The following is a 141,797-nucleotide window of genomic DNA, read 5'->3' as shown; positions in this document are numbered from 1 at the left end:
TCCCCACCCCATCACCACCACACATCCTGCCCTGCATCTCTGCTCAAGGGGCTCCAGAGACTAGCTTCTGGGCTCACTCTGGGTTTGCCCATGAGCCATGAGGGCAGCTCCCCATGGCAGTCTCAACCCCTGAGTCACACAGCCTGCAAATTCAGCTCCCCATGGGTGACTTTTTCCAGTTCTGAGTCCCAGTAGCCAATGTCCAGAGAACCTGATTGGCCCACATGAGATCGGGAGGCCAATGAGCTGGGTCTTGCGTCACGTACTAGAGGGGGAGCAGTTTCTCTAAGAACAGGGTGTAGATGAGGAGGAAATGAAAGCATCTCTAATTCAGAAGCAACACAAATCCACCTGGAATGTAAATCCCTTAGGTGGAAAATCTTATCAGCACTAATTTCTCATTTATCCAGAAAATGATCAGAGGCCTTTGGGACTGGGCTTAAAATTAGAAACACAAAAAGTGACCCTCTATTCCTAGCTGCCAAAATCAAAGTAAAAAGTCGATGCCCTCAACTCATCAGAGCATCTTCTCCTCTGTTTCTGAACTCTTACCATACAAAGAATTCTAACGAGCGTGGGTTACCGTCTTGCCACTAGAGGGCGCCGTCATGAGCGTGGTAAGAAGTAACTGCCCAGGTGCTGGGAGGCAGAAATACTTCAATATAAAATAATAATAGCAAAACAAACCTTTTAAAAGCAAACACAGGAGTTAGCATCTTGTGGGGGGGTTATTCAGTGCCCAGGGACAGTGACCACACAGTTGAGGAGTCCCTAAAAGCATTGTGCATACAAGAGTTGAAGCTCACAATGACAGTCTTTGGGATCCAAAAGGAGTAAAATTATGTTCGCTGACCTCCATTTCAGATGATATAAATAGGTAACACATATTGAAAGACTTCCATTTAATAGAAAAAGATTTTTTTTTAAGTTTTTCACAGAAGGAACAGACCTCATCTGGAAAACTCGTTCTTGTGGAATAATGCAGTTATAAATGATGTATGACTATAGAAGGGTTTATAAGCCAATCCAACAAAAATAATAAATGGCACAATTTTGAAACCAAACTCTGTAACTAGCAGCTCGAGTTTCATCATTGGAGGAATAAAGTGCTTTACCAGTGACTTCAGTTGGATTGAGGACCTTGGCAACCCTGCCAAGAGCTTGAAAGCAGATAATTTTCAGGAGCAATGCCCAGTCCCGACCCACCACATAATTGTACTCCTCCCCTCAGCTGAGACCCTCACACTTGGTGATCAGATGAGAGACAGGAGACCCTGCAGAGCTCCAGGGTGTTCAAACTTGAGACCTGGCGGGGGAAATGTGGGGTTCTTCAGGCAGTAGATCCCCAAAGTTAAGCATACTGAAATCACTTGGAAACTCATTCAAAGCTGTAGGATATCTAAGGGAGGAATAAGGAATATGCATTTTAACTACATTCCTTAGAGGATTCTGATCCTGAGATCTGTGGACCACATGTTGAGAAACCCTGCTCCTCCTAGTTCACAGATGGGGAAATTGAGGCCCAGAAAGGATCAGAGCAATGGCTCGAAGTCACACAGCAAGTCAGAAGATGAGCTGGCCTCCGGCTTGTCCCAGGGCTCCTTTCCACCAAATTCCGCCTGCCCACGGACTGCCTCCCGGGGCTGCTAACATTCCAAGCAACCTTGTAACAGGAAAGGAAATGTCAGCCTTGCCTGTTCCAATGTTCAAGCTCCCATCGTGACTCCAGGTTCCGCCAGACACAGCCCCTCAGAGCTCGGGCAGCCAAGCTCCGTGAGCCTGGTTTTTCCAGATGGGATTGGGGATGGGATTACAAGAACCAGCATTTATTTTTATTTCCCCAAGAAAGTAAAACGGCAGTTTTGCTCCAAGGAAAGTGGTCAGAGGAAGCAGTGTTCTTAACCAGGAGGAGGTCCTGGACCCTGGCCAGTCCCCTCGTGGCCCCCTCCAGGGCCGCTTTCACATCCTGAGGGTGTCCATCATGGAGTCTAGTCCTCAGACAAAGCACCTTCAGGCTTCGGATTCCAGAACCCTCTCCTGCCCACAGCGGTGGTGAAAGGGCTCGGGAGGTGGAGGGCTACTTTCTTCCTGGGGACAAAAGGAATTCTTCCCAGCCTCTCCTATTGCAACAAAGCCTATAAATGGAGGGTGGTAAAATACGCAGTTGCTGTCAGGTTCCCCAGCCATGGCACTGGTGCTCGAGGGCCAGCAATTTTGCTCTCTCCTGGGGTGGGAGGGGACATCTGGCAATAGCTGGATGTGTTTGTTGGTTGTCACAACATAGGGGAGGTGCTACTGTCATCTAGTGGGTAGAGGCCAGGGATGAGACTAAACATTCCATGGCCCATGGGACAGTCCCCACGGCACAGCCCCCTCTACCCAAAATGCTGAGAGTGCTGAGTCTGGGAGATCTTGAACTATGGTCTATTGGCCCAGGGTGTTAGGAGTTGGGGTGTGAGTCCAGGGTTTTTCCTCTAAATCCTGTGTGAGCTTGGGCCCAGCCCTGCCCTCTTTGGGTCTCACACTCCTATCTGCATAAAGAAGAGGAGGACAGGCTTCTCTCTGGGGGCCCTTGAGGTTTGGGTCATTCATGGCTCTGGAAGCTCGGCCTTCTGCACCTCAGATGTGTCTTTCACGGTGTTTGTGGGGGGGTGTCACCCAGCCTCCCCATGACTAAGGGGGGGTGGATAATCAGCCCTCAGGAACTCCTCCCCCACAGCGCAGTATCTGGAACTCCTGCTCCACCAGGAACGGAAAAACCATTATCTGCAGATGACATCACTTTGTAAAAATGCAGGCGGGTGGTTGCTGAGCAGAACTCCAGGGAAGGGGCGGGAAGAAAGGGCTCAGAGCGTACCAACCCCAGACAGCGCCAGCCTCCAGCACCTGTGTGCATCTCAGGACAGCCCAGGACCAGTCCCTCAACTTCTCTGCACTGCAGTCATCCCATCTCTGCCTGGAGGTGCTAGACAGGGGTTTGCCATCTTCCACTGGGGAGAGCCCAGGACCCTGTGACTTCCAGGTTAAGTCTCAGAGGGCCTCTGGGCTGCAGGTGCACACAGGGAGGCCCTCCAGGCACAGGGCGTGCAGAGTTGGGGGCTGAAAGGAGAGCAAAGCAGCCACCTTGCCCAATTGAGCCACAGAGAGGCCACTAGTGCCACCAAAGAGCTTGAAAACAGATTCCCCTCCCAGAGGGCTGGTTGCGTGTCTCAGCCAACAGCCCAGTTTTTTTCTTGGTCTGGAGTTTGGAGGAACACCCTCAAACAGTAGAGTGCCAGGGGCCTGCTTCAACGGCTGCACGAGAACAATCCACGATCCACATCTTTGGGTCTTTCGGCTCTGAGGAGGCGAGCACCCGGCAGCGGGCTGCCTCTGGTGAGCACAGCAGGCTCAGCTACACTGAGGGACCCTGGGATGACAGGCAGGAGGCTGAGGAGCTAGTCCTAGTGGGGAGACGGGCCTCCATTTCTCCTCTGAACAAGGACAAGCTTGGTCCCGAGAACCTGCAGAGTCTCTCTCGGTTCTAGGATTTGGTGGCCCCAGGAACAGAAGAGAAGAAGCCAAGGTCGGAGCCTCCCATAGGGGCAGAGCTCAGCAGAGCTGGATGTCTTCAGTGAGTGACAGGTCCCTCCCCTGCCCCCAGCCCCAACAAGAACGAAATTTGCCATCTAACCGGGTTGCTTTCTCAGTGCGAGCGAGAGGAAGGAGGGAGAAGGAGGCAGGTCAGCCTGGCCAAGTTCGAGGGTAGGGCTGGCGTCGAGGCTGAAGGAGTCCCTCCCACGCTGTGTGAGTACTACGCACGGCCAGTGGCTAGAATATTCAGGCTGGCATCACCCAGACCAGTGTTCAAACCTTGGTCTGATGACCTCCAAGCTGTGTGGAATCTGACTCAGTTTCCTCAACTCTTAAAATGGAGTTAGTGACAGACACCTCTTTCAGGGGTCATTCTGTTGGCCCTGCCCTTTGCCCCCCAGATTCACTTCTCCCTGCCCTGCTTCCCCAGAGCCTGACCTCACCCAGGCTGGAGGTCCGAGGATGCCAGGAGGAGAGAGATGTCAGGGAGTTTCCACACACCCTCGGCCAGGCCATAGTTCTGGGGGTCAACACTCCTCAGCAGCCGCTATCCCACACCTCCTGCTCTGGGAGTTTCTGGCCAAACTGTGCCCACCTCTTGCCCCTTCACGCCGATATGTGCTTACAGCTTCCTGTTGGCACTAGTCTCTGGGTCATCCTCATCCCCAACTGGGTCCTTAACCGCTCACCACACTTCAGTGAAAAATCCTTTCACTCATCTCCCAAGATGATAGAGAAATGCCCAACAAGCCTACAGAAAGATAAAGATGTTTCATGTCACTACTCATTACATGCACATCAAAACCCCAGTCAGGTAGCACCTTCTACAGGAAGGCCATTATCGAAAAAACAAAAACCAAAACAAAACAAAAAAACAGGAAATACCAAGTGCACAGTGAGGATGTAGAGAAGCTGGAAGCCTTGTGCCCTGAGGGTGGGAATGGAAGAGGGTGAAGCCTCTGTGGAAAACAGTATGGTGGTTCCTCAAAAAATTAAAAGTACAACTAGCCTATGATCCAGCTATCCCACACTGGGCCTCGAAAGCCGGGTATCAAAGAGATATTTGTACACCTGCGTTCATCGCAGCATTATGTACAGAAGCCAGGAAGACGTGGAAGCAACCCAAGCATCCATAAACAGACGAACAAATGAGCGCAATGCCGTTCACACCTACAACGGAACACGATCCGGTCTTAAAAAGGAAGGCTGTTCGGCACCTGCTGCAACATGGACGAACCCCGAGGACACTCTGCTAAGCAAAATAAGCCAATCACAAGACGACAAATACTATCTGAATTCCACTGGCATGAGGCCCCTGGAGTAGGCAAGTCACAGAGACAGAAAGTAGAAGGGTGGAGGGAGGATGGGAAGAAGGAGAGTCCCTGCTTAATAGGCACACAATTTCAATTTTGTAGGATTAAAAAGTTCCGGAGACCCATTGCACAGCAATGTGAATGCACTTAACACTGCTGAACCATACACTTAATAATGACTAAGACGGTGAAAAAAAAAACCCTCATCAAATCATATAGTTTAAGTAGCCCAGTGGACTGAATGTTCACAATACCTCCATAAAGCTCTTTTTAAAAATCCCTTCATTACACTTTTCACGAAAGCCCATGGTGCCCAAACTTTTCAGTACACTAGAATCTTCTGGGATCTTTTAAAAATTTCAAAACCCCAGGCCAACACCCCAGACCAATGACATCACAACCGCTGGGAGCAGGACACAAGCACCTGGATCCCGAGGCCCCCAGTGACTCAAGTCTGACACCCACTGAATCCATCCTTTGATTAGGCCCTGTGTTTCTTGTCAGGAGTCAGCACCATGAATTACTTCTCAGGAGCACTGTGAGGACTGAAGGCAAGAAAGAAGGCAAAAAGCATTTAGCAACAGCCACCGGTACTTACTGCTCGATCAAATGCACCAAGAACATCTTTGGCTTTATGATTATCACATTATTCTAAAGCATTGTCATTACTTCTCTGATTACTGTAGCTCTCCGGGAAGCTCCCGAGGAAGAGAGAGGGGGTGTTGGGACAAAAGCTAAAGTAAGACAGGCAAGCTCTCGGCAGGGAGGAGGGGTCCAGGCTGAGGCAGAGAAAAGTGGGGATTCCAAGGTGGCTGGGAGGTTTGGGGGCAAGACAGTGAGGATCCTCGAGTCAGGAAGAGGGTAGACTTGCCATGATGCCAGGAGGCACCTGCCTCTAGGGGCTGCTGCTGCTAGCAGCTGGCACCACTCAGAAGCTCCTGAAACTGAGGGGCATCTAAGGCCAACGGGAGAGTTAGCCTAGGAAGCACCATGGCCTGCAGTGGGCACACATTTGTGCACAAAACACACACACACACACCCCATAACGATGTTTAGCTCATCTGCCCCTGTGGGGCCCCTTCTAATTTTTCAGGGGTCACCAACCACTCCTGGCAGCCCCAGCAGCCTTAAGGTAACTACTGACAATCCCCTCCACTTACCAGTTTCTACCCTGGTGTCCATGCACCTTGCTGGGCTGGGACTGGTGGGGGATGGGGGAGGAGCCCCCAGGCAGCCAGGCCTCCTTCAGTGGCTCATGGAAACTGGAGAGGACAGAAGGGCCATTGCACTGGGGCTGCCTGAAGAGGAGGCTTCTCTCCAGGCCGGGGAAGGACTTTGGCTGAGGAGGCTCTGCCCCCCCACCCCCCAGCCTGGATTTCCCTCCAGGCCATCCAGCCATCCCACAATCGTATCCTGGACCCTCCACTGTGTGGCCTTTCAGGGCCTGGGATCCCTTGATGGTTAGAGGGAGTAGGGGGTGACAGGAAGAGAGGACGCCATGGCAGAAAAAGCTCATGTCCTAGCTCTCCTCTGTAACTTCTGTAGGTCTTGGGGAAAGCCAATTCGCCTCTCTGGCCTCAGTTTTGTCTCCTGTGAAAGGGGTGACAAACCTACCTTCACAGGTTCTGTGGGGGAAGGAGACAGGATGACATGACTGTCCCTGTTAGACCTCACTTGAAGTCCTGTTCCCAGGAGGAAGGAACAGGCCTCCCCTGCTTTTCACCTGCAGCAAGGCTGATGGAGAGGCTGCTTTTTGGGGACAGCCAGCCCCAGTGTGCTCTCCAAACCACAAATCCACACCCAGAAGCCCTCCTCCAGAGGCTTGGTGCTCATCCTACTGGCTGTTGGTCTGCTGGGTGATGGAGGACTGTCCCTAACGCATCTGTCATCTGCCATGAGCTGGCCCAGAACAGATCTTCCAGAGAAAGGGACAAATCTCATGATCCCATTTTGCAGGAAGCCTTCCTGTTCTCTATATAGGACATGGCCTCTCACTCCCCCTAGGCCACCAGAGGACTCTTTTAGTTTGGCTCTGGGTACGAGAGCCCATCTGCGTCCCAGGAGTTGAATACCTGGGGGCAGAATCCAAGTCACAGATGACACCCACCTCTTGTCATCTTGTCATCCTCGCACCGAGAGTTGAAAGAAGGGCTAAGTGACTCCCGGTGCCCTGAGCCCACACCGGGACAAACGAGTGGGGACTATTCGGTACCCACTCGGGACACAGCTCCGGGGCGGAGGTGGCTGGAGGCTGGGCCTGGCGCCCGGACACAGGCACGGACCCCGCCTCCAACGGCTGTTTTTGTTTTCCTTCTCCCTGGGCAAAAGCTGTGGGGGCTGTTCTAAGCCACAGCTGGTTTTTATTGCATCAAGGCTCAAAAAAGGTCTGAGCATATTTTTAGAGAGAAGGGGGAAAAAGAATATTTTCTTCCCTGACCCAAGAGGAGGGCTTGTTCCAATTTTCCATCTGCTCTCCCTTCTGGGTGGAGCTGACTGGGAAGTTTCTCTGCAGGAGGATCCTGGGGACGATGGTTCATGAGCTCAAAGATATGGGAGGACGAAGGCTGCCCGGCACGATGCCCACCTCCCTCCCCTGACACACACGCAAACACAAATACACACACTCATGCACACAGCCTTGGGCCTGCGATGTGCAGAAAGAGAAGCCAGGCATGGGATGAGGAGAGTGGAGGAGCAAGAGACGTGAAGTCCAAAGTCTCCCCAAGGGGGACTCGAACCAGGGGGACCCCGGAGCCCTGGCATGTGTGGCCTCCCCACTGGGTGTCTAGATCCATATGACCTGGGCACTGTCTGGGACCAGAAAAAAGGTGTTTGGTGTAGCTCTGAATGGTTCATTTCCACTTGTCCAAAGACACTGTGGGGATGAATGAAATGCCAAACCATTTTTTAGCATCATGGGGCCCCTGAAGCTTTTGTTATTTTTTTCAACAAAGGATACTAAATGGGGCCACCTGCGTGGCTCAGTCAGTTATAAGCATCTGCCTTTGGCTCAGGTCACGATCTCAGGGTCCTAGGATCGAGCCCCGCATCAGGCTCCCTGCTCAACGGGGAGCCTGCCTTCCCCTCTCCCTCTGCCCCTCTCTCCCCTCCTTCCCCGCTCATGCACGTGTGCTCTCTCAAATAAATAAAATATATTTTTTAAAAAGATGCTAAATATACTAGAGTTCTGCAGGCATCTGTGCATGTGTGCAAATCTGTGTCTGATAGATGACTACGGCCCGTGTATGGGACACGCATGGTGGAGTCCGTGTAGGTATACTGTGTGTGTGTTTGTGTGTTTATGTGTGTTGTATGTGCAGTATGTGTTATGCATGTGCAGTACGTTGGTTGTGTGCTCTGAAAAGGGCGCGGTGTGTGTGTGTGTTATGTGTTTGATACCCTTCGTGTGTATAGTGGGTATTCGACGTATGCTGTGTGTGGACGCCATCATCAGGCCAGCAGCGTATCTGGAAGGGGGACTATGTTGAGGAGAGGGTCCCTGCTTCTCCCCTGGCACACTATTCAGAGTGACACCCTTTCAAGACACTTCCAGGGCAATTTGTTGGGGGAAGTCACAACAGGTATAAAGGGAGAAAGACCACTGGACAGAGCTGCACCCCACGGGACACTGCCCTTCATGTCAGAACTGGACTTTGCCTCTGGGGACACCAGTCTTAAAATCCCCAGCCCAAAGGGTCACAGGCAACATGGCTGAAGTTCAGAGAAGCATGTTACTCACAGAACAGTAGCCGGAGCCTAGTCCCCTTGCCCCTCCTAACAATGGACTAGCCTTCAGTGCTGAAGAGCCAGCGAACAAAGACACAGCCATCCCCAGGACGGTGCTCAGACTGGGCGTTCAGAGGCCTGGGATCTCCACAAACATGGCCTCACTTCTCTCTCACACCCACCCAGCCAGGGGGAATCACTGCCCCATTTTATCAAAGGAGAAAACAAAGCTCAGAGGGGAGATAGAGGTGAAGGCAGGCCCCTGGCAGCCACAAGGAGATGAGAAGTCTCTGGAGCCAGGAGGACAGCCTCTTGGCTTTGGGGATCAGGCAGGAGAGTCAGTGGCAGTCACGGGATTATAGGGTTTAGCTCCATGAGGGATGCTGGCTTCTCTTCCCTGTCTGCAGAGACACAGACCCTGCCCATACGGGAGCCAGGAGAGGCACGCAGTGGCTGGAGCTAGACGAAGCAGGGATATTGGCCTTCCTCCTGCCCACCTCTCCATCTGTCCCCATCTGAGAGGCTCAGCCAGGCCAAGCACCCTCCCACCCATGTATCCCCTTGATCCTCAGGCAGCAAGGATTGGTAGAAGCTCCTCCCTACTTCTTGAAACTGAGGCCACCTGGCTAGGGTGGGGTCAAGGGGATTTTCTTGGGAGATGGGCTTTTTGGATAGAAAGACCCAGATTCACGGCCTTTTGATAGGGCCCAGGTGCACTGGGCAAGTCCTCCTCCCTCAGCCCTGGTTTCCTCCAGGGTGAGGTGGGGATAGCGCGGGAGCCGCCTCCTGGGATAGCTGGGGGAGCACGCGCAGCTGTGTGAGGCACTGGGCCCAGGCCAGGCATGGGGGAGGCGCCTGAGGCGCGCCCTGTGCCGGCCCGGCCACACTGGCCAGCGTGGGTTACAAGCGGGGCTTGCCTGGCTCAAAGGCCCGTCCCCTCCTGGCCCGAGAGCAGGAGCTGCAGGGGAGAAAGAAACAGCAGTTCTTGGAAAGCCACCACCAAGCCCTCCTTGGAAGAGGCTGGCCATCCATCAAGATGCCATCCAGCAACCACACCAACTGCTGAGCCCGGAGTGGCCCTCCGCGACCTCTGGGTCCCCTCACACCGAGCTCCGGGGTCCCATCACCACCCCACGGCTACCCCGACACCAAGCACGCGGGATTCGGCATAGGACATCAGGCCTTTCCCTCCCCGGGGTCACGTCACTGGACCAGCCCGGCTCAAAGCCTCTCCCACCTCCCCCCGGTGCAGCGAAGCCTTCAGTCCCGACATTCCAGACCCCCTCGGGCGGGCCGGCACCCCCTCTGCTCTCCCCCACACCTTCTCACCTGAGCCTGTACACCGGCCAGTCCCCAGTGGCCACCTGCTTCATTACCTATGGGAAGAACTTAGTTGGTGGCCAGGCACGTGGGAAACAGCTCAGCAAGGGGGGGTTCAGCGTCCGCAGACCACGGGCAACTGGCCTCACAGGACCCTCTGCCTGGAACGCCTTCGCCCTCCTCAGGCGATCTCTGATGCACAAAGGCTCACCTTAGTTTTGGGGCGCCTGGGTGGCACAGCTGGTGAAGCGTCCCGCTGTTGGTTTTGGCCGGGGTCGTCATCGCAGCGTCGTGGGATCAAGCCTCGTGTGCAGCTCCACACTTGGGGAACAGCCGGCTTGAAAATCTCTTTTTTCGGGCCCTCCCACCGCACTTACGATCTCGCACGTACGCATGCGCCCTCGTGCGTGCACATGCGCATTCGAGCTCTCTCGCAAAAAACAAACAAACAAACAAACAAAACACCACCCTAGTCTTCCTCCTTCAGGAAGCCTTCCCTGATGCCTACCGCTCCAGACCAAAGTAGGTGCCTTCTTCCCAAGGAGAACTGTCTGGGGTCCCCATATCCTCCTGTTATTGCTGTTCTACATGATAAGATAACTCCAGTGCCCACCCTCTGGCCTGGCATATCCTCCCCAGAGTTCCTGTGGATTTCGGCAGGCTTATGTCCTCATTGGTCCTCTTTGCTCTCCACCCTCACAGCTGCCCTCTGCCCCAGTGGCCCACTGGGCTCCAGTCTGGAAAGACCGCCCCCCCCATCTTATCCCAAAGGCCTCGCAATGCAGACTGAATTTGGACAGCAGGGTTTACTGGCCTCGAGGAGATGGCGGAGAGCGATTCCAGTGCACCAAACAAACTGCCCTTCGGAGGCACCTCAACTCCTGGGCATTGGTCAACACTCCCTGATGCCAGAGAATCTCTAACCAGCTGGGGTGGGGGAGGGACCTCCCCCTGAGAATCTTCTGGAAACTCCTCCCTCTCTGAGTCCCTCCCCCTTCTCCTGTTCTGTTGGAGACCTTCCTCGGGCTGGTCCTCAGAGACCCCAGGAGGGGCCTCACCAGAGACAGATTCATTCTGCGCCAGTAGGCAAAGCAGCTGCTGTCAGTTATTTTGAAGAGCCATTGTTCTGGGTTGAATTGTGCCCCCACTCCCCAATTCTTATCCTGAGGTCCTAACCCCCAGCCCCCAGAATGTGACTGTAGGCAAGATAGGGCCTTTGAAGAGGTGATTAAGTCCAAATGAAGTCATTAGGGTGGCCCTAATCCCATGGGACTGGTGTCCTTACACGAAGAGGAGATTTTGACAGAGATGTGCACAGAGGGATGATGGTGTGGACACCCAGGGAGAAGGTGACCACCTGCAAGTCAAGGAGAGAGGCATCCGGAGAAACAACTCAGTTAACACCTTGAACTCGGACTTCCGGTCTCCGGAACAGTGAGGAAATCACTTCTGTTGTCGAGGCCAGTGGTTCTGTGGCGCTCAGGTATGGTGGCCCACGGAGGCTCGCCTAAGTGCTGCTGTTTTCCTGCGGGTGTCTCACTGCACTGCCATCACCGATTTATGGGCCAGCTGCCTCTTCCAGACCAAATTCCCTGAAGGCACTTGACAGAGCTGCCCTTCCCAGCCTTCAGAGCTGCAAAGCCGCCACACCTGGCCACACAATGCAGAGAGCATTTCCTGGGTGAACAGAACCTAACTTTATGGCTCTTTAAATCATCGAATGCTGGAAAGGAGGGAGGGCCCACCAGTCACCACCACTTCCTATCTGTGGAGCACTGTCCCACGTGGCCTCTGGTTCCCCCCTCAGCAGCCCTGAGAGAGAGGCTGCCCCCAGTGTAAAGATGAGTAAACTGAGGCCCAGAGAAGGCAGGTGTACCCAAGGGTTCATGGAGTCAGAGCCAGGAGCGAGGAAAGCTCACAAGTTCTAAGGAGGACCTGAGAGTGGGAGGCAGGGGTGGGAGAGGCTTGCAGTGTCCCGCCCACCGGAAGGAGACAGAGAGGACCTGGGTCTAAGCCCTATCTACGTCTCTTGCTTGCTGTGTGAGCCAGGGCCTCAGTTTCCACATCTGTACAATGAGGCTGATAAAGATGAGACAGCCTGTGTGGTGCTCAGCAGGGGGTCTGGCCCACACAAAGGGCTTAAGAAGTGTTCATGCTGTGGCTTCTGAGAACGGTCTTCTGAGCACTCAGCTGGGCCAGCACCTGGCCCCACAGGAAGTCTGACAAAGAGCGCTCAACAGAATCTCTTCCTGCCTGTGGGCTGGTGGTGGGGGTGGGGGGGGCAACTTCTGTCCTCTCCGGCCTCTGAGCCCTGCCCTTCCCCCACCACCATCCCCAGCACACACGCGGTCACTTGCCCTCCCGCAGGCCTCACCGGGCACGGGGCTGGATAAGGTTGAATGGCCCATTGTTCTCCTTCCAGGCCCAGAGCAGGCCTGGCCTGCCAGGAACCAGCCGCTGAAAATAGTCCCACCAGAGTGCTGGGGTCCAGCTGCTTATCTCACCGCAGGGCTCAGGAGCGGCCCTGCTCTTCCTGGCCACTACTCTGGGCCAAGTCCAGCTTGGCCAGCTCCCAGGTCACCCTCAGGGGAGAGTCCAAACTCACACCCGCAAAATACTTAGTGGAAAATTCGAGGCCAGTTATAATTCCCTGAGGGCAGACCCTTGGTACGGACTTTCAGACTCAGCCTGTGGCTGGTTTGGAAGAAAACCCTGGAAGAACAAGCTGTGACTGGCAAAGCAAAGAGAAAGAGGGAAGGACTCCAGGTGGTAGGAACAGCAGAAGCAAAGGGAGGAGAGATGAGGCCATGCAGAACAGTGAGAGGCTGTGCCAAGGGAAACTTGAAGGGCAGCTCAGGCTCTGTGGAGCAGGGTCTGAAATGCCAGGCAAGTCTTTCCTGACTGTCCAGGCCATGCCTTGACTGGGCTGGGTCTGTGGTCACCCTCGCTTCTGGGGCTTCCTTTGAACTCTTCCCTAAGGGGTAGTAGAAGTCCTGAAGGAGGAGCCCAGGGCTGAGGAGGACAGAAAGATGCTCCTAGTAGCCCCCTCCAGCCCTGAGAAGAGGGCTGCCCACCAGAGACACATGAGGCAAACCCCAGAGGCTCTGTCTGTGGGGCTGTGGTCGCCACACTCAGCCTCCACACATTCAGGCCTTCAACTGTGAGCCTTTGAGCTCCTGCTGGGCCAGCGACCCAGACAGCCACTCTGTTCTAGCCTTTGAGGGTGTCACAGTTCAGAAAAGAAGCAGTAAGTGGCAACTCTAGGACTGAGTCACCTGAGCATTGTGCTAGGACAGCTCAGAGAAGGGTTTTCCTGATTTGGGACATTGGCAAAGAATCCCTGGAGGACATACCCTCCAAGCTGAGTTTTCAAGGTTAAGAAGGAGATGGCCAGGTAAAGAGGTGGCAGGAAAGCCATGAGAACAACATGTGCAAAGGTCCTGGGGTGGGGGGTTATATAGAGCAGAGATGGGTGTGCAGGTAACAGGTTGCAGAGGTCTTCGGGGACCAGATTTCATCCTTCTCTGAATTCCCCGTGGACGCAAACACAGTACTTACCAACAGAAAGGCTGGCAAATGAAACAGTAAGTAGTTGGAAAAATGAGAATGGGTCATTTGGGTGGCTCAGTCAGTTGGACGTCTGCCTTCAGCTCGGGTCATAATCTCGGGGCCCTGGAATCGAGCCCCATATCAGGCTCCCTGCTCTGCGGGGAGTCTGCTTCTCTTTCTTCCTCTGCTTCTCTGCCTGCTTGTGCTCTCTCTCTCTCTGTCTCTCAAATAAATAAATTCTTAAAAAAAAAAAAAAAGAAAAGAAATGGGAATAAACCAAATTGAGTGGATTAAATCCTGTTTTTGGAGCTCACTTACAGAGTCTGGGATTTTGATCACTGATTATTCTGTAAGGAAGGTCTTCTGTCATTTCCACACTGGGGATTTGATTTATAAGCTGTGCTTAAATTGGGAGTCCCTATATCACAGAGATAGCATCCACAAGCCCCTTCCGGGAGGTCCAGTCAGTCAGACATGGAAGGTTCCAGGAAGGCTCCACATGCACGGGCATGTGGGTGCTTACAGCCTGGAATGAAGAGCTTTTTGGGGTGAAAATACCCCACAAGGAGGTGAGCTCCTCTGTGATTGCCCCGTTGGTCCCCGTTCTTCATCCCTCCCAGCACTCACTCCGTTTGCTGGCAGAGTTCCAGCTCTGCCTGCTGGAGGCAGACCATCCTTGCCACCCTCCACGTGGGGTGCGGCCATGTGACTTGTCTTGGCTGATGGGACAATAGCAGACAAGTTTCAAACTGAGGCCTAACATATGCTTGCATCTGAAAGGAAAACACCCATTCTATACAATCTGTCCCAGAAAACAGAAGAGGAGGGAACACTTCCCAATTCATTTTAGGAAGCCAGTATTACCTTGATACCAAAACCAAAGACAGTACAAAAAAGAAAAACCACAGACCAATAGTTCTCCTGTAGGTGAAGTACAAATCCTTAACAAAATATTAGCAAAGACAATTCAGCAACATATTAAAAAATCAAATATCATTACCAAATGAAGTTTATTTCAGGGATGCAAGACCAGTTTGATACTTGAAAATGTAATCCACCATATCCACAGGCTAGCCAAGAAAAGTTGTGTGATCATGCCAATTGATGCAAAAAAAATTTTTAACAAAATGCAACACCTACGCAGGGAAAATTTTTTCAGAAGATTAGGAATAGAGAGCAATTTGCATATAAAAAATGTCCTCTATAAATATATGTAAACATAATACATATAAACATGCTATATAAACTACATAAACTAGCTTAGTAAATAACATTTAAAAAATACCCACTGCTCATATCATTCTTACTGATGAAAGACTGAAACCCAACAAGATGAGAAGAAAAGTAAGTAAAAGATATATGGATCAGAAAAGAACAAATAAAACTGTATCTATTTGCAGATGACATGATTGTTTGTGCAGAAAACTCCAAGACATCTACAAAAAAACCTCCCAGAACTACTGAATTCAGCAAGGTCACAAGCTACAAGGTCAATGTACAAAAATCCACTGCGTTCCAATGTGCAAGCAATGAACATGGAAACTGAAACTTATATTCTTTACAATCATTAAAAAAAGAACGAGACACTTAGGTTTAGATCTAACAAAATGGGACTTGTTTGCTGGGAACGACAGTATGCTGATGGAAAGAAATCGAAGCAGACTTAAATAAATGGAGAGACATGGCAGGCTCGTGAATTGGAATATTGCACAAATTGAAATACAGGTTTAACACAATTACTCTCAAGCTCTCAGGAAGACTGGGGCGCCTGGGTGGCTCAGTGGGTTAAAGCCTCTGCCTTTGGCTCATTCATGATCCCAGGGTCCTGGGATTGAGTCCTAGGTCCGTCTCTCTGCTCAACAGGGAGCCTGCTTCTTTCTCTCTCTCTGCCTGCCCCTCTGCCTACTTGTGATGTCTGTCAAATAAATAAATAAAAATCTTCAGAAAAAAAAAAAAAGATCTCAGGAAGACTTTTTGTAGGCAAGATTACCCTAAAATTCATATAGAAAGGCAAAGGAACTAGAAGAGGTAAAACAATTAAAAAAAAAAAGAATGAAATGGGAAAATCAGTCTACTGATTTCAAGACTTATTGTATAGCTACAATAATCAAGACCATACAGCATTGGGGGAAGGGCAGAAACACTGATCAACGGAACAGAATAGAGAAGCAAGAAATAGACCCCTAGAAGTATAGCCAACCGATTTTTTACAAAAGCAATTTAATGATAACACTTTACACACACAAGGTGGCTGAAATAAAAAAGACATTATAACAAGCATTTACTAAAAATGTGGAGAGATTGGAGGCCTCACATACTGCTGGTGGGAGTACACGGTGAAGGCTGGAACGCAGTTCCTCCAAAGGTTAAGCACATAGGGTTTGTTTACAACTTGGCAATGTGTTTAGGACTCTACACCTACATATACACCCGAGAGAACTGAAAACATACAAGGTCCACCCAAAACCTTGCACATGGACGTTCATAGCAGCACTATTCATAATAACCGAAGAGCAGAAATGACTTGAAGGCCCATCAACCAATGAATGGATAAATACAGTGTGGTCTATGATTACCTGTGGTCTGTTACATCAATACAATAGAATATTACCAGGCAGTACAAAGAAAAGAAGGACTGGTCCATATCACAGGACAAACCTTGAAAATGTTACGCCAAGTCAAAGAAGCCAGACAGAAAAGACCACATATTGTATGATTTCATTTACATGAAATGTCCAGAATAGGCAAATTGTAGAGACAGAAAGTAGATTAGTGGTTGCCCAAAGCTGGGAAGGTAGGGATAGAGAGAAGGGAGTGACCACTAATAGGTATGGAGATTTTTTTAGGGGGTGATAAAAATGTTCTAAAATTGATTGTGGTGATGGTTGAACAGCTCTGTGAAAATACTAAAAACCATTGAGTTGCACACTTTAAATAGGTAGATTACATGATGTGTGGTTACATCTCAATAAAGCTGGGTTTTTAAAAAAACAACTCAGTAGATGAAGGATAGACTTTTCAACAAATGGTGCTAAAGCAAATGGACATCCCTGTGCCCCACCTCAAAAAAAAACCCCAAAACAAGAAACAAACCAAGAATCTCAATTTCAACTTCACATCTTCCACAAGAATTAATGGGGGACTATAGATTAAAAGGTAAAACTATAAAATGTGTGGGAGAAATCCTTTTTTTTTTTTTTTAAGATTTTATTTATTTATTTGACAGAGAGAGAGATCACAAGTAGGCAGATAGGCAGGCAGAGAGAGGAGGAAGCTGCCTCCCTACCGAGCAGAGAGCCCAATGCAGGGCTCCATCCCAGGACCCTGGGATCAGGACCTAAGCTGAAGGCAGAGGCTTAACCCACTGAGGTACCCAGGCACCCCAGAGAAAATCTTTAGACCTAGGGATTGGTGAAAAGTTCTGAGACATAACACCCAAAACATGATCTAAAAGAAAAAAAGTGAGAAAACTATAATCTCAACAACAAAATAAAGAAAGAGAAGAGAAAAAAAAAGAAATGAAAAGAAAACAAAGAAAAAAGGGGGTTACCTGGCTGACTCAGTTGGAGGAGCATGTGACTCTTGATCTCAGTGTTGTGAGTTCAAGCCCCATGATGGGTGTAGAGATTACCTAAAATTAAAAACTTTAAAAAACTAAAAAAAAAAAAAAAAGAGAGAGAGAGAGAAAGAAAGAAAGAAAAAGAAAAAGTGATAAATCGAACTTGGTCAACATTAAAAAACTTTTGCTTTGCAAAAGATGCATTAGGAACATGGAAAGACAAGCTGCAGACCCAGAGAAATGGTTTGCAAATCACATACATGACAAAGGATTCATTCACCGAATATATAAAATGCCTTCAAACTCAAAACGGTAAAAAAAGCAAACACTCTAGAAAATGAGCCAGAGACGTAAAGACATTTCACTAAAGAGGATATGCAGATGGAGAGTACACGGGGAGATGTCCACTGTCACTAGTCATACTAGTCATTAGGGAAACACAAATTAAAACCTAAAGAGATCGTACCCCACACCTATTGGAACAGCTACAGTAAAAAACATAGAAGCAACATTAAATGCTGGCAAGGTGGCTGAGAAACTGTATCTCTCACTGTGCAGCTCCTCGGGAAGACAGTGAGGCAGTTCTTATAATTCAACCGACACTTCCTGTACGACCCAGCAATTGCACTCCTGGACATTTATTCCAGAGAAATGAAAACTTGTGTCCACACAAAACTCTCTACACCGCTTCCCATGGCAGTTTCATATGGAAACTGGGAGCAACCGAAATGTTCTTCTATAAGTGATTGGTTGGGGCACCTGGGTGGCTCAGCCAGTTAGGCGCCTGCCTTCGGCTCAGGTCATAATCCCAGAGTCCTGGGATCGAGTCCTGCCTGCATCGGCCTCCTTGCTCAGCGGGGAGCCTGCTTTTCCCTCTGCCTGCTGTTCCCCCTGCTCATGCTCTCTCCCTCTCTCTTTGACAAATAAATAAGTTAAATCTAAAAAAAATAAATAAACTTGAAAAAAAAAAAAGTGAATGGTGAAATGAGCTGCGGTACCTCCATACCACAGAACACAACTCAGCAATAAACAGGATCGAACTGTTGGCCCACACTACAACTTGGATGGATCTTGAGGGTATTATGATGCGTGCAGAAAGACAATATCGAAAGGTCACATAGTGCATGCTTCCATTTATATAACATTCTTAAAATGACAAAATTATAGAGCTGGAGAGGAGATGAGTGGTTGCAAAGACACAGGGATGGGGGGCGTGGGGGATGGGTGTGACTAAACAAGTATCCAGGGAGATCTTTGTGGTGACACGGTTCTGTGTTTCCATTTCCATAGCGGTTCCATAATCGACACATGTAACAAAATAACATAGAAACACACACTGTTCCAATGTCCGATTTTGGTTTTGAGATTGTACTATAACTATGGGAGACGTAGCTACTGGGGGAAACTAGGTGAAGGGGACATGGGACATTTCTTTGCAGTTTCCTGTGAACATATAATTATTTTGAAATTAAAAATGAAACAGAAAACCCAAACCGCTTCCATTTCAGTGAGACCTTTCCCTGGGGAGACGCTGACCCTTCTGCCCAGAGCAGATCTGAGCCCAGGGAGGGAGCATGGTGCATTGAAGGACCTGAACACGGACCAGGCAGGGAGCTCACAGCCTGTTTTCATTCTCTGCAATGACCCTACTAGTGGGAACCGTTAGTATCCTCTCTTTCTCGATAAGGACACAGTGGCTCAGAGAGACGAAGTGACTTGTCCACAGCCACACGGTGAGTAAGTGTCTGAGCCTGGATTAGAGCTCTGGTCCATCAGCCTCTGAAGCCCGTGCTCCTCGTCACCATCCCCCACTGTGTTGCAAGGGACAGATTCCAGGGAGCAAGCCAGTCCTTGCAGCAAGGGCGCTCGAGAGGGAGCAGTGAATGCAACCTAAACTGTCACAGCCAAAAGGCTCCTCGAGAGAACCTGGAAAGCCCCCCCCCCCATCACCCATTTCGCAGATGGGCCAAGTGAGGCCCAGTGAGGGAAGGGACTTACCACAAATTGGCAGCAGAAGCAGACGGTGGGTGTGGGTTTCCTTCCCACAAGTCCAGGGACGGTCAGCTTTGCCTTTGCAAACTGAGCTCGGCGCCTGGAAGGGGCTGCTCAGCCTGGGCTTGGTCAGGGGGTGGTTTGTAGCAGAGGTCAGGAGGTGCGGGCTTTACCTCAGAGCAACAAGTATGTGAATAACCGGCACATCCTTCCTCGGTTCAGCCTGGCGAAGGGACAGGGAAGGCCATGTCCCGAGGCCCCTCCAGTCATTTGGGGAAGTAGCTGAAACTCTGTTTTTAGTCCTAACAACACACAATACACACACACACACACACACACACACACACACACACACACACGCATATGCAGACACACCTGGCCTGGATCCCAGCCCCTCACATCACACAAAGCACCATCTGCCCTTTCGGAAGGTCCTCAGACAGAAAGCAAGCTTGGTTCTCCTTGTTTTCCAGAAGAAACCAACAAGAGAAGGGAGGGGCCTCATCCAAGATCACACGCAGGTTTGGGACGAATCTGAGAGTAGGCAGCTGCCTGACAGCATGGGTGCTATGTTCAGGCGTCCCTGGAACAGCAAGCAGGACTCTGCTGAACCCCCTTGAGGCCTGGAGCTCAATCCCACCATCCTAGGGACCCACCCTTGTCCTTGAGCCCCTGGTGGCCTTGTCTTAGAAACTGGCCCTGGAGCCGATGTGGGGGCGGCTTCCTCTGGCCAGCTGCTTGCTTGGCCTGAACTCACTTCTTGGATCCTCGGTGGTAGCCCCAGACCTCCCTGTCTGCCCCTCCATGGGGCACCCCCTCTGGGGCTGGCCCTGTGCTGAGGTTTACACCTATTTCTTATCTTACTGAGTCTACCTGAGACCTAGCAGGTGGGATTATTCCCATTCTATAGGTGACATGACTGAGGCTCGGGTAAGTAAGGCAATTTATCAAAAGCTACTGAGAACTGAGATTTGGCCCAGGAGCAGACATCCCCGCACGCTGAAGTTCATGACCTCCCTTAGAAAAGCTCATCCTGGAGATCCAGGAGAACCTGTGCTCTGAGTGGCTGGAGGGGAGGCTGCCTGGATGTTAGGGATTGGAGTCCCAGTCTCTGCTCAGCCACAGCATACTTTTCCACTTTCCCTGAACGTGAACTTTCTCACTGGTAAAGAGAGAACAGCACTCAGCACCCCTCCAGGCCTGCTGTGAGGACTGATGGAGATAAGGCATGGAATGCCCTTGGTGTGTGCCTTTGTGTGGCTGTAGCAACAATCTTTTTTTTTTTTTTTAAGATTTTATTTATTTATAACAGAGAGAGATACCAAGAGAGGGAACACAAGCACAGGGGAGCTGGAGAGGGAGAAGCAGGCTCCCCACTGAGCAGGGAGCCCAAGGTGGGGCTCGATGTCAGCACACTGAGATCATGACCTGAACTGAAGGCAGGTGCCTAACGATAGAGCCACCCTGATGCCCCGGTAGCACAGATCTTTTATCAGCAGCTGGCCCTGCCCTCCCCAAAGCCACACTCCCATCTCTGCTGAGCAGGCCTGGACCAGCCCTGAAGTTCTTCCTCATCCCCACTGTTTCCTCCGACCCAAGGAAGGAGTACCCTGGCAGCAGGGGGCCCAAGGTACCCCCTTTCCTCCTGTCCAGCCCTGCCAGGAAGAGGCTAGGCAGAGTCAGATGTGTTACAGATGTTGCTGATGGTAAGCAAAACAAGAGCCCTTGTGTGTGCCCTAGGATTTGTTTCCTGAGGGCTAGAGAGCCCTGAGGGAGAGGCTGGGGCAGAGGGGTGAATCAGGGAGACTTTCTAGAGTAGGATGTCAGTGAGAGGGACCTAGGGAGGGGACAGTAGGCAAAGGGAGCAGAGGAGCCAGGCAGGGACATGGAGGTGAGGAGCACAGAGGAGTCTGGGGTGGGTAGGGGGAGAAGAGAGGCATGAAACCAGAGAATCAGGGAGCTTGTAGGGGGCTACCTAGGTGGGAGACCCATAGAGGCTACCACTAACCTGTCCCCCTCACCCTACCCCACCCCAGGATCCTGATTTCACAGGGAAAGGGTTTTAGAACCCCCAGAGGCTCCCAGGCCCTCCTGAGATACCTTGGGAGAGAATGAGCTTCCTGTCACAGGAGAGATGCAAACAGGAACCCAAGAAGGGACCCAAGCACAAGACAGAAGTTTAGATCAGGTGGTCTCTTCCAGGCTAGAGAGTCTGGGATCCCATATCTGCCCCAAGCCAAGCCAAGAGGCCAACAGTGTGAGGGACTGGACCAGCCCAGCTAACAAGGAGTCAGACAAAGTTTGGCACAGGCAGGCCAGTGCTGAGTCCCCTCCCACTGGCATCAAACCGAGCGCCACAGCCGTGCCCTCTCCCCTTTCCACCCTTCACACCCTATTTGCAAGCTGACCCCAACTGCTCCCAGCCAGGCTGACTGGGCAGTGGTGCAAGGACAGGCTGTTTCTGACATTCCCTGAAACAGGCTGGCTTTGTCCTCTAGCGAAATGTTCCTGGAAGGACAGGGAGCTGGGGACTGAGTCTAGAGGCTCCCTGTCCACAACGATCAGGGTAGAGCCCAGGCCTGGACCACTTGAGCACAAGCTTTCCACCTCCCTGTGATCCTGAGTGATGAGGTCACTAACGGCAGCTGGCGCAGGGCTAAACTCACTGCCCACACAACCTCACTTAGTCACCAAAGCTCTGGGAAAGGTGCCAGTATGTACCATTTACAGATGACAAAACTGAGGCGAAGAGAGGTGATGTGATTTTGTCAGAGACAGTGGAGCCAGGGTCCAGGCCTTTCACCTCTATGCCGTGCTGCTTCCCTCCCTCTGCCTCAGTCTTCCCATCTGTAGAATGGGAAGGGACCTGGACAGGAGGACCTCACAGCCATCAGATCCTACACTGACCTGGGATCGGCAGACAGAGCACAAGGGGGCTGCTCCTTCCTTGTTTAAAAAAAAAAAAAAAAAAAAAAGAGAAAGAAAATGGGGAGCAGTCCAGCCACTGTATATGTGAAAGGACTGAGGCCTCAGTGGGGAGAAGGGCTCTAGCCAAGGTCCCCAGGGAGCCCAGGCAGGGCCCAGGGCAGGAGGATCCCGCCACCTCTCCAGTCTGCTCTCCAGCTGCTCAGCACAGCCAAAGCCACTCTGGGCCAGGGGACCCAGTGTGAGTAATGGAAACCAGGCAGTGGGGGCCTTCCGAAATGGGAATTCCATCTGCCTGACTTGGCTCTGCAAGACTTTGGTTTCTGTGGCAACGTGGGGGGCGGGAAGGTGGAGGGCTTGGCCCAAGGCTAAATCCCTGGCACCTGAAGAAAGGGCAAGGTGAGCCTCTTCAGGCACACAGTGTCTCCTCGGAGGGGAAGACACCACAGAGAGGCCGGGCCAGGCTGGGACTCAAGTCCTGAGCTCCACCGCCTTCTCTGCCACTAGCCATTTTGGAAGGAACAGGAATGGTATTGTGGTCCCCTCTGGGTCCGTTTTCCCTGCTCTCAGGTCCCCACTTCTCAGGCCTGGATGACTCCTGCGAGGTGCCCTTGTTTCTGAATTAGGGGCACTTCTCTGCCCCTCGCTGTCCCTCCAGCCTCATCAAGGCTCGGGTGGCTCTGTGGTGGGAAAGTCCTTCACTGATTACAAGGCCCAACAGGGCTCAGGCCAGGTGCAGCGCCAGACCCAGCCCCACTCCTGGAAGAGCTCACACTCCAGTGTTAACAAAAAAGGCTGTAACACATACTGAGCACCTACTGTATGCCTGGCCCTAGGTTGGGCCTCCAGGGCAAACAGTGAGGAGAGGCACAGAGGAGAGCGTCTACAAAGCCCCATGTCCTTTGCATTTCCAAGTCATGGCGGGTGGACCCGAACCCAGGACCCCAGGTAAAGAATAAGATCCAGGGAGACGGAGCCCAGCCCCTCCTGCACCAACTCCATCTGGCGTCATGGAAGTCAGCCCAGCTGGGTCAGGCCCCACTCCAGGCGGCGCCCAGGCCCCTGACCCCCAGACCCTGGCAGGCTGCATGTGGGGGGGGGGGGTCCAGCTCTGGGTCCAGCTCTGGCATCAGCTTGGCCCAGGCTCCAGGCTCTCTTCTACGCCCTCCAGGTCAGTGGTTCAGGGCCTCCTGGGAAACACGGCTTTGGACCAGGCCTTGCCCAAATTTGCATCTCCAGTTAGGCACAGAGTGGGGAGCCTTCTCTAGGGAGAGAGAGGGATTCTCTGTAAGCCCTACTCCTTGTCACTTGCCCCGCTCTTCCTTCCTTCTGACCGGCATCCATGGGCCCATCCGCAGCCTGAGAGGCCGGCCTTGTCCACCTCCACCAACCAGTCCTGTGTCACCTGAAAGTTCTGCTAGAATCTCAGGGTTCCATGGGCAGAAGAATGAAAGGGATGTAGCCAGCTGGAAGCCAAGCTAGGACTCCGTCCTGTAGCAAGCAGGGGACAGCAATCCAGAGTACAGGCTTGGAAGCTAGCGGGGCTTAGGCAGAACCCTGTCTCTGCCACTTGCCAGTCATATGACCCTGGCCGAGTCACCCACACTGTCTGTGCTTCGCTCTCCCAATCTGTGAAATGGGCATAACCCCCGCCTCCCAGGCTGGTGGAGAAGATAAGAGGCTACACGGAACAAGCATGTCAGAGTGCCTAGGAGCCCGAGCCCCGGGGTATCGATGTGTGTAGCTCCGGGTTGGGAGGGGGGTGACGGCAAGAGCGAAGAAGCCGCCCACTGACCCCCACCCCGTGCCCCAGTCCACCTTGGGAAAGCTCAAACCCAGGAACACACAGAAAGGGTCAACAATGAGAAATAACACAGGCCTTTTATTTGCTCCAGAGCTTGGCTACTGTGTGGTCTGAGGGGGCCACGCTTTCCCAGGGCCCCCGAGGGACACCTCCCTCAGTGGGGGTGCGGGATTTCTGTGCGAGGTCACACGCAGCACTCGCCCCTCCAGGCCTCATCAGTCTGGAAGGCCCAGCTACCCGCCCCTGGTGCCTGGGACCAGCAAATCCCCTGAAACTGCAAAGTGGTGTCCACCCTCTTGGCGAGGTGGCTTTTCACAAGGCGTTGGTTAAAATATTGCACTTGTAAATTAGGAAAACCGATGAGGCAAAAATTTCCTATTACAGGACAACGTGCCAAGCATCCGACTACTGTTTAAATAAATAAAACTCAAGGTGGGGGTGGGTCTGAGCTGCGAGCCCCAACGCACTCCCCACCCTGGAGAGCCCTGGAGCCCACAGCTAGGCCTCCTGCCCCATCAGCCAGTTCTTTAAGGAACTTGGTCATTGCTGAGTCTACGCAGCACGGAGCAGCAGCTCCAGATCCGGCTCAGCCGGGGCCCCTGACCTGCCAGGGCCCTCGGGTCCCCTCGTACCAGGGCAGTGGGGACCGAACAGGGCCAGTCCTTTTCCTCCAGGCTGCTCATCCGAATGTCCGTCTGTCCGTCCGTCCGGAGACGCAGCCTCCAGGGGCTCGCTTGCCCCCTCCGTCGAAGAGGGAGAGAGGCAGGTGGGAAGGGGGCCCAGCCCACTTGGCGTGAACACGGAACTCTACCCCGGCAGCCCCTAGAGTGGGGGACTCATCTTCTTCTGGTTAATGAGGTCCAGGTAGAGGTCAGAGCGGAGGAAGCGCGGATAGGAGTCCTTTTCCATGAGCCCGAAGATGCGCTTCTGTGCCAGATCGAAGCAGCCGCGGGTGACACTCTGCAGGTTGATCTTGGTGTGCTCCCGCGTGTAGGAGTCCAGGTTGACCTGTGGGGGGCAGAGGGCAGTACGGGTCAGGTTCACCTGCAGGGGGCTGACCTGGGGGTGGGGGGGGCAGGAATGGGGCCCTTCACTTCTGAGCCCTTCTGCTCCCCATCTTAAGTCGTAGAGTGGAGACCCTCGGGGCAGCGGTTCGAGTCCTGGCTTGGTCCCTCACTGGAGGGCGGAGAGTTTACAGGGCCTGGAAAGACCACCTCTGCCTCGTTGGAATCCCAGCAGGGCTGGAAGGAGGCATGTAGCCCCGAGAAGACCGCCTAAGTGCTCTGAGGCCCACTGTCATATCTGTAGGCTAGGAAGGATGGTATACTCTTCTAAGAGTGCCACAGACTACACAAGGTCATCCATGGTAAGCAGATAGGGAGTCAGTCCACAGGTCATCCCCTGCAACTCGGTCCCCAGGGACTGGCCCTCAGTAAGCACTCACTAGATGGTAGCGACTCTGACCTGGGCTCTCAGAGACCGTCTCCTCGTTTTTAAAATGCAGATAATAATAAGCCCATTTTACAGGCTGTCGTGAGGATCCAATAAAGGAGTGCATCCATAAAGGGCTTGGTGGGTGCCCAGCATCCCATGCCTCGATGGTGGCCATTTCTGTTACTGATGGATTTCTGTTCTTCCCAGGGCCCCAGCTTGCTTCCTCTCCACCCTAGACACATAGTCCCCGAGAGTCACTCTGGCCTCTCCCCTTCCTGGGCTCCTCGTTGAGGCTGCCACGTACCTGTGGCAAGAGAGGCCACTGGAGCTGGGGGTGGGGCTGGGGGACCTGAGGGCCCAGCCCGTGGCCTTACCTCCTTGCAGGCCTGGATGGCAATGTACTCAGCGAAGATCTTCTTGGCCTTGGCTGTCATCTTGGACTGTGACTTGACCTTCTTGAAGTCCTCACAAGCCAGCCAGAATTCGAGGTTCTCCTCACTAAACTCGGTGCGAAGGAAGGCCTGGAACACCGCTAAGCCATCTGTGACAGAAGCCCAGGCCTTGGGATGAGAAGCAGAACTAGCCCCTTCTGCTCTCTGGACCCCCCCACCAGCCTCCCCTCTAGGGGCCTTTTAGGGTGCAGATGTGGGGAGCTTAGTAAAATAACCACTTCGGAGAGCCAGGAGCCCCGGGATGTGGACCCACCCCCTGCACGGCCTCTCCGTGGGCCTTGGCCATGTCTTGCCCATGTCTGTGCCTCAGTTCCCCTATCTGTAAAATGGGGGTTATGAGACTATCTCCTGGACCCCTGTGAGGACCAGAGGGATCCTGCCCATGAGACGCAGGGCACATTTGACCCAGTGGAAGCCCTCAGTACGTGGAAATGTTTATTGTTATTCTGGGAATCTCTGGGTCTGAGCACACAGGTCCCAGCGGCCTCCTGCAGGCAGTGCCAGCTCCCAGGGACAGGGAGGGGCTGGCAGAAGCCGGCTCCAAGGCCAGCCCAAGGGCCCCAGCCTCTCCCAACAGAGGGACACCTGATGGGACCCAGCAAAGAGGGAAAGGCGACCTCTCTGGGACCAGCCACGCTCTCTGGGTCTGGGAGAGAAGGAAAAGGGAAGGGGGAGGGGGGAGATCACACAGGGAGGGGAGCTGGCCCCCACTTACATTTGTGAAGCAGCAGTTTCTCCAAGGACTCACCCCATTTGAGGGCTTCCTCTGAGGTGGGCCTGAGGGGCGAGGGAAGGGGCAGAGTGAGGCACCGTGAGGTTCGGGGAAGTGCGGTGGCTGGGGCTAGAGGGGTGGGGGTCTCTGTTAGCTGCTCTTGGCCTGGGCAGGGGCTGAGCCCAGTGGAGGGGGTGCCCAGCCTCTCTCTCTGGGCCAGCATCCCTTCTGGGTCCCACCTCTGCCCCTGCTCGGCAACCGCTCCCCATGAGGGCTGCTGCTTGCCAGGTACCAGCCTCCCTCAAAGACAGCCTCCGGCTAACCCACAGCTGGAACAAGCCAAAACCCCCACCTTTCCATTTAAACCCACCACCAGCCCTGCTCCCCTGGGGACCAGTGGGTGCCTGAGGCGTCCCAGGGATGCAGAAAGGACCTACTTGAATGACTTCACCATTTTGTCTGCCTTGCCCGCTGATTGGGCCCCAGGGGACTCATTCCTTCGCCTGAAGATGCCCAGCTTGTTCTTCATGTCCTTGGCCCTGGGGGCAGAAGCAGAGAAGGGGGGTCGGTCAGCCTGGCACGCTCGGCCCCTGCAACCTCAGGGTGGGAAGGGTGCGCGCAGTGGAGGGGAGACACCTACTCCTTCATCGTGTGCCGCCTCTGTAGGTTCCCGTTGCGCGTGAGGTACATGCCTCGGAGCATCTCTGTAGGGCCCCCCACCTTGGGGCCCAGGACAGTCTGCAGGGAGCACCCCCAGCTCCTCACCCTGCGTCCCAGGGTGGCAGGCAGCAGCCGGCGTGTGCTGCAGCCCAGCGATCGCCGGGATCCCCACCGGATGACTGGGGCTCCCAGGCACAAGCCAGGCTGGGACTCAGACAGGAGGAGCCAGGAAATGGGAGGGACCAGGATGGGGAGGGGTTGAAGGGGGAGGGAGGAGGAAAATATCCCTCCTGGCCAACCCAGAGAGGGAGCCCGTGAAAGGGGCAAGTGTCCGCAAGGGGCGGCCTCTGGGGGCGGCCTCTGGGGCCTGCCCGGCAAAAAGCCAGGCCCAGTTATTTGTGACCGGCCTCCCCGTTGCCATGGCACCGCCAGGGGGAGGAGGAGAAAACAAGTCAGCAAATTGCTGGGAGGGAAGGGGGGAGGGCTCTGCCCACCAGGGTGGCAGGAGTGGCTATTTTTAGCTAGGAAGCATTTTTAGCCTTGCCACTCCCCCAGGAGGCAGCCCTTTTCAGGACTGGGCAAAGCTGGTGGCGAGAAAGGGGTTAAATGCCCCATGGCCACGTTTGCCCCCCTTGTCTCTAGACCCCCTACCCTGGGCAGCTCCAGGATAGCTCCTGGCAGTAGGCCTGGGCCTGTCGTTGGCTTTGGAGACACGCATCCATGAATATGTACGGCGTCCCACAAGTCTGAGTACGGTTTGAGCTCAGATAACTGCCGGAGTACAAGTCCTATAACCTTTCCAAAACGTCGTTTGGAATTTTAATTATGTAATTTTTTAATGCACACTGAGTTTTGTGGTTTTTGAATGACACATTTTTTTATTCTTAAGTTCTGCTCTCTGTTCTTCCGATTAAAGATAAAAACCGCTGACTGTAACCAAAGTTAAAAATCCAAAATGTGTTGGCAAAAATCACAAAGCTAAGCAAGTGTAAAAGAAATCTGAATAATTCAACTTTCACATGGGTATTTGTTGAATTTGTAGTATTTATGCTTCTGAAGTTGTTCGGGCTTAAAGCGGCATTAAGACTTCTGGGACACCCTGGGTGAGTCAGTGAAGGAGGCGGTACCCCGTAGAGGTTAAGTGTGAGGCTCTGGAGCCACGCGGCCTGGAGTTCAAATCCCAACTCCAGCAGTAGCCAACTGTGTGCTCCTGGTCTAGCCACCTCACCTCTCAGAACCAACCAACCATCCAGCCCCTCCTGGGGCTGTTCTGAGAAGCAAGGAGAAAATGCGCATAAAGTGTTAGCACATTGCCTGGGGCAAAAGTGCCCAGATATCCTGTCCTGCATGTCTGGGGCAGCTTCCCAGGGATGGGGACCCTGCTCTAGAAGGTCCAAGCCAATGAGCTAAGGCAGAGGAGTCCAGGGATGGGCAGTCCTCTGGGTGAGGACTGCCCCCCCCACCCCCAGAATGCCCGGTGGTGGGGAGGGGGCTGGACTGCCAGCATCGGACTTCCTGGGGCTTAGTGGTCTGACAGGGTGGCAGAGCTCACACAGGACCCGGGTGTTCCCCTGTGGGTCCAGAAGGCAGAACAGCGACCCACAAGAGGAAGCTAAAGGAGTACGTTCCTCCAATCAGAGCCATGAAGAGATGGAATGAGTGGCTTCTGGGGAAAGGACTCTCATCACTAGGGGCTCAAAGCCTACCTAGCAGGACTTCTGTAAACCTCCTTCAGAATAGCCTACACTGAGCTTCAACAGAACAGGCTCTGAGAGAAAAAATACATATATTCATATTTATACTCTCAGAGCCAGCACTCCAGGTATCCGATCTCCACTCCGCCGCGTACTTGCTGCGCGACCTGAGACAAGTAACCTCTTTCTGCTTCGGTTTACTCATTGGGCAAACAGGGTATGTGAGAGAAAAAAGGAAATGTAAAATAAAATAATGGTAAAGATTAAATTATACAATTTATGGAATGCACATAGACAGTGCCTGGCACAACAAATGTTAGTTATTTTTATTATCATCCCAGATTCTAAGGGTCCTTGATGAAGCTTTTAAGAATGTGAGCTTCGGGCATTCGAAAGGCCGAACCCATCCTGAAGAGAGGCTAGAGTTGGGACCGGCCAGGGAGAGCTCCAGCTTCCCAGGTGCCCACCCTCCACGGCCCCCCACTGCTGCACCCCTGGGAGTGACCGCTTTGGTGATACCTGGACCCAGCGATAGTGCAAAGGGCTATTTTTGGAGCATGTCACCTTCCCTAGAAGGCGGGATGGCTCCTGGCTGCAGAGTGAGAGCAGCCTATAGTTGCCGCAGGAACCTGGAGAAGGGCAGAGGAGATGGGGGAGAAAGAGTTTCTAGAGTAGTGGACGCTAGCCAAAGCAGGGGCCAGGGAAGTGGCTGTAGGAGGCATCTGGGAAGATTCCTGTCCTCCTCCCCCAGGCCCAACTGGCAAGTAATGGTGGGCACTACATAACCACCTGGAGGGGAGGGGGGGCTCCCCATGGCCTCCTCTCCATCCGGCCCCTAGTCTCCAGGGCCTTGGGCCCAGGTGTACAAGGACACCCAAGGAGAACCCCTTCTCCCCACCTGTACCCCTGGAGGAGAGACAAGCCCAAGGACCGAGGAGGAAGGATGGGTACGTGGGGTGCCTCCCTGACTGCAAGGTTGAGGACAGGGAACTTTCCAACGTACAGGTTTTTGCTTTTTCTCTTCCGAGAGGCTTCGTCGTCATCTCCAACCGCGTCAGCCCCACTCATCTGTGGAAGAAAGACAGACACTTTACAGCCTGGGCATTGAAGGCTGCTGCTGCCTGAGCGAAGAGGGGCTTAGGGATCCAACGGTGCCTCCAAACAGCCCCACCCCCTTTCCTGCATAGCTCCTACCCCTCAGGCGAGGGACAGGGAGGCCGGTTACTAGAAACTGTCTGCCCATGAAGCGTGGTTGGCTTGGCAGATCCTCCAGCCAAAGGGGTCTCCTCCCGGTGCAACCAGGAGCCTGGTTTGCGAGGGAGAAGCCGAAGACAGAGCAGAGATGGCTGATCTGGAGACAGATCTCTGCAGGCAGGAGGGCAGACTGGAGCGCAGGGGCTCCAGGAGGGGTTCTGCAGTGTGACTCGGCCAGTCACCATCCCTCGGTGAGCCTCGATTTCTTAATTTCGAAATCGAGATCCTAATGACTAACTCAGGCTTCTGAGGTTTGGCAGAGACCTGGGATTGGTCAGCAGGGTGGACAGTGAATTGTCCTACAGGCCAGAGAGAACCTCTCCTGCCTAAAGTCTTCCATGGCTCCCCAGTGCCCCCAGGATAACACCCAAACTCCGAGACATGAAACACAGGGTCTGCTGTCTTAGGATCTGGGCAGAAAGTTGCATTTGAACATCAGTTACAACTCCTTCATGTATCTCTTGGCCTGACCCCTGCTCCAGCACCCTCCTTGACCCTGCCCCCCAGCCAAATGGAAGGTCTTTGCCCTGTCACCTTAGGCCTTTACCTGTGCTAGACCTTCCACGGGGGATGCTTTTTTGACCCTCCCATCTCCCTTTACAACCCAGCCTCAGGTAAGGCACTTTAATTCCTCCTCACCTAGGGAGCACTCCCAGACCCTTAGATAAAGGCTGTGCCCCCTACACCTCTTTGGAAGTCCCCACCACATTCGAAAGAGCTTTTTCTAAATCTGTCCCCTCTGCTTGACTGTGAGATCTCACGAGCAAGGCCTCTGTCTGCCTGGGTCATCCTCAAAGGGTGAGCATCTCACTCTCATGACTAGGAGCTCAGCAAATACTTGTCAAATGAATGGAAGTGTCAAGAGAGGGAAAGCAGACTGGGAACAATGAGTCTGGAGGCCCTCGCTGCCTGAATCCCAGCTTGCAGCTGGATCCCCCCACCGCCCCCTTGAGGTGCAGACTGTACCTCCCCTACCTCTCTCTCCCCTCCCCCTTCCTGGTGCCATGTCCCCTTCCCGGAATGCCCTCTCTCCTCTTCCCCCCAGTCTGCCACTCCTGTTCTCCAGACCACTCCAGATTCCCACCATCTCTACCAGGGCTGTCCTCTGTTTCCCTTGCCCTGCTGGTGCTTGTCCCCTTCCTCCAGTGGAAATCCAAGGTCCCAACAGTGCCACCCTAGAGCAGGAGCCCAGGAAATGCTCCAAGATGGGAGAGGTATGGACACTACGCCCCAAGACAAGACAAAATACCACCCGGTGTGGATCTCAGCTCTGACTCCTCATGAGCCCCACCATGGGCCTTGGCTTTCCTCATTCGTAAAATAAAGATGGGCTAATTCTTAAAGCGGCCTTAATTCTGGAAAGAAAAGTCGCCTTATTCCAGATATAGCCAGCAGGGGGAGCTACTAGCATCGGTGGAATACACACCCATGCAAGGATGGATGGATGGATGGATGGATGGATGGATGGATGGAAGGAAGGATGAATTCGTACTGTAGACCAGACCCCGGGATGGGCATTATCCAGATACTATCTCATTAATCTTCAGCGTAAGTCCATATAGCAAACGGAGGTTCAGAGAAGTTAAGGCCCTTGCCCAAAGATACCCGGAGTTGAAGTGACAGCGGGACTCTAGGGGTGTGTGCATTTAAAGCCCACATCTCTCCACCAGAGGATGCTGCTACTCCAATGTAAGGATCGGGCACATTTTGAATGTTTTCACTAAAGACTCGGGGAAGTGCCACCTCCTTCCTGAGAAGACTGCCCTGCCAGGGTTGTAAACATGGGTGTGTACGTGCACACGCAGGCACACACCCGTCTATGGTGGGGACTCCAGAGCTCGGGTTTGCAGGAAGCAGGTACTGGTCCTATTTCCGCCGACTCTGGAGGAGTTTCTTAGCCTCCCAGCTTCAGCTTCATTAGCTACAGCATAGGTGGGGTGATAGCCCCCTGGCTGTCGGGAGAGTCACCACTACGAAGTCTTGGCCCCTGGGGCACCATGCTGGGCCCTCTGTAACGAGGGCTGCCCAGGTCATTGCTCAGTGAGTCTTCCCACTGCGGCCCCAGTGTGCATACTGGCTGCGTTTACTCCGGCGGGCTAGGCAGTGCCCGAAGCCCCCACCCGTGGGAAAGGGCCACAGGCGCTGGGCTTCCTCCCATTCTAACCTCAGCTTCCGTACTTTATCGAGCCCACACAATGGGCCTGGGGGCCACTCCCGCCCCGCCCACACCCCCAACCTCTGCACTATTGGGAAATGGGCTCTTCCTTCCACTGCTGGGAGGGAGTCATCTTTGGCTGGGACCAACCCACACCAATCAGCCCGATAGCCCAGGCCCTGGGCGCTGACCCCCAGAGCATCTGGGGAAACCCAGGCATTGGGGGTGTGTGTGGCTGCAGGCTAGACAGAGAAAAAACTGAGCCAGAAAGTCAGGGTTCTGATTCCCAGCCCTACAGTGGCCCCCAAGGCTCCTCTCTGGGAGCAACAGCAAGGCCTGCCCAGTACCCAGCACACTAAAGGCCTCTCCTTCTCATCTGCTCCCCACCGCCTTGCTACTCTACGGCGCCCTCCCTGCTGAAAGGGAAATGGAGGGGAGCCTCCCTTCACTCCAGGTAGGAATCCCTGGGGCCCGCCTGGCCCCCACCCAGCCACTCCAGGCACTGGGAGTTCCCTGCCCCCTGGAATAATAACTATAATTCTTACTGTAATTATAACTATAATAATAGTTGTGGTTAAGAGTGTCACTTCTAAACTGCCTGGGTTGGAATCCTACCTCAGTGATTTCTGAGCTCATTGACTTCAGCTGAGTTACAACCTCCCTCTGTCCTTCAGTCTCTGTATCTGTAAAATGAGGATAATAACCAGACCCAGCACATCGGGGTGTGGTGCAAATTAACTAAGTGAACACACAGGAAGAGCCTAGCCCAGTGCCTGTTATGCACCAGCACTCGCTGATCTCCAGCTGCGGTGGTTATGGTGCCTGGTTACTGAGCCCCCACTATGTGCCAGGATCTGCAATGAAGGGCTTTAACGTTTTGATCTCATTTCATCTTCACCACCGTTCTGAGAACTAACTGTTGTCATCTGCCCCTATTCGCAGGGGAGGAAACTGAGGCCCTAGGCTCCACGAGCCGGCAAGAGGCCAGGCATTTCAGGCCTAGCTCCAAAGCCCACCCACGACTAAGGGCTCCTGTCAGCTGGGGCCTCACCTGGTTCCTCTCACTGGTCTCGACCCAACTTCTGGGGCTCCCCAGCTATGCCTGGCACCAGTCCCCCACACCCCGCCCCTCTCTGACCTGGCCCAGCCTGGTGGACCCTGTAGAACCTTGTGAAAACACTGGGTCTAAATGCAACACGTATTTGTCTGGACATCGGCAATAATTCTTCTCTAAGCATTTTGTAAATAGGGGGCTAGATGGTACTGTCACAGCTTGAAGCTGGAAGGCATCTTAGGGGTGCTCTGGTCTGACCTCCCGCCCAGGTGGGGAGCTTGTTGTGGCAGTTAGCCTCTGCCCAAGCCAGTCCCTGCAGGAGGAGGGGAGAAGGAAGTGTGGCCAGGGAGGGGCTGCAGCCTCTGTCTCCTCACTGTCAAAGGACGACCCACAACCCTGGGCCACGCCAGGCCAGGCTGAGGCGGAACTGAAGGGCAGCAAGCTGGGCCCAGACACAGCTGCGCTCAGGGCTTCTCTGGCTCCCAGGAAAAGGGCAGATGAAGGCTCTGCCTGAGGGGAGCCAAGGGGCAGCCAGCAAGGCAGGGGTCTGGCAGCAGAGGGCGCTGTGAGACAACTCAACTCAGCATCGGGAGCCAGGCCCAGGTGATAGCCCAGGAGTTAACCTTGGTGGGGAGGTCTTCTCCTCTCTGGACCTCAGGCAGCCCATTTGTAAAATGACCAGAGCGTGTGGGCCGCCTCTCAGATCTGTCTGGTTCAGATGTTCCTGGTCCCAGTAGAAAGAAATCGCTCCACGCCCAACAGGGCAAGGTGACAGGTTGGGGGAGCAGTAACGCAGGGACTGTCGCCCCTGTGACAGGCAGCCGGCCCTCCGGGCAGCTCAGCTTAGCCACACAGCAGCACAACCACCAGCCCAGGGCCACACCAGCTCTGTCGGGCCCTCCTAGGTTTCACATCGTGACAGGATCCCTGCCACGGGCACAGAGCTTTCCATATACTGCAATCTTCTCGAATCCCTGGGACAAATCCAAGGAAGATTTAACACTCTCACTTTATAAGAGAAAATGAAAAGCTCAAAGAAAGACATAACTTGGCCAAGGTCTTACTTGGGACCAGGAAGGAGGAGGTAGAACTGAGATTTGAACTCAGGTCTGTCTGACTTCCCCTAAAGACTTCGTCCCTCTCCTCTTTGCCTCCTGCCTGGCACAGCCTAGAAACAGTGGCCTGTAAGTAGCAGCTGACCTTCCCGAGAAAGCCAGGCCCATACCAGACCCAAGCCAGGGAGATGGAAGTCATGAGAGAGCCCACTGCCTCCCCCCTGCCACAGCGCCCCACATCCAGTCCCTCACTAGCCTGAGATATGCAGGGTCTGGGGTCGAGCCAGGGAGGACTGGGCAGGGGGAGGCCACAGCCCAGCTCCGGCAGTACTTGCCGTGTGGCCTGGGACAAGACACTTCTCCCTCAGCCTCAGTCTCCCCACTGGAGGACGAGGACAAGGGCGCCCACCCAGCAGTGGTGCTGTGCACGCCAGGAAAGGGGGCTGGAGGCACTCTGTGAATGTTGGCATACCTGTTGTCACACTTGCCACCGCTCTCCTCCTCCTCAGCCTCAACACGATTCCCATTTATGGAGCACACACCGAGTGCCGAGAACCGGCACGGCCCGAAACGCTCCATTCACGTGGGGCTACTTAACCTTCTCTGCAGTCCCACAAAGGAGGTATCATTACCATACCCATTTCGCTGATGAAGAAACTGAGGCTCAGAGAAAGGGCAGGGAGTTGCCCCAGGCCCATGGGCCATGAGGGGTGGTACAGGGTCAGGCACTGGTCCAGCCTCGACCTCCAGGGCAGGGCGGGGCTCTCAGCGAAGCCAGATGGCCTCAGTGAGCGGGATGTCCACGAGGATGGACTGGCAGCCTGGCCACTGGAAACCATGGGGGCACAGCCTCTGAAGCCCCTGCCAACGCTGTGGCTTAAGCCCAAGAAAGGAAACGAGAGGCCCAGAGAGGGTGGGGGAGGCCAGTGAAAACCCAGGGCTCCCAGAGGAGGAAGTTGAAACCCGACAGAGCTGGTCCAGGCATATCTGCCCCCAAACAGGCCTTCGGATCAGCCGGGTAGGGGGAACTAGAAGGGTGTGCGTGAAGGTGTGGGCGTGTCTGCATATAGGTGTTTGTATTTACGGACAGAACAGAACATGGAAGGGTCTTGGGGAGCGGGTGTGGAGTCAGGATTGGGAGGCCTGGTGGCTAGTGAGCCCTGGGATCTCAGTGCCCACCGGACAGGAATGGCTGGGCCTGGTCTGAGTGAGCCTGAGGCCTTACCTGGGTAGGGCAGAGTTCTAGACTCTCTCTAGTTGTATCAAGAAATGGCCAAAGATGGTAATATTCCCACTGTGGGGAACAGAACAGTCCCTGGGGGGCTGGTCTAAAATGCAAGGTTCTGGGCACCACCTGCTGGAAATCCTGATTCTAGGAGCCTGGGGCTGGAGACTGAGAAATCTATGTATTAATAAGCTCCTCCTGCTCATTACGGGGCACATCAAATTTAGAACCACACGCGTCTGCAGACGAGGAAACTGAGATCCACTGCCAGTTCTTTAGATTTAGTTCCAATTTCCAGGCCCAAAGTTTAAGGCCTTTTTCGGTGGGGGTGGGGTGGGGGTGGGGTGGGGTCTCCCAGCCTGTCCTTCCAGTCCAAACACCCTGCAGCAGTGAAGTCAGCCTTCTCACTAGTGCCTGAGGTGAAGAAGGCCTCTGAAGCCATGGCCCAGCTCAGAGGGAAAATGCACTGGAATCCATTAGTCATGTCTGCCCTGGGTGTGGAGGCAGGAGGGGCAGCATGCGTGCCATGTCTCTGCCATCCCTGCATTTTAGGAATCCCCTGTTCTAGCCAAACGCTTCTACAGACGGTGTGCCCAGGTCACGTCCACTTTCACAGAACGCGTCTCATCCGGTCTTTATTCCAAACCTGCTCAACCGTCAAGTCCCAGCCAAGCGGCCTCTTGCTCCAGAAACTCTCCCTGATGGCCTGAGGCCCTGAGGTCTCTCCTCCATAAAATCCCAGGTCCCTGCCCTACCCCCCCGACCCCTGCCCCATGCACCTGGCCTTGGGCCGGAACTAAGGTCACCAGGCAACAGGCTCTTCCAGTTCATCCTCGACCCCCCTGGGACATGAGTGTAATTCATCTCTTTTTTTACAGAAGAACACTAAGGCTCAGAGGAGCTGTGTGACTCACCTAAGGTCACACAGTAAGTGAGAGATGGAGCCTAGGCTCAAGCTGGCCAGCAGGCTTTGGGGTCATGATGCAATCTTTTCACTGCTGGGCCAGCGTCTCCCCCCACAGACAGCTCACAGCTCGCAGGCTGAGAGCTGCCGCACACATTCCTGCGGCCTCGCAGTGGCACAGAGCACAGGGCCTGGCACATGGCAGGGAATCAATAAACACTTATTCATCTATTTATAAATATTTGTGAGAGGCAAATAGCACGGAGGGGATGCGCTCCAGCCCTGGAGCCAGAATCCAGTGCTGGGGCAGACATTTATAAACCACGTGGCCTGGGGTGAGTGAGATAACCCCAGAGTGCCTCGGTTTCCTCATTCGTGGGGAACCACAACAGTCTCTCCTTCATAGGACTTTGGCGAACGTCAGTGAGGTTAGCTTAGAATTGGGGCGCCTGCAGGCTCAGTCAGTTAAGCGTCAAACTCTTGATTTCAGCTCCGGCCATGATCTCAGGGTCGTGAGATTGAGCCCCGCATCAGGGTGGCAGGGGGCGCTCCATGCTGGGCGTGGTACCTGCTTGGGATTCTCTCCCCTCTCCCTCTGCCCCCACCCCCATGTCATGTGCTCACTCTCTGTGTCAAAAAATTAAAAACAACAAAAAAATAAGTTGCGTAGCATGCTGCCAGCCCAGGGTAGATGTGTGCTGTCACTGTTGGCTGATGGATTTCTAGTCTGGCTAGGCCTGGACGGAATCTAAATTGTTCTACTACAGAAGACAGTGCTCCAGCCAAGGACTCAGACCTTTCAGATCCAAAGACCATGTCCTGGGCAAGGCCACACCTGCTCTACTTCGGTGGGGACCCCCAGTCCGAGGGAGCTGTAAGAACACAGCTGCTGGAGTCAGAGTCACGGGTTTAACACAGGCATGGCCTTCTCGGTCTCTCCATGCCTCGGCTGGATCCTCTGTCAAATGGGTGTAAGTCTCCCTGGAAGGCTTCAGGAGGCGCCGGGGTGGGACGGCATTGTCCCCTGCAGCTCCCAGACCTACCCCCTTCCTCTCTACCTCCCCATTTATTACCCACTCCCAGCCGCCCTCAGCCTTCTTACCTTCCTATGTCCTGTGAAGAAGAGGGAAAGGTGGTGCATGGAGCCCCCATTGCGGCCCAGTTCCTTCTTGAGGGTGCGGGGCGAAGGCATGGCCCAGGAGGACGTGGTGCCCTCCCCGTCCGAGCAGTGCAGGCTGGTGTCGGAGGCGAAGCAGGGCCCGCGGGTATCTTGCAGCAGGCTGCCCTCGCTGTGCGTCCGCCGTCGCAGGGAGCTCTGCACCCGCAGGGAGAGGCCGCCCTCAGCCTGGCCCGCCTCGATCATGCTGCTGCGCTTGGCCTCATGGTGCTCCCCGTAGTTGTCATCGCTCGTGTCCTCCTCCTCCTCTTCCTCACCCTCGTCCCCCTCCTCAGCCTCCTCCCCATCCTCCTCATCAGCCAGGCCTCCCCCCTCTGCCCCCGCCTTCTGGCTGTAGGCACTGTCCAGCCGGACCTCAGGGATCACGAAGGTTGGCCTGGAGGCCGCAGGAGGGTCCCCGGTGGCTGCTGGGGGCTCCCCAGAGCTTTCTGTCTCCTCAGCTGGCTGGGGGACCTGGCCAGGGGGCAGGTCTTGACAGGGAGCAAGCTCCTGAGCAGGGGTGTCCTGGATGACAGGGAGGTCTTGGCTGGGAGGGGGCTCTGGCCCAGCAGGAAGGTCCTGGCAGGGAAGGAGGGCCAGGGCTGCAGGGGGTTCCTGGCATGGTGGGGAGTCCTTGCTTGGCTGCGGCTCCTGGCCTGGAGGACGTTCCTTGCAAGAGGGTGAGTCTTTGCTAGATGGTAACTCTTGGCCAGGCGAAGGTTCCTGGCCAGCAGAGGGGTCCTTGTTGGGTGGCAAGTCTTGCCCTGAAGGAGGCTCCTGGCCCGGAGAGGGGTCCTTGCTCGGTGGTGGGTCCTCGGCACCCAGCCCCTTCCCTTCCTCCAAGGGCATCTCTCGCTTCTCATCCGCCTCTGGCTCAGACATCTGGGAAACAAGAAGCAAACAAGAAAGGTTCAGAACAGAGGGCTATGAGATGTTCTGGCACTGTGCATGAGCCAACATCCTGGAGGCCGAAATAAATCAGGCAATGGCCTGAACCCCACACCCGACACCCCACAGTCTGAAAGCTGAAGTGAGAGATGGAAACAGAAGGCCCCCTTGGGCTTTGTTGCACATGGGTTCCCACCCTTGTCTTCTGGCTTGAATCTTCTTTCTGTTCCATCAAGAGCATGGTTGGTCATTTAGGGGATGAAGGAAAGGTAACCACTATTATCTGGATCCTATCGCCTGCCAGGACCGCACCAAATTAAACACTCCTTGTATGATCTTCTTAAGAGCCCTCCGGTGTCTCCACGAGTGAAGCAGGGGCTAGGCAGTCTCTGCCTTCGTGGACCAGAACCAAAGCCAGTCCCAAGCCTGAGCAATCACAAACTGATAGAACCTTGGACCTGGCCAAAGGGTATCTTCTACCTGAACTAAAGTTCTAAAAAATCCTCAAACAAGAACTTGCTCTGAATACTTAAGCATCTCTTTGAAACCAGCAAACTAGAATGAAAACAGAACTTCAAAATACTGCCCACCCTTGGATAATACCGATGTCCCGGCACATGGGGACCTCACTGAGGGATGATCCACCCAGGGGTTTTTAAACTGGGTTTGGACGAACCTCAGGGGCTCCAGACAGAAGAAAGCCTTTCCTGCCTGACACGCAACCCTCTGAAGCTTGGCGTTGTTGCTGGATTCCCACAGGTTTCATTTGCAAAGGGAAAAATAGTGCCCTTGATGAAGTCTGAGAGGGAGCTTGCTCAGAGGAAGACCGGGGCTCAGAGAAGGAGGCAGGAGTATCTACAGGGCTGCAACCACATGGGGGGGGAGCAGGTCTCAAGCCGGGACTGGGCCCCTCATTTCACCCAAGGACTCAGAATGCTGGGGCAACAACTATCTGGAGTCCGGGCTATGCCCATTAAGAGGCCGTGGCCACCTAGAACTCACCAAGGGAAAAGTGGCCACATGTCTCTGGGGATCATAGAGATGTATAGGAATGCGTGCCTGGGACTGAAAGCCTGGGCAAATAGCTGAGACTTCCTTTCAGGCCTGGGGAGCCCCAGCCGGGCTCCTATCTGAGAGTCTGCGGCCCAGCCATGGCTCAAGGCAGCAGCAGAGAGCTGCCCACATGGAGCAAGGTTCCCACTGGCATCTGGGAGCACCAGAATGGATAACAAAGCGTGGTATGGGTAAAGGCCACGGGCTGGGAGCATGAAAGGGAAAGGGGACCCCCCCCTACCCCAGTGGAGAGGATGGCTGAGTGAGGCAGCAGAGTGGGCCTTAGAGGACTCTAGGATGATCTGGCCAGAGTTCTGTTCTCAGGCACAGAAGAAGACAGGTGTCCACCCGCAAGAACTCCCTGCTCTATAAATCGTACCTGCAGGTGGGAGATGACTCCACCCAGGGACCCCGCACACCTCACAGTCTCAGCCCCTCAAACATCCATGATCCCAAATCCCCCGTGCACAGAGGGGAAGGCTGAGGCCCAGAGAGGGCCAGGAGCCAAGGGCAAATCACACAGCGGGGGAGGCAGAGAAAGCCATCACTAAACTCTCTGGGTCTCAAGGTCCCCACCTATTAAATGAGATAACCAACACGCACAAGTGACAAACCAGGAGAATAAACACAGAAGGCATAAAGCTCTTTTTTTTTTTTCTTAAGTAGGCCCTACACCCATTGGGGGGCTTGAACTCACGATCCCCAGATCAAGAGGCACACGTTCTCCTGACTGAGTCAGCCAAGTGCCCTGAAAGTCTCTAAGTTCTTGAACAGGATGCTGGTGGTGGGTGGAGGCCCCAAACCTCCAACAGCAGCCCATCCTTCTTGGAAGCAAGGTCGGCCACATACCGAGAATCAAAGTTCGTGACTGTGATGGTGGGCCTCTCAATGCAGAATTCTCGTTTAGAAGCCAAGGTCTGCGCTTTAACCCCACCAGACTGTTCTCAGGGAGAAAGACAGCTCCCTTGCTGATGGACAGACAGCAAGGCTGAGGCCCAGCCTGGAGAGGGACCTAGAGACCTGCCCCAGAGCACTAGCACCAAATGGGGGTTCAGCTGGGGTTGGAGCAGGGCCTCTGGCTCCTTCTTCCAAGGCCTGCTTCTGATCTCATTCCTGAGCAGCCCAGTCCTCCGCCCCTCACCCCACGCGCCAGGGAGCATTCTCCTCTAGGAAAACAAACAGCCAGCTCCCTGGCCCCACATTCAATCACCCTCCCTCCTTAGCCAGACCCCTGACCTGGAAGAACAGACAGAAGGAAGCAGTGTAATTGGTGCCCTGGGGGCCTGGCACAGAGCAGCCCAGAAGGGAGCAGGCCGCATTTCCCCTTTCCTGGGGGGTGGGGGTGGGGCAGGGCCTGTCCCTTCAGGGACTGAGCCCGAGCCCGCCTCCCCCACTCTCGGCAAAGTGCAGCCACAGACCCAAAACCAGAAATGCAAGTCAGCCTGCCTCTGCCAATCCTGCCCCAAACTGAGGCCAAACCAAACAAAGCCAGGAGGGGAAGTGCTGCTGTCCCCAGAGGGCCCCCGCCCTGCGGCAGCGGAGAAACCAGCCAGGACCAGCCAGGACGCACGGGCCCTGAGAGTGGGGGGGGGGGGGGGGGGGTCAGCGTTCAGATTTCAGTGGTGTCGCTTTCCAGCTGTGCGTCTCTGGCCAGCCTCCCAAACTCTCGGTCCAGTCCCCTCACCAGGAACAGGGCCATCATATCACACCGGACTCACAGGGACCATTCTCAGTGCTCCCCACAGGGCCTGGTCCAGGAGAAACATTTGGTAACATGGTGGCTATCATTAGTCTGGTCTTACGTTACAGATGGGGAAACTGAGGTCCTGGAAGCTCAGAGAGTTACCTAAGAAATTGCAGGCTGACTTAGTATCAGCACTCATGTCTGCAGGCCAGGGGTATCTCCTGGCTTCGTTGGGCCTTTCCACACAATATGATGGACCCTAGGGGGAGGCTGGGCACTACCTGAGATGCCCTCACGGACCTAGGGCAGATACAGGCAAAGAAGGACCCGCCAGAGCTCTTTGGCTCTTCCCTGTGCTCCAGGATCAGGCTCGTGCAAGTGCCCACGTGGGTTTGGTCCGGCCAGTGTTCCTGGGTGAGCTGGGGTTGGGAGTGCCCTGGGGGGAGGGGGCTTCTGGAGCAAATACAGGAAACCTCAGAAATCTGGGGGGAGGGGTGGCCAGGGAAGGAATTAGGACAGGAAAAGAGATAAAGATGAGACTATGTCACAAGGGATGCCAGAGCACGGGATTGTCCTATGAAGAACAGAATGACACGCGCACGGCCCCGCTGTGTCGACATGGCTCTGTGAGCAGGATGTGGGGGCAGGGGAAGGACTACAGGGACACACATATGTCCTAACCTACATGCATTCATTCCGGCTCCAGGCACTGAGGGAAACCCTGCAGGGACAGAAGGAGACAAGTCAGACACGATCTCTGTCCTCTATTGAGCAGAAAAAAACAGAAGCTGGACAACTGGTCTTCAGGCCAGGACCCAGATGCCCATCAAGAGGCCGTGGCCTCTTGAAGCGGGTCCAGGCAGCTGACGAGCAACACCCAGCCCGACAGTTGTGCCGCAGGTGGCGGTGATGAGAATCCAGCCACAGAGGCCCAGAGAGATATGCCTGCTGGCCCAGGGCCTCTGTGCAGCCGTCCCCTTGCCAGGGGGAGTCTGCATCTCTCCTGTCCGTCCATTGCTTCTCTGGCTTGGCAGGCCAGTGTTAATTCTGTCCATGTCTTGCTGGCTAGGAGCACACCGGAAATGAGCCAGGCCTTCTCTATGGAGCTGCTGCGTAGGATCTAATCAAATTCTGCCCCCAGTGCAATCATGGGCTCAGAAGAGGCCGGGAGGGGGGCAGGTGCGACTCCCAGAGCAGCTCCTGAGCCCTGCTGCCCTGTGTTGGGGGAGAGGGGATGGGCAATGAGCTGCTGGAAGTGACTTGCCCAATGTCACACAGCTACTAAATGCGGAGCCAGGTCTGCTGACCCCGGGTCATCCTGCAGCTCTCACCCCGAGATGACTCATCACACCCACCACAGATGCTGGGCTCTGCATCGGCCCTCAAAAACCACTTCCTGCACTGCAGCGAGGGGGCGGGGAGTATGAACTGAGGTTCGCCGTTGTCTCTCCTCTCTTGGGGTGGCCCTCACACAGCTCAGATCTCACGGCCAGAACACCAGACAGACATGCCAGAAGACCTCGGCTGGAATCCTCACTCCATCCTCTGCTGGCTGTGGGACAGGCTGTCACTTCTGGTCTCCTCCACCGTGGAAATGGGACCGTGAAGTGAGGACACTTCCTGCTGCCACCACCTCCCCTCCTCCAGAGGGTTGAGGGGACCAAGTCCGAGAAAGGACAGGAAAGTACTCTGTGAGCTGGAATGCTGTTGGAGAGAGGCAGAGACTCTGAGAATCCCTGACCTCCGGGCTTGACTTTCGAGGTGGGGTGGCTCCTTTGAGTTTGGCATGCTCTGGGTTCCTGAGTGGCTCCTTGGCTCCTGAGTCCCTGGGGTGAGGCTGGCTTCCAGGAACCTCAGCGGCCAGGCCTGCACTTCGTTCCCCCAGCCCAGCCTTGGTCCTGCTCCTCAGCCTCATTCCTTGACACCCAGAGGCTGGAGCCACTACCTGCCTCTGCCGCCAGCTCAGAGCCTCCAGGCTGCTCTCCTCCCTGCTCCCCCAACCCCGTCCCCAGCATGACAGGTCTGACACAGAACACGGGGCATAGGGCCAGCACTTTCCAGTGGAGAGCGCTCTGGAGACCCACCCCCTCCTCACGCACCGGCTGGGTGATCTCAGGCAGAGCCTCATCAGCCGGCAGTTCCATCAGCCACAACACAGGATTCCTAACAGCTCCTCAGTACAGTGGGAGGAGGGCAGAGCTGACGTGCCCCGGAGCCAGGAACCGTGAGGGCACACGAAGCCCCTGAATGGCAGCCACGGCCACCAAGGGACAACCCAACCTCGACATCTCCCTCCCTAGATCTCCCCTCACCTGTCTGATTACCCCTGTTTCACCAGGTCCAGGGCCTCCTGGCCCAAGCATGGGAACCCATCCCAGGCCCTTGCCCATCTCAGTCTTGCACACTCCCTTGTGCCCCCATCCCCTCCCCAGGTGACCGTCACCATCGACACCACCTGGCCACCACCCAGCCCACACTGCCAGCCCCGACCTGTCTCCTGAGTCTAGATCCCAGGGGCAGGTGTTCACAAAGTACTCATGTGAGAGCGCTGCCCCCAAACACTGTCCTAGGCTCTGCTGAGTATGACAGGAGATGAAAAAGACACGAGCCCTGTGCTGGCGGAGTTTCGAGGCCAGAGAGGAAGGACTGACATGAGCCACGACGTCGCCCACAGAAACACGTAATGGATACAAAGGGTGGTGGTGATGGACAGGAAAACCGCAAGTTGCGTCGGGAGGGAACGCAGTGGCAGGTGGGAAAGGCCACTCTGCGATGACACTGAGCCCTGGGTCTGCTGGGTGGGCAGGGAGGCCAGCACCCTGGTGGATCAGAGGACACCTATGTGGCTAGAGCCCAGACCACGAGACAGAGACCCCCTCTACACATCCTGCCAGTGCCCCCAACTCAATGCGCCCAAGCCAAACATGAGTCCACTCCCTCGAGGATGCCATCGCCAGCTGCCCAAGCCAGGGACCCAGGTATCATCCTCTCTCACTGTCCCTTCACCACCATCCTCCCCGCCAACTCACCAAAACCTCCTGCTTGTCCCTTGGAAAATATTCAGAATCATTCCACTGGGGTAGGGGATGCAAGAAAGGGGACAGGGAATATATGGGAACTCCATATACTTTCCTCTCAATCCCTAAAACTGCTCTAAAAACAAAGTTGATTAACTTAGGGGCAAAAAAAAAATCTCTCCACTCCCTCCATCTCCACTACCACCACCTCCCTCCCAAAGCGGTCATCTCCCACTGGAACTGATGGGGACCTTTCAGCGGCAGCCCCTCCAGTTGAAGTTCCAACTCCATAGCCCTGAGCGAGTCTGGGCTCTCTCTCCCTTTGGCTTTGCCTTCCACCATTCCCCATCTCAAGTGTTTGATGAGGGATGAATGAATGAATGAATGAATGGACAATCCAGGGAATGTCACAGGGCCATCTTGTACCTAAAATGGGGCCCCTGAGAGAGGAACAGTAGCAGCACCTGGAAGCCCACATGAAATACGGGATCTTAACCCTCAACCCACAGCTGCTGGGTCAGAATCTGCATTTTACCAAGATTCCAAGAGACTAATTTGCACATTAAAAATAGCACTCATCCAGACTATTGGTTCTCAAAAGAGAGGTACACTTTAGAATCACCGGTGGAGCATCTTAAAAATACCCTGTCTCTGGGCCCAATTCCAGGCCTTACTGGCTAAGATTCCCCAAGAGTAGGGTTGGCATCTTGACTTTTTTCTGATTCCCCAGATAATTCTGGGGAGCAGCCCCAGTTAACAGAGAGGGTAAATGAGGCCCAGAGAAGAAAGTTGATGTACCCAAGGTCATACAAAAGAATCAGGCCATGCACGCAGACCAGAACCTGGTGTGGAACCAGTTCCAGCACACAGCACTCCGTCTCATGGGGAGCCCATGCAGAAGAGGCTAGACCTCGGCCGCCCCTTGTCCCCAGATGCAGAGCTAGCAAACTCACTGGAGGCAGCTACCCACTCATGTGCCCCATTCACGGAGGCCCAACTGCAGGAGAGAAAGGAAGGAGGAATTTGAATGTAGACCGAAAATTCTCTATTCCTAGAAGATCCCATGACCCTCCTGGGTCTGCTGGGAAGGGCAACGCCCCACAGCAGGAAACACACCATCCATACCCCTTGACTGAAAGCAATACTGAGGCATAGAGAAGTAGGTTTTCCAGTTCAGAAACTGTCAGGACCAAGCCAGTACACAGGGAAGAAGGATCCTTAAGGAATGGGAAGTGAGGAGACCCCTTTTAGAGGCTTCCCTACTCTTGGCACCGCCACCTGGGTAAGCCAGAAGGCTGTGTCCTCGGGCCTGGCCTTTGGAGCTTACTGCGGTGCCCCAACATCACACTGGATGCCCAGCTTCTCGCCAGACAGGAAAAGTAGCTCCCAACGTGTGAGTTTCCAGGACCAAGTATCCCCATCACCATCTTGCTAAGCCACTCCTCTCAGGACCCAGACACCACTGCTTCAATGTGCGTGTGGGAGCCTGGTTTGGGAGTCCCCACAAGCCAAAGACCCCTTCCATACCTCAGCTCTCTTCTCTTCTGAAAGGCGTGAAAGTGGAGAGCAGTACTGTCCCAGCTGCTTCCTGTCCCCACAGGGACTGTAGCCTCCATCAGAAGGAGAACGCCAGGTCCCAGGGCCTCTCCTGCCCCAGCTGTGGGCTCTCTGCTCAGAACCAGCCCCCTGCGGGCTCTGCCACCATTCCCCTTCCCACCTGGCACCCCCTTTCTCTGCCTGATCCACTCACTGTCTCATTTTCCTATTGTCTGCACCTCTCAAGTCCACACACCCCCCCGCCCCAAAGAGCCCAGCTAAATGCTCCCTGGGATGCCCTGGCTAGAGGGCTCTCTGCTCTCCTGCCAATGTCCAGCCCGCCCTGTTCTCATGGCCCTGAGCAGGCCCTGTTTGGCTCATCAGGATTGTGTCCCTGGCTCACTTATTCCCCCCACCAACCCCCAGTGTTACGCAGCAAATACCGACAGAGCCCCAGTCACATGCCAGGACCCGTGCAAGAAAAACAGTGGCAAGACACCTTCCCTCCCCTGAAGGTGCTGGTCTATGGGACAGAGAAGCAGGCGAGGGGCCCATGTCACTCTCCCACTATACTCCCCCCCCACCCCAGGGGGCTATGGAAGTACAGGAAAGATGGGGATGGAGGAGGTAATGGGGACAGGGATGGGAGAGGATACCCAGGCCAAAGCCAGAGACAGCACTGAACATTCAAGGAAGTGTGGGTGGTTCCACAAGCAGAAGCATGGGTACATTCAGGAATTTGGACTTCACCCCGAGAGCTGTGTCTGCGTGATGCTGTCGAGATAGGGAAGGTGGAGCCAGAGATGATGGAAACAGAAAACAGTGATAAGGAGGGGGGGGGGGGGCGGGGAGGAAGAGAGAAATCATGAACTGAGGGTCTCCCAGACACCAGGCACCATGACAGCTGCTCTCCATACACTCTCTCAATGGTACCACAGGCCCCATTTGGCAAATAAGGAAAGCGGGACTGGGACTCAGAGAGGGTCAGCAACGTGCGGGATCACCAAGCAAGAAAGTAGAGGAGTCATATGGAAACCACAGTCAGCAGAGCTCCAAAGCCCTGCTCTTTCTACTACCCCATGGCCTCCTTTCTGGCCCCCTCACCGCCTTTCCTCACCCCTGTCCCTCCCTTCCTTCAAAAGACCCCACCCAGCACCCCCCTGGGGCAGGTGCCGAGAGGCACGGTGAGCCATCCCAGACACAGGGGACCTTGCTCATAGCCCAAACTGATGGACACTGAGGGGCAGGTGTCGGACTCACCTGGTGGGGGGCAGAGGTGGTGATTCCCTACAGCTGGTGATCTTTCCAGACTGTCTCCCTCCAGGGGCCACTTCATGTGCGGAAGAGCCAGAAGCATGTGGCTTCTCTGTGATGTCCTATGCTAGACTGATCAATCAGAAAAGCTCTGCCAAGCTAGGAGGACCCCAGGGAAGGGCACAAATAGCACAGTGGTCATGAGACCAGGATTTGGAATCAGGAGGGCCTGGGGTTGCATCTCACTTCCTAACCCTGTGGCTGACTTAGTGTGACACCCCCCACCCAGTGGGGCAGGAGGCAGGGCCTGGTGTACAGCAGTGCTCAGCCCGCTGGGGTGCCTCTCCTCTCCACCACCTGTCTTCTTCTCACAGCAGCTACCAAGGACCAGCCCCAAATCGAAAGCTTCACTCCATGCAACAGCTCGGGGAACAGAAAGCGCCTTCAGAGCCAGGGGTGGCGGAGGGAAGCCGAATGCTGGTGAAGAACTGAGATCTGGAGACAGGGTTAGGTTCAAATCCTGCCTCTGCCACTTCCTCCCTTGGTGCCCTTTATCTCTGGGCAGGCTGCTTACATTCTAGGTTCAATTTTCTCATCTGTAAATAGTGATGTAAGTAGCTAGTACCTACACACCACAGCCTTGTTGGAAGAGAATCTACACAAAGCGGCCTGGCACATAGCAGGTGCTCAAGAAACATTTCTAGTTCCTGTAATCATACTTATTACTATCATCAGTGTCATCATTATCAGTCCCTCCCTGCATCCCACCCTGGGAGATGAAACTTGGCACGTTCTGACCACAGCCCTAAGACAGGGGCACTGTTATCTGTACATTTCAAGGGGAAGAAACTGAGGCCCATACCAAAGGCCCCAGAGGCTGGAGAGGCAGCAGAGCCTGTGCTCAGTTTCCCCTAGGCTGGGTCAGTCTGGCTCCTTTGGCCTGGGCCAAATTACTCCCCTCTCTAGATCACATCTTCTGGAGGAGTCTGCCCAGCTCTGAGTCTCAGCCAGCCCAAGGTATGGCCAGGTCTCTCTCTGGGTACATCCAGGGCAGGAAAAGCAGAAAGCATCCCCTCTCCCAGGAGCCCCAACCTTTGTCTGTGTGCCCCAGTTCCTAAAATATTCTTTTGTCGGAGCCCGCAGTGCTGGAAGTCTACGGGGTGGGGGCTCTTCCATCGCAGGACACTAGAATGGGTATCTGCCCACTGGACTCAGCCACCACCCTGCAGCCAAAGGTTACCTCCAATGCCCCAGGCATGCTGATCCATCTACCACTGCCTCCCTGAAGCAGACAAGCTCTCTGCTAGGGGATGATGTTGAGGCTGGGTTCGTCTGGGTTTGTAGTCTGCTCCTAAGCCATCTTCCCACCTCCTCCTGTCATGGGACTTTCTATCATCTCCCTCATAAGAACCTGATTATATTCCTCTCTCCCTGAAAACCATTCTTTCCCTCTGGGATAGTCCCCACTCCTTATGCTGTGTGCTCTGCCCCGGCCAGCTGACCTCCCCACCACACCATTTCTCTTCCCTTCCCTCCAGCTGGTCGAAATTGTTTGAAGCTTTCCGAACACACTCTACTCTCAGGGGCCTTGAAACCTCTGCTCACTGTTCCTACTTAGAACACCCTTCCCTCTCTTGTCCATGGGACAAACTCCTACTCGTCCTTCCAAATTCAAATCAACCACACGTGTATTGACTGTTGATTTCTGACAAAGACGATGACCCATGACCCCTTACAGAAAGAAAGGATTTTTTTTTTAATTAATTGGATAACGACCCCGAGAAAATGAGTCTTGACCTCTACATCCACCAGACATAAGAATCTATTTCAAGTGGATTTGAGACCGGAATATGAAACATAAAACAATGGAACTTCTGGGGGCACCTGGGTGGCTCAGGGGGTTAAAGCCTCTGCCTTTGGCTCAGGTCATGATCCCAGGGTCCTGGGATCGAGCCCCATTTCAGGCTCTCTGCTCAGCAGGGAGCCTGATTCCCCCTCTCTCTCTGCCTGCCTCTCTGCCTACTTGTGATCTCTGTCAAATAAATAAATAAAATATTGGAAAAAAATTAAAACAATGGAACTTTTGGAAGATAACAAAGAATATAGCCACAACTTTGTAATAGGCAAAAGACCAGGATTCAGTGGGCACTCTCCATAGAGAAAAAGACTGACAGGTTGGGCTGCAGTAAGAACTTGCCTTCTTCAGAGGATACCCTCCTCAGAAGAATGAAAAGGCAAGACACAGAGTGGGAGGAGATATTTGCAATGTGTACATCCCACAGTGAAAAAACAAGCGGAATATTTTTTAAGCTCCCACAAACCAGTAAGAAAAAGACAGACAACACAGGAGAAAGCTGAGAGGGGAGAAGCTTGAAGAGGCGTTTCACTAAGAGGTGGCCAATCAACAAGGGGAAAAAAGTCCTGAAACTCATTGGTCACCCAGGAAATGCAAATTAAACCCACATTTAGTTATCGTAATATCTAATACCAATAACGTGGGTGAGGATGTAGAGTAACAGAGGCTCTCGTACAAAGCTCGCAGACAGCGCACTGGTGTCCCACTTTGGAAGATTATATGACACTATCTGCTAAAGCTAATTATATACTGCTTTATGAGTCAGCAATTGTAAACCTTACGTATTTACCCAACAGAAAAGTATGTACAGTGCATCGAAAGACATCTATGGGACCATTCACAGCAGTGCTCTTCATGATAACCTCCAACTGGCAACAACCCAAAGGTTCCACAGTAGAATGGATAAGTTGCAAGATACTCACACGGTGAAATACAACAGTGAGAACGAACAAAATAAAGCTTCGTACAGGAATGCTGACCATTCTCCTCATCTGTCTGTGGACCTAGAGAAGTCAGCGTGAAGGAGTACATGCTCAGTGATTCCAGGGACACCAAGTTCAAAATCAGGCAAGGATGATCAATGAGGGAAGTCAAGATAGGGGTCACTTTTAGGTCGGTGGTGACTAAAAAAGAGTGTGGGGTATTTCTGGGGTACTCGAATGTTCTATTTCTTTCTTTCTTTCTTTTTTTTTTTTAAGATTTTATTTATTTATTTGAGAGAGAGAGAGAAAGAGAGCACACGCAGGGGAGGAGCAGGCAGAGGGAGAAGCAGGTTCCTTGCTGAGAAAGGAGCCTGATGCCGGCCTCGATCCCAGGACCCTGGGATCATGACCTGAGCCAAAGGCAGCCGCTTAACCGACTGAGATACCCAGGCACCACAAGAATGTTCAATTTCTTGACCTGTAGAGTTTGTTCACTTTGTGAAAACTCATCAGCTGGATAGTTCTAATCTTTCTCTAAGGATGTTGCATTTCAACTGAAGTTTATTTAAAAGACAAACAAAAGCCCTCATCTCAGAGTCCACCCCCCGTTCCCTCCTTCCACCATGAGCCCCCATCCCCCGCCGTCTTCGTGCACATCTCAGAGGCATGTGCCAAGAAGCCGCCGCACCACCTCCTGGAAAGCCGGCTCTACGTCAGACCCTGTGCCAAGTGCCTTGCTTTGCCCAGATCACCTCGTTCAATAATAGCCACAGTGAAGTAAGGTGCTAGCGGCCCTCAGCGGCTGCCTTGAGTCAGCCTCAGTGCCCAGGAAGCCCTCATGCACACACATCCTCTCCTTTAACCCAATGAGGCCGGGCCCGCTGCCTGAAGAAATGGAGGCTAGGGGAGCGTCAGTGTTTTGCCCAAGGGCGCCCAGCTGTCAAGCTCCAGTCCAGAGCCCACACCCCTACACAACACACACTAGGAAGCCTCCCCTGGGATTAGAACAGAGCCTGGACACACACAGGTGATTTCTCCGGTGGGGCAGGAATCACGTCTACGCTATGGAAGTGTGGCAGATGGGGATAGAGACCTGCTCCTTCCACGGCTAAGCACCCATGCATCCAGACTCCACCTCACCTCCTGCAGGAAGCTCTGCTGAGGCTCCCAGGCTGGGTTAGAAACTTCCCCAGGGTTCCCCCCACCCTAGTCTCCCCACGAGAGCTGTGCTGTTACCATTCATCACGTGCCCATCTTTAGCCAGGCCCTTTATGCCTACACCTCCAGTCCTCCGCCAGTGTGTGGTACACAGCCGGTATTTAACGCCTTTGGAAGGAAGGGAGGGAGGCAGAGAGGGCAAGTTCAGAGCCGCTATTGAGATCAGCTTGGAACTCTGTCAATCAAGGTCTGAGCAGTGAAGCTTTCCGTGTCCAGGATGGGCATCGCTTGCGACCCCAACCTGAGGAGCTGCAGGGCCACACCCCCTCCCATTCCATGGTCCTCCCACTGGCGGCCCCTAGCCTTTGTCCAAGGTTATGGCCAGCCACTTGGCTCCCAGAAACCCTGCCCAGCTTCTTCTCTCCCCCCACTCTCTGCCACCTTGCCCCGAATGCCTGGGTCCTGCTAGTAGCCTGAGGCTAACCCTACCAAGAGATAACCGAGGACACCATAGAAAGCCTTGGCTACATGGGGAAAATCATGCCCGGTTCCAAGGAACTTACTACACCCCTGCCTTTCTAAGTTGGGAGCCACTGACAGTTCTCCGGCAGCAGCCTGATGTCATGGTGCCAGGTGCGAGCAGGCTGGCCCATGGCAGGCAGGGAAAGGGGACAAGCCCCAGGCCACCTGGAACAGAGAGCATACCTGGCAGCTATCCATACATCTGGAGTGATGACAGAGGCCCACTGCCAGAGCAAGAAGGAATCCTGGGACAACCCCGCCCCCCGCCACTGCACCGCCCCACCCTCTCCTCAGTGCCTGGAGACTCTGATCTCCCCAGTGGGTCATTCGCGCAGCACCCCTGTCCCCAATCCCGCCCCACCCCCACCCCAGATGCCTGGGCGCAGCTGGCTGTGCAGGGGAAGGTGGCAGCTCCTTGGGGCTGAGCCTGGCTGGCCTGCTGTGAGTGGCTCCAGCCTCTCTGGGCTTAGCAGGCTGAGCCATAAGCAGCCTTGTTTATCCCTGGGAGGAATGACGGTTTTCCCTGGGCAATGACATCTTGGAAACGGCCTGGCTCTGCAAACAACAAAGCTCCCAGCCCTGGCCGGGGCTCCAGCTTACAGGAGAAAGCCTCTGACCAAAAATGCCCGAGTAACAGGTTAGGGGCTGCCTCCCTGTTCCGCCAAACCCTCGCCCTGACCGGTGACTCACAGAACCCAGGAAGAGAAGAGTCCACAGAGAACCAAAGAACTGGATCCCTACAAGGGACCTGGTCCAGTTCCTAGTTCCTCCAAACAGGAAACTGAGCCACGGTGTGGGGGTGGGGGACATGTTTGCCTGAGATCAGCCAGTGAGTGGGAGCTAGAATGGGTCTCAGTCTCTGGCCCGTTGACCAAGCAAGGGCTTTCCCTACAGATTTTCAGAGGAGAGCCAGGCTCTAGCTGGCAAGCCAGGGGGTTCTAGAAAGTAATGTGTCACTGGGGAGCACAAAAAAGAGGGAACATCAAGATGAAAGCTAGGTGCTTTGAGTCATCTAGTTGGTGTGATAGAGAGGACTTTGGGATGGAAAATTGGAGACCTGGGTTCTCGTCCCCACTGGGCTGCTGAGTTGAATGTTCCCTCAGGCAAGTCCTTCCTCTCTGGCCTTAGTCCCCTATCTGTCCAGAAGGCAAATGGACTCAGCCCTCTCCAGGCCCTTGAGTTAGTAAATGGGAAGAAGCTCTAAGGGCCTCCAGGAGCCCAGCTGGGCAAAGGTACTCCCTCCTCAACTGTGCCCCTTCTGAGAAAGCCAGGCAGCCCAGTGGCTGAGACCCAGCCCCACACAAAACCCCGGATCCTCCTCCATGGTTGGCAGCATCCCAAGGGGGCCCAAGATGGGTTCCAAGCCACTGTAGTCCGTGCAAAAGACCATGAACATTGCATTCAAAGCAGCCGGAGTTGCCCCTTCCATCTCAATGTTGGTGTGAACACCACCCAGCCCAGCATGACCCCTGAGTAGGCTCCCCTGTGACCTCAGACAGGCTGAAGCTAACTTTCTCCTTGTTTCAGCTCCTGTCAAATGCCCCTCCCCAAACATGTGGCCCTATGGGAGCAAAATAGCCTCTTGGCCCCACGCAGAAACTAGGGCTCCTCCAAAGAGACTCCTCTCTAGGCCCGCGAGTTGGTAGAGACCACTGTCTGCCGCACAGAGCTAGGAGACAGACAGAAAGAGCTGACTGGGACATCAGGGTTTATCCTTAAGGAAAGCCCATCCTGGCCCTTTCCCACCACGGCCTGGGTCCCAGGCTAGACCCTGGAGACCCAGAGATGAATAAGGCCCAGATCCCATGTAAATAAGACATCAAGGAACCACCCGGCTGCCACCACCAGAGGACAGACAGGTCCCCATGGCCATATTTGCTCTAGCTGTAGAAGTCTGGGCTCTCCAGCATTAAGACCTGAAGAGAAGAAATGGGTTTTCTGGGCAGTGGGAACATGTGCAAAAGCAAGCAAGCTGGGGGTGGGGTGAGGGGGTAGTTGCCCTGATACCAAGTACTAGAATCAGCAGTCCCATCAAGGATGTTGGATGGTTCAAGGCCCTGGAGACTTCCCAACGGTGGGGTGGGGTGGGGAGGGTCCCTCGCCTTAGCCGCCTCCATCTTCACCGTCCCCCTGGCTGTTTTAGATACCAGGCTGGGCCTTTGCAAGCCCTGTGGTGGAACTTGGATCCTTGAAGGGCCCGCCCTGGGCTAAGCCATGCAACATGTTAGGGCTGGGGAAGAAGGGAGGAGCCCTTGGCTGGCCACGGAGGACTCAAGGGGCCCTGGTGGAAACTCTGACTATGGCCTCAGGGCCCTGGCTGGGATCCGCAGGCACTGCAGCTCCTTCCTTCTGAGAGATACACCCACTTCAGTCACCTGGACAGAGGAGCCCGACAGCAGCCCCCAGCCACGGGCCTGAGGGCAGCAGGGTGTGCAAAGTTTTCAGTGAGGGGCCTGGTGGCTCTGGGCTCCACTAGGCATCTCAAGCCAGGAGTGCCAGATTCAGAGTTGAACTATGAGACTCAGGTAAGGTAATGGCACCCATGTACCCTGTCCTCACTGCTCCAGGAAGCATAAGTCCTCCATCCTGGTCCTGGCCAAACACCTGCTGTGTGGACACAGCCCCTTCCCAACCTGGACCATGGCTCTTCCACGACACAGATGTCCCAGGGCACCAAGGGTCTTCCCAGACACCTTAGGACAAGAGTAGAAATGTGGGGCTTCCAAGTCGAAAAAAGAATTGGCTTCTATGCCCTCACTGTGGTTAGCTCTGTGGGGTGAACAACTCCCTAACATTCACCCCCCCCACACACACAGTTCTCATCTGGAGCCAAGGGAGCAGGTGCAGGATGCTTCTCAAAGAGCTCAGGGGGCAGAGCACTCCTGCCTGTGCTTCCTGTGGACATTTCAGCAGAAGTCTCTGGAATCAGAGGCAAACACTCCCCCTGCCCTCCCCCACCCCTGCTGGCTAAGACCTGCCTCCCCACCCCGCACCCCACCCCCACCCCAGACCACCTCCTTGCCTGACCCGGAACTAGGCGAGAGAGCAGCCGCCCCTGGTGTCTGGAGTAGAGTCAGCATCCCTGACATGATCGCTAGCACGGCTGGCTGAGCGCGCCTTCCCCATGCAATGTCCCAACTCGTGGTCACTGAACATTCCTTTCTCCCAGAAAGAAAAACCAGCTGACCAGCCTAGAAGTGGAGAGCAGCACACAGCGGTGCGTGCCCCTGGCCCTGTGGGTCCCCACCCTGAGAAAGACCGACGGACAGACAGATACACACACAACAGCTATCTCAGCGTAACACACAAGATTTAGTTGCAGCGTGCCTATCAATGGCTGCCCTGGGGAAGAAACAATAGGAACAGGGGCATGGGGTGGCCTGGACAAGAGCCCCCCCCCCCGCCCACCACCCACCCACCCCGTCACCAAGGCACCTACCCAGCACACTCCAGCAGGGACCCAGGAGACTCCTGGCTGCCGCTCCCGCCAGCCAGCCCGCCAGCCCGGTCTCCACCGGGCTCCTCCCGCAGGCGGGCGGGCGGCCGTGGCTGTGGTAGCTCCTGGCCGCCCGTGTCAAGCGGCTGCCGTCCCCAGACAGAGCTTCTTTGTGTCAGCAGAGCTATTTATGGACTTACCCAAGTTCCCCAGGGGAGCGATACCTGCTGGGAAAAGCAGAACCAAATGACCAGGTTCCACCTCCCACATCTAGGTAGCGTTTTCAAAACCCTTGCATCACTCGCCCCTCCTCCTCTTCCTCCTCCTCCTCCTCTTTGCCCTCCTCCTCTTCCTCCTCCTCCTCTTCCTCCTTTCCAAATACACACCCTGTCCAGCCGGCCACCGCGCTGCTGCTCTGGATTTCTTTCTTCCATCAAAGAAAACTCTGATTCCCCAAGTCACTTTCATCGGAGGAGGAGGAGAGCGCGATGTCTCAGGAAGCGTCCCCGTCCACCAGCAGCCAGTCCTCAGTCCTTCCACCAGCAAGGAGCCCCCGCTGCTCTGTTACATGCTCACACTCACACGCATGCATGCACAGGTCCTGGCTCCCCCGTGCCCAGTCCCTGGGGCTGGCCTGGCCCCTCAAGAGCCGCTCTGGAGGGAGAGGCAGCCATCGCTGACGGTGGCAGCCCCTGGCGCTGGGATCCCTGAGCCGTGCACCTCATAGGCATGCTGAGGGCTCCCCACCCAGGCTGGGGCAGTGCAAAGCCACTGGCTCCTGCTCGTGGCAGGATGGAGCCAATCACCCGCCCGGGCTTCCCGTCACACCCCCACCCCCATGCTGCTCACATCCCTGCTATTTAACCGAGGGTCCTGCAGCCCAGGAGCCGCTGACTCTGAGAATGTCACCGCCTCGGGATGGGGGAGCAGCACAGCAGCACCATCCAGTGTTGCCGGAGCTTAGCACTTGTGTGTGTCAAACTCTTGGGAATCAGAGAGGCAGAGAGCGCGGGGCTTCCTCCCCCACAATATGATGGCTGGGAGGAGCACATTACAACAGCTCAAGGGTTAGGGCCGCAAGTGATAGAGACATCCCTACGTGATAGAGACATCCCTACCGAGGGACAGTGAGGGGGCAGAAAGAAGAAAGAGCCCTGGACTCAGAGGCAAGAGCCCCCAGCTCCAGTTCCAGCTCCAGCACTGGGTGGCTGGGCACTCCTGATCAAGTCCCTGCCTACCTCTGAGCCCGGGTCTCCTCATCTGTAAAATGGGGCTGACAACTCTTGTTCAGGGATCCCATGCCAGGCATTATTCCCAGAATCTGCCCTTCGTAAATTCACTGTATCCCCACCAGCACCTTGTGAGGCAGGGGCTCTGACTGCCCTATTCACAGATGGAGAATCTCAGGTACAGAATAGTCGTGTCACACAGCTAGCTGGCTGTGAAGCCAGGACAGAAGACCAGTTGGACCAACAGCAGGGTGGCCACTCCTCACTCCAGGATAGCCTCCCCCCGGCCCCAGAGGCTGCTTTGCCAGCGCCAAGCTGTCTTACGTGGCTATGGCTGCTGCAGTTGGTTGTCTGATCAACAAAGGCAGCCTCGGTTGTGCCTTGGGCCCAAGCTGGGGTGCCCATCCAACAGCAGCTCCAGCCCAAAACTGCTTACTACCGGAGCAGTGGGCACCCTGGGATGTCACACGGTGGAAGTGATGGGCAAAAGGAGCCCCTGTGCCCCTTTCCCACCTTACCCCACCCTGGGCTGAAGTGCTTTCCTCCATGTCTTAGTCTCCCTGTGTCAGTCTCACTGTCTCTGAATGTCTCTCGCTGCCCATCTCCCTGCCCCTGACTGTCATCCTGCAGGCTCCTGGGAAGCAGGGTCCATATTATCCTGGGAAACTAAGAAGATGCTGGAGTGCCTGGGTGGCTCAGTCGGTTAAGCAGCCGCCTTCAGCTCAGGTCATCATCCCAGCGTCCTGGGATTAAGTCCCACATTGGGCTCCTTGCTCTGCAGGGAGCCTGCTTCTCCCTCTGCCTCTGCCTGCCACTCTGCCTGCCTGTACTCTATCTCTCTGACAAATAAATAAATAAAATCTTTAAAAAACAACAACAACAACTAAGAAGATGAGTCTGAAGACAGTCCAGTTCTAATGGGGCTGACCGTTTTCTAGTAGGGCTGACTGGTTCCTGGGATGGAATTTCTGCTGCTTGGGATAAGATTGCTTAGGGTGGAGAGCCTGAATGGAGGGTTTCTTGACATGAGAGGAAGCCCTACGTTTCAGCTGGGTCTTCACCTCTCCATCAACAAATGGTTCTAGAGTATCAACTACATGCCAGGCTCTGTGCTGGGCCCTCGGGATGTAGTAGAGAGTGGACAGACCTGGGCCCTGTACTCACAAAGTTCCTGAGGGAGACAGACATCAGCCACACAGCCAGAATAGCGAGTCTGTAATTAGACACTGTGCCACGATGGGCAGAGCAGCTCTGCCAGTCTGTGGGGCGGGGTCCAGAACAGATCCAGAATGCATTCATCATTGCTCTGGAGCACAAGGATAAAGAGCAAAAGGGCCCAGCAGTTCAGCGCCCTGAGGCCCAGGAGCCTGCCAGGCCAGGTCAGAACACTTCGTGCCTGGGGGAGCCCACACAGCCACTGCCCTCTGCCTCTCCATAGCTCCAGATGCAAATCAGCAACACAGGTGGGTCTCCCAGTGTACTGGGGCAGGAGGGGGAGTCGCGGACACTCAGGCTATCTAAGCCAAAAGGGCCCCTGGAGATCTCTCACTGCTGTCTCCCATTTATAGATAGTGAATCTGAGGCCCAGAGAGAGAAAGTGACTTTCCCAAGGACACAGAGCAACTGAGTGGCAGGGCTGGGACCCAGGATTTGCTCACTCCCAGTCTAACGCTCCTTCCACTATATCCCAGTGCTCCTCGGACCTACATAAATAATAACACTGTTCAGCAAGGGGGAGCTGGGATCAGAGGACAGTGAGATCTAGATGGCCCACCGGCCACAGGGATCAGCACTGGGCACTCAAGGCCCGGGCCGCATTTACCAACCTACCTAATTCACTCGACACACACTTATTTGACACTTCCTATGCCCCAGCACTGGTCAAAGCACTTCCCAATCATTGACTCATGAAAACCTTCACAGCCCCATCAGATATGATGTCTAATGTCCCCACTTTACAAATGACTAAACAGAGGCAGAAAGATGATGAAACATTGTCAAGGTCACGTACTAGTGAGGGCAGAGCTATGGGTCAAGGCCAGTCCACTCTCCACTGTGCCCTGCACCACTGCACAGGACAGCCCGTGTATCAGACGCGCCCCGCCCCCCACCCCCACCCCCGCTGCCTGCTAGCCTAGGAAGCTGGCTGGCTCTGTGGTCCAGTCACACAGGCAGCCAGCAGCGGCTCCCAGGGCTGGGACCAGCGAGAGTCAGCAGGGAACCAGTCTGTACACACCTCCCATTTCTGGGGGGCAGCACCCCCAGCCAGAGCCCAAGGCTCCAGAGAGGCCCCTAGGGAGATTCGGCAGCAGCAGGAGCTAGCCCAGGCAACTGGACACACCATTCCATGGCAACGTATCCATCACTCTCCCTTACTGCCCACCCTGGTGCTCCCCAAGCCCCCATCACGAGCCCCGCACACACAGGAACCCACTCACCATCCTTCTTCTTGCACACTCTACCTGAGGAAGGCCACATGCTGGCAATGCCCTCAAGGAAAGGGGGGGTACTTGCCAAAGGCTAATACTTAGTAAGTTTCCCTGTCCTGCCTTCTGATCCCAAGTCCACTGGGCTTTTGTCCCAGGTTGGGGAGGAGGGTGATGCTGCTAGAGCAGAAACTGGGCACAAGCCAGGGAGAGGCGTGGTCTCAGGAATCCCAGAGCACGAGACAGGCTGAGACCACCGCAGTCCCCACCAGCAGCTGCTCGGGCTTTCCTTCTCCCTGGAACATTCTCCCTGGAGGATGAAAGAGCCAGGTCTGTGCTTGGGTGGCAGGGCAGTGAAAGCCTGAGCCCAGGGATGCTTCTCCCGACATTCTCCAAAGCCCAGCCCCTGCTCCAACCTTCTATAGAAGAGTATGATGAGCCTGGGTTTAGGAGACTAGAATGATCTGCACATACCCACCCCAGCCCAAGCTTTAAATCTGCTAAGACGCTTAGGAATTTCTGGGTCTTTACTCACTGGGTCTCACATCCCTGGTTTAGAGGTCTGCAGACTCCATTCAGGAAGCGCCTCCCCACAGAAGAGTCAGTCAAGACAGATTTATTTGTTACTTCAATAAACACTGAATCGCTACATGTGCTGGAGCCTGTGCTCAGAGCTGTGGACACAGGAAGACGTGGAAGTAGCCCACTCCCGAGATCTGACCTTGGCATGGACACCGCAGGCAGGGGCTGTCCTGCTGTGTTCTGGTTTCCATGATCCTAATGCTAGGGTAGGGCACCTGCTCCCCCACTGCTTGCTAAGGGCATGTACCTGGCTCTTCCTGGTGGCACTAGCCTTGTTCTTGGGGCATGGTCTACAGGTGGTGAGGTGGGACGGGACACAGCAGGTATCCTCAAGTTCCAGTCCACGGGAGGCTCTGGCGTCCCTTCCCCCTTACTGGTCTCTCTTTCATCCCTAAAATGAGGCCAGAGAGGGGTATCCAATGGGTCCAGCCCTGCTCCCTTGCTTTTGTTGGCCAGTCCCAGGCCCTTCCAGGCTCTCTCACTAGAGAAATTCTGTGGAATTCAGTCAGTGGAATTTAGAAAGAGCACAGGCTTTGGAATAAAAAAGTAAATAAATAAAAACTCAGAGTGTGAGTTACCTTGGGCAAGTCATTTTAATGTCTCTGAGTCTCAGTTGCCTCATCTGTTAAATGGCCTCACGGCCTATGCTCTTCCCCTGGATGCTCTGCCCCCCACTCCTGCTCCCTAAGCACTTGTCCTCTTGCATCTTCCCCTTCTTCAGCAACTTCAGATACGATACTTAATCTTAGCCAAAGAGCCAAGAAGCGATTCCCTCCTCAGCAACTTCAGGCAGCGAGGCCGAGTCCCAGTCTGCTCCCGGGAACTAGATCTCCCAACCACAATGAGGAAAAGCCAACAGGCAGTGAAATCCAGAACATCAAATGTTCACCTGCAGAGCTGTCCCTGCGAACTGCCCCTGGCTGGCTTCTGCCCACAACCCGGGCACACACTGCTGCCGCCTCAGTGACATCAATCTGACTTCAGGCGGCTACCGAGGTACAGAGGGGCCAAGGGCTGAGACCGTCTCCCTTCCCAGCTGCAGTCCAACTGGCCACATGCTGGCCTAGGATTTCAGACTTTGGGAGCAATCCCCAACCCCACTTCAGGGTCAGGCTGGGTCCTGACTTCCCAAGTTCTTGGCCAGCTTTCAGCACAGACCCACCAACTCAGATACATGGAGGCCAGCCCCATGACCTTGGCTGCTAGATACAGGGCCTCCTGAGTCTACTTGCTGCTTGGCCTGCTGGACTTGGGCCCAGGCCACCACAAGAGAGGGTCAGCGGAGGAAAGACCAGACTGAGATGCTGATTTTGCTGCGGTCGTCTGTGAGATCTAGGGCAAGGCCCGTCTCCTCTCTGGGTCTCAGCTTCCTTGTTTCTAAAATGGACACCGGGGTTTGACAAGGTCAGTGTTACTCAGCGTGGTCTGCAGAATCGTACTGATCCACGAACTTCTTGTTGGATGAGCAGCAAAATCAAGTGTTTAGAAATGTTTGTAGCCACTTGACGTTGACATGGTACGCAAGCCCAAGACCGGTGTACTGGTCTTACTGAATATGGATTGGGTACAAGGCCGGTTTGAGCGTTAGCAAACCAGAAGGGGAAATCACATGCAGTCTGAGTTTTATAAAAGCATAAGGCCCTTCACCATGGGTGGTTTAAGATGCCCTGGTCTAAATGTTCTTGTTTCCATGAGAAACCACTAACTAGTCCTCCCATCACAATACCTATACTGCAGTGGGATTCTTGACCCTGTCACCCAAACTGGTCCCTCTTTACTGTTTCTGCCTTCGAGAATGGACACCACCATTCACCTGCTTGCCAGAGCCAGCATAAGCTGAAAGAGCTTGCCGGCTTGGTACCAGGAAAAACTACCCATAGAGAATAAAGAGCTCAGTAATGATCTGGTGACATTTCCAAATTCCAAAGACTAGAAAGAGAAATGCTGCTTGTTTCCATAAAGAAACTTTAGAGAATCAACTGAGGATTGTGCTTCTTACAGCATAAATGCTGGGATGACAGAGCATCTCCCTCAAGTATCTGGAGAAGAAGGATTGCTAGCCTAGAATTCTTGACGTCGGAAAACGATGACTCAAACATGACGGCAAATATTTTCAGACTTTGAAAGGTTAAGAAATTATGCCACCCATAGACACTATATGGAAAAATTACTCAAGAGAGCTCTCCAGAAAAAAAAGAATGAGTCCAAGCCAAGGAGTCAAGAACGAGATGGTGTGGTATCCAAGAGACGGGCGAGCAATGAATCCGGAAACATACATACACTGAACTACTGATAACATAATTGAGGAGCTGAATGAAACTTAAATAAATGACACTTAAAATAGGACGGATAGTCTAAAAATGATAATAATCAGAAACTAAAATTCCAGATGATTTCAACTATCCCTGGGAGGCACGGAGGAAAGCAAAGAGAAGTATGGGTCAGCTGACACATTCATTGTGGGTAGTAAGAGGTGAGGACAAACTATTCTAGATCTGGTGTCATGCCCAATACGGAAATATGTCTATGGAAAAGGTAAGGGTAAAACCCCGGCAGACTAGAATGAGGGTACAGCATTCCAGAGGAAATTTTGCGGAATACTGGGAGGGCGGCCTTGGGATGACTACGGCCACTTACCATAAAGCTAAAATTATTAAGTCTCAACCTGCTGTAGGAATAGACAGTTAATGAGGAGGAGGGTAAAACTTGAAAAATAAACCATACAGTTTAAGGTACGGGAGGGTGAATATTATATAATCCTGTGGTGAATACCACAACCCCAAAGGCAAAAAAAATAAAAAATTTATAGCTATATTAGTCATCAGAAAAATGCAATTCAAAACCACAGCAAGATACGACATCAGACCCACGAGGATGGCTATCGTTTTTAAAAATGGGAAAATAACAAGTGTTATCCGAGAGAAAGTGGAACACTCATACACTGATGGTGGGGAGGAGAAATCATGCAGCCCCTCTGGAAAATAGTCTAGCGGGTCCTCTAAAAGTTACACAGAAAGTTGCCATTTGACCCGGGGGAGGCACATATTGCCGAGAAGTGGATACATATGTCCGCACAAAAACCTGCACACAAGTATTTACAGCAGCCTTATCCACAGTAGCTGCAAGGCAGAAACAACTCAAATGTTCAATGATGGATGACCGGGTAAATGAAATGGATGACCGGGTAAATGAAATGTGGCGTAGCCATGGATCCACCCGTCCATGAAATATTAGACAGCCGTACAGAGAAACGAAGCACGGTCACGTGCTACCCTATGGATGAACCCTGGAAAAATGACACGAAGTGAAAGAAGCTGGCCACCAAACCCCAAATATTACAGGATTCCACTTATATGAACTGTCCAGAAGAGGCAAGTCTATACAGACAAGAAAGTGTCTCAGTGGTTGCCTTGGGTTGGAGGAGGTGGGGGCTGACAGCTGCAGGGTCTGCTTTCTTCTGGAGATTCTAATATTGATTGTGGTGATTGTTGCAAAAGTCTGGGGGATACACCAAAAAAAACACAATGAATGAATGAATTCTATGACATATAAATAATATCTCAAAAAGCGGCTACTTAGGGGCACCTGGGTGGCTCAGTCATTGGGCATCTGCCTTCGGCTTGGGTCATGATCCCAGCCAGGGCCCTAGGATCGAGTCCTGAGTCGGGGGGGGTCCCTGCTCAGCGGGAAGCCTGCTTCTCCTTCCCCCACTCCCCCTGCGTATGTTCTCTCTCTTGCTGTCTCTTGCTCTGTCAAATAAATAAATAAAATCTAAAAAAAAAAAAAAAGATGTACCAAAACAATTTATAGACATGACTGACTACCTATCAATTGGAAACAACAACAGTTTTAAAGAATAATAAAAAATAAACACAAATATCTTTATTATATAGAGAGCTCTTGTCAGCTAACAAACTGTAAGCAGCCCAATTTTTTAAATGTGTGAAAGCACTCACAAAAGAGGCAACGCAAGTGACTAAAGGCATATAAACAAATATTCAACATCTCTAGAAATCAAAGGCTTTAACCCCCATCGAAGAGCAACAATGCAGTGTTGGTGAGGGTGCGGGGAAATGGGCATTCTCTCACCCAGACTCTCAGTTTGCTTGGGACAAAAGGGGTTTCTCAACAAGCAGGACTTTCTGTGTTAAAAAGGGAAAGTCCTGGGGCGCCTGAATGGCTCAGTCACTTAGGTGTCCAACTCTTGGTTTTGACTCAGGTCATGACCTCAGGGTCTTGAGATCAAGCCTCTCATTGGGCTCCACACTCAGCCCAGAGTCTGCTTCAGGTTCTCTCCCTCTCCCTTTGCCCCTCCCCTCTGCTCCTGCACTCTCTCTCACTCTCCCCCCCTTCACCAAATAAAGTAAATAAATAAAATCTTTAAAGTACAGATCATAAGTCCATACAGCCATTCCAGGGAGTCATTTAGAAGTAGGTATCAAGAAGCTTTTTTACAAATATATACCTTCTGGCTCGGAATTCTACTACCTGGAATTTATTCTGATAAAATTCATTCAACAAATATTTGAGGAGGGTCGAACATGTATACTGGATGATGCTGGGGGATACCAAGATATGCCTATAAGTATTTTTATCTCAGGGCTTTGTAACAATGAAAAGTTGGAGGGGTGCTTGGGTGGCTCAGCCAGTTGGGCTCCAGGCTCTTGGTTTTAGCTCAGGTCATGATCTCATGGGTCATGAGGTCAAGCCTCTGTTGGGCTCCCTGCTCATCGGGGAGTCTGCTTGAGATTTTCTCTCCCTCTTCCTCTGTCCCTCCTCCCATTCATGCTCGCTCTTTCTCAAATAGATAAATCTTAAAAAAAAAAAAAAAAAAAGAATTGGAAACAAACTACATGTTGAACTACTGAAGATCATTTAGATAAACACAATGAAATACTCCCCAAGTGCTAAAAATGATGCTGTAGAAGAATATTTATTGACATGGAAATATGGATACACCACACATTGCTGAATGGAAAAAAACAAGTTAGAAAGTTGTGTGCACCAGTAACCCCAATTTGCAAAGTAGATACTCATGTGTATTAAAAAATGCCTGACAGGATACACCCCAAAATGTTAACAGTGATTGTCTCTGGTGTTGGGATTAAAAGTGAACTTCAGAGGCGCCTGGCTGGCTCGGGGGGTTAAAGCCTCTGCCTTTGGCTCAGGTCATGATCCCAGGGTCTTGGGATCGAGCCCCACATCGGGCTCTCTGCTCCATGGGGAGCCTGCTTCCTCCTCTCTCTCTCTCTGCCTGCCTTTCTGCCTACTTGTGATCTCTGTCTGTCAAATAAATAAATAAAATCTTAAAAAAAAAAAAAGTGAACTTCAATTCCTTCTTCTGCTTCAACTGTATTAAATGTTTTCATCATAATAAACACGAATCGCTTTTGTGACAACACGACAGAAGTCAATTGCCTTTAAAAAACAAAAGAACACCTGTCATGGCTCCATTGGTAGAAGCCCCAAGGAGAGGGGTTCAGAAAGTCAAGTCTGTGTGCATGACAGCTACCATGACTGAGTACCTTCTGCATGCCAGGACTTCACACAGCCCATCCCCTCAAGTGCTCCCAAGAATCCAGCGAGATAGGGGTCCTCATCTCATTTGACAGATGCTACCTACCACTAGGTAGACACACAGATGACACCTACCACTAGGTAGGTGGTAGACATACAGGTAGACACAAAGATGACACCTACCACTAATTGCACAGCTACTGAAAAGCAAAACTGGGTTTGGGCCCAGGCCCCTACCTCTACCTTAGCTAGGTGTCCTTGTTCCTGAGGAAGGGTAGAGAAAGGTCCTGAGCTAGTAGGTCCTCCGTCCTGTAGGCCCTTGTCTGCCGTCCCCACAGACCGTCCAGGAGGCGACAGAAGAACAAGTTAGCAAGGGTGGGGACACCAGCAAAGGGAAGGCGTGGCGCTAGAAAGCCCACTGGCAGAGGTCAGGGCTCTGGGCAGACTGGCCAGTACTCCTCGCCTGCTGGGCGACTCTCAGGAAGTCCAACCACATCCGGCCCCAGGAGTTCCCAGGCTCTGTGCACACCCAGAAGCGGTGAGAGAAAGCCTCCCAAAGCCTGCAGCTTCCCTGCTGAAACAGCAGGGGGAAAAGAGCCTGCCAGCGGAGACCTTCTCCCTGGGCCCAGCCACTGCTGGCCAGTCCATTCCCCTCTTGTGGCCCGTGGGGCCTCCTCTTCTGTACATGAACAGGGTGTGAAGGATGATGGCTCCAGGACCCTCCTAGACCTAAATTCTCTGAACCTATGGCCCTTCCTCACATAGAGCCTGGCAGGAAGAGGAAGGGGGGGAGGCGCCCCACCCTGCTCCCAAAGGATCCCCCCCTCCTCTTCCCCTCAGCTCCATTCCCACCACTATTTTTAGAACAGAGCACAGGGAGCATCTCCACCAGCCCTGCCACGCTCAGAGCCCCAGGTGGAACAGCAGCCCCATTCATTCTGCTCCAGCAGGAACACACCAGGAATTTATAGACCAGCCAGCCGACTAGACAACCTCTCCCCATGCCATTAGCCAGGCCGTTTCTCAATATTTCCATTACAGCCCAAAGTGGTGACTTACTTTTTCTAATGACAACACAGCTGAGTGAGACAAGGAGGGCGTCTCTAGGACATCTGTGCCCTCTCCCACCCCCAACCTGGCCGACTCTTCAAAAGTCACGGAAGAGGAACACTGGACTAGAAGCTTAAGCTACGGGGCCTAGCTTCAGTTCTAACACCAACTGCTTGGCTCTTGGCCAGGTTCTGGCCCCTCTCTTGGTCTTGGTTTCTATAAATCAGCTTGTTCATCAACCCATCTTGGTGTGGGAGGAGGGAGGATTTTCAGTTCCCCATTCAAAGGTTCAGTGGTTCCATCAAAACTCTAGTCATTCATAAAATAAACACTGCACTCATTGGCTCTTGGGTATGTATTGAGTTGTGTTCCCAAGGTCTATCTGAGAGTTGATGACGGGTCTCAGAATGCACTCTCCCACTGAAAACTCTGTTATAAATGGTGGTCAGCTTCTTGGGCTAGCCTACTTAACCCTTAATGTTCTTCCACGAGGAGCAACAGCCGAAAGCTATCAGAGAAAGTCATTCCCATTTGAAAGACACTGTTTTAGGAAATTTACCTGGAATAGCGTTTGAGTAAAAGAAGATATACATTAAAGGCAATGAAAAATGTCAGGGGTGACTTCTGGGGAAGAGTCTGAAAGAGATTTCTGACTACACGAGAAATGAAAGGTACTGAGTATTGATTACCACAAATTCCACTTGAAAGTCAGCATAGGCCATAGACCCAGTCGTGGGAAAGGTTAAAGAACACATATATGTGAAGTTCAAACAAGAGTCTGGTGAGGAGAAGGGAAGAAGGAAGGGGTGAGGATTTGGGGTTGGAAGCTCTTTGTACTGGCTTCCCAGGGGCCAGCCTGGAAGGAGGCACCTTTGGGTGGGAGGAGGCAGGTGTGTGTTCATAATTTGTGTACCTATGATAGGGATCCCTTCCAGTATGAGATCTGTAAGTAAATCGTGAGTACATGATGAATATTAATCACATATTAATGTGAATATTAACCACATATTAATGTGAATATTAACCACATGATGACTATTAACCACACATTTGCATATACCCACCATGCATACACTCTTGTTCCAATGTGAAGACCAAATTGTCTGTTTTCTTTCTCCCTTTAACCTGCTACTAAGAGTTCTGAGGCTTTGAAGATGACTCCTGGAGCTCATCTAGACTCAACTGCCTCATTTTCCTTGGTAAAGAAGCAGATAATCAGAGAGAGAGAGTAATTTGCCCAAAGTCCACAGTGAGTTACCAGCAACATCAGGATTTGAACTAAGATCTTCAGAATCCTATTCTGGTTTTCTCTGAGGGCAAGAGTTTCAGTGAGAAGGGAGCCCCACAAATCTGGGGAAGAGAACCATGGGAGCAGCTCTGGTCAGTTCTCCTTTGTCTCTGAGGATGCCAGGAGTCAGCATAGACTATGGTAGTATCCATGACCCTGAAATGAACCTGGCCAGATTGTTTAATAAAACACGTGGGGATCCAGGCTCTGCTCTCACCAAATGGAGGCACAACAGAGAAAGCTTTCAGTCAAGACAGTCAGGAGATTTGGCTTGGCCACTAACTTGCCCATGACTATGGCCAGGTCACTTCCCTGGTTTGAGACTCAGTTTCCTTATTTAAATTCTAGAACATGAGACCCAATTCAATTCTACAACATCTCCTGAGTGCGTACCAAGAATAGGACAGTAACAGAAAAAGAAACAGACAAGATAGGATGGCTACTGGCTGCCAAGGAGCTCACAGTCTTGCAGAAGAGACCTATCTGCCTAACGCACTGTTAAGGGTGAATGCCATGGGGGCACAGAGAAGGAAGCAAGGACTTCTGATGCACTTCTGATGCATGTCCGAGAACAGTATCTCAGGAGTGGGGCTGAGCCCTAAAGGTTGAGGACTGCAGGGGCCACAAAGGGGGGCAGGCAACCATAGGTGGAATGGCCAAAATATGAATGCACAGAGTTCGGAGAAGGGTTGAAATAATCCAGGGCGGCCAGACTGGAGCCACACAATGAAAGTAGAGCGTTCCCAGTGAGAGCCTTGAGAGCCGAGCGGAGACCTGGCCTTTATTCTAACAACAGCCTCCCTCATGGTCTGAAGCTGCTTGGCTGGTCTGTGATGACCGGAAAACAGTAATGCAGAGCGATCCAAGGGGGGCCCTGGCACTGGGCCACCATGGTCCAATCCTCGCCACCCCAAGTTCATCCTGTGTGAACTTGGGCAAGTTTCTTAACCTCTCTGAGACTCAGCGTCTTTCTCTACCAGTTGGGTGTAAGGAGAGTAGATGTGTAATGGGGATAATGAACCTCATGAGGGCCAGAGTGAGGATTAAAGAGACAACACAGGTCACAGTGTACATGCTCACCCGACCACCCCATGTTATCATTCTGCCCTTAAGCCAGGAATCTGGGAACAAGGGCAGGATGGTGGCCCTGTTCGGAGGAAGGCTTGAGGGAAGATAAGGTCAAGACAGTATGGAGGGTCAGGTTGTGCTGTCTTCCTTAAGAGCTAAAACAAGGGGGAGCTTCGGTGGCTCAGTGGGTTAAAGCCTCTGCCTTCCGCTCAGGTCCTGGGATCGAGCCCCACATCAGGCTCTCTGCTCAGTAGGGAGCCTGCCTCCCCCTCTCTGCCTACTTGTGATTTCTGTCTGTCAAATAAATAAATAAAATCTTAAAAAAAAAAAAAAAGAGCTAAAACAAGAAGACCACCATGGCAGAGGAGAAGAGCAAGATGGTGAAGCCGGCAGTCTGTCCAGAGCCAGATGGGCAGCAAGCAGGGGAGAGGAGAAGGCTGCAGAGACTGGAAAACACTTGAGCCGTTTAGGGAAAAGAGCCTGCTTCCAAGGGGGAGTGTCTGAAATCCAGTCCAGCTGATTCCCAGTCACTTGGGGTTGAGATTTAGAACTAGTCAATTAGCAAAATCTGGGCCCAGAGTGCAGAGCCGACTCTCTCCCTGCCCTTGACGGGGCCCGGGCCAAAGGCCTATTTCCAGGACTCAGGTCCTAAACCTGCAGCTATCCCCTTCTGCCTTTGGCCCCAGTTCCATTGCTGCTGGGTACCCAGTACTGTGTCCTCTAGAATGCCAGAGTCGAAAGGGAAAGGGCCATTCAGCGACCGTTCCAGCGCCCCCTGACAGCCTGCCTTCAGGAACTCTCCCTTGTCCTTCATATCAAATCTGGTGTGAAGCTCTTGCACTTTTCTGGGCTACCCCTCGGACACATGAATTCTGGGAGCTTAGTCTCCACTGTGCGGAGAATAAGACATTCATTTATTCTGAGGCATCTCCTCTAGAGCTGAAAGGGCCACGGCTTCCACACGCACGATATCATCCTCCTCCCTCTTCCGGAAGGAGATGATTGATTTCTCTGCTTCCGCCTGCAAAGAGCAAGCCTCTGCATCTGGGACGAGCAGTGGGTCAGATGGAAAGGCCCTGGCTTGAAGACCAGCTCAGCCTCTTGTCAGCCGTGTGACCTGGGATTAATCATTTAGCTTCTCTGAGTCCCAGGCCCTTTTACCCGTACAGCGAGGCTGCTGGTGGTCTGGGGAGATAATGCCTGGGGACCCTGGCTGCCACCCCGGAAGGCCCCGCTGTCCCTGTGAGGAACCCTCCCAGAGACGGCCTCCACCCTCACTCTGCAAACCCCACCTGGGGCTATGTGTGAGAAAGGCGGGCTTTGGTGGATGAAAAATGTTTAAATAAAAGATTAAAAAAAAAAAAAAAAACCAGACAAGACATACATAAAGAAATGTCCTTATTTCCAACAGGTCCCAGCTCCCAAAGGGTAAAAAGGCCAGGCCAGCAGAGACCCGGCATGGCTCCTTCCAGGTTTCAAAAGACCCAGCGCCTGAGAACTCAGAAAACAAGGGATCTGAGGGTGTGAGGAGAACTTAAAGGATCACTTTGTATTCAAATCGCACAGATGGCCTTTTTAACAATAAATGGTTTGCTCCCATCCTCCCGGCTCCCAGGCCCCAGACACCAAACGAAGACAATTGGACCATCAGGAAAGAGACCATTGTGTAGGCTTCTTAGCATGATTTATGTGGAGGGCGGGGCCCAGCCGTGTTTCCCGTGATTATGACTCTCAGATGCCATTTCCATAGCATGTCCATCATCCCGGGCTGGGACGGCCAGGGACGCTGAAGAGCGGCAGCCGCTCGGTCATGTTTCATCTTCTCGAGCCCGTGGAGCCCAGGGGCATTGTTTCATCCATCTGAGAGGCAGAGCCTCAGTGGTGCTGTGGCTCCCCACGGTCCCTGGATGGACGGGCCCAGGCCCTCCAGGAGCTGATGTTCGCTCCCCCAGCGGCCGGCTGGGCCTAGGACCCCAACGGGCGCACCAGTCAAGTCGGCAGGTTGTCCGAGACAAGCTGGGAGGAAAGCCCTGTCCCCAGGGCTCTGGGTTGTGTTCTGATTCTCCATTTCCCTGTAGCCAGAGCTCCTGTCCTCGGCAACAGTCTGGGGGGCGGAGGTTGGTCACCAGGTCCTGGAGAGTCGAGCTTGCTGCCTTTCCAGACAGGCGATCCTCCAGGGCCTCGCATTCCCCTTAATGTCATTTTATAAGGGAATCAAATGAAATCCAAGCGCAGCTTGCTGTCTCTGCCGAGGCAGCTGCTCAGCCTCTCAGAATGAACCCTGCGGGCGGAGTCTAGGCCCCCAGACACGGGTATCGCCAGGCCACGAGGCCCAGCTCCCCTGCTGGGCTGGGACATCGGCACGGTCACTGGCAGATACATGCCGTCCCCTCTTCAGGAGCTGTCTGATCTTGCCTACATGGGAGGTGAGGGACATAGCATTCCCTTCTGGGCCATCCTTCGTGGAGTTCAAGTGGCCACAGCAGCTAAATAACCTCACCAGGCATAAGAGCCCTCTCTAAAGACACTGAGCTTTTACAGGACATGACGCAGAGACCATCCAAGGTCCAGGGGCTTCTCTGGCCTGAGCCATCTCTCCAGCCTCTTTGATCCCCTTTTTCTATGCAAGTGACCGTGGTCCTACATATACCTCTTGTGTCCGACCTGGGTTACTCAGACCTGTGACCTCTGGCTTCCCTCCCTCTAGGTCTTGGCAGTTAGAGAAGGGTAGGAGAGCTGTCCAAGCCTGAGCTCCAGGCCGTGACCAGGCTGGACTCTAATCACTACCCCCCAATTGGTCTTCCTTTAGCTGAGCCACACCTAGCCCCAGTCCCTGAACCTTGGGAGCTCTGCAGAAAGCAAACCAATCTGTTTCTAGAGGACTATGTCCCAACTTCCTGTTGGGCCATTCAGCACAGGATGGGCAATCTCTACTGAGACCTGGGGGCTGTGAACTTTCCCACCTGGGCCAGGCGAAGCCCCAGCTGTTCCCACCTTCCAGGGCCATTGCTAGAACTCAGCACTTTGCCCACCCAGGCACAGCCAGGAGGAGGCTCTGTGAAGAAGGCTCCAGGGCTCACTTGCATCACTGAGAGAATAAGACAAAGTGGAGAACAAAGGCGGATGGGGGCCAGGGAATTCTCTCCTCTCAGCCCAGAGCCTCCACTGCATCCCAAGGTCTGGAAAGTCACATATCTACCTCCCCAGATTATCCAGGACAGGCCACCACAGCTATTCACCCAGAAGACTGAACGGACCCCTTAACTGATCCCTTTACACCCACTTGGGTGCCTCCTTGGGCTCTCTGCTCTTCTAGAAATGTACCTGAGGCTGTCCCTCTCTCGAAAGCCTTCAGTGGCTTCCCACTGTATCTAGAGTGACATCAGCAAAACATTAACCACCATGGCCCTGCGTGATCTGGCCCCACCCACCCTCCTGGTCTGCCTCCTCACGCAGTTCCAGCCACACTAGCCTCTGCCAGCCCCAGCAGGCCAAGGTCTTTCCCATCTCAGGTACTGTCCCCAGGCTGTTCCATTTGCCTGGAACACTGCTTCCAAAATCCTTGACTGGCTAACTCCTTTCTGGCCTGCAGGTCTCAACTTTAAAGTTATTACATTACCTACCTACTGACGCCACCCCCCATAGCAATCTAAATAATATTCTCTCTTAAAGGAATCCTTTTCTTCATGGATGATCAGTTTGTCATCTTGTGCATACGCGTGTGTGTGTGTGTGTGTGTGTGTGTGTGTATCTATTTAACGCTCACTCCCCTACTAGGACTGGTATCTTGATAAGAGCAGAGACCATATCCACCTCCTTCACAGAATCCCCAGCTCCTAGCCTAGAGCCTGGCATAAAATATCTGCCAGGTGAAGGAATGAATGAATGAGAACGGATGAGGAAGTGATTGCGTAGAGATGTCTTCTGGCAGCGGAGGCTGATGACATTGCTCTCCAGCAGGGCTGACCTCCGCCAACCTCTCCTGTGCCCCCAAAGCAGGCACTGGCACCACGGGAAGCCCAGATGCTCTTTCTTCTCCTTTCTCCTCGTAGAGAAAAAGTTGGGAGTCTTCTCCATCTGGGACTTTCTGATGCCAGTCGGCACGTGCCCACAGAGCCTCTCACACCACTGTGGTCCTTCTGAAGCCAGTCCACACACACACCTGTGGGGCCACTCCCTTCAGATGACCCTAGGCCCACCATCTTGGTCCTCTGTTTTGGGTCCAGTTGAGGTGAGGTTACTGTGTGGTAGGGGATGCCCAAGAAAGGGTTAAGTTGCCAGAAGCAGAGTCCCGCCCTTGGGTTTGCTCAGCCAATCAGAGTCTGTCCTGATGAGGTAAAGCTTCTATCCTGGGTAGCATTGGTTGAGTTGGCTGCCCCCATCTCCTGCTGGAGGGAGCCATAGGGGTGGAGTTTCTGTGGAACCAGACAGAACTGGAATTAGCTCGCTGCCTACTCAGGCCAGGGCTGCCTGTCTCCAAGACCTGCCCCTGTTCCTTCCTAAGGTGCTCGGACAGACCCTGGCATCTCCCCGGTCCTGCCTCTAGCTGACCAGTGGAGATGACAAGGCGTCCCATCTGGAAGAAGGCTCAGAGCCAGAGGAGACTCGGGAGGCCTCAGTTTCCCTGCCTGGGCCCCAGAATATAGCAGCTGGTTAGCAGGCAGTGACCTGGAGCACGCATCCCATGTGCTCAGAGCAGCAGCGTTCAGCTTCAATAAGCAAGGCCACTAGATGAATCTTCCTATATAAACATAGCTTTCAAGTGATAACAAGAGCAGCTAATTCACAGAGCTCTTCTTGTGTGCACATGACACGAGCTTAATCGTCCTGAGAACCCCGTCAATCCGTCCACTTTCCTGACGAAAACACTGAGTCTCAGCGAGGCTCGGTGCCTCTCCTGAGCTCATAGGGTGGTCAGAGTTTACGCCTCCCATATCACTTGGCGGATTATTTCTGAGCAGTCTGTTGGCATATCTGTCTCCGCCCCTGGACTGCGATCTTGCAAGGCAAGAGCGTGGCGGATCCATCTGTGCATTCCTACCGTGGAGTCCGGGGTGCACCCTGAGAACGGAGCTGTTCCTGCTGCCCTGCACCCCTCTCCTACGGCCATCAGCAGCCTGCTCTCCTCAGAAGCTTCCCCCGGCCCAGGCCCGTGCCGTGCATGTGGTGGGGGCTCAGAGGAGGTTCCCAGAGTGGACGGTGAATGTGTGGCTCAGACCCAGCCAGACGGCTCTCAGGACCCCAACAGGCTCACCTTTAAACTGTGGCTTGCCATTCCTAGTCGCCTCTGCCCAGTCAAAGGAAAGTTCCATAGGATAGGTCCCATCCATCTCTGGGACCCCAAAGGACCTAACCCAGTGTCTGGCACAGAGGAGTCATCTGTTTTGTGTGTTTGATTGAATAACCAAAGAAAGATGCACCTATTTGCCCCCGTTGGCCCCAGGCAGGATTACCTGTGAGTTATTCTAGATTAGAAGCATCCCAGCTTCCCTCCCCATGGGGGGCAGTCTAGTGAAAGTTATCCGAGGCAGAAGAAAGGCAGGTTCCCTCTAGGAATCCATACTGAAGTAAGGAGGGAGAGTTCTGATGAGAAAGAAGGGTGTGGGGAGCGGAAGGAAGCTGGGTCTTAATTGTACAGAGAGAAGGAGAATTCACGTGGGTGACCCAAGGCAGCCTCTTCCCTAACCGTGCGCAGCTCCAAGGGAGCTGGAGAAAGGCAAAGGAGCCCCCAGAGAAGGGGTACAGGCTGGACACTTCCTGCCTTGTTGTGTCCACACTGCCCCAGTGGAGGGCCCCAACCCCAGCTGCAACCCACAGGTGCTCCAGGGACAGCACAGAAAGCCTGTGACTGCCCCAACAGACCCGGCCCCTACAGGCATTAGAGTTCACGGGCAATCCAGTCCTATGGAAATCTGTAGGACAGGGTTCCCTCATGGAGACTGCATACTCCCAGGCCCTCCATGATAATCTTCCCTGGGAAGCTTTCAAGACAATCCCAAAGTTCAAAGAGCTAGAAAGAGCCACCTGACCAATGCATGAGTAGGACCACTGAGGAAACTGCTGCAGAGGTCACACACAGGTGGTGGCCCATCTGTCTCTCTGTTGTTCTTGGAATCCATCTTCTTCCACCGCCCTCTGCCTTTCCCAACAAGCATTTCATGTTCAGGGCGTCCCATTTACGGTTTACAAGCTTGGGAAGAACTTTGCGTTCCTTGAGGTGTATGAAGGGTCCCCCCCTTCCAAGGGATCAGCAAACACGGTTGAACAGGGTGGAGAAAGGGCAGCATGGGACTCCGGGGAGTACCCCCTGCAAACCCTTCTCTCCCCAGAGAGGCATCTGGGGTGGGGCAGGGAACAGCCTGGGCAAAGGCTTCTCTTTTGCAGGCGGAAGGCGGAGCATTCTCAGAAAGAACAAAGAAAAGGCATTTAAAATAAATAAATAAATAAAGGCATGCTACTCAGGACAAATTAATCAAGCAGGACTCTTTCTGCCTGAAAAGCAAGAAGCTGGGGCCTGAACTCTGCCTGGCCTTTACTCTTTTCTCTCCCTGGAGGTCAGCAACCTTAGCAGAAAGGCTGTGGCCTAGCCCTTGGCAAAGACGTTCCTGGTCACCTCTGAGGCTGCCAGGACCTGGTGGACCTGAGTGCAGGTGGTTGACCAGTCGGCCGGCTGGATGGCCACCAGGCCAAGTTGTTAAGGTTGCTAGAGCGCTCCTGGAACTCCATGGGCCTGGAGAAAATCATATTTACCAGAATTTTTCTCAGGGAGCTTTTTATAATGGACCAGAAGGAGTAAGTTGCTAAGACTCTTGAAGTGTGTGTGGTGGGGGAGGTTGGGCCTGAGACCCCAAGGGGGCTTGCCTGCCTAACAGAAGGTGCTTCCCTAAGTCCCTTCTTAGGATGGTGGGTGTGGGGTTGTGCAGGGCCACTGCAGGGTTTAGTTCTCAGGCAAGGGGGCAGTTCTGAGGTTGTCCCAGTGCTCTTTCTTTACCCTTCTCCCCCCAACACACAGCTGCTCCAGTAAACACACATTTAAAGAGCTTTGATTTGAAGAGTTATCTAACTGTTGCCAGCCCAGGGCGCCCATAGGTCTTGGCATGGCCCCAAAGCCGGGCCCCAAACTCTGGGGTCCTTCCAGTGTCCGCCAGCCAAATCCACAGCCGGCAGGCCCAGAGCCTGTCTCGGAAACTCGGACTACCCTTAGCCACTCACACTGCCCTCCCAACCGGAGATGGAGAGACCACCCCAGGCACCGAGAAGACATTTGTCAACACACTCCAGAGCCTGCAAACACTGAAGTTGAAGCAGAAAGAATTCTTCCCCATCACCCACCAGAAGGAGCTAAACCCAAAATATAAGAAAGCTGGGGGAGGGGGGCATGAGTTCAACCATGAATCATCCCAGGGACCGCCCCAGTGCAGAGAATGGCCTGATTTCTGACCATGACCAAGCCGGGATCAAGGATACCAGGCAGCCTACAGTGTCAGCGACAGGTCTCGGATCAGCAGAAGAACCTGACAATGGGAGAGTAGCAACAAGGAGCTGGCGGGTGTGGGGGGCGCGGCAGTGCAGTCCCCACCGCTGTGGTTGAGCGAGCGTCCACTGCATGCCAAGCACTGTGCCAGGAACTGCGTCTGTACCATCTCATTTCCCTCTCCCAGTAACCCTTTGAAGGAGAAACTGTTGTTCCCAGATGGGGACACCAAAGCGTTGAGCAGTAGTGAGACTTGCCCAAGGTCAAGTGACTTGTCAGCCAGTGGCAGAGCGTGAGTCAAAGTCCATGCTCTTCCCACTGTCCCCCTTCGTCAAGTTACTCTTGTCTCTGGCTGGTATAAAACAAAATAACTTCCAAGTCTGAGATGACCAAATTCTCAGACTGTTACTCCCTTCATGAGGGAATAGTCGCGGGGCTGCTCTCTGCCGCCACACTAGGCGCGGCTGCCCAGAAGTCCCCTGTCCTCGGCAGGCCTGTCCCGGCAGCCCCCACCGTAAGCCTGCCAAACGCATGGGGAAGAAGACCCGGCCGCCAGCTTTACTGGCTCAATCTCTCACCCCGAGCAAGCGGACCACCCACTCAGATCCTTCTGCAGCCAACCACACCAAACCCCCAAATGGCCAACACTTTCAGTAGAGAGAAGTCACCTGCATGACTCACAAATGGGAAATACAGCTGTGCCGAGTGGCTGGCCTCTGGCTGACAAAGGGGAAGGCCATAACCTGGCTCCCATCCCCTCCACAGGCACTGGACCAGCTTCGGGGAACCCATCTCCAGTCAGCCCCAGCAGGGAGGCTCTAATCTTCCCCGATGCTCCAGCTGGCTGGCCCCCCATCCCCAGCCAACTCTACTTGGCTCCACTTGGCCATGGCCTGCATCAAACCAGAACAGCTTCCACTGCGGACATCGCCTCCCAATGGTACCAGCCCTCGGCCAGCGTCAGACATCCAGTGCGCTACCCCTAGGCACGACCTACCCCGTGGCAGAGGGCGCCTCCCTGCCAGGCGGCAACAAAAGGCCAACCCCAATTCAACCTGGCCGGAGGCAAACCATCTAATGGAGCCGAGAAGCGATGGCCATGCTCCCTTAGGCGCCGTCGCTCTACCTGAGCCAAGCAAACCCACTCAGTGGACCCCGTGACATGCCGAGAGGGAGAGACATTCAAGCACGGGCCTCCCTGCCAAGAGCTTATTGCTCAGGTCCAAGTCCTAAGCTGGAGCTGGTCCCAGGCTCAATGCGGAGGCTTGAGGGTCCGGGCTGGGGAGGGGAAGCCAGGCAGCCAGGGCCACGACTGCCAGCAAGGCCCTTACCTTGTGCTCCGGGGGCGAAGCCGTGAGCTGTTGCTGCTTAGCGATGTTCTCCGACAGGCACCAGCACACTCTCTTCTTCTGCTCCTGTGAGTGCGCTTCCAAAGTGAATAAGCACTCTGCCTTCTGACGTCAGGGCAAACAGAAGAGAGGATGGTCAGGGCTGCTCCCTGGTTCAGGGGGCTCCCAGGCCCAAGCCCGTCCCCGGATTCCAGAGGGTGAGGCTGCAGCAGGGAGGGGAGGGCCAGCTAAAAGCCACAAATGCACACTAGTCCCCAGTGACATCGAGGCAGCCCGAGGAGCAGGGAAGCTGGATCGGGGGCCAGCTGGCGAGCGCGCGGTGTGTGCCCGCGGGTTGTGTGCGGGGGGAGGCGTTAGTTCCCAACACAGTGGAGGCCTGTGGAGAGCCATAGGACAGAAACGGTGAGGTCACCCCCGGGGACAGGCAGCACAAGGCGGCAGCTGGGGGAACACATGGGGGACCCAGAGATCCAAGGTCTCCAGCCCTCTGATGCCCTATGGAGTCAAGACCCCACCTCCCGCTCACAAAGCCCCCCTCCCCCCCGACCATGGCGCAGGATCTGATCACAAAGCCCAGGTTAGATGGGCAGTTGGACAGACATAACAACAGAACTCAAACAGAAACTCAGGTCCCTTCAGGAAGTCTTTGGCAGGTGTAGTCACGTGGCCACACCAGTGCCTGGCACAGGAGCTGGGTCCGACCCGACCTGGGGTCTTTCAGCCCAGCCAAGTGCAAGGACAGACACCAGCACGGCCACTGCTGTCATTCCCATCCCACTTTGCCATCTAACTTCGTCAAGTGCCATCTCATCCCCCCAACTAGACTAGAAAATCCTTCCAGGAAGGCCTTTTCCATCTGTACCCAGCACAGTCCTTGGCAAGTAACGGCCTCGGTAAGCTCTGGCTCCTGTCGGAGACTTTCGGGACGAGGTCAAAGCCAGGCCATGACACAAGCATCAGGGCACTGCCAAGACCCAGGGAGGTGGCCCTGGGGAGCTGGAACATGTTGGGGGGGTAGGGCGGGGGTGGGTTTGGAGGCAGTCGAGCAGGCCCAGGGCTATCATGCACTCTAGAACACTCTGGTCAGGGGACTGCAGGCTCTTTCCGACTCCACTGGAATTTGATTATAACCTCACAGGGCTGTGATTACATGAGCTCAGCCCAGGGAGCTGAGAGCAGGAGCTGGATGGCTTGGAACTGAGAAAAAGACAGTGTTTCTATGCAGTCCTTCCTCGTTTTGCAGTTGGACAAGCCTGGCTTGAATTCCAGCTTTGCCACTTCCTACCTGTGGACCTCAGGAAAGGCTGTCAAGTGGGAACGGTAACGACATTACCCCCTCTCAGAGCTCGTGAGCGGGTAAGTCTGGAGAACAATCGGAGGCCTCAACAGACAGCAGCTACCGTTGTTATCACTCCACACTTTGCTCATTTAATAAATATTTATTGAGTGCCTGCTACATGTCAGGGACTCTACTAGGTCCTGGGGATGAAGAAGCAAATAAGAGAGACTGAGCTCTGGCACTCAGGTTGGGGCAGAGACAATAAACCAATAAACAACGAAATAATATCATTACTAATTGGGAAAAGGCCAAAAGGCAGAGATGCTGTTTGAGCCTGGTGGTCAGAGAAGGCCTTTCTACAGGGGCAGCTCTTGGGTGAAGGCTGGAATACTAAAGGCCAGCAAGGCAAGTGCTTGGGAGAAAATCTTCCAGGCAGAAGGAACAGCACATGTGAGGGCTCTGAGCCGAGATGGTTACCAAGCATCATCAACTACCACATGCAACAGTCTCAATTCTGCCACTACCCCACCAGCCCTCAGGGATGCCACTCTTGGGGCGGGGCCGGCTCCCATGCTAAGTGTTCCCAGAGCACCAGCCACTCCTCTCCTGCCCCAAAGTGCTCAGAAGTTGATCTTCCTAAACACGTCGGTGGGAAGAAATTGCCTCCTCTTAGCTTCAGGGAACTGGGCGGATATGGGGAGGAAATCCTCCCACTTAACAACAGATTCCTCCACTTCTCAGAACCCCCAGCCTACTGCAGGGGAAGGACAAGCCCAGCAAAACAGACCCCAAGATTCCCCGGAGGGAAGCCAGCTAGGGTAGGAGCTGACCTGAGGGCCCTGTGTTCCGTCTCATCATGTCCCCCTGCCAGGTGAGGAGAGAGGCAAGGACCCTGGTCCTTTCCAGCTTAGAAAGGCCATTTCTCCACAAAGCTAGCCCTGCCTTTACCTAGCTCTTTCGGCTTCAGCAAATCCCTTAATCTCCCGGAGCCAGACCTCCTCTTCCCTTTCTGTGCCAAAGCAGGAATTCTGCCTTAATAACAATTCATTTTATCTAACTCATTTTAAAGAGTATTTTCCCACCCATCTATGCTCTCATTTTGACCTTGACAATCCCACGAAGAGTTAGGGAGGGCTTAGATGGTTACTCCCAATCCAAGGAAGAGGAAAACCAAGGCTCGGACTGGCTGAGGGCTTCCTCCAGCTCTTAATGCCAGTGAGCAGCAGAAGGAAGGCTCAGAGCCTTGCAGAAACACCCGTTGAGATTTGATTCCCCCAAACCCAGGAGGCCCCCTCAGAGGCTGCTGGGCTGCTGAGGGCTGGCAGGAATGCTCCCCCTTGCAGACTGGGCCCTAAGCAACCCGAGCACGAAGGCCTTCAAAGAGCAATGCCAGCCAGCGGCTCTCAGAGCAGCTACAGAGCTCGCTGGAACCGTTTTGTACTATTCCACACTGCTCTGTGTTCGAGGACAGTGGCCCCTTCCTACAAGACAGCAGGAGAGCCTCCCCTCACAGTGACAGGGCTGCCAGGGTCCTCATCTTGAGACAGCCCCCGACATGCCATACCCCTCATAGCACTAAGTGCTTTAACAGTGGGGGCTCAGCCCTTCTTCCAACAACCTTGCCAGGTAGAGGCTGTGATTCTGTCCATTTTACTGACACCCACAAGAACCACTTCCTCTTCCCTGCCCTGTGGATAATCTCTTTTTAGAAAATCATACTTCCCTCTGCCTGGGATGATGACCATATGACCTGATTCAGTAGGAGAGTTCGGGGCTGAATCTCTGGCCCTGAGAGCTTGAAGCGGAAAGCCTCCTAAGGCTAGGGAATCCAGAAGCCTTCTGAGCTAACAAAGACCTAAACCCAGGCCTGGCCAAGGGTTAAGGGTTGGCTGTCCTAGATGGGCAAACATCTGAGGGGCTCCTTGCTCCCCAGGCTCCTCTCTAGGTGCTTTGGAGGTTGGTCTGGTAAAGAGAAAACGCACAGAACCAACTCCCTCCAGAAGCTGAACTCCCATCTGCATACATCTGTCCAAATCAGGGACCCCACTGCCTGCCTGGGGGCTCGATATGAATGTTTTCTCTTAATCCCCACGTGATTTAACTCACTGCTTCTGATGCCACTGCACACTGAGCCCTCACATACCAGAATCCAGGGCTGCGGCCCTAAGCAGCCTTGAAGGCATCCTCACGTCACTCACCCAGAGACAGGGCTCCTGATGGGGCAGTACTGGGCCTGGGCCTCTGCATTCAAACATCCTCAAATCCAACCAGAAACCCAGGTCCTCCTGGCCTTCTTAAAAACCCTGTCTTGCCTTACCTCCTCGTTCTTGAATGAGTATTATCTTTGTAGGAACCAAAACCCCTTCTGCTACTGTTTGTTCACTCGCCTTGACGACCCTCTCTTTTAGTTCTAATGACCTGACGACCCAGGTAGGAAGGAAAGGCACAGCTGTTAACCATTTTTCAGACGAGAACACTGGGGCTTGGAGAGGCTAAGTCAGCGGCCCCAGGAGACCTCTGGAAAGGAGAGTCAAAGTCTGCCTTCTGCCTCCTCCAGAGCCTGTAATCTGACCACATTTGTATAACTCTGTGTGTACATTACAAGGAACATGAGATATTCCTCTTAGCTTTCTTTTTAAAAGGTCAATAAATCATTAGTGATGTCTCTAATGGAGAATGAATGAATACGAGAAGCTCTCCCCCCGTTATGAAGCTGACAATGATAATAACTCCCATCTACGGAGCACTCACCGTGTGCCAGACTCTGTGCTAAGTGCTTTGGTCAGGGTATCTTATTGAATCTCATTTAATCATTACGGCAACCCTGCCAGGTAGGCCCTGTTTCAGCCTTGTTTCAGAGAGGCGTATGTGACTTGCCCAGATCAGTCAGTTAGGAAACGGCAGAGCCAGATTCAAGTCTAGGACTTCCTAACCCCAGAGCACAGACTCTTCAATGAACGGAGCGCGGGATCAGATTCTAGGCGAACGGTCCTTGACCAACATGCCCTTTGTCCCAGGGACCCCAATGCCCTCAAGCTAGCAGGGGGCTGCGTCGGTCCCCTGGGTTTACAGGGGCTGAGGGACACCTGTCCAGGAGAACAGAGGCCCCAGGGCAGAGCACTGCCTAGGACAATCCCACCCAAGACCTACTGCGAGGAAACACCCAAAGCTGGGGCCAGCCAGGCAACTGAGGCTTTCTGGATTCCATGGAAAACCCTTCAAACTCCTGACTCTCCTGCCACACTTGCTTTTCCAGGAGCCACCTGCGTGTTAGACAATGAAGATACACCACTTGTCAGAAGGTCCCGTGAAGACGTGAGTTTGGGGCTCCCCATGGGATCCAAAACCAACAGGACAAACAGGACAAGCAGGCACCCTGGCTTCCTGTTCCAGACGTGCCTCTCCCCACAGCTTCTACGGAGAAAAGAGAGGCCTCTGGCTGCCTGTGAGCTTGCATCTTCCAGCCCCTCTGGCTCAGAACTCCTGGCACTTTAACTGAACTAAAAGGCCGGGGATCAATACCCTTCGGCAGTCTTTGGAGAGCCGGGAGGTCCCAGGTCCCTGGAAGCCAATGAGCAGAAGTGCTTTTCTCTGGGCCGCACAAACCAGCTGGCAGGAAGCTCTCCCGGCATTAAAGAACCTGGAGCTTCATCTCAGGCCCTGCCAGGGAGAACTGGAAGCCGGAGGGGCAAGGCCGAGGGGCCAAAGCTCTGGCTTTCCCCAGCCTTGTTCACAGCTGCTAGGCTGTTTGCAGAGCTCCACGGACTTGAATCCCCACCGGCTCTTCAGGGCCTCTGCCGGCTGCTTCCTGGGCCTGGTAGAGGAGTGCCAACATGGGGCAGGGGGAGACATCCAATGCCTTCCTGGCCCTTGGGTCAGGGGGCAGCCAAGGTCCCCAGCTCAGCTCCGACAATGCCTGCTGCCCTTTGGAACTCTCTGCCCTCCCGTGAAGCTAACTGGTCAACTCTGTCTTCTCCCCAGGTGTCTGGTCCCCACAGGGGACTCTCTCGGAGGCCTGCATCTCTTTTCATGGCCAGGAACCAGAGGAATGATTTTCAGTCACAAGCGACATACACACTCCTTCTCGAAAGGGTGTATTCCTCTTGGCCAGCTACTGTAGACCATGCCCTGCCCAGAGCGTCTTGTCCCACAAGACTGGCTGGTTCCCAGGACTGTTATGAGGGACGGATGTAAGCAGAAGCAGAGGACAGAAACGGGGTTAATGAATCCTTGCTTGGAACAGATACTGCCCCTGCTCCTAGGAGCAGACATGAGATTGGGAACAGAAAATCTGCTGAAAATATAAGAGTCTAGATGGCTCAGTGGCTCTCAGCCTTTTCATCACCACAGACTTCTGTGATCAAACCCTTGGTCTGACGATACGCATCTCCCAAACTATATCAGACAGTAAGTGGTTTGCCTGATTTTGTTCAACAAAGGCATAGCACTGCCCATATGTGTTTCTGATCAGACGGAGACAAGCAGGAATACCAGTCACACTGAGTGGGCGTCCTTGCAGCCCAAAATACAGACGCTTAATGTTTTCTTTAGCCTGCGTTAGCGGGCCCAGGTAAAGGTGCAATTACCTTCCGACACTTGAAAATACTGACAAGGGGCGCCTGGGTGGCTGAGTGGATGGAGCCTCTGCCTTGCGTTCGTTCGGGTCATGATCCCAGGGTCCTGGGATCGAGCCCCGAGTGGGGCTCTCTGCTCAGCAGGGAGCCTGCTTCTCCCTCTCTCTCTGCCTGCCTCTCTGCCTACTTGTAATCTCTCTCTCTGTGTCAAATAAATAAATAAAAATCTTAAAAAAAAAAAAAAAATACTGACAAGATGCTGTAGGAGGGGTCATGGGTGGGACTGCCTGGAAAAAGAGGAAGAAAGGCCGGCACAAGAATCAGGGCAATTTCCAGAAGAAAGACTACCAACCAAGTAAATCAGGTGAGGCATGGGTGTCAGGCCACAACCTCACGATGACCCCGCCAGGTGCCGGAGACCAGGGTGTCCCGAGTAGGGGATCACAGTGTCCTTCTGTCCTCTCTAGGCACTTTTTATTTATTTGACAGAAAGAGAGAGAGAGAGCATGCGCACAAGCAGGGGGAGCGGCAGGCAGAGGGACAGGGAGACGCAGGCTCCCTGCTGAGCAGGGAGTCTGACACAGGCTCGATCCAAGGACCCCAAGATCATGACCTGAGCCAAAGGCAGACGCTTCATTGACTGAGCCACCCAGGCATCCCCCCTTCTAGACACTTCTGCGCCCACTGCTCCTCCACACAGAGGTGAGAGGCACTGAGGCAAGGACGGCTATCCCCATTTCACAGGGAAGCAACCCTGCCCAGGACCACGGTATGAGATGCTACGTACGGAGCCTGGCCCCAGAGCCCCGGACTACACCCAGACCAATGTCTTCTCACCAGTGCCAGGCCACAGAGCTCTCTGTGGATCTAGAGGCAAGGACTCACCTCTGCTAGATACAGCACACAGAACTTCAGGTCTTCTGAAGAACCTTGGAGGGAACAAAAGTGAGACTTGAGTTAGCGTCGGCCCCAGAGACCAAACAGCTTGCCCTAGCACCGCCAGCTGCCTCGTCCAGAAGCCCGTATTTGGTGCCTCCTGGAAGGAGGAGAAGGAAGAGACAGGCACAGGGGACGGGGAAATTGCTGGAGGAAAGCCCGCTAAGTAACTAAGCAGATGGAGACATGGCAATAGGGCCTTGGCCCGCAGGTCAGTGTCACCCAAGGAATGCTGTGGTCCCACCCCCAGGACAGGTATCCAGGAGCACCTCGGGGCCTCAAACCACCAGGGGCAGGGAAGCTGTCGTCCATCTCAGGAGGCCTCCCTCTTTCCATGCTCCCTGTATTAAGGGACCCAGAGGGATACAGATTCAAGATCCCCCTCCAGTCATGGGCTGGATGTTGCCCACAGACGGCTTCCCAGCCCAGGCCTGGCTCCTTGGTGTGTCTTCCTAGAGCCCCGGTCTCGAATCCCAAATTCACCCATTCTTCACCTCCCACCTGGGAGGCCGCTGGGTGGGAGCGTCAGGCTCCCCGCTCCTCCCGCAGAGGAGTGAAGGCGGAAGAGCTACAGAAGCTGTATTTGCTCAGACTGCTTTGGAAACACACAGACCAAGAGATGACCTTGGCTGCCGGAGAAGGCTTCTTGCAGGAGGATCCTTTTGAACTTGAATGCAGGATGGAAAGAAAGGAGGAGGGCATGGGCACAGCAAGGGCACAGGCAACGAGGTACAGAAGCCCAAGGTGTGGCTCAACGGCTAGCAAGCGTGTGGAAGAAGCCCTGCACCTTCTCTGACTACTGCGGGCTGCTCCTCGGAACCCGGCATCCCTCCCCACCGGGCTTCATTCTTCTGGGCACAGACCAGGGACGGTTAGGGACTTCCTGAGTTTCAAGCAGTTGACCTCACTGGGCAGGTAGTCCTTTTCAAGACCACTCCACCTGTAGAAAACCCCACATGCTTACTGTGCCCCGTGCTGTCCGTGCATAAGCCCAGCCCTTGCCACAACCCCTAGGACACAGGGGCTGTTATCGTCCATGATTCATGTGAAGAAATAGGCTCAACACACACTGGAATCAAAGAAATGGTCCAGTAAACCAAAATGTGTTGCAAAGTAAAGGTGACAAAGTAACAGAGACAGTGGGTCAAGCCAATTCCTAAGAAAAGTCGTGAGTGAGGACCCTCATGTGGGTGACAGCCAGGCCCCCCACCTGGAGCAAGCACATGGGCAGTTCCCTGGGCAAAATGAGGGCCAGAGGTGCCGGCAAGATCCAGAGACAAACAGGCCAATAGTAAGTTGGGGGGGGGTACACTCTGGACTTAGAAGAAATCCTTCTACTTCTCCCCACCTGCAGGAGGGTTGGGAGGGAGAAGTCCCCATCTATGAAGTCCATCATGTTTGAGAAACTCTCACTTGGAGGCTTCTGCCAACTTCTTGCCTTGCTGAGGGTAGAGACAAGGGGAGGTGGTTTCTTTTGTTTAAGAAAACATACTGGATGTCTCCTCGACTTTCCAGAACCAGATCTTAGTGCCAAGGGAGAAACAAAAAGATCTATGTGAGAAAATAACAGAAATGTGGGTTTTAGAAACTGGCAGTGAGAGAATAGAAGGCTCTAGAAGGGGCGGGGGGGAAGCCAAGGAGAGGGGAGCCTCAGGGAGACAGGAGGCCAAGGTTGGGGGGAAACTCAGACATATTCCCTACAGTGAGGGGTGGTTGATGACTGCTTGACAACTTTCCTGGGCCGTGACACGTCCTGCCCACCACCCTCCCACATTACCCCGAACCGCCCCTGAAATCTGCTCCATGTCACAGCCTTGTGCTGGCCGCACTTGAGAGAAGGACGGAATGGGGGCAGTGCTCAGCATGGCTCGGAGCCTCATAAAGGGACAGCAAGCCTCGGGAGCCCAGGGTGCCAGGAAGGAGCCACAGCTGCAGAGCAGCAGGCCATGAGGTGGCTGAGCCAGGCAAGCAACCTCACCCTTTTAGGAGCCCTTCTGGGACACAAGTCTGGGCTCTGGTCTTTCCAGAGTGTGGAAATGTGGGGTGAGTAAAAAGGGACACAGAGGTAGCCCACATTTGGGTTTTCCATCCAACAGTCCAACTGCCGTCACCATTTTGAAATTCCACAGAAGTCATCGGCCCCTGGGTGAACCCTGCTTCCTACCAAGGACTGTGGGCTGTGCAGAGAGAGTCCAGAGGCACAGAGATGTTTTTCCCCTCCTAAGTCTGACTCCTCTGTCATGTTCCCAGAGCCCCCTCCAGCCTAGTCAGAGGTCCCAAACTCAACCATCGGCCAAGCCTTCCCTATGCTGTGTGACAAGCCAGGAGACATGTTGTTCCCATTTTCCAGTTGCAGAAACTGAGACCCCGGGAGAGAAAACAAGCTGTACAGGCATGCAGTGAGTGAGGGGCGGAGCTGAGATTTGAACCCAGGACGGCTGCCTCTAAAGCCCGTGTTCTGACCCCTGTGTCCCATTTCTGCTCCCCCTCCCTCGCACCGGTTTATACATCTGCACGCCCCCAGAGGTGGGACCGTGTCTCTCCCCCTGCTATCACCTGGCAGCCAGCTCTCAGGTGGGCTCTGAGAATGCACTCAGCACATGTCAACTGACTAAATTTAACTCCAAGCGTTCCAGCAGCTGGGACCTAAGCCGCTGGGTTTCCAAGCCTGCACACCTGGCTCCCCAGGGTGGATGGAGAGCCCAAGAATCAGCTGGACATCTCCAGGCCATCCTGAGAGACCAGAGCAGGCCAGGAAGACACCCTGTGGGCGGGATGCTGGCCACCCAGGGAGGGAGAAACACAAAGACCAGCAAAGCCAGTAGGCGACAGAGACAGGAAGAGGCCACAATGGGCCCGGGACGACCAGAGATGTCCCAATTGTTAGCACGAGCTCTCCGCCTGTTCCCATTACACTGCCGTTCAGAGCTGCTGAAGCTGGGGGGATGCTGGGCAGGAGGAGGGCTGGCTTAAGGTTTAAGTGGCCACCAGCAGCTGGGAGCTGTGGAGAAAGGTGCTTTCCAGCCCCCAAGCTGGGCAGTGCTTCTAGTCTCCTAGTCAGTTACACATTCACTCAGTCAAGCAACATTCACTGGGCACCGGCAATGTTCTGAGCCTCGTGCTAGACCCTAGGAGGACGCTTGGCCGGGAGAGCCAAGCTCCATTCAGGCAAGTCACACACGGGAGTCATCGGTCCTTGGGTGGGGTAGATTCTCGCCTTCCGGGGAAAAGCCCTCACCAGCCCTAGCCCACAGGAAAGGCCACGTGTGCTCCTCATTCCCATCCTCTTTGCCCCAGACTGAACTTTTCCCACATGCTGACTTGAAAGGGACACAGCTGGGAGGCATAAGCCACATTCATCAGGTACCATTCTGCCATGAGAAGCTCCAGTGGAGGCCCCACGTGGACCTCTTAAAACCCTCACTCAGGCCCTGGCTGCAGCGGCAGGTGTCTGTGGGGGCCAGGGACATGGGCCGGAAGACGGGCACCAGGACTCAGGACACTGGGTTCCACCACTCCAACTCTGACTGCAGGAGAGGGGGACACTGGACCCACAAGCCTGTCTCAGGGGAGGAGGCAGGGCCTAGAGCAAAATCTCAGGGATGGGACATGCACCTGACTGCTCAGTGTCACTGAGCCATGTCCCCGAGGAACCACGTTCGCTGTTGGCTGGTTGACACTGACCGGGAAGGGCATGACAACGCATCCGCACCCAACTGTCCCAGCAAGCCCAGGACACACGCCTACTCGCACACATGCCCCAACACCCGTGTCAGTCCAGGAGGCTCAGGTGGCCGTGGTCATCCCTCCTGAGGAGAGCGGGCCCGGGCCACCCTCACCCCACCATTGGCCCAGAGAGGATGTGGCCTCCACCTCCAGGAAGCCATGCCTGCCCAAGGCTATTGCTCACATAAGCTCAGCATCTGGAGGGTTTCTCTGCAACACCTCAGGCCCCACACCACCCACTTGACCAGCTGCCACCCAGTGGAAGACCGAGCTCACGCTGACTCTAACTTCAAGGCTTGGGTCTGAGGGCTCCAGGAGGGGAAGATCCAGCTTATTCCCAGCCAAGCACCCCCAACCGCACTCCAAGGGGTGGAGGTAGGACATTTGGGCACCGTCCAGCATCTCACAGCAGCCTCAGGGTCCATGTGGAGGTGTCAGAGCTGGGAAAGAACATCAAGGGCTCGTCCAAACCATCTTCCACGGTCCAAGACACCAGAGCCCAGAAAAGGGAGAGAACCAGCTGAAGTCACCCAGCGTGTTAGCTGCAGAGCTGAGCCCAGAGTCCCAGCTACTACCCTCAGCTCTTCCACTGCCCTCTTTCCCCCCCAATAGCCCCCAACAAAGCATAGCAGGTGGAGCCCCTCTTCTTTCCCCTCCCTCCTTCTAGCAGGAGGCTGAGCAGATGAGGGTCCTGGGCTTGTAGCCCTAGACTGGGCGATGAGCACAACTGGGTAAGGGTGAGGTTCTCATAATCAGTCAGGACTTGTTACCGATAGGCCCACCCCTGCCTGGGTCCTGACTGTCTGAGCTGGGGTGAGCAGGCCACAGAGGAAGGGGCTACACTGCATGACTGTGCATGTGAGGACACGTACAGGGGTGCAACAGGGACAGGGGATCAGCAGCTGCAGGGGAAGCTGGGTCTGAGGGAAACTGGGAGGGGCAGTGAAACCCAGGGCCGAGTCGCTCTAGCTCTCACCTGCCCCCTCTTGGGTGGGCACCGGGGAGCCAGGGTCAGAGCTGCATCTGCTCAAAGGGCTGCTCCCTGCCGCCCTGCGGGAGGGGCCGGCTCCAAGAGAGATGACTGGCTTTTTCCCCTCAGGAGCTGCCCTGGCCAGTGGGCAGAAGAAAGTTTGAGGCAGGGAAGGAGAAGTTATAAGTGACTTCCTGTGGGGCAGCCAGAGTGGAGGTTCTCACACTCCCTGGGCTTCTGAGGAGGAAGAACAGCGGGGGTGCCCAACACTCAGGAACCTGGGACGGGTCCGCAAACAGGCAGGAAGTTTTCCTGGAGCAAAACCCGTCAAAACAGAATTCTTTCACTGGGTAATATTTTCCTCTCTGCCCCTGTTGCCCGTGCTTAAACAGGTCTGTTGTTGTTTTCATAATCTGGGAGAGGAAATCAAGCCCCTTTCGGCAGAGACTTCAGGCGCCAAACCAAACCGCTCAGCAGATACTCCCAGCAGGCTTCCCGGTCCCCGGCCGAGGAGGCACTGTGGAAGGTCTGCAGGGGACATCGGTTTCAGGCTCCCCCTGCCCCTGCTCCCTGGGGCTCTGGCCTGGGCGACACAGCTGGGAGGAATACAAGCAGTGCTCTCGGGTCCTGGCTGTGTGTGGTAAGTGGGGTTGGGGACCTGGCGTGGCCCAGGCCCTCTGCACACGACCTTCCCAAATCTGTACAACTGTCTTCCCCACACCGGGAGCCCTGCTTACACGTAAGCAAAGGCAAAGGGGTTAAATCAGATGTGCCTAAGGTCACAGGTATGGGGGGCAGGGCCAAGATGGAGACATGGGTCTGTCGGAGGCCAGAGCTCAGCCGGCTCCACCCCACCACCTCCCAGAAACATTGTCTGGACCAGAAGCCTCCAGCGAAGCTCAGATTGCACAGCCTAGCATGGAGCCGGCCTCCGAGAGCCCCACAGCCCCAGGAGCTGGACATGACCCCACCGCATATGCTCAGATGCCCCACTGATGGCTGGAAGCCCCGGGGCATCCATGCCACTGGGAGGAGTGGGACTCGGGGCAAGTAGGCAGGAGCGCACGGCGTCCCTGGGGCACATACTTACCTTCCTGCAGCTTCACGCTCTGGAGGTAGAGGGGGTTCCTCAGGACGTCGCAGCGGCCCGGCTCGTCCTCCTTGGTGAAGAGTAGCAGGTCGGAGTAGGCAAAGAGCGTCACCTGCATCACCACGGAGCACACTGAACTGGCCGCTCTGCTGGCCCAGAGCCCAGCGGCCACAGCCTTCCCGGGAGGTCTGGGTAAGGGGACCTCGTCATCTCGGGCAGAACGAGGATCAGACTCTCTGTGTGGCCTCCGCCAAGGACAGAGACATGATGTGCAACCAGGACTTCCCTATTGCTCTAGTATTTTCTACACTTTCACAGTGGGCGGGAGGAGGGGCGGGGAGATGGATAAAATCCGACCCTCACCTCCCGTGACACATGGCCCCTGCAGGCCTCTCCACCGCCCACCTCCTGCCAGGCCATCTTTCTGACTTCCCAGAGCCGCTGGCTGGGCGCCACCCTCGAGCTGCGGGGTGTTGGCACATTTGCTTGTGTTCTCCTCTATACGGCTGGCTGAAAGAGCACTGCCCTTGGAGCCAGAAGTCGTGAGGCTCCCCACTCCGGAGCCATGAACACTTGGTTAGGGACCCCGAACCCCCAGCTTTGGTTTTCTTGTCTATAGAGATAGGGGAGTGTCGCTGTCCCGGTCCCTCACAGGCTTCTGTCACCAGCCCTGGGCAGACTGAATGGAAGCATTGAGCAGTAAAAGGTCTTCTTATCACATTCCTCGAGGATAATTTTAACTGCATTAATGCATGATCAGCCTGAGAAAAAGCCAGTTACTTACACTCCAAAACGGACATGTATGTGACTTTTATCTCTTTTATTCACTAGCTGCTCCAAAAATAAAAGGCGAATGCTATTTTTAGACATTATAGGTAAACCAACAGGCATGCTTAGCATAGTTTCAGGCCAAAAAAAAAATCTGCTTGATCCCGTAATGCCACTGAAGATCACACTGTTCTTTGTTTTGTAAATCTTGCAGTGGCCTTTAGCTAAAAGCAATAAAATCCAATTTTAGAGTCTCCAAAGAAAACAAAATATTATTAATTCTGTGGACTTCCCTTTGAGGTGTCAAAATCTGACACTTCATCTCCTCTGAGGTAAGAGTCAGAGCCAGAGGGCTCGGCGTGCACCCCCAAAGGCCACAGTGAGCGTGTGCGGGACGGTTGCTGCAGTTTCGAAAGTTAACATGGTGACATTTAGCTCTCTGACTGTTCCAGGTGGCCTAAGAAGTCCACCTCTAATGTTCTACTTACAAGGATATGTAATATGAATTGCACATGAAATTAATATGAAACTATAAGGATGTGCTCAACAGCATCTCATCAGCATCTACAACCAAAGAGCGCAATGTGCCAAAATGCCTACAGCTCAATCCAGTTTTGTCTAATAAAACTGTAAATGTGTACATTTTTTACATGTCTATGATACCACTCTTCACGAGTACAATTTCCCTTCCTACATTTCTGTTTCATTTGCATCGTATGACAAGAGAGTCTATTACTTTTGTAATTTAAAAATATATAATTTTTTTTCAAAGGACCCCTTGGCTTCTTGAGCACAGTGCAAACAGACAGGTTGGAAGGAAGCTGGGCCCCAGAGACAACAGGGGTGTCATTGAGCAGGAGGCTCTCAGGAACTCTAGCTTCTCCAATGGGGACCAAACACAAGAGCTCCGAAACTGTGGGCTGGGAGGGATCTTGGCAGTGACTCTCTCTGGACCTCTTCCAAACCACAGTCCTGACCCAACACGGACTAAAAGAAGCCCCCATCTGTTAAGTTCTTTCTTTCTGCTCAGTGGGTTCTTACTTATAAATAACATCGCTGCCTTCATTTATAGATGTGGATCCTGCAGCTCAGAGAGGTTAAGTGACCTGTCCAAGGTCACACAGCCAGGGACCATTGCCCAGGTCTGGCTGACCCTTAACCTCTCCCAATACGAAGGGGTAGCAAGATGCCTACAGCCGTCCTGCCCCTGAACGTGAAACAATCCAAGCAGGGACCAAAACAGAAACACAAAGGAGACCCAAAGTGAAGCTAAGGGAAGAAGCTAAGGGTAGAAAATGATCTAAGAGCTGAGAAGGATCTCAGGGGTTGATTCTCTACGCAAACCTGTAGGCTTTCCCACTCAAAAGAAACCTGGCAGTCACCTCTAGACTCAGGGAAGCTGGCAGGGGGCGGGGCGGGGCGGGGGGCACAGTCTGCCAGGAACCTAAAATGTCAAAAAATGTCCCAGGCTCAAAGAGAGCTAGGTGGACAGCCACTGGGGAAGAGGCATGGGCAAGGTGAGAAAAGCTCCAGGCCCCTCTGGCCCCAATTCCCAGAGCTGAGAATGTGGTCTAGACAGGAAGTGATTAAGGCCTGAATGGAGAATTTCCCCAAGGGTCGGGTCAGGGAAAGGACAGAGCTGGCACACAGATGGAGGCAGGGCAGAGGGGCAAGCGTGCCAGGGGGGCCCCTCTCCTGTGTCACCAGCATCCTGCTGGCCTTCCTCCACAAGGAGCTGTAGCAGCCCACAGTGGCGTGACGCCCTTCTCCACCACCCAGTTACCTGCTGTCTTCCCCAACAGGCCACGGGAACCACCAAGTGTCTTTCCCACATCTGCTCCTAGGATACATCTGCTTTCGCAGAGGGTCAAGGGTTTTGCTTGGTTAGGAAATCTTTGCAACTTGGGGGTTCACCTCTCCCAAGTAGCCCTAACCAAGCTTCCTCTGGAGATCTTGCCTAAAGGCAGAGTTTGCAGAAAAGACCTTGGTGCCTTAGTTAATGGTAAACTCAGTGAGTCAGTGCATAAAGTAAGGGTGTGTCCATCTTATGCCCCATAATGCCCCTGTGACCTTGAGTTCAGGGCCTGGCTACCCTGTAGATACTCAACAGCTATTGTTTGAACATGTAAGCGAGGGTAGTCCATAATCCTGTGATCTTAGGGCATGTTACTCAAGTGTGGTACTTCTGGGAGGGGGGTGACGTGGGGCAGCCCAGTGTGAGACCGCATCTGCTTGCAGACATGAGCCAACTGGAGCACGCTCGGAGAAGAGAGGGGAAGAACAAGAGGGGAACATTCCAGGAATAAAGGTTTCTGTTACAGGTAAGGGAAAACTGACAATTTAGCACTCTCTAGTAACAAAACCCGTGCCTGGAGGGGCTGCCTATTCCAGATCAAAACCTGGCTGGAACCATCATCTAGAAAGTTACAGGAACATAGGACTTCGGAGGTCCCAACTAATGCTGTGGTTCTACAAACTTCTCCAAGCCCCTCCTGAACTGGTTCATGTTTTTGACCTGAAGGCCCCAAGATCCATGCCTTGGCTTCCTAGCATATCTCATGAAAAAGAAATATATTTACTTGGTTTTCAAATCACTTCTTTCAGTCCTCAAAAAGGATATCTTAGTTCTAAGACTCCGAAGAGCCCCTAAACAAAGATTTTGGGGATGGATTATAAATGTAATCAGGCTATGGCTCCAGTCTGGGCTTGCCAGGCCGTTTTTCAACAAACATGCCAGAGGCAGCATGGGAGAGCAACTCCAACCCAAAGAGCCAGGAGCCAGCTAAGGCTGGCCCCGCCCCTAATGAGCCAGGAGGCCCTGGGGTTCCAGCCAATCTCAACAGAGCCTCAGCTTCCTCATCTGTAGAATGGGGACAACTGGGCCTCTCGTGAGGATGCCATGGGAGCGAAGTGAAGATATGCTATGTAAAGTGCACACATTATGAGAACACACAGTGTGTGCGGAGTGTCTGAGCACCCAATGGTGAGAGGATAAACGAAAGAGCAAATTTAGACAGACGTGTGTATTTCGGAGAGCTGCCATTTCTGCCTTCCTCTCGGTCTTGGGAATTTGTAGCCACACCTCACTCTCTGACCCTTGGCCACCTGACTTAGCTCCATCACACACTTACTCATCAAGCACCGCTCCAAGAAACTTTTTCTTCCTAAAACTCAAATGCCCCGCACCAAGATGAAGTCTTTCTCTCTCAGTAACGTATGCCAAGATTCCTAAGAAAGCTCCTCAAGAGGACGTCTAGAAATGTAGTGAGCAATGCCAGTGTGGTGGGAATAAGCATGCGGTCTCCCCAGGGAGAAAGAGAGATTTCTGGTCCCCTTTTTGAGAAAATACACAAGCAGCCTCCCGCTTAGCCACCACTACACATAGGGCCCCAGAAGGCTGAGGCTGAACAGGCCCTTAGTGATCCACTAACCTCAGCTACCTCAAAGACACGCACCCCCGCTGGCTCAGATGAGAGCACTGAGGAAGGACAGGGATGTCACAGTGAGCCAGCAGCAGAGCAGAAACTGGCTGTATGCTTCCTGCCTCCAGGTTTCCCGATCATTCCTCTACCCCCAAGCTGCCACTCAGCTCTGCCAAGCTCCACAGTTGACCTGATCAGCAGCAAGCCCCCAGATAGGCCACTCAGATCCCCGGGCTCCAGCTTCTGCACCAAGAAGATTTCACAGGCCTGAGCCAGCTCTGGGGCTTGTGTGGGTGAAGGAAATTCCCCTAGTTAGAGATAAGCAGAGGCCAGCTCCCAGGCAGAACGGCGTGATCTCCATACCCAGGCCTCTGCTGGCAGAGTGAGAACCCAGAAGATATCACAGGCTTATTCCTCAGAAGAGGATTTGGGATTTGGTTTAATACAGACCTGGAAAAACCTGAGTAACTGATGCTCCTTCAAAATATTCTCTTTGGCTTACAGCTCCAATCTTCTTACCTACAAAGTCATTCCTCACAGCTGGGGTGAACTACCACCTCTCCTGCTCCTTAGGGAAAGTTGGGACAAACAATGGGATGTCTTGCAGGGCTGGGCAAATGTCCTAACCATCAGAGGTGGACTAAACAGCTTTGAAAGGTGGTGAGTTCCCCATCACTGAGAATGTACAAGAATAAGCTGGATAGCCAATCGGTAAAGAGGGGGATGGCAGGGAAGGGAGGGGGAAGACTTCAGGATTATTCTACCCTGAGACTGTACAACTCTAAGACCACAAGGAAGAGAGAAGGCAGGGGCCTGGCGGATGCTGGTGAAGCCACATGTGTAAGTAAGCCTTACCTCGATGGCCTTGTTCCTCCCCTCGTACAGCAGCAGCTCCTCGGACAACAGGAGAGTCCGGGCAGGGTTACAGAGATCTAAAGGCTGAAAACAGTGTGGGCAGTTCAGAGAGGCCAGGGGGAAATGAGGTGTGGGGCAGAGGCAAGCATGCCAGAGCCAGCCACAGAGAACCTTCTCAACAGACTGAGAGAAGCCTCCAGCCTCCCCCCAGCCCGAGAGCCCACACGCCCCCTCACACACAGGTGGAAACAGAAAGACAGATGCTCTTGTGCTGGGTGGAACTGTGGCTGCCACCTTCCCCACCAAGCCCTCCATAAGAGCCATGTTCTGGCAGGAAGTCCAACCACATGTTTAGGTGCTTGCAGTCTGACTCCACTGGGCCCTGGGGCCCTCCAGCCCCCACTCTCCTCCATCTGTCCTATTCTGGCCTCATGGGGAAAGTCCCTACTGCCAGGGATCCTGAGAGCCTCGTGACAGATTTGGTCTCTCCCGTCCCTTTAGAGCCAGGCCGGTCCCTGCTCTCCATGCAGAACAAGATTGTATTAAGGGACTCCTTCCTGGCAAGCAGTCCCCAGGGACCGATTTTTACCCCAACTTCTCACCCACCCCATCACCCTACCCTGTGTCTGCTCTGGAGGCCCTGCCCCCTGCCCAGCCCAGAGAAAGCTCCCTAGGATCTGGATGACCCAGCAGGGCTTATCCTGGGCGCATGCGTATTTATAACATGGCTTCTAGGAACCCAACACCAAGCAGGTTCTGGAAGAAAGATAATGAAACAATGTCCACTACGCGCAACCCCCTGGGTGGATATCACCAAGGATGTGAGGCTAAAGAAGCAAGGCCCCAGAAGAGACCGAGCAAAATACGTTCCCCAGGAAAGCACATGGAGGCGGTCAAAGTAAAGGGAAGCAAGGAGATGACCATCCAGGAGTCGGGTTCGTGGGCAGGCCCGGAGGGGTGGAGGGTGCTGGGATCAGGAGGAAACATGGCCTCCGGAGGGGCAGCGCGGCCTATGGCTTTATCTCAGCGGATACAATGACTGGTTCACCTTTACAATGATTGGTTCACCTGTACATGCATTAGGCCATTTCGGGTTTACGTATGTTGCAATTTAAATGTTGTTATAACTTTCTGAAAACAAATTTTCATTTTGTGTAAAGATTTTAAAAGGAAAATGAAAAATAGCCCCCGTGAATGCCAAGAGTTTTGTGGTCCTGTCCTGAGAAAGAGAAGAGACCAAAAGAAAGGCAGGAGCCGTCCAGGGCAAAGGGTGTCACCCACCAAAGTTTCATGGAGAAGGAAGGCGTGGTCAGAAATGAAGCCCCTGGGACCATGTCTCCTCTATGTAGCTGATGAGAGGACCAACCAACATGGTCTTTCTGGAAAGCCATTTGTCAATATATATAAAGAGCCTTTGACATGTTTATGACCCATGACCCTGTCATGTCAGTTCCAGGGCTCTCTTCCAAGGAAAATAATCAAAGGGGTAATTCACGCACAAGGATTTTCATTACAGAGCTGTTTGCAGTAGCAAAGGAAGGAGCCAGAAGTCTATCTGAACAGAGAGCTAGTTAAACAAATACATGTCCGTGAGCTAGAGCCGTGTGTGGCCGCTACAGATCAAAGGCTGGAAGAGTATTTAGTGACGCAGGAAACGTTCCTATTGCAACTCCAATTTGAAAAAGGAAAAAGGATAGAGAATGTACAACAGGGGGCTGTTTGGTTTTCCTTCTGAAGTGTGTACACGCACACAGACAAGACACCTGTATGTTCACACCGATGGCATCTGGGGGTGGAAGACACAGAGGTTTGGAAATGGGGAGGAAGGGAAGGGAGGAGCAGAGGGAGGCATAGGAGAGGGGCATCGAAATGAATCTCAGGCACCAGCTCATACTGGCCAGACTTGTTGGCTAAGACCAAGGAGAACACACAAGACGCCAGGCTTCAAGGCTCTCCCTCGCTCATTTACAAACAGCAAACCACTGGATGAGCCACGAAGCAGGAGCCTCAGCAAGCAGGCCCCGTGGCAGTGCCAACAAGTAGCTGTATCATGCCTGCCCTGTCCCCAGAGAAAGGGAAAATTGAGAAAGGCGTCGGGAAGAAGAGCCCCTCATTCTCCTGGTCCTCACCCCGGGAACCTCTGCTCCCTCAGGATAACCCCCAGAAGCCTGTGCACCTGAAGTCATTTCTTTCCCCAAAGGGAAATCTTCTGGAATGATCCTGGGGCAAAGGACTTTCCTCTGTCTCATCTCCCAAGGGAGCCCTTGGGACCAGCCACTAGCTCACCTGAACAAAGACCGGGAACACCAGGACCTTGGGGGCCAGAGTGACATAGGTCCCATAGCTTGAATGTGGGGTGTGTGGCCTCATGACGGGGCAGTTCTGGTAGTTGGCGTGGCCCTTCACGGTCTGCACTGTCTTCATCAGCCGGGACTTCTTCCCCAGGCCTGTGTAGGACTTCCCTTTACTGGGACTGCCAGATTCTGCGGAACAGAAATGGGGGACCATGATGCATTTCCATGCAAAGGCAGCCCCTCTGCAGAAACAGAACATGGACGCGGCCGGTCCCTCACTACTTACTGAGTGTTTGCCACGTGCCGGGCCCTGCAGGAGGTGCTGAACAGGGAAGGGGGCCTCAGGAGGGTCTCAGGCTGCAGGGAAATCCCTCACACTCTGGTGGGAGGTACTGACCCATAGAGAAGCAACTCTGGGACTCAGAAGGAGCCGGGAACCACCAGCTGGTGGAGTCAGCAGTCCCCGCCTCCTGTCCAGAGCCCAAGTCAGACCTACCAGTTTGGCCTCATGCTTTTCAAAATCAGGAAATCTCTCACGTTCGAAAAATCAGAAGATCTGACCTCACCGGACCCACAGTCCCACATAGAACATCAGTCAGCTGGGCGGCCCTGGGTGTCAGACATGCCGCCACCAGCCCCACGGCTCCCTCTGCGTGCCCAGTGCAGCTCACTGGTTCCCTCGCCTTCCGGGTCCCACAAACAGAGGGACTGGAGGTCCGGCGGTAGCGGAGACAGGGGGCTTTCCTAGGCTGTTTTGGAGACTGCCCTTTATTAGCGGTGGGAGGTGGGGCAGCCTGGCTCACCTGTGTCGGTCTAAAATAAGGAGCAGCGCCTACTGGGCCAGTTCCCAGGAAAGAACCCCAGCTCTGAGGCCATGTGGCTGTGCCCAGATTCCACTCCTCTGCTTACTAGCTTGGTGCCCTTCAGCTACTCCCTTCGCCCTCTTAGAGTCTTGGTTTCCTTAACTGCAGTAACAGAACTGAGTTCAGTGGGTTGCCATGAGAATTCAGTGAGACGTTCCAAGCAAAGCCCTAGAACAATTCCTTGGGACCTGCTATGAGCACAACAAAGGTTAGCTGCTAACTTATTGTGGCACTTGTTGTGGTGGCTCCTCGACTCGGAAAAGCAAGTGAATCGGGCGCCCCGCAGAGTCTGAAAATCCCAGGCTTCACTGCCAGCCAGGAGGCACTCTGGTCAGCCACCAACTTACACATTATTCTAATCAGAAAAAGGAGAGAGAGAGAAACGCTTCAGGGAAAAGAGCAGAAGGCTGCACGGCAGGGGCTCCTCTTTCAGGGGACACTGCTGGACACACCCCCCCACGCTGAACAAGAGATAGCGTGCAGGTCTTCATCGGGTCCTGTCCACTGGGCAGAGGAGCAAAACACAGAGTAGCTAAAGAGTCAGGGATTCTTGGGTGCAAGCAGGTAGGAGGCCAAGTGCATTGCATTCAGGCTCGGCAAATACCTGGATGGCCTTGGCGGGGGTGGGGGGGATGGGGGGGAGGCACTGCTGCCAGGTGGGCAATTGGCCCATATCCTAGGACCTAGGCCTCCTTCCACCACCACCACCACCCCGAGTCCCAGCAGCCAGGGGTGAACAGGTGGTCCGAGCCCAGCAACATCTCTGGGAAGCTCCCCGCCAACGCGAGGTCCTGGCCTCAGAGGAAAAACTCAGCTCAGAAGATCTCACACTTACTTCCTCCGCCCACGCCCACCACATGCCCCTTCTCACCAAGTCGGGTGAGAAAAACAAGTCAGATCCCCATCACAAGTGACCACTGATCACAGCCATATCTTGGGGCAAGACTCAAACCACCACTTCCTGCCTCTTCAAGGAGTGGCTTAGAGTAGAAAGAATGTGAGCCCCGGGGCTGGGGGAGGGAGCAGGGACAGAGGGACAGATGGATGGAAGCAGTTCCACAGCCCCTCCTCTGATCTGGCCCCTGACCCCAGCCCCAGAGAGGGGTGTCTGCTGCCAGGCCCTCTCCCTTTTGCTGAAAGAACCCATCCTGGGTCTCCAGACCTGCCCTGGATTTCATCTAGACAAGACACATGAACGTGAGCACTGGCTCCCCCAGACGCTGGCTATATAACCCTAAACAGGTGCCTTCCCACTATGAGCCAGACTTTTCCCCACTGCTAAGTGGAGACAACACACAGTGCCACCTTGTCTGCTCTGGGGCTGGTGGTGGGGGGGCTCTCACCACAGGCCTGAAGGGAAGGGGCTTATAAGAGTGGAGTGAATAAGGGATTATCACAAACCCAAGCTAACAGACCATCCACCCAGCAGGGCCAGTATGAGGACAGGGCTGCTGGGGCTCAAACCATACCGTGAGTGAGGTCACAGGGTCCAGCTGAAACTAAATAGTCTAACGGAACATGACCAAGCCTAGACCAGAGAAGGCAAAACCACAAAGGACTGACAAGTAGGGGACTGAGACAGACCAAAATTAAAGGGCACCATTTGTCGAGGCCAAAATCTGGGGCTTGTGTGTTCAGTCTCAGACTTGGAAAAGAATCCCCATCTTCCCTTCCCCTAGCCCAGCGGCATGGGGCTGTCACAGCCTCTATGCCTTGGGCCTACAGAGCCATAAATAAGCTGTACGACATACCTGTGCCTTCAGGCGGGAAAAATGTGCTTAACCCCATTTTATAGGCCAGACAACTGAGGCCTAGACTGGCTGGGTGACCTGCCCAAGGACACTCAACCAATGCCGGGTATAAAGCAAGATCAATCCAACCCATGCAGTGGTCATGCCTGAAAGCCCCATCTCCACACAGCCCTGGATAACTTGTAGCAAGTGGGCGTGGCCCTCCAAAACTGATTTTCTGCAAGTATCTTTTTTTAAAACCAGCCGAGGTTGCAACCCGGCTACTGAGCTCTGGGAAGTCAAACTCCTTGGCTTCCCACCTGCTGCCTCTTAACATCCTCCGGTCCAAACCCCCACGTCAACCCTTTTGCTACAACACCTGCTCCACTGACCAAACACAGTAATTGCTCGGCTTTGCTCTGGCTCCCGAGGCGAGCCCTGGCAGCCATCCCAGTCTAGCACTGGAAAATCTGAGGCTGGGCTCCTTTGCAGGGCAGGGGACAATGCTGAGGGGACCAGCAGCCCCAGGGAACATGCCAACTATAAGCAGCAAACGCCCGAGGCCTCAGAAGGGCACCAGACCCCAGTCAACTCTGGATGGCTCAACTCACCCCTCCCTGCCAGAAGCCAGGCGGCCCAGCCAGAGGAGGCAGAAGTCAGCACTGCGGTGACAGCCCCAGACTCTGGAACCCCAAGTGTGTTTAAGGGAAGGTTCAGTTCCACCCCTTCCTCTGAACTCCAGGACTGGGAGCTGTGAAGACTTGATCGCTAATAAAGACCCAAGCTACACTTGCATACCGAAGAAAGCCATTACCAATGAAGAATAAACGAAGGAAGGTCAAGTTCTTCGTACAATGCCTTCAAAAAGCTACCACTGTTATTAACCCAGTCACATCTCCTCACTTGTCCCTCTCTCCACAGCTTAGATGACTGTGTCCTTGGTCCCCTTAATACTATATTCTCAGGGTGCCTGGGTGGCTCCGTGGGTTAAAGCCTCTGCCTTCAGCTCAGGTCATGATCCCAGGGTCCTGGGATCAAGTCCCGCATCAGGCTCTCTGCTCAGCAGAGATCTCTGTCAAATAAATAAATAAAATAAAATAAAATAAAAAAATACTATATTCTCAGAGGGGAATCAAAACGTGGATCCAGGATGGGTGGACTTCTGGAAGCATCTGTCAGGCCAAGAAGGGCTCAATCTCACTCCGCTAGCCCACCAAAAATGGTGCCCTCTCTAGCTCTGGGGCTCCTCAACAGACCTGCAGACCCCAGCAGCAACCAGCCAGGGTCATTTTCCTTCACTCGGTCACTCGGCTGAAGTTCTGAGTACCCGCTGCCTGCCACACCCCAGGCCCAGCACCGGATGGGCAGAGAGGAGCTAGCCTAGGCCCTGCCTTAATGAAGTCACCATTTAGCAGAGACACCCCGCTCTACCCTAATGCGCTGACTAAAAGCTTTTTAAGAACTCAGTGTTGAATAACTATCAGACTCCTCTCCAGAAGGAGCACAGACGCATTGCCAAAAGACCAGGCTCACCCATCCAAATGGCCTACCCTGGAGAGAATGAAGATGCCTTCCATCAGCAGCTCTGAGCCTGATGGGAGCCCTTTTCCCCCCAAAGGCATAGGCGCTCTTCCAAGTATCCGCTCGAAGCCAGCATCGACTTCACACTATGGATGGGGAGTATGGCAAGGAAGCAAGTCTGCCAGCGGCTGGGAAAAGGCCCCTCTCAAAGAAGGAAGTCCCCAGGCACTCTGTAGGCATTGGAGAAAGGGCTCGAGCATGGGACCACCAGGCAAGGCTGGTAGCCGCCTTCCAGATACAAGCTGGACTTGAGTCGGCTGGACCCCGCCAGGCACGTGGAGGGCCTTCTGGAATGCCCCACCAGCTCCAGCAACCAAGACTGGGATCTCGGGCATCCTGGGAGGAGGCCCTGGTTTTAAGCTCAGCTTCTCTCCCTGGCTCTTAAAACACAGGGCTAGGATTCAAAGGCCAAAGGAGAACCAGTCCAGAGACACCCTTGCAGGTTGAAAATAACTATCTTCTGCGTAGCCTCCCTTAGTAGACACGCTCTTGCTCACAGCCTGTCTCTCCTTTACCCCTCCTGACAACTCTCTGAGGTGGGAACTGTCAGCCCCATTTTATAGATGAACTGAGGTTCAGTGAGGGGACAAGGATAGTTCACCATCATGCAGCTCCGATTTGAGCCCTCCACGCCCCTCTTCTGGGCGGGCCTGACTGGGTGGCCTATGGCACCTAACATTTTGGTTTCTCAGTAAAACGGAATGAGTCCCAATCGAATGCCGGAATCCTGAACACCATGTCCTAGACTGCTATGGAAAGGTTCCTTTTTCCTTCTCAGTTCAGGCTCCCAGGAGGAGAGACACTGGTTCAGGGAGGGACAGCAGGCATGGAGGGGAAAGAGAGTCTGTGTCAATGCACTGGGGATCCTGACAGCTGAGCTCACATCTCTTTGGGGCTTGGTGGGGACGGCAGCAGAGGACAGACCCACCTTCGGGGATGGCATCCTCCTGGTACACAGGCCGCAGCAGCTGCAAAAGAAGACAAGAATCACCTCAGCTCCAGGAATGGGGAGGGATAACCAGGCAGGAAGGGAGCACCTCAGGGCACAAAACCCAGCCACCCAGGCTAAGGAGCAGAGGGAGGTGCTTCGAGGGATTACACATTCCAGAATCTTCTAGAATGTTAGAGTTGAATAGAGCCTTAACGTTCATCTAGTGTAACCCCTAGTCGGCGTCCCCAACTTTCTTGATGGTGGCTTGTTCCAAAGTGCATTCGTGGGATCCGTGGCACTGTGGGACCCTACCAACCTGGCCACGAAGCGGGCACTGTCAAGGGAATTGGGGAAATGCTGGCTTAAACCACCCTCTCCCATAAGACACCCTCAGAGCCTCGAGAAGGCCACTATGCGCTGGGAATCTCCCAGAAGAGGAGGAGAGTTTGGGGTATTTCTCAAACTTATTTGACCTCGGGACACTTTTTCCCCAGAGTGTCCCATGGGACTAACGTTTTGGTGCACGTACTCCTTGACCCACCGTGCCGTCACGTCTGTCGGCGTTCCCACCCGTGACAGGGTCCGCACCCCTCTGACCACAGCTCATGCCCCTCTGTAGACAAAGCACAGACCTGCAGGAAGCTCTTCCTCCTTTTGAGGTGAAGTCTTCCTCCCTGTGACATCCCGTGGGCCTGGAGCTGTGCCCTGGGCCGCAGAGACCCATCTGCTCTCTCTCCCCAAAGCAGCCAAAGCTAACACATACCCGGCCTCCTCCCTGAACCCTTCCAGCCCTGTGCAGGCTCCTCCCTACGCAGCTTTGTGCAAGGCCGGGGACCCATACCCTCCACCTTCCTCCAGCCAGCTGTCCATACCTGGCTCCCAGGGTTCAGTGGGGCCAGGATGATGTAGTTGGGGTCAGTGGAGGTGGTGGCACGGGACAGCGCGGGCAGGGTATGCTGGCCCCCATGCTTGGCCACCTCTGTGTAGCGTTCCCAGCCCCCGAGGAGCAGCCCATCGGAGCTGTCACACACCAGGTGGCAGCTGTGGCGCTGCTCGGGCCGTGCCTGGGCCCCATGGGTGCAGTTCTTCTCCCGCTTGTTGGGGGGTGACTGGAGGTCATGCGTCGACTTGCAGGAGGCCCGCCGCAGCACCCCGCCGTCTGGTCCAGGCTTGACCTGGGGGACCATGCGCCACACAAGCAGAATGATCTCACTGGGACAGCTCCTGCAGTGGTGGGGGGGTGACACCAAGAGGTTGAGTTTGGGCCAAGTCAGCCAGGACAGGGGCCTACAGAGCAGAGAAGAGGAGTGGGGAAGGGGAGAGAACCCCTAGCGGGTGGGCAGGAAGGGAGATAAGGGGCCGTCTCAAGCTGAGACAGCAGAAGTGTCCCTCACTTAACCAGTCAAGTCTAGCTGACTGGCAGTGGCTGAGAAGGACCCCAAGGCCAAGGCCAGGTTAAACAAGAGTACCAAACTCAACTAGTTATGTGGGCCACGGGCAGAGTCTAAGCAAGGACGAGCAAGCCAGCCACCTCCGTGCAACCCCACGGTCCAGTCATTCTAGAAGTATACCTAAAATGGTCATGAGAGTTTCACCCCAGGGGGCCAAACTTAGGGGACCCAAACATTCTAAAGAATAATTTTTCAAGTATGCACTTGAAACATTTGCAACATCTACCCGCCCCTTAAAAACAACGGGCTGAGCTCTGAAGTCACAGAGATAATGAGCTAGAGTAGAAAGGGCGGCCGTTGGAGCCGCGACGGGAACCGCAGGATCCACAGGACCCCCGTGAGAGTGTCTTGCCCACTGTCTGCTCTGGGATGCAGAAGTGCTTGGAGCCTGCACCTTCCGTTTGCAGGCTGAGACACGCCCCTGCAGAGGAGAGTGAATTGCTCACAGCCACGTGGAGGAGGGGAGGGTGAGGCCTTGTGCCTGGGGCTGGGGGGAGGCATGCCATTAGCCCGAAGCCCCCCACCGCCCCTGTCACCGGATCTCATGGGCCAGCTCCACGCATTTCCAGTGCTCCACAGGCCTCTCGTTGAGCTGGAGCACCGTGTCCAGCTGCTGCAGGCCTGCCCGCTCCGCCGGACCTCCTGTGGGGACAGAGAAAGGCCACCCAAGGGCTCCCGTGGGCCTAGAGTCAAGGCTTCCACAGTGACCTCACTACGGGGCAGACTGGCCTCTTCATTTCCTCACCTGTGAAATGCCAAGCTCGGTGGCTCTCAGGGGCCTTGGAGGAAGGCACCCCTTCGCCGTCTCATCTGCTTTGCCTGCTCACTCTTCAGCTGTCCGCCCTTCCAGCCTGGTCCTGCCTTGGTCTCCCCAGGGCCTCCCGTCCCCTGGAGAACCCTTTCTTGTTGCCCCATACTTCATTCATTCCTTCAACACTGTTCACTGAGCACCAGTCCTGAGCCCATCCGCATGCAGGCACGGGGGGGCTGGGGGGGCACCCAGATCACCAAGCTCTGACTTCTCCTCCACAAAAAGGAGAAGTCTTTGTGAAAAATAACAGACGGAATACCTATTTTTAAGTGCTAATCAGGCTGGGAATAGAGTAAAATACCAATTCCCAATTAAGTCCATAAACGACTCTCGTTTTCCCATGCAACCTTTACTGAAAATACAGGTTTAGCTCCCATTTAATGTGATTGGGAAACAAAACATAAAAATCTATTTTCATTTTGATCAAAAGAACAAAAATGTGGATATATTTTCATAAACCTCAGTTTCTTCTGTGGTCATTTAAAAATACTATTCTTTTGTTTTGAAAAACCAGAACACCACTCCAGTTTGGGGCTCTCCATTTAGATCCCACATGAAGCCAGGCGCGCGGTGGGCAAGCGGGGCTGGCATCCGCGGATACACTTACCAGAATCCACAGCCTGGACTCTAACCGGAGAGTCACAGCAGATGGTGAAGCCGAAGCCGTCCTTCCCCCTCGGGATGGTGATCTAGGACACAGCCCTGCACGGTTACTCCCAGAAGCCGCAAGGCTGCTGCCTCTGCTCTAAGGTCGGGAAGCCCACAGGCCCTGCTCAGACCCACCCTCCTTTCCAAGGGAGCTGGAGCCAAGAAGGAGGTTGGCCAGCCCTTGCTGTCCCCATCTTGGCCCAGGCATCCTAAGCACTGGGTTGTGGGCCAAGCAGGAAGGCTGGGAGCTCAGGAGGTAAATCCAGGCTGAGGCAGAAGGGTCCAGGACAGACAGAGCCTTGGCGGGGCAAACCTCGTCTTCCTCAGGCCCCGTAGACACATGGTCCAATCCAAAGAGCCCCCTGGACCTGCCCACCTCCACCTTGCCCATACCCACTGCCTCCTTGGTCCCTTCCTTCTTTCCCCCAAGGGTTCACAGAGTATCAGCCCAGGGCTGGCCCTGCGCCGAGGTCCCAGGGACAAGGCCCACCGGGGTGCTGCCCTCCCAGAGCACAAGGGAGGGAAGACGGAGATGCACATACAACCTCAGGACAAGGGTCAGGGAACAAGTGCTAGGTTCTTGGGGCAGTCCATTGCTGGGGCCTCAAGGCATCCAGTGAGGGAGGACTCCCAGGGGAGGGGGCAGGTAAGGGCACAGACAGGCCCCCTGGTGGAATCTAAACTAGCCACCGACCTTGCAGTGTCTGCTGCACGGCAGATCCACAACCCTACTTCCAGAAATTCCCTGAAAGGGCCCTGCCACCTGGATCTCTTTTCCAAGTAACACGCAATTATCGAGCCCCTACTGCATGCACGCCAGGTTCTGCTGAGGTATAGAGGCACAAGGTCTTGATCTCTGGTTCCTAGAGGGCCACAAGAATCTGCAGCTCTCTCCAAAGCAAAAGATGCAACATGCACTGGAGCAAAGTACAAGAACTGAGCTGGAAACAGTTCTTTGTGTCTGACTTTGGATGGCAGGCTTGGAAACGAGCAAGTGCTTCGCGAGGAGAGTCCTGCACCGTCCCACCAGCAGCAGGAAACAGCAGGGCGCAGGGCCGTCTGCTGGCTCAGTTCAGTTCAGCCTTGTTACACTGGCCCTCTGTGCACTGCCTTTCAGGCTGTGGGTGGGGTACAGAAGGCCCAGGCCCTGCCTGCCCGACGAGGGATTCTAGGCTGCTCAGAGCAGGTGTATGAGAGCGACAGACCTAGGGGAGGGAAAGTCAGAAGAAGGGTTCACTGGGGTCCCAAGAGACTCCATAGAAGAAGTGGACACAGAGGGGACCCTGGTGAGGCACGAGGGAGGGTGTCCCAGTTAGGTTGAGGAAGAAGACAGCTCAGCAAGCTGGAAAAGGTCAAGGGCCATTGGCCTTGTCAGGAGACTCCTTCCTCTAGAGGTTGTCTTCAAGGCTGGGCGCCTGGCATTCACCTACCAGTTGTCCCAGAGGCCGGGCATGAGGAAGGGGAGGGCCGGGGGACGCAGGGTGACCAAGGCCCTCAGAGGCTGTCGGGGAGGCCCCTGAGGCCCTGCTTCCCACCAGCCCTGGGCCTGGATTCAAAGCGAGTTTGTAAAACAGGAAATCTGACAGACAAGGGGAAGGGGGAGGGGGCAGGAAAATACCCTGTTCCCATAAGAATTCTGGGAAAACATGCGGCTAAGACAGGAAGTGAAAAAAATGGAAAGAAAGAAAGAAAAACAAACTGTGGAGTGACTGTGGAAAGCCCAGGCTGAGGCTGAGGGAAGCTGTCAGGAGCCCCGTCCACTCCATGTGACCAGGGAGGACTTCATGGGGCCTCTCAACCCACCCTTAGCCCAGGCAGAAGCTGGGACTCCAGAAGCTTTCTAGACCTTTCCCCATCCTCCCCAGCAGGGGCCATAGCCCCCCTGCCTGGGGTGCCAGCTCCACAAATGCCCTAGTGCCCATGGGCTCAGTGCTAGAAGTTTGGGGACTGGTCCCCAGAGTTGAATCTGGAGAGAAGAGATGTGCTCCCACAAAACAGCCTCCTCCTCCTACACCCTGGTCCCCTTATCCAGGTGGGACTGTGGCCTTGAACTCCCTCTGCCTTCCAAGGCACCAGCCTCATTAAGAACCAGCCCAGACAACGGTCCAAGTCAGCTGGGGGCTGGGAAGGAAGGGAAGAGGAAAGGGTGCCAGGAAGCAAGCTCCCTTTCTGGCTCCATGTGAGGGCTAGGACCACATAAAGGAAGGAGACTACATTCTGTCCATCACAGCACTCACTGCATTGAGAGGAGAGTGCCCAAAGAACTGGACCATCGCTGCCGCCCTGAGTGGAAGGCAGGACTGGTTTTAATACACCCATTTCACAGAGAAGGAAGCCGAGGCCTGAACAGAGGAAGTGGCAGCCCCCAGTTCTCAGTCCTCCTCCGTGACCCAGGGCGTCAGTGTCAGGAGGTGAGGGGAGCAGCCCAGCCCAGACTCTGGGACCTCGGCAGCTCCTGGCAGAGGCCGTCCTTCCTGGGGGTGGTCCCTGCTCTTTCCTGTCCAGGGCAGGGACGGTCACTGCTCCCAGATCTCTCCCAGGCCAGTACCTCACCTCCGCCCTCATGCCTGCTTTCTGCTCCTCTGTCACACCCAGGCTTCCATCCCCCTCCCTACCTGAGCCTGTCCTATATGTATGTCCCAGACCCTGCACCAGGCACTTTTTACACAGTGTTCCGTGCCCTCCAGAGCACCCTGGCTGGACACCGCCGTCCCTTCTCTTCTGACGAGGATACTGAGGCTCAAAGAGATCTAGTGACAAGCTCAAGGGCACAGCTCAAGAAGGCCCAAAAGCCGGTGCTCAAAACCCAGGGCAGGTTCCTAGACTAGGATCTGTCTTGAGCTTCAGCCCCAGGCCCCGCCCTGACCCATGCCTGGCGGCCCACAGGCCCAAGATGACCAAACATTTCCCCACCTCCCAAACAGAGCCCTCCACCCCATTCCCCTGCAAGCAGCTGCTGGTGTCCTGGGAGCTGTTCTGCCAGGCTCCAGGGGGGCGGGGAGCACAGGCGGGGTCCCGAGGGCTAGGGAGGATGCCCGGGAGAACAGGTGGGGTCCCAGGGCCCCAGGGTCCAATGGCAGCAAGCCGCGGTGCAGGAGGCCACTCTGGGCATCTCCCTAGGACCTAAGGCTGCCTGTCTGCAGGAGTCAGGACCCACCTTCCAGTCTGGCCATTATAATACACAGAGGGGTTTCTTCATACTTTTAAAATCAGAACCATTCCTGAGCTCCCATCAGCTTGGACAGTCCTCAAATCTGGGCATCCCTTGCCTTCACCCTCCTTGACCCCCTTCCTTATTTATAAGAAAAAGTGCCCAACGCAGTTCCAGAAAAGCCTTGAAGCCAAGAGATGGTCACTCCCCCCCCACCCCACACCCCACATCCCAGCACTGGAAGCTGAGAGCCGAGCCCCCTCTGTGAGGATGGGCTCCGGAGCTGAGGGCTCCAGCCGAGGGCTCCATCGCAGCTACCAAGGAGGAAGTCATGTGTACACACACACACTCAGAAACACCCCATCTTCATACGTACGTGCACACCAGCACACGTGGGAACACATGCTCCCACACAAACGGTGCAGGACAAGGCATTCCTGTCCCATCCGGGGGAGAGAAAGTTCATGGAAGTATAAAGTTAGGAAAAACACAAAACCCAGCTGCTCAGCCATTTCCAATCTCAGGCTTGAGATGCTTGTTTTAAAACCCACCCTGCCCCCAGATAAAAATAACAGAAAATCAACTAGATAATCTCCCCAAGGACACCACCATGTCCACGGTTAGGATGAGGCCAGGCGGGGCCTGGGCCCCCCTAGAGAAGGGCCGTGGGTAAAGGGTGGACCTCCAGGCCCACTCCGGCCTCTAGCCTCCCCCCCAGGTTGCAGTTAACTTACAAGGAGCAGGAAGAAGCAAGGAAGGCCTCATGGGAAGAGAAGGCCTGCTCAGGTGAGCCCCTACCCTGACCACCCCCTCCGGGCACCCCTGGGTACCCCCAGAGGGCCGAGCACCCACCTGTCGGTAGCGGCGCTCCGAGCACACCTTGCAGAGCCCACTGAGGCGGCTCATGGCTGCGGGTCCCGCCTCGGCTGCCGCCCCATGAAACCCCAGCTCTCCCCCGGCAGTGGGAGCCCGCACTGCGCCCCGTCAGCCTGGCATGACCGCCCTGGGAAGCCCGCCCCGCAGAAGAATGGCAGGAAATCACCTCTCACCTCCCCAGGCCCTGTCTGTGCTGTGTGCCTCTGCACGATAAGCCCGAAGGCTTCCTGAAACCTCAGAATGACAAGGAAGAGGCAGAGTTTTATATTAAAATTCCTGTCAACTAGTTAGTATTCCCCCGGCCCCCGGCGGGGAGAGGGCGCCTTTGTTCTGGCTGCATTCTCCGCCGCGGGCCACTTTGTGATTCCAGTGTTCTCACAAACACCCCTGGCTGGAAGAGAACCCAGGCAGAAAACACGGCCCCCTCTAGAACAGCGCCACCTCCCCCTGCAAATCCCAGCGTCCCCCGGGAGCAAATCCAGGGGACGAACACCGTCTGAAGAATCCACGGATGCCTTAGGGGGTCGCACTTACAGAAATCCCATCTCAAAACGGAGACCATAAAACTTGTGGGGTCTGAGGAACAGCCTGCCATTCACAAGCTACTTAAAAGTCAGTTTCCTTGGCCATGCAGTGGCCATCTGATTAGGTATTTGATGACAGGCAGACCTTAAAGGCCCATCAAAGAGGGAATTCCAATCACCATCTACCCTTCAAGAAGCTGGGGACCACGGTGGTTAAGGTCACACAGCAGGGTACAGTGGAGCTGGGACCAGAGAGCCCCAGTCTCGTTCCCTGCCTCGTAGAGCAGTTCCTGGTGAGCCCAGCACCCCTTATACCCACCTCACCGTCCCTGGGGAAACCCACCCAGCTGCTCGTGTCCTTGGGGCCACAGAGTGTCCCTCAGTACAGCCCAGCTTTGGTTGCTGTGACAGTGGGCAGGTCATGCAGGTTTCTGGGCCTCCCTCTGCCCAGGGGCACAATGGGGGAGTTGAGCAAGGGACCTCGGGAGGCTCTCCCCCAGCCCGACCAAGCCTCTGACAAGCACTCCCACTGTGCTGGGTCCTATGGACATCTCCAAGTGTGTAAGCCCAGGAAGATCAAACGGGCCTCAGAACAGCACACCCATAGGTCCGGGCCTGTGTGCAGATCCAGAATGAAGCCACCTGGAAACTAGTGGTGTTAATGTCCATGTCATGTCACGTCATAATCAAAAATCACCAGTAATGCTCTCTGGTCGCTGTCCTCCCTGTGCTCGCTAAGCAGGGAGAGAGGGAGCAAGGTCTTTGTAGCTCCTCCAGTGAAGCTAGAAGATTCTTTAAAAGATGTATTTCTTGGGTGCCTGGGTGGCTCAGTGGGTTGAGCCTCTGCCTTCGGCTCAGGTCGTGAACTCAGGGTCCTGGGATCGAGTCTCGCATCAGGCTCTCTGCTTGGTAGGGAGCCTGCTTCCTCCTCTCTCTCTCCACCTGCCTCTCTGCCTACTTGTGATCTCTCTCTGTTGAATAAATAAATAAAATCTTTATAAAAAAATAAAATAAATAAAAATAAAAATAAAAGATGTATTTCTTCATTTGAGAGAGAGAGAGAGAGAGAGAGAGAGGGGTGCAAGCGTTTGCAAGCAGACAGAGGGCGACAGAGAGAGAGAGACTCTCAACCAGGTTCCATGCTGCAGGTGGAGCCTGAAGCGGGGCTTGATTCCATGACCCCAAGATCATGACCTGAGCCGAAATCGGGAGTTCGATGTTTAACCCACTGAGCCACCCAGGTGCCCTTGAAACAAGGTTTTAAGCTTCTAATGACGCCACAGAACACAGTAACCAGCAAGTTATTTTAACAACTTAATAACCGTGCTATCCAACCAGGTAGTGACAAGACACATGTGCAAGGTAAATCGAATTCATTCAAATGGAATAAAATGAAAAAGTCAGGCCCTCCGTCACGCCAGCCACATGTGAAGGGCTCCGTGGCCCCAGGTGGCTAGTGGCCGTCACACTACCCAGAGCGGGCCCCGCCGACTTGCTCACGGCTCTACCCACCCCTCGCCCAGCACAGGGTCTGGCCCAGGAGAACGTTCAGTAAACACTGAGTGGGTGAGCGGAGTGGATGAGAGGGCGAGCCCTCTGTGGGGTGCCTGACACCTCACGGAAGGTATCGTAGGGAAAGAGCACGATCGCATCTTCCCAAGCAGACCTCATGCAGGAGGCTGTGTGGCTCAGGGTCCTCAGGAGACTGAGCTAACCTCTCCGAACCTGACCTCTGTGGGACGGGGAAGAAACGACTGCCACAGGGGCGGCAGTGAGGGTTCAAGAGGGGACCAGCAGGACTTGGCACAGGGGTGTCTCAGTCACGGGGAGTTCGCCTCTCCCTCTCTTGGTTGTTAGAGGAAACCAGGTCCCGCAAAGAGACAGAATGAACTTGGGGGAGCACCCCTAAATCCCTTTGTGAAGGTTCCTCTCTCGATTCAAAGCCCTAGTGGAGTAAGATCCCATGGGTCTCGGGTTCGGACTCACGGCTGCTCCCTGACATCAGGCAGGCCTAAGCTGAGGGCGATTCGGCCACAGGGCAAGAAGCAAGTGGTCCGAGGGGGCCTGGAGGGAAGGGGAGGCTTGGATTCGAGAGACTGAAAGTCAGTAAGATGCAGACTCTTCCATCTCCAGGGGCCAGGGCCCGGTTCTCTCCCCACTGCTGCCCTAACTATGAGTGACCTGAGAAAAGCATAAAAAATAATCCCTTAAAAATTCATGACTTGCTGAGTTTCCGAGCTCCAAGGGAACCTGAGTCTTGGGCACCAAAAACAGTCCTGTTTAGGGGTCTTCTGGGCCAATGGATAGACCAGGAGCAAGTTAGAGTCCAGGGCAAGGCCCAGGTCCTGTCAGTCCTGCCCGAGCCTGTGTCCGCCTACCTTGAGTTTCTCCCCGTTCTCAGTGTCCCCACCTCCTGGTGTTCTCAGCAGTGGGTCTGAAAGACGACAGATCAGAGTCAGAAAGTTTCTGTTGGCACATAAGAGTCCATTCCAGAGATGGCCCAGAGGACAAGGCCAGGGTGCTGGACCCATGTGTCTGTCCAGATCACTGCCAGCCTCCAAGATGTGGGCATGGCCGAGCTCAGGCTCAGCAGGGAATCCGGAGCCCGGTCTGTGTGTGAGAAGGACAGAACAGAAGGGAACCCAAAATCCAAGCAGGGCCCCCTTGCCCTACCTATCAAGGTGGACACCCCAAGGCCAGTGAGGCAACCCAGGGAGGATCCTGATCACAGAGGAGCCATACAGAAAGCTCCTGAAACCCAGCTAGAGTGGAGGGAGCTGAATCACATAGGGTCAGGCCTCTAGTTCTCTTGTGGGAAAATCCAACCACAAAAACAAGGTATGGTGGGCAAATGCTGCCTGCAGCCTGCATTCCAGCAGGGGCTCGTGAGAAGCCCCTGGACCCCTGACTTGACTGCAGCCAGTGGTGACAGATGCCACAAAACACAGGGGTGGTGCCACTACTCAGGAAGGAAGGGAAGGGAGAACGCAAGGGTAGAACAGCGTGTCCAGGCAGAAGATGAAGGTGATGTCCACGCACCTCTCAGGGGCCGCAGCCGCCGCCGCCGGGCCACCTTCAGGTGCTTGGTCCGGCCCAGGTCTTCCCCCAGAAGGTAGTACCAGCCGCTGACTTCCTGTCACAAGGGAAGGCATGACATGCTCAGACAGAGGAGGCAGAGGCCCCAGGTCAGACTGACACCAGTCCCCACCACCACCAAAAAAAAGCAGCACCTGGAGAGCCTCTGTCAGGAGCATCATCTCAGCAGAGACAGACACTCCAGCTGCACTGACCCAGAGGGAGCTGCCATCCCTACACCTCCAGGAAGCTCTCCCTGATGCTCCAGGCAGAGCTGGTCTTCCTCCCTGCTGAATCCCCACAGCCTCTTGTCCCTGGAGGACAACGGTCGACTTGCCTGCCTGCCTCCCCACTAGGCTGTGCAGAGGCTCTCTGATGGGACTAACCCTGTGCCTTGTATACAGTAGGAGCCCAATGAATGTTGACAGAACAGAAAGGTGGCAGTGAAAGAAGGATGGAGAGGCTAGAAAGTAGGCATCCTGAGGCTCCTGAGCTGTCCCCATGGGGGTACTTCATTCCCAAGAGGGAATGAAGCCAGCGCTGCCATCAAGAGAAGATATTTGGGACCTACATGCAGGGTAAAGAGTCCTCAGCCACCTGCCCCAGACTCCACTCCAGGACACAAAGTAGCAGGGCCACCACATCTCTCTGCCTCCCCTGCTCAAAAGCCTCCAGTTTGGGGTTGGTGGCAAGGATTGCAGGGGTGGATAAGGAACTGGGTACCCAGAGGAAGGGTCTTAAGATTCCACAGTCCTCACACAGCCAGAAGGAAAGCTCCACAGATGATGGTGCTGCTCCCTCCTTCCCTGACACTTGCTCGACCCAAAAATATGAGAGCCAGTAGATAACGTTAAAAGATTGAGAAAATCGGAAGGGGAGGTGAACAATGAGAGACTATGGACTCTGAAAAACAATCTAAAGGGTTTGAAGAGGTGGGGGGGTGGGAGGTTGGGGGAACCAGGTGGTGGGTATTAGAGAGGGCACGGACTGCATGGAGCACTGGGTGTGGTACAAAAACAATGACTACTGTTATGCTGAAAATAAATTTTAAAAAATGATTAAAAAAATAATAATAAAAGATTGAGAACCCCCTAGCCTTCCTCCTCCAGGGCAAGCCCAGGAGGGCTCAGAACTCCAAGGGATCTGCCAGGGTCCTGGTGTAGCAGACTCCAGGCCCAGAGCCCCCTGGAACGCTTTGAAGCTGCCTGACAACTGATCTCTGACAAGCGCCAACCAAGAAGAGGACCCAAAGCCTGGTGGGAGGAGCGATCAACAGTGTTGTTATTCAGGCCGCAGAGCAGGAGAGTCAGAAGCTCCACCCAAGGGCTTCCAGACAAAGAGCTCTGGCAGTGCTAGCCCTGACCTTGATGGGATGATCCTTCCAGAAGCTTCCCTGGGGCTCACCTTGTCCGGAGTCAGGAGGGACTTCACCCCAAAGCTCATGCAGCCAATGAGTCCGCTCTGTCTGGGAGAACAACGGAGGCTTGAGTCAGCACCTTCTCGAAGGGTTCTATCGGGAGACCAATTATCGCATGCAACATAGGTCTGCCTGATTCCCTGTGAGCACTTTGACCCACGTCGTCTCATCTGATCCTTCCAACTTTGTGAGTTAGGTTGGAGAGGGCTGAGTCTCCCCATTTCACAGAGGAAAAGGCCGAGAGGCTCAGAGCTGGTCCCCTTCCCAGGGTCACAAAACAAGTGAGTAGTCAGGTCCTGTGGGAAAGCCATGCACCCTAGCTTGGAAAGCCATCCTCCCTCTACCAACCACAGAAGCTCAAGGCTACCAGGCTTTGGGGACTTTTTTTTTTTCTTTAATTTTAATAGAATCAACATACTGTATTATATTAGTTTCAAGAGTACAGTATAATGATTCAACAACTCCACGTCTCCCAGTGCTCATGAAGATAGGTCACGGTCTCCCCTCCCCCTCCCCCACCTCTCCCCTGGCAACCAGTTTGTTCTCTGTACTTAAGAGTCCAGGTTTTTTGTCCTTTTTTTTTTTTTTTTTCCATTTGCTCATTTGTATTGTCTCTTAATTCCACATAGGGTGAAATCGTACAGTATTTGTCTATCTCTGCCTGACTCATTTCACTCAGCGTGAACAATTCTGGTACTGAGATCTGAAGAGCCACGCCGCAGCGGGAATTTCAGCACCCAGCTCAGCGGACTGACGCTCAGCTGAAAAGCTGTGGGACCTCAAGTTCAAGAAGGTTTTCTCAGGTACAGGCGGGACCTTAGCAGTTCCAGGACAGGCTCAGGTCACGGTCCCAGTCAACACAAAAATTGTTGAGACTAACCTGACCTGGAAAAGTAGGCGTGAGCCAGGGTCAAGCCATGTGGGCGGGGTCACACTGTGGCCAGAGGCTGAGTCCAGTAAGTTCCTCCATGGCTAAGAGTAATTCAAAGTTCTGGAAGACCGATCACCATTGAGTCCCAACGTCCAATCAGGGACTGACTGATAGAAGGCAGCTTCCAGTAATGATGGCATACGCTAATGCTAACGAAATTCAAAAAATAATCTTGCTGGGTGCCTGGGTGGCTCAGTTGGTTAAGCAACTGTCTTCCGCTCATATCATGATCCTGGAGGCCCGGGATCGAGTCCCACATCGGGCTCCCAGCTCCATGGGGTGTCTGCTTCTCCCTCTGACCTTCTTCCCTCTCATGCTCTCTCTCACTGTCTTTCTCTCAAATAAATAAATAAAATCTTTAAAAAATAATAATCTTGTCACTGGGAGAGAAAATGAAATAGTTGACAAATCTGTAGTTTAATGAGAGGGACACCCACAAAAATATTAACAATGGTTGTCTCCGGTAGATGGGATTAGAAAGGTTTTTGTCTTCTTTGGGTTTTCAGTGTTTTCAAATTTTCATAGGGAACAAGCACTACTTTTGTAATCAGAAAAGAAAAACAATATAAAAGCATTTGAAAATACTTCTACTCTCCCATATCTTTCTCTAGCCTAGCACGAGAGTCACTTTCTCATTTTTCTGTTCTCCTCTTTCTTAGTGCATCCCCAACTCAGACTGCCCCAGAGACTGGTTTGATAGCTGTTAATCAAGAAATGACATGAGTATTTAGATGGAAGCATAATCAACCCTTCAACACCGGAGGGACCCACAGAGAGGAGGGATTGAGCAAATACTGTGGAAGACACAAGAGCAAAGCCAAAGATGGAAGGAGACGCCCAGATGGGTAGTAAACTCCCTGGAGACATGCCTCCCAGAACCTGCTCCAGGGCAGCCTAAGTGAGGCCAGGGGCTCTAGCCGAGGGTTCAGCCTAGAACCCTCTGAAGAGCCCACCCAAGTCCTGTGCACCAGAGCCTGCTCCCGGGGACCAGACACAGCAAGTCCAAGGTGGGATCCGGACATGCAAGTCTAGAGGAAGCTATCCCGGACTCCTGCAGGGCTCCTGCCCATGCCTGCTGCAGTCTAGGACCAGTGGGCCAGGTCTCATTGAATACATACTGTTTGCATTCTCTGGAAAGGGTAGCAACTCATCACCAGACTGTCCCAGGCAGAATAAAACTAACGGCTTCTCACAGGCAGCCAAGTCAAGTGGGGGCGGGGCTGCCAAAAGGCAAGGACTGATCCTTGGAACCGGAGTCCCTGCCCCACAGAGGCACACTCTGCCCCGACCCGTGCCTCCCCATCTCCTGTCACTTGGCTACTCCCCCTGCTCCCTCTCCCTGGCCTCATTTCCTGCGGCCTGGGCACCATGGTTCCCCCTCTTCCTTGCCCCTTCCCATCAGACAAGACCAGATTAATAATCTACCCAAAGAGGACAGTGCACACACCCCCACTAAAGGGACCCTTCCACATCCCTCTCCCCAGCCCACCCCCAGAAGCAAGCACTTCTCCCTCCTGGGAAGTAGCCAAGTAGGCACTACCAGCCACAGGGACCATCACCAACAGCAGACACTAGTCTGAGTTGCCATTCCAGAAAAGCCTTTTCAAGGCTTCGCCAAAGTCCTCACCACGAATTTAATTTTATTTATCAACACATTCAAGGGCAGCCCGGCTGGTATCTAGGTGCTCACACTTCCTTGGTGCACACTTTCCTATCACACTGGGTATGGCTCTAACTTTCTAAATGTCCAAGCATGATGCTTTGGCTGTAATAAAGGCTGCCTCTCCCCTCTGCTCTTCAGTAAGTGGAATTTCATTCCCTGAGGCTTAGAGAATGCTACATGGTTAATAGCTTCCCATGAGCTTTGCTTCCTGTTAAGGGGCCTCCAATGAGATCATGCTAATTCAGGCCAAGTAAATTGTCACAATTAATGTCCATAAGCAGGAAACTCTCTCTAAGTGTTCTTCAATTAGCTACTCCTTAAGCCCGCTTCTGAAAAATCTTTGGAGGAAGAAAGACTTCTTTTACATGTAATCTGACCTGCGATGTACTGGTCGGTCAGCTTATAAACTTGGGAACAGGTGCTTACCCTGGAGACTGCCTGAAAACTTCACGAGCACCAAGTCTCAGGGCCCAAGCCTTGGTGACTTCTGAATGCTGAACCCTGAGCTCAGGGCTCTGTGCACTCAGTGAAGGCTTGACGAATGAATGAATCCATCATGCCTGTGGTTGGTTGGCAGGCACTGGGCAAGGAGCCGCAGCATTAAGGAAAGAAGACAAACATGCAGGGATTGAAATAGCATTTCAAGACAGCAATACAAGGCCTCTCACTGACAGGGCGAGATTGACAGACAAACAGTGCAGGCAACAAATGCTGAAAGCTCTGGGAGGGCTGAGATCCTGGAAGAAGGCCTGAAGAGCTGAGCCAGGTAGAGGAAGAGGAAGGGCAGAGGGAACAGCCAGTACAAAGACTCAGAGGTAAGGCTTCATGGAACTCTCATGGGGAAGAGTATTTGGCTCAGTTACCTTTTGAGCAGAGGGCACCAGACCCCTGCAAAATGAAAACGCATTATTTTCAGGGAATGCTTTTCCATTCTCTCTGCAGGGGCCTTAAACTATTTCTGTTGCCGGGTTAGAGCATTTAATCTCCATTTATTTTTACTTTGGTGGCTTAAATTGAACACGTATTTTTCCATTCATTTTTTTTCTTCATTCCCCGTGTCTGGTCACAAGCTTTCTAACATGATGGCACTGTGCTTGGCACTGAGATCCTGTTTGGGAAGTAGATTAAAGGCGGGAGAACAGGACAGGGTATGACACACAGCAAAGAGACTCTCCATAAATGTTCCTACTCTTTGCATAAAGGATTATGTGTTTAGAGCCTATGTGTGTTTTGTTCTTTTTTTAGCGCGGGGCATGACCTTACAATCCTAAGACTGTTCTCTGGCCACTGGTTCTGAAAGCGCTATGACTGATACTAGAAGCTTCAGCGTGGGCTTCACCGTATCATCAAACAAAACTTTTAAATAGCTGAGTTCCAGAGTCAGTGATATCAAGGAGTTACTGTTAATTGTCAAGCATGATAATGGCACTGCGGTTTTCTTAAGCCATCTTTTAGAGAGAGATGTAGAGAGGACATGAGATGATGTCTGGGATTGGCTTTAAAAAAATCCACTGGAGGAGGGAGAATGTGTGGGGGCAGGGAGGGAATTAGACTCGCCATATAGTGCTGATTGATGAAGCTGGACTATGACTCTATGAGGGCTTATTATATGATATATCCTACCTTTGTGTATGTTTGAAAATGTCTATAATTTCTTGAAAATTCACAGAACTTGAAAGCTGAAAAAATCTTAGCATCTTTCACTGAATTTCACAGTTGAAACCGGGGCCCAGAGTGGGGAAGGGACTTACCCAAGGTCTCCCAGTGATGCTGGCATGAAGCCAGTCTCCTACCCTCATGCCTGGTTCCCCTCAGCACCCACTGTGTCACCACGATGAGGTGACATCACCCAGCATTTCCCCCAGAACGTCTTTGTAGACCATCTCATCCCCCTAAGATGAGTTCACAGCCGTCACTGGCAGGATCGTGAGAAGTCATGAACAGAGGCTTCCCTTTTATCTCTTATCAGTTGCAAAGTGCAGCTGCCACATATTCACCTGGATGATTTATGTAAAACCACACGACAAATGCCGTGGGAAACAGCCCAGGCCCCAAGGAACAAGGGTACCGACACAGTGTGTCACAGAAAGAGTACAGCTTTGGAGCCATTTATGGCCTGCATGAGACGGTCAGTGGGGCTGTAACATGGTTATAATTACACAGGTTTGGCACCAAGCTGCCTGAATTTGAATCCTGTTTCCACCACCTCTTGGCTGTGCTAGCTTGGGCAAGTTACTTGATCTCTCTGTGTCTCTGTGTCCTCCCCTGTCAGAGAGCGACAATACCATTACCTATTTAGACAGCGTTGTGAGGATTAAATTAGACAATGCGTGGAGCGGCTGTGCAATGTCCACACACAGTGGACATTCGGTGTCTAAAAACCTCACACAAGCTCCTTCGCCTTCTTCTTCTCTGAAGGGAGGAGGGACTGTAAGAATTCCTGCCTCCCAGGGTTGTGATGAGGATTAAATGAGATAATGTATGTCGAGTGCCTGGCACAGAGAAGAGTTCAGTCAATGTTTGTTTCCTTCCTTCTGTGATGGTCTTTGATGTTGCTAAGTCGCATGTCTGTCCTTCGTCCTTCGGAGAAGCACAATGCGGTGTAAGTGTTCCACAGGGCAGAATCCTGCAATTGCTCGGTCTGCCTCCCCCAGCTCAGAGCCCTTCTGGCTCCGAGACAGATCAACACCACGCCTCCCCATGGCCCAGGGGCCTCTGTGGTGCCGGCAGCTTCGGAGGGGCCATCTGTCCCCCAGTGGGCCTGCCTGTGCCTGCTCTGTCCCTCTTGAGCTTTGGGTTGGGACCGTGACCACGAGTTCCACTCTGTTTGGTTTAATAAGGAATCTCACTTTCCCAAAATAGGCAACAAGTGGAGACACGGCCTCTGTCACGCTGCCCCGCTGGGCGCTGACTCACTTTCCCCCCAACCTCACTTTCCTTTCCAAAAACTGTGAACTGCCCTCTGCTGGGCTTGCCCTGGTCCCACAGGAGGGCAGACCTCTGTGGCAGATGCTGCCCGCCTCCAGCACCTGCTCTCCTCCTTGCCTCCATCCTGTGGGCTCCCCGATGCCCTCCTCTGTCTTCTTCAGGTTTTCCTGTCAAGATGGGATTCTTACCCTTGAGCCTGGTCACTCACATCCTGGGCAGTCCCCCCTACTTCACCTACCACCTTGGTAGTCGTGGCTCCCATATTCTTGGCATGGACCTCTCTCCCTCTGGGCTCTGTGTCGGCAAGGCTCCCCCCACCGCCACAGCTCCATCTGGCTGCTCTCCAGCCCCTCCTTCCCAGGGGGCCCAAAGCTGGTTCCCTTCCCCTCCATGGCATGCTGGTTTGCTTGGGGACACCACCTGATACTGGGAATGATCCCTGACTTCACCTGCTGCTCTCACAGCCAAACCACCACTAAGTACTATTAATCTCATCTCCTAAATCTGTCCTAGGTCTGTTTCTCTCCTCTCCATCCCTAAAGCATCTCTCTCACAGATCACTCCAAGATCTCCTAGTTCCTCCCCAGCCTTTCAAAGCCCTACCAGGTGACAGATCTAGAACATGCATCTACCTCTCCCCTGCTCAACACCCCTCAGTATCTCTCCACCACCAACTTCCCAAACACCAAGCTGGCGGCATGAGGGTCCCCCGAGAACTTGTATAAGCGTAGATTCCTCAGCCCTGCCCATGAAGATCAGACTGAATCCATCTGATGTGGCCCCTGGGAACCTGTGTTCTCTGCAAGCATCCCAGGGAATCTGATGCAAATCCAGGACTGAGAACCACCAGCCTTAGGAGGCAACCCACACACCAAAGAACACCTACAGAATCATCTGATTTGGCTTACACCAACCTCTTCATCTTATCTCTAACTGGTCCGTACTTTGTACTTGACCCTCCTGCCACACCGGGTAGTTTGGAGACCCCTCCCCACTCCCGCCCTGTCCTGGACGCTATATTCTGCTGGTTCTTTCTTCTGTCCTTCTGCGTGTACCCCGGGAGGCAGTATAGTGAGAGTGAGACTCTGGGGCCTAAGTGCCCCAGCCCAGCTCTACTGCCTACTGGCCATGTGACCTTGGGCAACTGACTCCCTTTCTTACCTTCCATTTCCTCTCCTGAAAACTCAGTCAAAACCCTACTCCTCTTAAGAGTTATGAATTAAATGAGATAACGCACTGTCAACCCCTGGCTTGCGGTCAACCCCCAATAAACTGTTGTTCTTATTATCAATGTGATGTCCTCTTCCTCACCCACACCTCTAAGTCCCTATCAGTGATCCTCTCCAGAGCAGTATTGTCTCTGATTGACCCCACGTGTCCCCAGCATCTAGAACAACGTAGTCACCTGGGTACCCAGGAAATGGCAGCTGAATGAATGGAGCCTACAGCACCATCACTTCCATGAGAAAAAGCATATGCTCCATTAAAAGAAATATCCTTCCTTATGAAGGCTGAATAAGGCTCAATTTTAAAAAGGATACCAGCTATAACATTTAAGATACTAAAAAGCAACCTCAAAATGTCTTCCCAGTCTAAGCTGATGAACGGAGCTGATTTTCATTCACTGAGGCATTTTTCCAGTTACCACTTGGTTCTATGATGGTTCAATAAAAGTATGACCACAGGGTCCCCCAGATCCCTTTGGCTGCACCAGGGGAAAGAGCTCCTGCTGCTCACGGTAGGCAAGGCACTCAGCCCAGCTGCTCTTACCCCTCTGCCGGACAGCCGATTCTCCCCCTCGCCCCACACTCCTCGCCTGTGCTGGACTAAACCCCACACTAAGGACCATGTCTGGCCTCCCACCTCCTGGGCAGCCCCCAGACCCACCTGTTTGGCTCCTCCCACAAAAGACCTCTGCACCTGCCATGCAGCCTCCTCATGGCAGCCTGAGCCCAGTATCATAACCCTGCCTTTTGCCTTTGCTCATGCAAAACCTTCTCTCCTTGTCTTTTTTTTTTTCTAAGATTTTATTTATTTGACAGACAGAAATCACAAGTAGGCAGAGAGGCAGGCAGAGAGAGAGAGAGAGGAGGAAGCAGTCTCCCTGCTAAGCAGAGAGCCTGATGCGGGGCTCGATCCCAGGACCCTGGAATCATGACCTGAGTCGAAGGCAGAGGCTTTAACCCACTGAGCCACCCCGGCACCCCCTTCTCTCTTTGTCTTATTCTTGATCTCTGCCCCAAGTACACAATCCCATTTCTTTTGTGAAGCCTTCCTTGATCACGGTGGCCCACGAGGAACTTCCCTCTTCCTATACTTATTGTCCTTATTACTCATTCAGCCTTGTATCCATTCAAACAATATTCACAGAACATCTATGTGCTAGGTATTGAGTATAGTGATGTCTAGGAAAGAAATGGGCCTATTTTTCTAGGAGCTTCTACTCGTATGGAACTGAGCCTGTTTATATGTTACTGTAATCAGTGTTTAAGCAGCACCTAGTATCCCTTTCTGTAAGTGGGCACCTTGAGAACAGAATCCACAGGCAGGCTGGCTGGTGTCTCCAGAGAGCAGCGCAGTACCTTGTTGATACCAAGGGTACAGCAAATGCTACTTGGTAACACAGTCCTTGGCATTGTCTGGTGCTATGGGGACTCAGAGGAGGTCTAGTCTCTCAGGTTGAGTGTGGCCACTACTACTCAGTCATCTCACAAGATTTAACTGTTGTCTGCTGGCCACCTGTCTGCCACCTGCAGGCCAAGAGCAGGCTCTCCCCTCCAGCTCAGTGCTTCCCCTCACCTGGAGTCACCCGCCCTATTCCACACAGTGACCAGAAGGCGCTTCTGTTCATCTTCCTCTTGGACAGGACTGCAAAGCAAACCAAATGATTAGGGTGTTAGTAGGGCCGAGCTCCGGGCTGGACCTCCAGAATCCATCACAGTTGCAAAGTTTAGAAATAACTTAAACAACCATAAGGAGCTGGTTAAAGAAACTCCCAACAGGGTGGGAGGTGAGTACTCACACACACAGAAGAGCTTACATCACCTTGTTCAGGACAAAAGGGAGCTTACTGCACACTATTATAAAACAACCCCATTTTTGTAAACACCTGCACGCACACACACACATACACACCCACACAAATCAAAGACCCAAAAAGAAATAACCCAAGGCATGTAGGGCTCAAGGGGTTTTCTCTTTTCTTCTCTTTGCTGATCTATTTTTCTACAATAAACAAAATTAGTTTGAAAAAAAAAAAAAGTGTACTTCATTTTCAGTAACAGAATACCAAACGGCCATTCCTTCCCATTGGTCCCAGAGTTCAGGGAGGGGGGAACAAATAATAACAATACTACTACTACCTCTACTACTAGTAATAATAATAATAATAAACAGCTGACCACGCATTACACGGTCTCAGTCATAGGTCAGCTCTCCGAGGTCGGTACTCTCATCAGCCCGTTTTACAACTATGAAAGTTGTGGCCCGGGGAGGGTAGCAAGTTTTACAAAGTGGAGGAATTCCTCCACTTGGAAAATTTCTTCTACCCAAAGAAAAGCCTTGGCCCGAGGCACGGTGGGAAAATGCCTACTTGTCAGGGGCTGCCAGCCTCAGGCTGGGCACTTTGTTGTGAGAACCAGCCAAGAGGCACCTTATCACCATGGACCTCGCAGCCGGGCCCGGAGCCAGCGATCCAAGGACACAAGTGAACAGGAAAATGCAGACATCCTTCAGAAGTCACTGTTTTTCTGCTCAGATCCACTTCTAGATTTGACAGACAGAGCTGTTTCCAGATAAACACTCCTTCCCTCTCCCCTCAAGGCCCCCAGACTCTTACAAGAAGAAGTGCTCGCGGAAGACCGGCTCTCTGCAGTCTGGGACGGTCTGTGTCTTCTGGCGACGAAGTCGGTTATCTTCAGGGATCAGAGAAATCTTGAATTGGAGAAAAGCAAGCATAAGAGGGCTCATGGCCTCCAACACACTGAAGCCCAGCAGCGGACTCTGCCCATTTCCCAGGGGAAAGGCTTCCCGGATGTCCTTCAAACTGGCCTCTGCGGAGGAGGACAGGGTGCTGTCCTCGGTCAGAGGCCAGGAGACAAACAGAAGCTACTGCCGAGGCACTAGAGTCAGAGGCGGGAACAGGGAGCGGGGAAAGGTCCCCAAAGCGTGACACCACCAAGGCAGCCACAGGCTTGGCCGTAGATGGGGTGTACTTCGGCCATCTCCGGTCTTCCTCTCAGCACTGGCCTCTCTCTTGAGTTCCCTGCAGCTGCTCAGTGCTCCCTTCCCCAGAGGCTCTAGGTCAGCCTCCGCTTAAGGTCGCAAATCCATGTTCTCGCCCTCGAGCTGCTCCCGCCCTGCTCCTGACCAAGTTCTCACCGACAGGTACCTCTGACCAGCCTGGGGGCTTTGGGAGAGAAGAGAGGGGTACATCCCAGCTGCCACACTCTGGGAGGTGGCTGGCCTTCGGCTCTGGCTGGAAGTAGGCCCTCCGCCCTGTGGGGCCTCTGTCTTCACGACAAAGGCCCCACTCATTTGGATCTTCTAGGCCTCAGAGATACTCCCTCTCCTCCACCACCCAGACCTGGCCATCTTGCTTCTGGTTTTGCCAGGGAGAGGACTGAGAATACTGCTTTTCATGAGAGGGTTTGGGATTATCTGTGGGTTTCTGTCACACACACATTCACGGTGCTCACTCATGGGGATGACCGAGCTCACGCATAAGAGTCCAGCTCTTGGGGTACCTGGCTGGCTCAGTGGGTTGAGGCCTCTGCCTTCAGCTCAGGTCATGATCCCAGGGTCCTAGAATTGAGTCCCACATCGGGCTCTCTGCTCAGCAGGGAGCCTGCTTCCTCCTCCCTCTGCCTGCCTCTCTGCCTACTTGTAATCCCTAGCTGTCGAATAAATAAAATAAAATCTTAAAAAAAAAAAAGAGTCCAGCTCTTGCAGGAAGCCATAGGAACCAAGCTGGGCTAAGGGAAGGGCCTATCCTAGCTCAGCATCTCATCACTAGACCTAATTAATCCCTAAGGACCAAATTAGGAGGTGGTCCCTGCCACCTCGAATGGCCCCAGGCCCACAGATGTGCTGAGACCTTGGGACACAGTCTAGTGTCATGGCTCCCCACTACCCCCCACCCCACCCAAACACACCCCACCCAGCTCATCAAATACCTTCACGTAGGGATCACAGATGCCAGGGTCTCTGCTCATCAGGCCTTTTCCTTCTATAACTAAAGAGAGAATGAAAATGTTGGGGTAGGTGGCTAGGTGGGAAGGATTATCACTAGCCCCTAATGTGTGTCACAGCCATTGGTTATTAACCCCCTCCGGTCCAGTCCATTCCCACCAACTCCCACATGCAGACAGCACTCTCACTGAGACGATGCACGATCCCTTCGATTCCTTGAATCTTACAGCGAAAGAGAACCTCAAATTTATCAAGTTGAACCCCTCATTTAAAAGGAAAGATGGGACTATCAGGGGACCCAGAAATAGTGAGAAACCTGCCCAAAGTCACAGAGCAATCAGAGCGATGGGAATGCCAGAGCCGGGTTTGGATCCCTATCTCCTGACTCCTCCACACAAGACTGGAGAACTCATCCTGAGCCGTCTGCCGCGCTGGGGCTGCTGGACGGTATAGCACGGCAGGCAAAAGTCCAGGTCCAGAGACGGGCCCCGGGCCCTGGGTCTGCAGACCAGCACCAGTGCCAGTCCCACTGCTTACTAGATGGGGGAGCTTGAGCAAGTGGCTTTGTCTCTCTGCAGCTGAATTCACTGTTTTTCAGTGGAGGAGTGATCATAATGGGTTAGGGATCACGACATCCTCTCCACATGGTAGGTCTGCTGCATAAAGCCAATAATGTGTCTAAAGCGCTTAGGAGAGGGCCTGGCAAGCAAGTAACTGCTCCAGGGACATTTGCTAGAAAAAAAAATAATAATAAATAAAGGCAAGGGACAGGTGGTGGGTGAGACACAGGCCTGATCCGGACATAAGCCCTGCCCGTTTGCCTGAGGTCTGCAGAGACCGGGCAGCCTCTTGGCTCTTTTTTTTTACTGGTCAGTGTGGATGGAGCCCTAGGGTTTGGCTTGGACGGGGCTCCCGTAGTCTGAGGCATGAAGCCTGAGAAGCCAAAGGAGAGAGAGAACAGGCTGGAAGGGATGAAGAGCCCCAAGACTGGGGTGAAGCCAAAGCAAACTGTGCAGGACAAATGAAGTGGTGGAGGCCAAGATGCATTTTGCAAAATCTGTTTGCACAGCTGGAGTCCGGCTCTGGCCCACAAAGAAACCCCCTCTGCTGGTCCTTGGGAACGTCACCCAGGCCCTCCCCGAGGCCAGGACCGGAGGACCCCAGGCGCCTGCCGGTCTACGCTGCCTGGTGTCCTAGCTACCGTTCCTGTGTGCATCCTTCCTCTTGAGGGTGTGGTCATAGGGAGGGGGGCAGGCTCCCGGCCTGAGGAAACCCTGGGTCTCCCTGCCCCACCCCCTCCTGACCCTGTGCAGGTGCAGCAGACATGGCTGCTGTCCCACTGCACTCCCGGGGCAACCCAGAGAGAACCCATGTAGTCAGGGCCGTGAGAAGGACACAGAGGAGGAAACAACATACTCAGGTAGGTCACGGGGGTGATTCCTGGAGGGGAAAAGGTGAAGCAAAATGAGCCTTCCTTCCTGAGTCTTAATGATGATGAAGGCAGGCATGTTTCTTGCAAAATCAGAGGGAAGGAGAGTTATTTTTCAAAAGGAATTCAAAAAGAAGGCAGGCGACTCCAGGCATAAGAGACCTTGGGAGCAGAGGCTCAGAGGCATGGCAAGCATGATGCCCTCAAGGGGGTACAGGTAGCTGGCCAGAAAAGGGGGTACAGGGAGATATTAACAGCAAGAGTCACGCAGGCTGGAGAGATAGGCAGGGCCTGCTGGGATAAACAGAAGTGTCCAGGCAGCAAAGGCCATGGCAGAAGTTCAGGAACTATGTGTGTGCTGGGTGGAAGGACAAACAGATGATTAATGGACAGGTAAAGTGTAAGATCCTCTGGGTGGCACCTTCATCACCCGGATACTCACTGTGGAGCAGCAGAACCCGGTCCTGGGCGTCGATCGACAGCTTCAGCTGACCTAAGGAAACAACAGAAGCAACTTCACTTTGTCTCCTTGTTGGGTGAAAGACAGGGTAGCAGTGACAGGGCTGCTCTTTTGTTCATGTGAAGTGATTCAGAGACCCAAACACTCTCTGGGTTGGAAGAGAGCCCAGAAGCCACCTAGTGCAGCCTCTTCACAACATCAGAAGTCCTTCTTTCTGCAATACCTCCGCAATGGTTCTCTATTCTGGGCTTGCACCCCTCTGGTGATGGGGAGTTCACTACTTTACAGGGCAGCGCAGGTTAATGCCGCAGAACTCTCTCTGTTGGACAGCTGCAAAAGGTGCTGTATCCACATCAAGACAAGCCCAGATTGGAGAGTTAAGGATCCTGGGCCTTGGTCAGAAGTCCATGGGAGTCAAGGGGTCAAGGGGGAGGACAGGGAAAGCCCACCATTGTGACAGACAGCTAGCTGTGTTCTGGAAAGGCAATAACAACACAAGGACAAGGAACAAATGATCGGAGGAAAAGCAAAAAAAAAAAAAAGAGAGAGAGAGATCAGGGCAGAGAGATCCTTCAAAGTCAATGCTACCAGCCTCCACCGTTGCATAGGATCCTGATCTCCCTAAAAAAAAGCTGGCATAGGGGTGCCTGGGTGGCTCAGTGGGTTAAGCCTCTGCCTTCGGCTCAGGTCATGATCTCAGGGTCCTGGGATGGACTCCCGCATCGGGCTCTCTGCTTGGCAGGGAGCCTGCTTCCTCCTCTCTCTGTGTTTGCCTCTCTGCCTACTTGTGATCTCTCTCTGTCAAATAAATAAATAAAATCTTAAAAAAAAAATAAAGAAAAGAAAAGCTGGCATAGAGCCATGCTACCTGTGGTCCGAGAACCTCCAGCATCAGAAGCATCTGGATGAGAGCTAGAAATGCAGAATCGAGGGCCCCCATCCCAGGCATGCTGAATCAGAATCTGCAATTTAACCAATTCCCCAGGGAGGAAGTAAAAGTTGAGGAGTCCCGGACTAGAACACGCTGGAGGGCCTCTGAGTGTGTTTATAAGCTTGGAAAAGGCCTTCTGAGCAAGGCACAAATGCAGGAACACCAAGGGAAAAGATAGACAACTCTAACTCCATACGGTTTTTAAATGTCTACTACAATTAAAGATATCATAAACAAGGTTATGAGACAACACAATAGAAAAATAGACAAAGGTCATAAACTGCAAATTCAGAGAAGACAAAACAGCCAATAAATGTATGAGATGATGCTCGACCTCACAGAGACCTGGGACATGCAAATTGGCCACAAAATACCATTTTCTATCAATCTGCTTGGCAGATCGTTTAAAGATCATGTTGGGGTCCCTGGCTGGCTCAGTGACTCTTGATCTCAGGGTTGGAAGTTTGAGCTCCACCTTAGGTGTAGCGATTACTTAAAAATAAAATCTTTAGGGGTGACTGGGGGGCTCAGTCAGTGGGGCGTCCAACTCTCAATCTCAGCTCAGGTCTTGATCTCCAGGGCCATTGAGTTCAGGCCCTGTGTTGGGCTCCACACCACTTAAAAAACAATAATAAAATAAAATCTTTTTAAAAAGAGATGGATAATGTCAAATATTGGTTAAAAATGTAAGAAAACAGGTACTCTCAAACCCTGTGGGAGGAAGCATAACAAAGGGAAATTTCTGGTAGCAGTATCTATCAGAATTCAATTGTGTATGTCCTTCAACCCAGCAATTCTACTTTGACATAACTATCACAGACAAAAACCCACACACCTGAGCTCAAGGCTGGAGCTCCAGCACTGTTTAAAACAAGAACAAAGTGGAAACACCTGAAAAGTCCGTTAATATGAAAATGGTTAAATGAGCCATCTCACTAGCTGTGCTTGGAATGGTAGGGGCTATTAAAAAAAAAAATAATAATAATAATAATAATGGGGATGACTGGGTGGCTCAGTTGGTTAAGCGACTGCCTTTGGCTCAGGTCATGATCCTGGAGTTCCGGGATCGAGTCCTGAATCGGGCTCCCTGCTTGGCAGAGAGTCTGCTTCTCCCTCTGACTCTCCCCCTTCTAATACTCTTTCTCTCTCTCTCTCAAATAAATAAATAAATAAAATCTTTTTAAAAAATAATAAAAAAAATGTTTTAAATGGGGGAATTCTGTATGTCCTGGCAGAGGGAACGCTGTGATAAGTTTTTAAGAGAAACAAGAAAATTGCAGAACAATACAGATGACATATATTTCTAAGTGTGTGTGTGTGTGTTGTAAAAGGGTACCAAATGAAAAACAGGGATTGTGTCTAGGATTGGAGGAAGGGAAGTCAAGAGGAATTTAATTCTGTCACTTGTTGTTTCAAGAATACAAATTATATGAACTATAGCATTTCTATAATTAAAAATAAGAAGAGGAGGCATGCCTGGGTGTCTCAGTCAGCTAAGCATCCAATTCTAGATTTTGGCTCAGGTCACGATCTTGTTGTCATGAGATGGACCCCTGAGTTTGGCTCCGTGCTCAGTGGGGAGTCTGCTTGAGATTCTCTCTCTCTCTCCCTCTGCCCCTCCCCTCTGCTCTCACTTTATTTATTGATAAGTAAAATATTTTAAAAATACAAATTAAATTAAAAATATGAAGAGGAAATGAAAAAAGAAGGGAAGAGGTGAGAAAGAGGAGGAAGAGACGGAGGGAGGGGTCTTTCATAACAGAAGGACCAGGGCTGGAAAGCAGGTGAAGAACAAAGAGTTGGTTTTCCCCCTGGCTTTTCTAATTTTTTCAAAGACAACATAAAAACAAAACAAAACATCAAGCCATCCTCACAGACGCCCAGTAGCCCTTCAGCAAGGACAGAAGAGAGAAGGATCATACTCCTCTTCCTCAATGACATGCTCAAAACTTTTCCTCACTCCAGTGGACTCTTTCTGGAACTTTAAGAAACCACTGAACTCAATCCACCTGGTGGACAAATACTGGGGAGACAAGGAGGATAGGGCAGGGCCTCCCAGCCTGCAGCAACCCCACACAGCAACCAGAAAGCCCTTGCATCCATGACAACCCTGTCTTATAGTCATCTGCCTTGCTTGATTACCTCCAGTGATGGGGAGCTCACTTTCTGTAATGGGAGCCCTTTTTCTTTTGCAATAACTCTGATTGTTCAATACTCCATCTTATATTGAACCAGAAGTGGCCTCTCGATAGCTTTTATTGCCCAGACATGGTTCTGCTGTCAGTCTCCGGGCTCTCTTCTCCCACCACTCCTCATGGCACAGTGAGACATCCCTTCATCATCCCAACCATTTATCTCTGGACATGCCCCATGAAATTGGGACTGTGGCTGGGGCTTGTGCATTGCTGCTGGCTGGAGGAAAGCCAGGCAGGGGTCAGAGAACAGAAAGAGGGGGAAATTCTGAGCAGCTCACCAACCCCTGGGACCTGGAAACCACTTGCTCTTCACACTTTGGGGGTGTTTAAACTGCAAATTCAGGCAACCCAGACTCCAGCAAACCTTTGTCCAGCTCTTCACCCACCAGAAATTCCTGCTGTTCTGCTGCCCAGAACACAGATCTCAGAACCCTGGAGGCCTGTTCCAGTTCCAGCCCTGACTACTGTCCTCGCTCTCAGAGCCACCCTGTTCCTCAGCTGCCAGGTGGAGCTAATAACAGGGGCTACTGCACTTGTCAAGTTGTGTTTAGATCAGATAATGCTGGAGGGTGAGGAGGTCCTTGCATGAAAGGCGCCAAGAGAATCCGTGGCATTATAAGCTCAAGATCTGAACAATTACCACTTTGGGGCCCTCTAGACCTGAAAAATCTACAAAAAATGTGCCGGACCCAGTGTGGGGTAGGAGAAGGCTTTGAAACAGACAAAAATGGCCAGCAGTCACGATCCCATCTCATGAACCCAAAGCCGACTGTGTTTAATGCCAAACTTCTTTTCTGAAACTATTACCAGTGCAAAGGCAGCTTTGGCCCAAACATATCTGGCTTTCCAAAGCTGTGGGAGCCAGTGAGCTGCATGACACCATCACCTACCCAATGGACTGTTCACAGAAATCAGGATGGACAGGGCAATACAAATCAAAACCACAGCGAGATACCACCTTACACCAGCCAGAATGGCTCAAATCAACAAGTTGGGAAACAACAGATGTTGGTGAGAATGCGGAGAAAAGGGAACCCTCCCACACCACTGGAGGGAATGCAAGCTGGTGCAGCCACTCTGGGAAACAGCATGGAGGTTCCTCAAAAAGTTGAAAATAGGGCTACCCTACGACCCAGCAATTGGACTACTGGGTATTTACTCCAAAGATGCAGATGTAGTGATCTGAAGGGGCACATGCATCCCAAAGTTTATAGCAGCAATGTCCACAATAGCCAAACTATGGAAAGAGCCCAGATGTCTATCAACAGATGAATGGATAAAGAAGATGTAGTGTGTATATATACATATGTATATACATACATACATACATATATACATATATACCATGGAATATTACTCAGCCATCAAAAAAGAAATAAAATCTTGCTGTTTATAACAATGTGGATGGAACTAGAGGGTATTACGCTAAACAAAATAAGTCAATCAGAGAAAGACAATTATCATATGATCTCACTGATATGTGGAATTTAAGAAACAAAACAGAGGATCATAGGGAAAAAAAAATAAGACAAGACCAGAGAGGGAGACAAACCATAAGAGACTCTTGGTCATAGGAAACAAACTGAGGGTTGCTGGAAGGGAGAGAGGTGGAGGGATGTGTTTCCTGGGTGATGGACATTAAGGAGGGCACGTGATGTAATGAGCACTGGGTTATATAAAACCAATGAATCACAGACCTGAACCTCTGAAACTAATAATACATTATATGTTAATTAAAAAAAAAAAAAAAGAAAGAAAGAAATCAGGATGGAGACATCTCCCAGCACAAATGGTCACTAGTTCCACTTGACAAACATTAGCCAGGCACCTGCACAGGGCCGAGTCAGAAAGGACAGATCTGAATGCCCGGGTGTCCAATGGCAGGGAACCGGCAGCCCAGTGACCACCAGGGCAGGAACGTGAGCAAGGCTCAAAAGTGGAGCTGGAGCATAGGATGGGCCTGGAGCAAAGACTGACTCGGAAATCAGAGAAGTCTGCCTAGCTCCCCTTGCAGGCCTTGCCATGCAGGCCCTCTGGGGGACAGCAAGAGAAACCAAGCCCAGCAGACCAGATTCAGCGCCCCCCTCAAGGGACACACGCTCCCCCAGCCCATCTGTGGGCTCACAGACAAGGGCAAAAAGAAGAATATGTGCCCCCCCCACCCCCCTTGACCACGCTTGTCCCTTCTGCCTCCCTTCTTAGCTCATCCCATCCAATGAATGTGTCTCCAGGGCCCTGGAGTCATCTTGTCCCACCTCCTCAATTGGAAGGCAGAACAGTCATGCCCAGATATGGAAGGTGACTTGTCCTGGGCCCAGAGTGACATGGGTAAGACAGACCAGAATGAGAGACCAGAATGCTGGCTTCAACTCCAGGACTCTGGCCTGTGCTCTGAGCTGGTCTTCTAGAGCCATTAATATGCACCACTGCATTTACCAATGCCACCCTGGGCTTCAGGAGCCCAGAAAGCCATCAGGCAAAGGACCATGGCCACAGCTTTGCTTCGGAAGCCAGGAGGAAACCCAAAAGAGGGCAGGTTCGAAGAAATGTCCCCAAGACACCGCTGGCACAGGACCTAGGGGGATTCAGACTCCCCGGGACCTGCAGAAAAAAAGGGCATGGAAGCCAGTTAAAGAAATTCAATCTGGCAGACCTTACTCTGTGGAGGGCCACGGGAAGATGAACTCGGACTCTCAGGACACAGCCAGGGAGAGACACACTCAGAACACGAAACAAGAAGACGGGGGCTGCCCACCACAGCTGGCCTCAGGGGTCAGCAGAAGCGTGTCCTAGAGGGAGCTCATGGCACCCTGGGGTGTGCAGGGGATACATCTCTGAGGGACTTGCCTGGCTGGCAGGAAGGAGTAGTCATCCCAAAACCCAGTTCACCTCAAAAGCAATTCCCCACTTAAGAGCTATCATGTGTTGAAGGCCACAGGAAGGGAGAGGATGTCAGGGCAAACGTACAAAGGAGGCTGGATCTCTGCAGAGCCTGGCTGGCCACCAGCACTCACAGATTTCCCCTGCATTTGTGGGGATGAGCCTGTACCTCAAAGCTGTGTGTGCAGGAGAGAGGGAGGGAGACAACCAGCTGCTAGGCACCCCTCTCTCTGGGATCCTGGGCCGCCTGACCCACAGGGCAGCCTGACCGAGGCTCCAAAAGGGGTACACCTGTTTACCAATTTTGCTTTCTCCCCTCTAAAGGGCAAATGGCAGGCTGCAGGGGTCTTTCAAGTGTCTGTTATTTTGAAGAGGGAGAACCTTGAGTTCCCTTTGGAGAAACAGCCTGGCTTATGCTGGTGCCTGCTGGTGGGAGGAGGCCTGCAGAGCCCAGGCGGGGTAGGTGGGGACCTGAGTGGTGAGATAGAAATGATGGCAGGTCAGTGTGACTCTTCTCTTCTGACTCTCCACTTCCTTTGCAACCTGATATTAATGGGGCCTCCCAAGCTGCTTTTCCTTCCAGGAATACGTTGCTCTCGCCCGCATACATGGGCTAAACTCTTGGCCGCAGAGACCCTGAGCAAAATCCAGCCAGCAAAGCCATTCCCCAATTCCTGACTCACAGGAATGGGGAGATACCAAATCTTTGGGTTTTTTAAGCCAACAGGTATTGGGATACTTTGTTATGAAGCAATAGATAATTATTACACCCCCATATTGCCTCCACAGCCAGGGGACATAAACCTGATCTCAATTCTGGGACAATTTTTCAATTTATAAAATTGTTAAGAAAATATGGTTCTAAGATAAATATGACTAAGGGAACAAAAAGACCTCCATTTGTGAGGTCCCGGATTGTTCTCCCTAAAGAATTTTGATAGATTCAAACCATACTCGTTACCAATTCAACTATAAAATCTGGAATTGCCCCACATTAACCCACCGACGGCCCAGCACGTTCATGAACATGCTTCACCCACAGAGCAAATGGTTTTCTTTTACACACATTCATGTGTCCCGTGCCACAATATGTAGAAAATTCACATTCTTCTTTCCTTTCACAATCTCCCTTTTAGTTGACTTTAGTTCCAAAATTGTCAGTTTCACGTTTTATGTTTTATATTTTATAAATGACTCGCCACCCTTAACCATGTCATATTATTACAGACGTTTTCTCCATAGTTACATATCTTATAATGATGAGCACCTACGACATCCTTACCAATGGCTTGAAGCCACACCACAAAGTCAGTGATTTATTTTCATCATGTCTTACAGTGTGTTATTTTTTTCACTACCAAAGGTTTCCAGCAGAACACGTCTAATATGGAAAGCACAAGGGTGGAAGCCAGAAGGAACCATGAGCAAAGCACAGGTTTTGGAGTCATTAAGACCTGGCTTGGATCCTGGGTCCACCACCGGTGGTGCTGAATCACGGCCCTCTGTCTCTTCATCCGTGCAATGGAAAGAAAAATCATCCCGTTCCGGGGTGGTTGGGGGTGGCATGGCTCTTGTAAAACCGAGCTCTAACGTACATGGAGAGCCTGGCAAATAGTAGGCACTCCCACTGATAGGACAAAAAGAAGGATGGAGGGAAGTAAAAGGGAAGGAAGGGTGGAAGGGTGGAAGGAAAGGAGAGAGGGAGGAAAGGAGAGGAAATGAAAAGAGTAAAAAATGACTCAGAAACATTAGAAAACATGCATAGGGTCTATTTCTGAGATGACAGACCCACTGAGGAAATCTAGAAGAGCTGGGCAAAATATTTAAAAGCAGCTTCGTGGGGACGCCTGGGTGGTCCAGTTGGTTAAGCATCTGCCTTTAGCTCAGGTCATGATTCCAGGGTCCTGGGATCGAGTCCTGAATTGGGCTCCTTGCTCAGTGGGGAGCCTGCTTCCCCCTCTGCCTGCCACTCCCCCTGCTTATGCTCTCTCTCTGACAAATAAATAAATAAAATTAAAAAGTTAAAAAAATAATGTTTAAAAGCAGCTTCTTAGAGATACAACAAGACAGAGAGGAACTATAGAGCAGGATCTCAGGAGAGGGAGGTTCATGGAACGTAGTTTAATGTTTTCCTGGGCTAATTCTCTCCTTGGGGTGTTTTCAAATTCCAGAGAGATGACGGAGAAGCTGAGAGGCTGAGCAGAGTTTCTGTCTGCCTCACAGAGCAAGAGGAACAGGAGTTGGAGACCAGAGCCTGTCAAGAGTGGGGTCCTTCTGAGCCCTGACCTTTTGGATCAGAACCCCAAAGGGTTGTTCCTCAGGAATATGTGAGCCACAATGAAATGCAGTTCCTCAAGGGCCTGCAGCTTAACCTCAAATAATCCCAATCCCTAACATTAGGATTATTCCAGAACACTAGTTACTTCAAGCACCTAACAGAAGCAAGTATCTTTTTTTAAATAAATTTTGAAGACTTTACTTATCTATCTGACAGAGAAAGAGAGAGAAAGAGCATAAGCAGGCAGAGAAACAGGCAGAAGGAGAGGGAGAAGCAGGTTCCCCGCTGAGCAAGGAGCCGGAGGTGGGGCTCAATCACAGGACCCTGGGATCATGAACCAAGCATGACAGACAGACACTCAACCAACAGAGCCACCCAGGCTCCTGAAGCAAATATCTTTTTGAAGGAAGACATCATCCTAGGTCTGCACCAACAAACAGAACAACTCTGTTCATGGCGTTTGTAAGGGACACAGTACACCCAGAACATAAAGAAACAGAAAGATTGACAGAAATAAGATGGAAAAAGATACGCCAGGCAATTCACTGTTAATCAAAAGATGGCTGGGTGGCTATGTTAACGTCAGGAAAAGTAGACTTTCTCTCCACTAGAAATAAAGAGAAGGTTTAATAATAGTAAAAGTTTCAATTCACTACTAAGGTAACAGTTGTAAATTTGTATGCTCTAGCACTCCAAAATATATAAAAGAAAGACAACTCTAATGACAAAAAGACAAATGTACAACCATAGGAGGAAATTTAACACAACTGTCTTGATAACTGATAGCACAGATGGGGGAGGGTGGAATCAGCAAGGATGTAGAACATTTGGACAACATGATTAGCAAACTTGACCAAAATCTGACACATACAAAGAACACTACACCCAACCACTGCAGAACTTTTCAAGGACACACAGAACATTTATAAAGAACTGACCGTATCCTGGGCCATCAAAGGAGAGAAAGGATGGGGGTACCTGGGTGGCTCGGTGGGTTAAGCCTCTGCCTTCGGCTCAGGTCATGATCTCAGGGTCCTGGGATCGAGCCCCACAAGGGGCTCTCTGCTCAGCAGGGAGCCTGCTTCCCCTTCTCTCTCTGCCTGCCTCTCTGCCTACTTGTGATCTCTCTCTCTGTCAAATAAATAAAGATAAAATCTTTAAGGAAAAAAAAAAAGGAGGGAAAGGATGCATAGTATATCCACTGATCAAAATATAAAACAAAGAATAGACATATTACCAGAAAATCCCCACTGTTGGGGAATTAAGAAACACACTTCCAAATCATTTAAATACTTGAGAAAGTAGGACTATGAAAATTAGAAACTATTTCGAACTGAATGATAAAGAAAAAATCTGCATGTTGAAAAGGAGGTCTCTGGATACTGGCCATCTTGACTGCCCACCCCCTACCCCATGAAAGTCACACAGATATTTTTTGTGATGAGTCACTCAGCTGCATGTCATCTGGGGGGACACTTTTCTGTCGGTGTGTTACATTTCAAAATAAAAAGGTTCTTTAAAAAATTGAACAGAATTGGAAAAGAGAACAAAAGGACTCTCGATAGTCCAGAAACTGAGAATTTCTTAATGCTCCCAAGCAAACAGATCCCCAGATAACAGGAAAGCCAATGAATGCTGAGGACCCCAACCAGCAAATCATGAGCCCCTGAGAAGTTGTTGGAGGGACTTCCTGGCTAAGCCCAGGGCCTGGCCCAGGCTCTGAGCAGCACAGCCAGCCAGGGGCAGCTGGCTGGGCTGGTCACAGCCTCCGGTTCAGGGCCTCGCTCACCACTCTCCAACATGCCAAGCAGCAGGCTGGCATCTGTTCTATAGAAAACACATTTGTCATCTCTGGAGAAGCTGGGTTCTAGGCCCGGTTTACATTCTCCCCTCTCCTGGAGCCAGAACACCTCCTTAGAAGGCAGTGTGTGGCCAACTAATAATGTTACTTGAACGTGTCTCTTACTGGGGGACAAGGTGGTGTACCCATATACTTGCGCATGCGCGCTCAGACACACACACACACACACACACACACACACACACACACACAAAATACATAAACCTCAACAGTACTCTCCCTGGAAGGAAAACAATTTTGTCTCTTTAGAATTCCAGAGATCCTGGAAATTTAGCTCCCTTTAAATGTTTGTGCTCAGGGTAAACCACCAGCTAGGCAGGACTTTCATCTGGTTCTACCAGGGCAAAGCCCACTCCTGAAGGCCAGGGGCTACCTGCTATGCTGGGGAAAGGCCAGCAAACCAGAGTAAACTCAGCAAAGACCTTCATGTTAAGGGGGTTCACACTGGCTACCGAAGCTGCCTAAATTCATAGCTTCCAAACCAGGCTAATCACCAAAATACTTCTGTGGCTTCTTATAATTATAGATTCTCAGGCTCCAGGCTAGACTTATCAAGATCCTAGGAACCTATGGTAGGGTTTTTTTGTTTTGTTTTTGTTTTTTAATTTATTTATTTACTTTGAGGAAAAGAGAAAAAGAGAGCTGAGAGGAAGGGGAAGAGGGAGAGGGAGTCTTTTTTTTTTTTTAAGATTTTATTTATTTATTTGAGAGAGAGAGAGAGCATGAGAGGAGAGAGGTCAACGGGAGAAGCAGACCCACTGCCAAGCAGGGAGCCTGATGCGGGACCCAATCCTGGGACTCCAGGATCATGACCTGAGTGGAAGGCAGTTGCTTAACCAACTGAGCCACCCAGGCGCCCCAGGAGAGGGAGTCTTAAGCAGACTCCATACTGAGCAAAGAGCCCCATACAGGGCTCAATCTCCCAACTCTGAGATCACGACCTGAGCCAAAACCAAGAGTTGGACGCCTAACCGACTCCAGGCACCCCAGGAATCTGTGTTTTCAATGGACTTGCCAGGTGCTTCTGCCAAGTGACCAAGTCTGGTAACCACTGATACGAATCTTCATTCATGAGCAGACAAGCCAAGACCACTCCATGTATGAAAAAAATCAGCAGCCTCAAAGAGGGGCAGCGTTTGTCAAGGAAATAGGATTTAAGCAGGAAACAGGGCAGAACTTTCCAGTGTCGATCTGTGTCCACCCTCAGAGAAATCTGAAAGGAGACTGTAAGAGCAGGAGGCTCCCCACCCCACCAGGTTCCTCCCTGTCCACTGCACACTCAGGTCACAGTCACTAGTTCAAGAAACAACCTTCCCAGATAACCATCCGACCCACCCCTGAGGCCACCATGGGGCCAAGGATCCAGTCCCTGCTGGTCTGGACACTCTTGACTTCCCAGATCTGGCAAGATGATTAATTCAATAGAGAACATAGAGTGATGTTAGGAAACAGTCACACTATACCAGTAAGGAAAAGTAATGAGTTCTAAAACTGTACAAATAATATGGTCTTGATACTTTTCAAATTGTTAACGCACCCCTACACACACACACACACACACACACACACAGAAGTAAGTCTGGAAGGATATAAACTGTTAACTGACAACTATCTTTTCTAGGAGTCAGAGTACAGGTGATTTTTCACTTTCTTCTTTTAACTAAGTTTTCAACAATGAAGCCATCTTACAGTGATAATAAGGAGGAAAAAACAATGAGCTATATTTTTAGCTTTTTTCAAAAAAGATTTTATTTATTCATTTGAGAGAGTGAGCAAGTGATCATGCAAGAGAGCATAAGCAGAAGAGGGAAAGGGAGAAGCAGACTCCCCGCTAAGCAGGGAGCCAGAAGTGGGGCTGGATCCCAGGACCCCAGGACCATGACCTGAGCCGAAGGCAGACGCTTCACCAACTGAGCCACCCAGATGCCCTGATATTTTTACTTTTAAATCAGGACACAGCTAAGGTAATAGAACCTCAAAGCTCCCGAACATTCTTTCCCGACGACCCCAGCCCCACCAGTTTAGGTCACCCCAGAAACCTCCTTGGTCCCTAGGTTCCCACATCCCAGTGGGATTAACAGGAACTGCCTGCAAGGGTTGGGGAGATTAAAGGACATAAAAAACTTGACATAAGGCACAGCACATGGTAAATGCTCAATAAACGGCGGCAGCTTCATTCCTCCCACTGTGGCGCTCCACCTGAGCCCAGGTGGGGGGGGCAGGCTGTCCCTCCAGTGACTTCCAGGGTGCCACACCACAGGCCACTGCTGGGGTGAAGCCACTGCTTTTCTACCACTCCCTCTGCTCCTAGAAAAAAAGGGAGTTTGTGCGGACCAAGCGTGCTGATAGAGGTAAGCTTGAGAACAGAAGAGCCAGAACCCCAGGGAGGGCCTAACTTCTGGGCTGTTCTGTCAATGAAATCTGGGCAAAGTCCTGTGTGTTGCAGTAACGACCCCAACTTTTATAAAGAAAATGGTATACAAATTTAAGGAAGGGAAAAAAAAAAAAAAAAAAAAGGCAGTGCTGGCCAAATCCTCTCAGAAGGCTTGAGCTCAGGTACCAAGTCTGGCCCTGGCTCCCCGGGATCTGGATCTCCAGTCTCCACGGAGGAATGATTACCCGCTCTCCACAGGGAGTGCCAGAACCAGTGAGGACACACACAGCCGTGAAGGCGGCAGCGATCTCCGACAGGGCTTTCAGCCGTATCATGGCTTCCTGGGAGGCTGGACTTGCCCAGACCGTTGGGGCAGCTGCTGCCCGGTTGCTATTTGGGGGGAAGGAGGCGAGCTAGCAAAGGGTTTGGGAGCAGGGGCTTACTGACCATTTCTTTCTACCTCAAGCCCTCCAGGGCAGGCCTGTGACCCTCCTGAGAGGCTGGTCACTCCTGGAGAAGAGAATTCTCCTATATCTGCTGTGGGTCAGTGATCCACGGTGCAGTCGCCAAGGTGCGCCCGGCACCTGTCCTAAGGGAAAGAGGATGGAGGAAATCTCCAGATGTAGTAACAAGACGGTGATTCAACCATGAGCTGCTGGCTAATGGGAAACCAGTGGGGCAAACCGGGTCTCTGAAAGACGGATGGAGCTGTGGTGATTCTGGCGAGTGAGGCAGTAGCAGCTGCACTTGGCACCACTGGCCAGGCAGCAGGTGGTGGCCCGCGACTTGCTCAGCCTGCCCCGACCCCCCCGGGGCACCCCTAGAGGAAGGGGCCAGAGGAGGCAGCCACTGCTGCTAGCCCCACATATCACGAAGGCGGGAAGTGAGGGGGCTTTCCGGGCGCTGGCAGTAGGGTGAAGCAGCGCTGGCAGCCAGCTGTCTCGGGCACTTACCAAAGGTGGTGAGGTAGAAGGACAAGTCTGGGTGGGCACGCCGGCTCCCGAGGGAGACACGGTGCAGGGAGCGCTCCATGGCCGCCCCGCCGCAGCCGGCCAGGACCGCCTGCAACCCGAGGCGTCTGTGTTGCTGCCCTGTAACCGAGGCAGCAGGTTCACCCGCCCCCGCCCCGCGCCTGTGTCCCGGAGGCGGGAGCGGGAGGCCGGCTGCGGCGAGCGTTTGAATGAATGAGCCAGCGCGCCGGGCCCTGATTGGCCCGCGCCGGTTTGAATGCGGAGGTTTCCACCTGACCGATCCGACGCCAGCCCCCGGGGGAGGAGGCGGCAGCGCCCCAACCGCGAGGGCATGGGCCGCAGTTGCAGCCCGGGTGGCCCCTCCTCCGAGCTCCCTACCGTACGTCTCTCCTCCTGGAGGAGCCAGAAGGAACCGGGCAGCCACACCAGGGCTCCCCGCCCCAGGCCGGAAGTCCCAGCCCCAGGTGAGGCCCGCGGCCCCTGGCGTGTCCACGCAGGTGGGCTGGCCTGCTCGCCCAGCTCCCCCAGGCCAGCAATTAGCCAGGTTTGTAACACGCTTTGAAGCTCAGACCTGTAATCACCAGACTCAAGCAAGCGCAAAGGAGCATCTTCCTGGCCCCGCACAGTAGGGTTTGGAAAAGTGTTCTCCGTGCTTGGACTGGCTGCCCCCACCAGGCTGCAGCCCCTTCCCAAACTCTGCGTTCCCAAACTCTGCCTCCTTTTGGATGGGAGCAGCCTGACACAAGTCCAGGCCAAAGCAGCTTGCTCCAGCCAACCTCACAGGCCCCCATCTGCAGCCTGGCCCTGTGGAATAGGAGCGCAGGCCCGCAGCGTCCGAGGGGATAAAAAGCACGGGATGCAGAGAGGGTAGGTGCTTCAGTCTCCAGAGCAGGTGCCAGGAGGCAGAGCTGGAAGGAAGGTCAGTCCCTACATGTCTCTGTCAGCAAACATTCGTGGGACACCTCCTGGGAACAGTTTCACACCAAGACATCTGCTCTGCAAATCTCTGACTGTTGCTGCTGTGGGAGGGAAAGCTGCTGGTCTTATGTAAATCTAAAAATGGGAGGTGTTGGAAGTTGCCAGATGGATATCTGGCCCAGGGATCCACTCCAGACAAGGTTGGAGGATGCAAGAGAGAAAGTGGGGAGAAAAGTTATATGTATTGCGTACCAGGTGCCAGGGGCTGAGCTGGGCAGTTTACACATATCATCTCATTTCATCTTCACAGTGATCCTAGGAAGTAGCAACCCCAGTATACCAGAGGTAAATCTGAACCTCAGGCAGAGAGGGTAGGTGACTTGTCCACGGTTGGTAGAGCTTAAATTTGAACCCAGGCCTGCCTGTCCCAAATGCCATCCTCCATCCGTTCTTCTTTGGCCTCTATCCTGCCTCATGGCCAACAGCAAGTACGGGCTGCAGACTTGCCTCCTTGAGGCAGGTAAGGAAACTTGAAGCCACAGGGCCAGCTGGCTACCAGCAGGGAGCAGAAGCTAGAGAAGGAGCCCCCAAATCAGCAAACTGGTGGTCAAGTGCAAAGGAGCCACATAAAGGCCAGTGGACTGTTTGAAAGCTGGCACGTTGTGAAGCCCTGTTCTGCCCTTTTCCCAACCCCCATTCCATGAGCAATGCCCATAGCAGGGGCAAGCCTACTCCCCTGGCCCTAACCAATGACAGGGGACATACCTGCATGCTTGACTTGAACGTGCCTGATTCTCCTCCTGGCTGGGGGAATCCGCATCCAGGTATCCTTTCTGGGCAGGGAGGTATGCTGGCCCTGCCGCTCCATCCAGCCAAGGATAAAGGCAACCTCAGGCTCAAGCCACAGGATGCAGAAAGGACACTGAGGCTGGAGTTGTTCTAGAGCTGCAGGAACAAGATAGGAACATGAGTTAGGCATGACCCGAGGATG

General features: G+C 53.2%; 1 protein-coding gene across 8 annotated transcripts; it reads right to left on the bottom strand.

Moving 5' to 3' along the window:
- Positions 1-23,819: 23,819 nt before the first annotated feature.
- On the bottom strand, positions 23,820-140,041 carry RGS3 (regulator of G protein signaling 3). Of its 8 annotated transcripts, XM_032865662.1 has the most exons (23): positions 139,871-140,041; positions 126,381-126,431; positions 124,494-124,552; positions 123,158-123,252; positions 122,119-122,187; positions 113,785-113,845; positions 112,345-112,438; positions 111,684-111,739; positions 104,714-104,795; positions 103,832-103,937; positions 102,717-103,068; positions 101,842-101,881; positions 96,732-96,928; positions 94,446-94,529; positions 89,401-89,512; positions 83,564-83,607; positions 76,808-76,930; positions 37,463-38,398; positions 29,717-29,781; positions 26,797-26,898; positions 26,363-26,424; positions 25,570-25,736; positions 23,820-24,769 (listed from the first exon to the last, which is right to left on the bottom strand). In XM_032865662.1, the coding sequence occupies exons 1-23, from the start codon at positions 139,947-139,949 to the stop codon at positions 24,584-24,586; spliced, it is 3,222 nt and encodes a 1,073-aa protein (XP_032721553.1). In that variant the 5' UTR covers positions 139,950-140,041; the 3' UTR covers positions 23,820-24,583. The 8 variants fall into 8 exon arrangements, with proteins under 8 accessions (XP_032721553.1, XP_032721552.1, XP_032721554.1 ...); XM_032865661.1 differs by lacking the exon at positions 126,381-126,431 and having other exon boundaries at positions 139,871-140,022; XM_032865664.1 differs by lacking the exons at positions 23,820-24,769; positions 25,570-25,736; positions 26,363-26,424; ... (1 more) ...; positions 29,717-29,781; positions 37,463-38,398 and adding an exon at positions 71,879-72,417 and having other exon boundaries at positions 139,871-140,039.
- Positions 140,042-141,797: the final 1,756 nt, after the last annotated feature.

The sequence above is a fragment of the Lontra canadensis genome, unplaced genomic scaffold, assembly GCF_010015895.1.
Source record: "Lontra canadensis isolate GAN:19392208 unplaced genomic scaffold, GSC_riverotter_1.0 scaffold30, whole genome shotgun sequence".
NCBI lineage: Eukaryota > Metazoa > Chordata > Mammalia > Carnivora > Mustelidae > Lontra > Lontra canadensis.
Note: the sequence above shows the minus strand (reverse complement) of the source record. Positions and strands in the feature narration are given on the sequence as shown.

Bases quoted from the DNA above. Each gene is read 5' to 3' on its own strand.
- RGS3 (XM_032865662.1), bottom strand. From the start codon at position 139,949: ATGGAGCGCTCCCTGCACCGTGTCTCCCTCGGGAGCCGGCGTGCCCAC. The intron at 123,253-124,493 runs GTATTTGATGAG...CTCCAATTCAAG, and splicing joins TCTGTGATCCCTACGTGAAG to ATTTCTCTGATCCCTGAAGA. The intron at 29,782-37,462 runs GTAAGAAGGCTG...TTTCTTCCACAG, and splicing joins TCTTCACAGGACATAGGAAG to ATGAGTGGGGCTGACGCGGT.